The sequence below is a fragment of the Bos indicus genome, chromosome 2 (assembly GCF_029378745.1).
Source record: "Bos indicus isolate NIAB-ARS_2022 breed Sahiwal x Tharparkar chromosome 2, NIAB-ARS_B.indTharparkar_mat_pri_1.0, whole genome shotgun sequence".
In the NCBI taxonomy this organism is placed as follows: domain Eukaryota; kingdom Metazoa; phylum Chordata; class Mammalia; order Artiodactyla; family Bovidae; genus Bos; species Bos indicus.
In genome coordinates, this window is record NC_091761.1 from 89,004,265 (window position 1) to 89,148,443 (window position 144,179).

Genomic DNA, 144,179 nt, shown 5'->3' on the forward strand with positions numbered 1-144,179 from the left:
AGTCTCAAATGTTTCCAAATGAACAAAATATTGACATGGCTATAAGGTTGACTATATCACTGTATAATTAACTAGTAACACCTAGATTTAACCAACTATTTTCATTTCCAAACTAATACAATACAAAGAGAAAGTTTTATTCTCTGTATAGTTTTTCCAGATTATGAAAGTCACTTGTGAAAGGAAACTAAGCTAATTAACCTGGAACATAAAGTTTATAATACATATTTCTGTGTCGTTGTGAGTAACGGAAAATGCCATTCTTGTATATTTAGCTAAAACAAACCATTAGTATAAGAACTAAGTTTTAACGAGATCCAGCATTTCAAATTTCTTTGCCGCATTCCCCTCGAAAAGTTAAAAGAAAAAATGGAGAGGGCTTTTAAGTGGAAACTAAATAACCCTGCTGGCGTCATACTGCAAAGATGCAGAACTGGTAAAATGTGGGCAGGCAGTTTTACAGTAGCGTCAGAAACAACGAAAACTTTCCAACAGGCTTCAGGTGGCTGCCAAGCCTTTTAAACATCTGATTGAAAAACCTAGTTTTGTCAAAGGGGAGTTTCCTTTTTCTTAAACGCATTAGGAGACAGCGAACAGTACCAGCTCAAAGTCTAAGGAAGCCCTTTGCACTCAGGCTGGGTGGGCCCTGGCTTGCCTGGCCACGACCCCTTCCGTCGCTCACGGCGAGGTCCCACCCTTTCACGTCCCACTTCCTGGTAACCAAGTTGCTTTGCGCCTCCTTCTCAGGACCTGATTGGCTGGTGCGGGGAACGCTAACGGTTACAGAGTTTAAACCCAAGCTCTGGCCTCGAACGCAGGGCTCCCGGAGCTGGGTGCTGGTTCCCCCGACCCTGAAAAAGCGGTAAGTCAGTGACCTATGACATTTGGTGTGGGTCCCCTCGTCTGGCGGTATCCATGCCTTTCCCGAGCCGAACCACTGTGCGCTGCCGTCCGAGGTCTCTGGTCAGCCTAGCCGCCCACGGCCCCGCCCACTCCGGTCTCCGGATCCGCGATTTCAGCTTGGTCTCCGAGGGGCTTCTTGGCAATGGCGCTGGGTCGTATCTGAGTCGCTGCCTCTTGTCCTGGGAGTTTGAGCGCTCTGTTCTGTGAGGAGGCGAGCCGCCAGGCCAGTTCTTGGCAGGAAGAGATTTCTGTCTTTTTGACTACTGCTTTTAGAACAATATCTGGTTCACTGTGAGCTCTCAGTAAATAGGCTGAATGACTGTTAAGAGACTGCTTACCCGGGATCTCGGAGGACCCTCTCCTTTGGAGCGCTCGTGTAGAAGGGAGGCTGACTGAAGGCGAAGGGGTAGTAGAAGACTGGGAAGAGCTTAGAACTTGAACTCGGTAGGGTCTTGACGTACAGGTAGGATTTCGCTAGGCAGTATGGACTGTGATTTTTCTACATGAGGAATTCAACTCATTAGAATTGGGTGTGGAACCGAGTAGCTCTGCGTTAAAGATAGCCGAGATGCTAGCCAGAGTAGTAATACATAGGTAATGTTGGTGAGAGCTTTGTGCTATGTCCAGTGCTAGGCACTGTATACGCATTGGCTCATTAAGTGCTTACAGTGAGATGCCCTTATTTATATTTTTTAAATAATTGTCTAAGTCTGGAAATTGAGACTTGGAGATGCTAGAATCACATAGCAATGAAATATTAGAACTGGGGCACTAAATGTCAGAACTGGAAACCGTCTAACCACTATTTTATAATACAGTCGGTGATCCATCTTGGTTCTGAATCTGCTCATTCAACCAACTGAATCAGTGAAGAAAAAATTGGGGAAAATTCCAGAAAGTTCCTAAAAGCAGAGTTTGATTTTGCCAATTGCTGATCAACTATTTCAGTTCAGTTCAGTCGTTCAGTGGTGTCCGATTCTTTGTGACCCCATGGAGTGCAGCACACCAGGCTTCACTATCCATTACCAATTCCCAGAGCTTGCTCAAACTCATGTCTGTCTAGTCAGTGATGCCATCCAACCATCTCATCCTCTGTTGTCCCCTTCTCCTCCTGCCCTCAATCTTTCCCAGCATCAGGGTCTTTTCCAAGGAGTCAGTTCTTTGCATCAGGAGGCCAAAGTATTGAATCTTCAGCTTCAGCATCAGTCCTTCCAATGAATATTAAGGACTGATTTCCTTTAGGATTGACTGGTTTGATCGCCTTGCAGTCCAAGGGACTTCTCCAACACCACAGTTCAAAAGCATTAATTCTTTGGCGCTCAGCTTTCTTTAATAGTCCAACTCTCACATCCATACATGACTACTGGAAAAACCATAGCTTTGACTGGACGGACCTTTGTCAGCAAAGTAATGTCTCTGCTTTTTAATATGCTATCTAGGTTGGTCATAGCTTTTCTTCCAAGGAGAAAGCGTCTTTTAATTTCATGGCTGCAGTCACCACCTGCAGTGATTTTGGAGCCCAAAAATAGTTTGTCACTGTTTCCATTGTTTCCCCATCTATTTGCCATGAAGTGATGCGACTGGATGCATGATCTTAGTTTTTTAAATGTTGAGTTTTAAACTAACTTTTTCACTCTCCTCTTTCACTTTTGTCAAGAGGCTCTTTAGTTCTTCACTTTCTGCCATAAGAAGGGTGTTATCTGCATAGCTGAGGTTATTGCTATTTCTCCTGACAATCTTGATTCCATTCTGTGTTTCATCCAGCCCAGCATTTCTCATGATGTACTCTGCATATAAGTTAAATAAGGAGGGTGACAATATACAGCCTTGACGTACTCCTTTCCCAGTCTGGAACCAGTCTGTTGTTCCATGTCTGGTTCTAACTGTTGCTTCTTGACCTGCACACACATTTCTCAGGAGGCAGGTAAGGTGGTCTGGTATTCCCATCTCTTTAAGAATTTTCCATAGTCTGTTGTGATCCACACAGTCAAAGGCTTTGGTGTGGTCAATAAAGCAGAAATAAGATGTTTTTCTGGAACTCTCTTGCTTTTTTGATGATCCAACAGATATTGGCATTTTGATCTCTGGTTCCTCTGCCTTTTCTAAATCCAGCTTGATTGAACATCTGGAAGTTCTCGGATGAAGTACTGTTGAAGCCTGGCTTGGAGAATTGTGAGCATTACTTTGCTAGCCTGTGAGATGAATGCAATTGTGCTGTAGGTTGAACATTCTTTGGCATTGCCTTTCTTTGGGATTGGAATGAAAACTGAACCTTTTCCAGTCCAGTGGCCACTGCTGAGTTTTCCAAATTTGCTGGCATATTGAGTGCAGCACTTTCACAGCATCATCTTTTAGGATTTGAAATAGCTCAGCTGGAATTCCATCACTTTGACTAGCTTTGTTCATAGTGACACTTCCTAAGGCCCACTTGACTTCATGCTCCAGGATGTCTGGCTCTAGGTGAGTGATCACACCATCGTGATTATCTGGGTCATAAAGATCTTTTTTTGTATAATTCTTCTGTGTACTCTTGTCACCTCTTCTTAGTATCGTCTGCTTCCGTTAGGCCCATACCATTTTTGTCCTTTATTGTGCCCAACTTTGCATGAAATGTTCCCTTGGTATCTCTAATTTTCTTGAAGAGACCCCTAGGCTTTCCCATTCTATTGTTTTCCTCTATTTATTTGCTTTGGTCACTGAGGAAGGCTTTCTTATCTCTCCTTGCTTTTCTTTGGAACTCTGCATTCAGATGGGCATATCTTTCCTTTTCTCCTTTGCCTTTCACTTCTCTTCTTTTCTCGGCTATTTGTAAGACCTCCTCAGACAACCATTTTGCCTTTTTCATTTCTTTTTCTTGGGGATGGTCTCAATCACTGCCTCCTGTACAATATCATGAACCTCTGTCCATAGTTCTTCACGCATTCTGTCTGTCAGATCTAATCCCTTAAATTGATTTGTCACTTCCACTGTATAATCGTAAGGGATTTGATTTAGGTCATACCTGAATGGTCTAGTGGTTTTCCCTTCTTTCTTCAATTTAATTCTGAATTTGGCAATAAGGAGTTCATGAACTGAGCCACATTCAGCTCCCAGTCTTGTTTTTGCTGACTGTATAGAGTTCTTCGTCTTTGGCTGCAAATATAATCAGTCTGATTTCAGTGTTGACCATCTGGTGATGTCCATGTGTTGAGTCTTCTCTTGTGTTGTTGGAAGAGGGTGTTTGCTATGACCAGTGCGTTCTCTTGGTAAAACTCTATTAGCCTTTGCCCTGCTTCATTCTGTACTCCAAGGCCAAATTTGCCTATTACTCCAGGTATCTCTTGACTTTCTACTTGCATTCTAGTCCCCTTTAATGAAGAGGACATCTTTTTTGGGAGTTAGTTCTAGAAGATCTTGTAGGTCATCACAGAATCGTTCAACTTCAGCTTCTTCAGCATTACTGGTTGGTGCATAGACTTGGATTACTGTGATTTTTAATGGTTTGCCTTGGAAATGAACAGAGATCATTCTGTCATTTTTGAGATTGCATCCAAGGACTGCATTTCATACTGTTTTGTTGACTATGAGGGTATGAGGGCTACTCCATTTCTTCTAAGGGATTCTTGCCCACAGTGGTAGATATAATGGTCATCTGAGTTAAATTCACCCATTCCAGTCCATTTTAGTTCACTGACTCCTAAAATGTCAATGTTCACTCCTGCCATCTCCTGTTTGACCACTTCCAATTTGCCTTGATTCTTGGACCTAACATTCCAGGTTCCTATGCAATATTGCTCTTTACAGCATTGGACTTTACTTCCATCTCCAGTCACATCCACAACTGGGTGTTGTTTTTGCTTTGGTTCTGTCTCTTCATTCTTTCTGGTATTATTTCTCCACTGATCTCCAGTAGCATATTGGGCACCTACTGACCTGGGGAATTCATCTTTCAGTGTCCTATTTTTTTGCCTTTTTATACAGTTCATGGGGTTCTCAAGGCAAGAATACTGAAGTGGTTTGCCATTGCTTTCTCCAGTGGACCACGTTTTATCAGATCTCTCCACCATGACCCATCCATCTTGGGTGGCCCTACATGGCACGGCTCACAGTTTCATTGAGTTAGACAAGGCTGTGGTCCATGTGATCAGATTGTTTAGTTTTCTGTGATTATGGTTTTCATTCTGTCTGCCCTCTGATGAAGAAGGATGAAAGGCTTATGGCAGCTTTCTGATGGGAGTGACTGACTGATGGGGAAACTAGGTCTTGTTCTAATGTTGTGGGGCCATGCTCAGTAAATCTTTAATCCAGTTTTCAATTGAGGGACTGGGCTGTGTTCCCTACCTCTTATTTGACCTGAGGCCAAACTATGGTGGAGGTAATGAAGATAATGGTGACCTCCTTCAAAAGGTCCCATGCAGTCACTGCTGTACTCAGTGCCCCCGACCCTGCAGCAGGCCACCATTGACCTACACCTCTGCTGGAGACTCCTGGACACTCATGGGCAAGTCTGGGTCAGTCTCCTGTGGGGTCACTGCCCCTTTCTCCTGGGTCCTGGTATGCACAGGGTTGTTTGTGCTCTCCAAGAGTCTGTTTCCCCAGTCCTATGTAAGTTCTATTGGCTCTATGGTGGGGTTAATGGTGACCTCCTCCAAGAGGGCTTATGCCATACCCAGGTCGGCTGCACCCAGAGCCCCTGCCCCAGCAGCAGTCCACTGCTGACCCATACCTCTGCAGGAGACACTCAAACACAGTTCTGTCTCAGTCTCTGTGGGGTCTCTGGGTCCTGGTGTACACAAGGTTTGAGCCCTCTGGCGGGTATGGGGTTTGATTCTAAATGCAATTTCACCCCTCCTGCCATCTTGCTGGGGCTTCTCCTTTGCCCTTGGATGTGGAGCGGCGCTGGAGCGGCAGCTGCACTGGTGCTGGAGTGACTTTGAGGAGATACTCCACGTCCAAGGGCAAAGGAGCAACTATTTACATAGCATTTACTACTATTTACAGTGTATTAGTATTATAAGTAATATAAAGATAATATAAACTATACAGAAGGATTAATGTAGGTCATATGTAAATATTATGCCATTTTATATAAGGAACTTGAGCATTATGGATTTTGGTATCTGTGGGGTCCTGGAACAAGTACCCTTCAGGTACCAAGGAATGACTGTACCTCAGTCTCCATATGGTAAGTCTCCCTAGAATGGGTACTTCAGTACAGAAGACCTGAAGCTGAAGAATACCAGACATATACTAGTAGCAGTTAGATATTGGTGGCCACTGTGGCTTGAGAAGAATGGACAAGGGGGAGAAAAAGAGGAGTTTAAATTATAGAAATGGGAAGAAGAGTAGATGGTGGAGAGTTTTAGATTCTATAGATTAATAAACTGTAGTGAGGGCAGGAGTAGAAGTAGGGTTGGAAAGAAGCTATTGAAATAATTCAGGTGAGACATGTTAGTGCCTGAGTCTAGGTTGATAGCAGTGGAGATACTTAAAAGTAGTCAGAGTCTAAATGAATTGTGAAGGTAGATTGGGATGTGGGGGATTTTTGACCAAAGCAACTGGAAGGACAGAGTTGAAATGGGGAAGGCTCTGAGTGGAGCAGGCTTGGGCAGGCCAAGTTTGATATGCTGTTTTAGTTATCCAAGTGGAGTTGTAGAGTAGATAATGGTATGAATCCAGGGAAGTTTAGGAAAGAGTTCCAGACAGAGGACATAAATTTTGAAGTTCTTGACATCTAGGTGGTATTTTAAACCATGACTATGAATTCACTGGAAGAGTGAGAGTAGGTAAAGAAATCCAAGAAGAGAACCTATTATAGCTTCAGTTCAGTTCAGTTCAGTCGCTCAGTTGTGTCCCACTCTTTGCGACCCCATGAATCGCAGCACGCCAGGCCTCCCTGTCCATCACCAACTCCTGGAGTTCACTGAGACTCACGTCCATCGAGTCAGTGATGCCATCCAGCCATCTCATCCTCTGTCGTCGCCTTCTCCTCCTGCCCCCAATCCCTCCCAGCATCAGAGTCTCTTCCAATGAGTCAACTCTTCACATGAGGTGGCCAAAGTACTGGAGTTTCAGCTTCAGCATTATTCCTTCCAAAGAAATCCCAGGGCTGATCTCCTTCAGAATGGACTGGTTGGATGTCCTTGCAGTCCAAGGGACTCTCAAGAGTCTTCTCCAACACCACGGTTCAAAAGCATCAATTCTTCAGTGCTCAGCTTTCTTCACAGTCCAACTCACATCCACACATGACCACAGGAAAAACCATAGCCTTGACTAGACGGACCTTTGTTGGCAAAGTAATGTCTCTGCTTTTGAATATGCTATCTAGGTTGGTCATAACTTTTTTTCCAAGGAGTAAACGTCTTTTAATTTCATGGCTGCAGTCACCATCTGCAGTGATTTTGGAGCCCAAAAAAGTAAAGTCTGACACTGTTTCCACTGTTTCTCCATCTATTTCCCATGAAGTGATGGGACCAGATGCCATGATCTTCTTTTTCTGAATGTTGAGCTTTAAGCCAACTTTTTCACTCTCCACTTTCACTTTCATCAAGAGGCTTTTTAGTTCCTCTTCACTTTCTGCCATGAGGGTGGTGTCATCTGCATGTCTGAGGTTATTGATATTTCTCCCGGCAATCTTGATTCCAGCTTGTGTTTCTTCCAGCCCAGCATTTCTCATTATGTACTCTGCATATAAGTTAAATAAGCAGGGTGACAATATACAGCCTTGATGTACTCCTTTTCCTATTAGGAACCAGTCTGTTGTTCCATGTCCAGTTCTAACTGTTGCTTCCTGACCTGCATACAGATTTCTCAAGAGGCAGGTCAAGTGGTCTGGTATTCCCATCTCTTTCAGAATTTTCCACAGTTTATTATGATCCACACAGTCAAAGGCTTTGGCATAGTCAATAAAGCAGAAATAGATGTTTTTCTGGAACTCTCTTGCTTTTTCCATGATCCAGCGGATGTTGGCAATTTGATCTCTGGTTCCTCTGCCTTTTCTAAAACCAGCTTCAACATCTGGAAATTCACAGTTCATGTATTGCTGTAGCCTGGCTTGGAGAATTTTGAGCATTACTTTACTGGCCTGTAAGATGAGTGCAATTGTGCGGTAGTTTGAGCATTCTTTGGCATTGCCTTTGTTTGGGATTGGAATGAAAACTGACCTTTTCCAGTCCTGTGGCCACTGCTGAGTTTTCCAAATTTGCTGGCATATTGAGTGCAGCACTTTCACAGCATCATCTTTCAGGATTTGAAAGAGCTCAACTGGAATTCCATCAAGAGACTAAGAAGAAGCAGCTAGTTAGCTAGAGGGAAAAAAATAACAGGAGTTTGTGGTGTTCTGGTAGCCAACAAGATATCATTTTTGAGGAGGAAGGATAAATTAACCACATTTAATGCTGCTGTTAAATTAGGTGAGGATTGAGAACTGAACATTAGGTTAGCAGTATGAAGGTCATGAGAAACCTTGACAAATGTCATTTTGTTGGAATAGAGTAAAAGCCTGAATGAAGTAGAGTTACAAGAAGATTGGAAACTGACTATAGATACTTTTTTTTTTTTTTTAAAGGAGTTTTGTTGTAAAGGCTGCAGAAAATGGAATGCATATCTGAGGATGAAGTGGGAACAGTCCCCATAGGTTTAGGTATATCTCTTCTGTTCATAACTCCAAGTTTACACTTCTTATTTTGCATCACAGTGTAGTCTGTGCCCACGTTCTATAACTCTGCATTCCTATGCAGCCTGATCCTGTTTTCTGTATCCAGTGCTTATCTTAGCTCCTGGCAGGCAGACATAATGATATAGGTTTGAGTGAAAAAAAAAAGTCATTTACCTTTTTAGGATTCTACTTTTAAACCATTTTTGATTACATTCATACTTTCAGATTTTATATGAAGGGTTCTGCAAACACTTATGCATGGCAACCCACTCCAGTACTCTTGCCTGGAAAATCCAATACTTGCCTGGTCGGAGGAGTGTAGTAGGCTACAGTCCATGGGGTCACAAAGAGTCGGACACAACTGAGCGACTTCACTTTCACTTTCACTTTATGTACAAAGCATATTATTTAAGTCATAATTTACTTCTTAGAGTGTATTTATCAGTTGCTCTTTTTCCCTTTATTAATTAATACTATAATTTTCTGCTTTCTTTCTTTTTTTACTTGAGTGATGGAGTACCCAGCAATGGAAACCAGTTCACTTTTTACCTCAGGAATTAAGAAACATGTGAAAGACAGAAGAATTTCAAAGACTACTAAGTTAAATGTTTCTCTTGCTTCAAAAATAAAAACAAAAATAATAAGTAAGTGTCATTTGTCTTAAAGTATGCTCATATTTTTAATTTTTTCTGGAGAATTGATATAGTATTTGGTACTTTATCAAATATAGAAAATGACTATTGTATTAAATGATACCTTCTCTATTCAATCCTTCCTGTCTCTTTCAACTCCTTTTATTTGGGGGTGCTTATGATGATTTACTATCAGTCATGACAGCTGAATTTTCAGCAGTGAGGCTGGGGGATGGGTGGCCCAAGGCAGTTACCTCCTACACTGCAAAGAAAATACCAAAGTGACAGTTCTGAAAAAGAACTTGAGAAAAGTGATGGATTGTCCTGATATGTTGTAGCATTTGGATGCTGGGTAATCTAGGGGTGGCTGGACTATATAGTGTGCTATAGTGGGTGATTTTATATAACCAAAGCTCATCATGAGGGCACTGAGCACTTTGGAGATGGGGTTTCATGGATTCTGGAGCTAAGATGTTGGAAGGCAAAAAAAGAAGGTGAGGAAGGTTCCCCCAGATAAATTTGCATTACTTCAGAAAATTATCTCAATGATTCATCTTCATTTTAGCCTAATTGGGGGAGGATTCCTGCTGCTGTAGCACATGTAGGAGGTAATTGTGCCTTGTGAAATAGCCAAGCCTCCTGAGTATCTTTAACTCATAGTTTTGATCCTTCCAAGGTCTCTAGGACCATCCTTTGTATCAACCCACTTTCTGTACTGGCAGTTTCCTGTTCTCTTTGACAGGACCACTGCACACCCACTGTTATGAAGGAATACACTGAGTTTGAGGAATGTAACAGCAAAATGTTATTATCCTTTAGCTTCTACAAGTCCTGAACTGGTTCTAGTCTTATCGCCCTTTGATATGTCAAAGGTGGTTGTCATTAGTGAGATATGTTATTGAATGAAAGTGAAAGTGAAGTTGCTCAGTCATGTCCTAACGGTAGCCTACCAGGCTCTGCCGTCCACGGGATTTTCCAGGCAAGAATACTGGAGTGGGGTGCCATTTCCTTCTCCAGGGGACCTTCCCAACCCAGGGATCAAACCCGGGTCTCCTGCATTGCAGACAGATGCTTTACTGTGTGAGAATAGTGGCATGTAAATCAAAATTGTGAAAATATAATTATGCTTTAGGTGTACTAAGGGAACACTATGTGTAAGGTGAGCTTTACTAAGGAATTCACAATTAAATTTCTTTGCTAAAAACAGGAAAGCATTCTAAATTAAATTATATTTACATAGCGCTTGTAAAGAGAAGGGATCAGTACAGGTTGCAATAGATGCATAGAAATAAGAGGGTATTTGGGGTGGAGCTAGAAGGTCCCACAGGATTTAGATAATCTGTCCAACATTACAGTAAGTATGCTCCCTTTCACTAGAGGTTTTGAAAAATGGACTTTGGGAGCGTTAGTGTGTTCAGTTCTGGAGCCATAGAAACTGACTCTAAAATTTTCACAGATAGGCCTAATTTCACAGATCCCCTAATTTCTCTGGGACATCTTTAGTTACAGCTTCTCTGTCCTACCTCCTCGTCAAAGACAGGAAGGAAGGTAGAGGAACAAGTAACAAGATTTAGTTTTTGTGACTGATCTAATTATCTGGAATGCTGGAATACTGTGTCTATGGGCTTCCCTGGTAACTCAGCTGGTAAAGAATCCGCCTGCAATGCAGGAGACCCCGGTTCAATTCCTGGGTTGGGAAGTTCCCCTGGAGATGGGATAGACTACCCACTCCAGGAGTCTTGGGCTTCCCTGGTGGCTCAGTCAGTAAAGGATCTGTCTGCAATGTGGGAGACCTGGGTTCGATATATGGGTTGGGAAGATTCCCTACAGAAGGGCATAGCCACCTACTCCAGTATTCTTTCCTGGAGAATCCTCATGGACAGAGGAGCCTGGTGAGCTACAGTCCATGGGGTCAAAAAGAGTCGGACACAACTGCACAGCTAAGCACAGCACACACAGCACTGTGTCTGTACTAGAGTCCTCTTACTCCTGACTCTATTCACAAACATTCTGCATTTCTCTCAACTTTTATTCATCTTGTATCTAGCTTTTATTTCTTCAGTTCCAAACTCTGGGTACATTTATTTTCAAAACTGCATCTGTGTTGTCATTCTCTGTACCTTCAGCTAAAATTTACAAAGTGAAATCAGTTTTGTTCAAAATAGTTTCATTAAGAAATATGAAAATGCATTAAGATGTTCAGTATTAACTCTTACAATTTTTTTTTTACAGACAATTCTTCTATTTTCAAAATTTCTTTAAAGCATAACAACAGGGCATTAGCTTTGGCTCTTAGTAGAGAGAGAGAGAATTCTCGCAGAATTACAACTGAAAAGATGCTGTTGCAAAAAGAAGTGGATAAACTGAATTTTGAGAACACGTTTCTTCGTCTAAAGCTAAATAATTTGGTATGGAAACTATATTGTGTTTGAATTCTGAAACTGTATTATTATAGAAGCTCCAAAAATGTGTTTTTAATCTGTAATTAGTGTAAAAAAATTATTGAAAGATTGTGCTATGTTAATGGACAAATTGTTAATGGGTAATGAAATAGGTGTCTTGAATCTACATTCTGAATGTGTACTTGCTGCTCTGCAAACTAGTGTAATACCTTGATCAACATTTGATTGCTTATCATAAGCAAAACTTGATACATTAATATATTTTAAGAAGATTGGATCAATGCAATATATAAAGTAATTATCCTTCAGTTAAAAATAAGTAAATTTTTAAAAATTAAAAAAAGGAAAAAGAAAAATACTGGCATGTTTTCTCCAGTGAATTGAAAGGAGGGAAGTTCTCTTGAGTGTGTTCCCTCAATGGCAACTTTCCACTGGCTACAAGCCAAGTATCAGTAGAATGAAGATTGTAGTCATTGTTTTTTCTTCCGAATTCCAACTCTGTCCACAGATAGGGCAGTAAGAGCCAGTGCTCAACTAGGTTACAACTGTAACTCTTAACTCCATAGTGAGTAGAAATTAATGGAAAATGGAAAGATGACTTACTATGCTTATTGGAGTTGAAATTCCTATGACTGACAGCCTGTGGTCACTTGCCACATGATATATTATGAGAAGATTGAAAAATGTAAGAAGGGACTTCCCTGGTGGTCCATTGGTTAAGACGCCACACTTCCAATGCAGGGGGTGTGAGTTCAATCCCTGGTCAGAAAATTAAGATCCCACATTCCATGTAGTATGCCCAAAAAAAAGGAAACTTTATAGTTGATAGCTCAAAAGCATTCAAAATATATGTGTGTGTCTGTATGTATGTGTCTGTGTCTATTTGAACTATACAGTGTAACACCTTTTTAGCTCAATGTGATCTCAGTATTTTTTAAGTCTTTTCAACTGATGGTATTCATAAAAATAAAGTAAACTCAAAATTTTAAGTAATTAAAAAAGTCTTTCCTTATTTCAGAATAAGAAGCTTATAGAAATAGAAGCACTCATGAACAATAACTTGATAACTGCAATTGAAATGAGTGCTCTTTCTGAGGTAAGTAGAATTTATGCTAAATAGTGTAATATTTTTTAACATTACTGAAGATAATTGAGATTAGTTACATAGCATCAAGGTAGGTTCATATCTTAAACTTTGTACAAAGGAATGTAGATAATGCTAATTTTAATTGGCTAACAGCAGACTGTTATTTGATATAATTGGTTATTAAAATTCTTGTGTAAAAATTAACTATTGATTAAAAGTAACACAAGACTAGACAGCTCAGTGGAACACAGGATTAAACAAACTCAAAAACATAAAAGATATTAGTAGAAAAGTAGTATTTCTAATTAGAGAAGAATTGGTATTATTTTAGAAGATAGACACAATTGAAAAACTCTTAGGGAAAAAAGTAGAGGTAGATCCTAGAGCCCCATGTCGTTCAAGGATTAACTGAATATGTAGAAATATTGTGTATGCATGGGTATACACGTGTATATTTATTCATAGGCATAGAATAAAGTTTGGGAGGTTATATACCAAAATATTAGTAGTGATTATCTTTGTATGGCATGATTAAGGATGAACTGTGTTCAATGTTCAGAGAAGGCAATGGCACCCCATTCCAGTACTCTTGCCTGGAAAATCCCATGGGCGGAGGAGCCTGGTAGGCTGCAGTCCATGGGGTCGCGAAGAGTCAGACACGACTGAGCGACTTCACTTTCATTTTTCACTTTCATGCATTGGAGAAGGAAATGGCAACCCACTCCAGTGTTCTTGCCTGGAGAATCCCAGGGATGGGGGGGCCTGGTGGGCTGCCGTCTGTGGGGTTGCACAGAGTTGGACACGACTGAAGTGACTTAGCAGCAGCAGCAGCAGCAGTGTTTAATGTTATCATCTTATTATTCTCGTTAAACTATTGAAGGCTGAACACAAGAATTGTTCCATTACTATTAATATCCTTGTATAATTTGGTACTTTAATGACAAACATGGTTTAATGAGATTAGAAATTTCATTCATTTTCATTTTCTTTGTTCTTTTCAAAAATAGTTCCATCAGAGTCCCTTTCTACTGCCAAGTAGCAAGAAGAAACGGGTTAGTAAACAGTGCAAATTGACACGTCTTCCATTTGCAAGGTAATTGTTTCACAACTTGTTTAAATATTGACTTGCACACTTCTGCCTGAATTGGACTTTGAGTAGTTTTTATTTGGTCTGCTTCCTTGAAACAGAAAAACATTTAAAAATAAATAATGACATACTCATCAATATTGTACCAGTGAAAGACATTGAAGATATCATCTAATAGAATTCAGTTTTAAACTTTGAAATAATGTTCAGCTTTCCTGTAGTTTCTGGAGAAGACAGTGGCACAGGTACACCTTGAGTTACATGGGTTTGAATTCAGTGTTTGAGAGTACTTAGATTTTCATGTAACAGTCATTGTCTGTATGTGTCATACGATGTTCAGGTTGCCTGTTAAGGCAGAAATGAGATGGTCTGTGGTATCTTGCTACAGTAGGTTGTATTTGGTCATCTATGGAACCCTGCTATTCTTCAGTTTCTTCTTTTCCTCCAGGTCACCACTGGCCTCATGTTTTTTGTTGGATATATCTGATAACTATTTCTACCTTTACTATCTTGCATACTACTCAGACTTAACTATCATCATTACTATTCACCTGATCAAAATTCCCATTTCTTGAATAATTTGATTATAATCTTAGTATCCTTGCCTGGAGAATTCCATGGACAGAGGAGCCTAGAGGGGCTACAGTCCATGGGATCACAGAGTTGGATACGACTGAGTGACAAACACTTTCACTTTTCACTATCTTAGTAAATACCCTATTTCAAACCTATCACTTTTAAAGACAGTTATTGAGGTCCAGAGAGTTTAAATGACTCAGTGAGTTAATAGCATTGATCAGAAGGGTCTTGTCTCTTTTAAACAGTGCTCTTCTGTTACATAAATTACAGGTTTAATGTATTTATTCAAGTGTACAAGTAAATGCACCTATGTATTGAAGTGGTATCTGTACCATAGTAAAAAAAAAAAAAATGCTTATATCGTATCATTTTCTATTCATTCCAGTTTGTGCCATTGTTCTCTCTGTTTTGTACTGGTGCCACACTGCACCTGTACATTTTAATTAATTTAGTTTTTAAATGGTTTTTATTGTCTTGTAGGTACGCAGTTCTTTTTCAAGAAAATCTTGACTGTTATTATACTTGCATTATTTCACATAAATTTATGAATTAAGTGTTAACTTTCCCTCCAGAAAATTTTTATTTTTTTTTAAGTAAGCTTTTGTTTGAAGTATAATATATATTTTTAAAAAGTGCAAAAATCTTCAGAGAATGGTGAGTGTTCACAGTGAATACTATGGTATAACCAATACTCAGACCAAGAAACAGAATATTGCCAATACCTCAGATATCCCTGTGCCCCTTGCCAATCACTACTCACTACCCACCCAAGGATAAATATTATACTGACTTTTTACATTGTAGATAATTAATTTTGCCTAGCTTTGAATTTCATATAATGAAATCATACAGGATGTATGATTTTTGTCTCCGACTTCTTTAGCTTAGCATTGTGTTTGTGAGATTCATCCATATTGTCCTATATAGTTGTAGATCAGTCTTTCTTATTGCTGTGTAGTGTGCCACTGCATGATTTTTCCATAATGTTTTCATCCTTCTGGTTCTTTTTTATTGCTGTTAGTTTTGGTCTCTTATAAGTAATTCTGCTGTGTTTCTGCCTTTTCATTAATATATGTATATATTTTTTAGGTATATATTTAGAATTGCTGGGTTTTTATATATTTGGCTTTGGAATGATCTGTTAAACAGTTTTCTATAGGGATTATACCAATTTTATTTCTAGCAGCAATATATGAAAATTTTTATTGTTACGTGTCTCCAACAACACTTGTTATTGTCCATCTTTTTCATTTTAGTCATGTGGGGAGTGTTATAGGTATTACACTGAAGTTTTAATTTCCCTGATAATTAATGAAGTTAAGCATCTGTTTATATGTTTATTTTCTTTCTATCAGGTTATCTTTTTTTTTTTTAATATAGGTTTGTAATCTTTCTATACACCATATGTAAATCCTTTCTGCATTTCAAATGTTTTTTACCCTGTGGCTTGCCTCCTTACTCTCTTAATGATATCTTTGGATGAATCCAATTTATATATGTATATCTATTTGCACAAAATTTGGGACTCCCCTCTCCACTTGTCCTGTTATTTTTCTCATCACACACACTTTACAGCAGTTGTAGTTGTCCTGAATTCTGACCTTGAACTAATACTAACAAAACTAGATTTTAACTTGTAGAAAATGTGGCACTGACTGAGGTTTGTAAAGAGTGGGAAGCTTGTTCTTTTTCCAAGTGCCAACCTCTTCTGTATCTAGTTGCTTTTTATAGACTCTCCAGTGACTTTGGGTAGTTTTTTAAATTTCTTCTAGAATTTATAGCTTTTATGTTTGATAAGGTTGATTCAATAGTAACTATTTGGCCATTACGTGAAGCAGAACCTCTCCTCTGTTTATTTTTACTAACTTGTTTCTTTAAGTGATATAGACATTTCCTCCTAATGGTTATTCTATTAATAGTTGCCTTTAAATATTTAACAAATATTTTCTATTTATTTTATCATCATCAGTAATTTTTAAATATCTATAATTTGGCATATAAGGCAAAATCTTTATCGTTGGAGTCTATTACTCTTTATTCTTTGAATTCGAAACAGTCATTTTGTCTAATTGGGGCTTCCCAGGTGGTGCTAGTGGTAAAGAACCTGCTGGTCAAGGCTGGAGACATAAGAGACACAGGTTTGATCCCTGCATCTGGAGGAGGGCATGGCAACCCACCCCAGGATTTTTGCCTGGAGAATGCTGTGGACAGAGAAACCTGGCAAGCTACAGTGCATAGGATTGCAAAGAGTCAGACGCAACTGAAGGGACGTAGCATGCATACACGCACACACTCTTTATTCTTTGAATTCGAAACATTTTGTCTAATTATTTCTGTAGCTTTCTGTATTTTTCCCTCCATAGATTTAATTACTCTAGGAATATGGCTTTAGTTTACATGGATACCTTTTGGAAACAGCAAATTTTACAGCACACAAAACTTTACACATGATTGTATAGGAAGAGTTCAGGGTTTTCCATAGAATTAATTACAGGAAAATTATAAATATTATACATGAATATTTGTAAGTATGTTTGAACTTTATTCATTTCATTAGTATTATTATCCTAATAGCTCAACCAGGGATTATATCATTTATCTCCTTTTGGAACCACTGGAGAAAAGAGGATAAGAAGCATTCCTGTTTTATTCCAAGTTCTGTTCTATTAGAAACTACCTGTTTCCTTCCTATAATTGCCTTCATTGAATGCAATATGGTACCAGGGTGGGTTTGTGGTTGGCTCTTAAATAAGTGGAATGTAGAAACAACTATCCATGTAATTTTCTAAATAATTCTTATAAAATACAAAATTACCCATTCATTCTTACTTGCCCTTAGGGTTCCATTAACTTCAAATGATGATGATGATGAAGATAAAGAGAAAATACAGTGTGATGACATCACCATATCAAAGACATCACCTGATAGTCCCTCTTTGGTATCAGCAAAACCAGTATCAACTCAGAATAATTTGAGATTGCTATTTGTTAAAGAAAATGATCAGAATGTTTGTAGTGTAAATGATTCAGAACATGTTTCTTCTATTGTTGATACACTTCCCAAAGGTGAGATATTTTTAAAGTTCATCTTGAGTATCAGTATTAAATAGTTGCTGCTGCTGCTGCTAAGTCGCTTCAGTTGTGTCCAACTCTGCAACCCCATAGACGGCAGCTCACCAGTCTCCCTCCGTCCCTGGGATTCTCCAGGCAAGAACACTGGAGTGGGTTGCCATTTCCTTCTTCAATGCATGAAAGTGAAAAGTGAAAGTGAAGTAGCTCAGTCATGTCTGACTCTTAGCGACCGCATGGACTGCACCCCACCAGGCTCCTCCATCCATGGGATTTTCCAGACAAGAGTACTGGAGTGGGTTGTCATTGCCTTCTCCGATTAAATAGTTAACATTCATGAGATTTTCTTCTTGAGGGCCATCATGTATAAACAGTCAATAAGTTAGATTTCTTATGTTACAGATTTACTAATGTATACCATTTAAAATTTCTGGTGAAAAACTTAATTTAAAAGTAAATGCTGACAAATGTGAGGTCCACAGTGGCTAATACTATTACTTTGGAAACAGTATTTAGAAATGAGCTGCCCTAAAGAGCTTTTTGTGGTATCTTAGCTTATGAATTAAAAGTATGTTATTTAGTTACATCCTTTCCTTTTCATAGATATGAAAATTGAGACTTTAGATAGGTGTAGTGACTTTTTCAAGATCATAACCAGTACTGGTAAACCAAAAACTTGAGCCTGGGTAATGGTTGAGCAAGAAAAAATGGTGACACATATTTTTATGGTTTGTAAAATAATAATCCTGTGATGTAGTCTGGGTTATATATTTGACAAAGAATTTCAGATTGGCATATTGAACCATAACTATATTGAATTTGGAGTTTGAATTATTTTCCATTCTAAAAATGTATCTGAATGTGTGTATATAATTTTATAAATTTTAGCTGCTTGCTAATAACATTTTGACAATAAGCCTTATTAGAGTTATCACTATTATTTGGGTTCATTTGCTGGCCTCCTCCCACTTAGAAACTTACATTAATGTTCATGGTTTTACTGCTGGCTATTCTCCACTCTACACTTGAGGCCAAGGCAGAGTGAATTCCCAGTACATATTTTCTGTAGATAGAAATGTAAAACCTGACTTATGCTTACTCCAGTCGGTTCTACTTTATTTTTTATCAGCATAGATTCTTCATAATGTAAATTATGTAAACAGAATGCATTGTTAGAAATCCTTTCTCTGAAAGTAATAAATTACTTGTTACTACTTATTTCTGAATTTTGTTTCTCTTTATTTTACAGAAAACCATTCCCACTCAGACCAAAGTTCTAGGAGCTCTCTAACAAGTGAGAAGAAAAATGCCCAGGCGATCAGCCACAAAAAAGAGAAGTCATCTCCTAGTAATGTGACTAAAAGGAAAAAACGTGTTTCATCTTGGGAGTCAGATAACCCTGCAGACACTCCCTGTGTAACAGATTTAGATCAACAACAGGTTTCAAGTCCAATATTAAATTGGAATAATGAAATAAAAGATTACACTAATGAAACAAATACAATGCAGAGAAACATATTGTGCCTTCCTGCCTCATCTGAGTCTGCAAGTGAACCTCCTACAAAAGGCATGAATCCACTTCAGGGTAATGACTTTCAGTTGCAGAAAACTGTGTATGATGATGACATGGATTTAACTGCTAGTGAAGTCAGCAAAATTATTACAGTTTCAACAGGCACTAAGAAGAAAAGAAAGAAAAATCCAGATGATTGTGGAATGAAAACTTTCAGAAAAGTGAAAGATCCAAGCTCTGAAAAAAAGAGAGAAAGATCAAAGAGACAATTTAAAAATTGTTCAGGTGCGAATATTGAGGAAAAAATTGAAAGTGGACCAGAAGATAGATCTGTTGACCTAGATGGTGAAGGGGATTCAAGAGATCCAAATTTTATCTTCAGTACTGAACAGTTGACTCAGTTGAACACGTGGAAGAAAATAACCCTTCCTAATGGCCTTGATCAGGGTGACAAACAAAGTATGCAGTGTAACCAAAAGAAGAAAAGAATTCATGTAACAGATGAGCAAGAGGAAACATATTCTTTCTCCCAAAGTTCAGATAAATTCCCACAGGATAGTAAATTTGATTTGTGTCCGAGTTCTCTAACTTGTAAGAAGAGTAAAGCTTCTAGACAGACATTTGTGATTCATACGTTAGAAAAAGATAACTTATTCCCAAACCAAAAGGTTCAAGAAACCACCTCTGAAAACCTAGGTGTCACAAATGAATTTCAAACAGCTTATCTTTCCAACAAAGGTAATCCAAAGTTATGTGATGATGAGACCCAAAATATGTTTGATTTGAAAAAGCATGTCACTGATACACAACCCACTCAGCAAAATGAATCAAAAATAAATAAAGTTTGGCAGAAAATAAATCGGAAAACAGAAATAATTTCTAAAATGAACCAAATACTTGGGGATAATACTAAAGATGTGCAAGGCCCAGAAAAAGGTAACTTTTCCTTCCAAACCCAAGAGGATAAAGAAACCATCTCTAGAAACCTAGATGTTTCAAATGAGTTTCAGAAATCTGTTCTTTCCACTGTCAATAATGGAAACCTGTGTGATTGTGAAACCCAGAATGTGTTGGGTTTGCAAAAGCAGATCACCTACGCATACCCTGTGCAGCAAAATGAATCAAGAATTAATAAGACTCTTAGGCAGAAAGTAAATCGGAAGACAGAAATAATTTCCACAGTGAATCATTTAGATAACCCAAGTGAGTATTGCCCAGAAAAGGGTAAAGAAATCATCCCTGAAAATCCACTGGATACACATGAGTTTCAGACACCCACTCTTTCTTCCAAAGACAGTAGAGACCTATATGATTATGACACTCAGAATGTTTTGGGGCTGAAAATGAATGTTCATGATATACAACCTGCTTGTCAGAATGAATCAAAAATAGATAAGCTTAGGCACAAGGTATGTCGGAAGACAAAAATCATTTCTGAAGTCAACCAAATATATATGAGTGATGACAAAGGCAGGCATGACCCAGAAAAAGGTAACTTACTTTCTCTAATCCAAAAAGATAAGGAAATCATCCCTGAAAACCTGGAAGACACAAATGAGTTTCAGATAGTTGACCCTTCCCCCGGAGTTAATAGGAACCTATGTGATTATGAGACTCAAAACCTTTTAGGGGTGAAAAAGTGTGTTACTGATACTGGGAAGCAAAAGGAATCAAAAATAAATAAGAGACCCAGGCAGAAAGTAAGTCGGAAGACAGAAATAATTTTGGAAATAAACAGAAAAAATGAGTTTAACAATAAAGGTATATGTGACCCAGAAAAAGGTGACTTCTCCCTAACCCCAAATAATGAAGAAACCATTGCTGAAAACCTAAAAGTCACACATGAATTTCAGACAATTTATCTTTCCACCAAAGATGATGGACATTTATATGATTATAAGACCCAGAATATGTTGGATTTGACAAAGCATGTCACTGATAAGCAACCTACTCGGCAGAATGAATCAAAAATAAATAAGAACCTTAAGCAGAAGCAGAAAGTAAATCGGAAGACAGAAATAATTTCTGAAATGTGCCAGATATATGAGGATAATGATAAAGATGTGCATGGCCAAGAAAGCTACACAAAAAATCTTGATTTTAAAATAAATAAACAAAGACCTGAAGGCCAAGCTGTTAGTGGATACTGTATGGAAATCAACAGTGATGAGAAAGAAAATTGTGATGAAATTTCAAATCCTTATAAACCAATTAAAAAGCATGGGAAAGAATCAGACAAGGCAAAGAACATTTTGGCAAAAAGTGACAACATGCCTGTTTTGCAGTTGACAGGTTCTTCACAGATGTCTGTCTTAGATCTAGGTTTAAAACATATTACTGATGAGGCAGATTCTGACACTGGAAACCACATGGAACCACATAGGAGTCCGAAGCTAAGCACTAAAACTCTGAATAGAAAGAGAAAGAGCCACTTTGTGGAGGTGACGAAGGAAGGAGAGTGCCAGGTCAAAAAAGTAAATAAGATGACATCCAAATCAAAGAAAAGGAAGACGTTCGAAGACCCTTCTCTGGATAGTCATGAACTAGTGGAGATGATGTCCGACACCATTCAGGAAGTGCCAGTTGAACCTGAGTACACTGTTAAGGGAAAAAAGTTGGAAAATGTGGAAACTGTCAAAATTAAACCAGACTTTTATACAAAAATGTTGATACCTTTATCTCAAATGTATTCACCTGGCAGACAAGATTCCTCCCGTAACAGTGTTCTTGAGGGTTCAGTACCTTTGAGTATTTCTTCTAATAAAAATCTGAAAGAAAATTTTGCCCCAGAGAGCTCACCCATCTTTCAAGTAAGTGATGAGGTACATGAGAAGATGAAAGACATGAAATTTAAAGTCGACCAAAGACCACAAAGATCAGAAATAGGTAGGTCCATACCCAGAGTGATGAAGTTTTAAAATTATATATATATTCATTTAGCCAGTAAAGCATTTCCTATTATAACTGATTTTTATAGAATTTTAAAATAATGTATAACTATGTAGCCTGATCTATAGAAGCAATATGGAGGAATTTAAAGAACGCTTAATACTTTAAGAAGGTAACAATGAGAGTAGCTTGGACATTCATGTATTTGGCCTTTAGCACAAAGTTGTCTGATGATGACATTGGGCAGATGATTTCCATTTTCATATTTTTGAAGGAAATTGAGTGTTTTAAATGTGGCAACAGAGGATAAGATGGTTAGACACCATCATCAACTCAATGGATATATATATATATATATATATATATATATATATACACCTGCTATATGTTAGTCAATCAGTCGTGTCCAACCCCATGGACTATAGCGCACCAGCCTCCTCTGTCCATGGAATTCTCCAGGCAGGAATATTGGAGTGGGTGGCCATTTCCTTCTGCAGGGGATCTTCCCAACCCAGAGATCAAACCCCAGTCTCCTGCATTGCAGGCAGATTCTTTACCATCTTAGCCAGTTGAGCAAACTCCAGGAGATAATGGAGGACTGAGGAGCCTGGTGTGCTGCAGTCCATGGGGTCATAAAGAATTGGACACGACTTAGCAACTGAACAACAACAATAATGAACTGCCCTAGTTTGATCTTACCAAAGACAGTTGCAAATTTCTTAAGGACGGGACTGTCTCCAACAGCATACATTTAGTATTATCAAAACATTATTCTAGGGACTTTACTGGTGGTCTGGTGGTTAAGATTCCACTGCAGGGTGCACAGGTTTCATCTCCAGTCAGGGACCTATCTTGCATGGCACTGGGTAAAGCCAAAAAAAAAAAAAAATTTAGGTGTTTTAGAGGATTAAAAATTAAGAATACCAGCTCCCTTTCCTCATCCATGTATGGAAAAGTACAGTGTTTAAACATGGCAAATGCTTTAATAAAAGCACACATATGAAGGGATGTAATGATGGGGAATAGTTTTGGCTAGAGAAACCTGTAGAGGCGTCATCAAATACATAGCACTTTAGGACCTAAAAGGATAGATAGGATTTTTAGGTTTAGTGTTTCTTATTTTCTCCAGTTATTAAAATAATGCTCATTGCAGAAAATTGAAAGTAGAGAATCAGAAAATAGGACGAAAAACCATCACCCAGAAGAACTGCAGTCAACATTTTGCCATATGCGTGCAGACTTGAATCTATGCATTTTAAAATATATATTTGAAATCACACTATATATAACATTACTTACCTCACTTTTTCCTCTTAAAATTTTTGTTGTTACTAAGGACTTCTTGATAGCTCATTTTGTAAAGAATCTGCCTGCAAATCAGGAGACCCTAGTTTGATTTCTGGGTTCGGAAATTCTGGAGAAGGGATAGGCTAGCCACTCCAGTATTCTTGGTCTTCCTTCATGGCTCAGCTGGTAAATAATCTGCCCGCAAGGCGGGAGACCTGGGTTCCATCCCTGGGTTGGGAAGATACCCTGGAGAAGGGAAAGGCTACCCACTCCAGTATTCTGGCCTGGAGAATTCCATGGGGTCACAAAGAGTTGGACATGACTGAGCAACTTTCACTTTGACTTTTCTTATTGGAAATGTTGCTATATTGGACAATTCCCATATCAATTAAATTTTTCTACCAGAAGTGTAACATTTCAATAGATGTATGTAGAACACTAGGATTTTTATGGATAAGACTGTTCCAGGTGAAAGGAATACTGATGCAAAAGAAGTGCAAAGGTCTCGAGTTGCAGGACATTGTAGAGATTGGTAAGCTGTCTTTCACCTGTTTCTCATGTTGCCTTTCATAGTGTGAGCAGTCATTAACATCAAATTGAATCATAAAGAATTTCTATCAGCCTAAATGATTTTAGTATAAAAATATTACAGGCTACTACTTTGATAGTTTGTTTTAGATGGTAAGTCTCTTCCTCTCATTATTGTTAGGAAAAAAAACTGATTTACAGATAATTTCAGTGCTACTTTAATAAAATTCAAAGTTATAACTTGATTAAATTGAAACATTTGATACCAATCATTTATAAACCAGTAAATATCCTATATATATTTCAATATCTCTATACTATTAAAAATATTTTTGAAAACAATACTCTTTTCAGGTGTTAGAATGCTACAAGACTTAACAAATACCAGTTTTGTTTCAAATACCGCTGCTAAATTTGAAAACAAGGTAGAAGACCTATCTTCAGAGCTGCCAAGCCGAAGAAGAAGGTGTACTCCTCTCTCTTTAAAGGAGCCAAGTCTCAAAGGGTGAGTATTTCAATGACGTAAAAATGATTTCAGTGTGGTGCTATAAAATACATGCTTTTAAAAGGATTCCTGCCTGTATTTGAACAGTTTTGAGTATGAATGTCATATATTATTGCTGACATGTAATATGATGTGGTATGATGTGTGTAAGATTTGAAGAAATGCCTTCTTTTAACAGGCTTAAACATTTTTTGTTGCCTACAATTTGCAAACTCCTCGTTAATTGTTACCTCTCTTTATTTTCTACCTTGTCTTTAGAAGAATTCAGAGTGGTTTGTATGTCCTTTAGTCTCAAAGTGTAACAGCCCTCTCTTTTTTTTAAACCTCAAATATATCCTCAAAGAGAGGGAAAAGTCTCCCCCCCCCCCATTTATCTATCCCTCAGCTTTGAGAATTACCAATATTTTGCCATATTTACTTTTACCATCTGTTTTCTGTTGTAGTGTCTTTAAAGCATATCCCTAATATTGAGGCATTTAATTCCTAAAACACTTCTGTGTGTGTGTGTGTGTATATGTGTGTGTGTGTGTGTGTGTGTGTGTGTGTGTGTGTGTGTGTGTGTGTATATATATATCTAGAAAACAAGAACTTAATAAAACTGGACAACAGTAATCACAACTAGAAAAATTATCAATAATTCTTCATTGTCATCTAATAGCAAATCCCTATTCCCATTTCCTTGATTATCTCAAAAATGTCCAAATGCCTTTTACAAACATTTAATTCAAAAATCCTATTTTTTCCAGGGATAAATAGCTATTTCAGAGAACCTGATCATATTTGGGATGGTATTTTTAAAAGGATAGAGATATCCTCAAATTTTCTCTTTGCATTGTCTCAGTATTTGCTTCTTTATAAATAAAATTAAAGACATTGATTGTTTTAACATGTATTTTTAAAAAATAACCAGCAGATGTCAGTAGTGTAAGAGTGTGCAAGAGAAGCCAGTCAAAAATGAAGGACCAAGGGCTTTTCTAAAAAACAGCTTTTTTGAGCTACAGTTCACATACCATATATTTCATCCATTTAAAGTGTACATTTCAGTGGTTTTTCAGTAGATTCACAGACATGTACACCATCACCACAGTCAATTTAAAAACACTTCTTCATTTCAGAAAGAAACCCCATGCCCTTTAGCTGTCATTGCTGTATCCCTCAGCCCTAGACAACCAACTGATCACCTAATTCCTGTGTCTACAGATGTCCTCTTCAGCCATTTCATATGAATGAAATCATATAATATGTGGTCTTTGTGACTGGCCTCTTTCACTGAGCATAATGTTTTCAAGATTCATTCCTGATGAACATGTATGAGTAGTATTTCATTCCTTTCTGTGACTGGATAAAATATTCTATTGAAAATACACCACATTTTACTTATCCATTTGTCTGTTGATGGTAATTTACTTGTTTCCACTTTTTGGCTATTATAAATAATGCTGCTGCAAACATTTGTGAGCTTTTGTGTGTATATGTTTTCATTTCTCTTGGGTATATGCCTAGTTGTGGAATTGCTAAGTCATATGCCGTGTGTGTGCACACTTATATTGTCATGTCCAGCTCTTTGTGACTCTTTGGACTGTAGTCCACCAGGCTCCTCTGTCCATGGATTCTTCAGGCAACAATACTGGAGTGGCTTGCCATTTTCTTTCTCCAGGGGATCTTCCCAACCCAGGGATCGAACCTGCATCTCCTGTGTCTCCTGCATTGGAGGCAGATTCTTTTACTCACTGAGCCATCATGTTTGTTTGAAGAATTGCTAGATGGTTTTCCAAAGCTGCCGAGAAGTATTACTTCTTTCATTCCTACTACCCTATTCCCATTACTCCTACTTTCTACCCTATTTTTATTACCTCCTGTGGATAACCAGTTCCTTTTGTTTCTAGGTTATGTATTTCTTGTGCACAAATAAGCAAATATGCATATATCCTCCTTTTTCTTGCATAAAGGTAGTAAGTATACCTAGCTGCTTTGGGGAGCTTTGCTTCTTATCAATTCATTCTAGAAATCACTCCATATCAATTTGGAGAGATTTTTCTCATTCCTGTTTACAGCTAGGTAATAGTTAATAAGTTCTTTTAAAAGAGCTACCTATTCTAAACTAAATATAATAAAATGCTCTTATGAATTAGTGTTCTATTTTAATTTAGATCTACTGGGCATGCAGATTATCTGGCAATCAGTTTTGTTGGTAAATTTTTAAAAAGCAAATAACACAATGTACATAAGGATAAATACTAAGAATAATAATCCAGTTGCCGCTTTTTCTTTTTGGACTGGGAATGGCATGCAGCAGGTATATCATAGCTTTTGATAGGCCCCCAGTCAGAATAAATCCTGATGAAGACTGCTTACAATATGTTACGGAATGGTCATCATAGGCATTGAGGATGGGAGCAGTTATCAGGAAAGTAATACAAATATCTTTTAAAGTTTTTATCTCTTAAGTCCCAAAGAACTGAACATAACAAAGGGGATATTTTTAATAGTAAAAGCCCTAATCCACAAAGAATATATAAATAGTTATGATATTATATACCAAATAGCATAACAAATACTTTCATGAAGCAAAAACTATAGGAGATACATAAAGACAGATAGGAATACATGAATAAATTTTTATATACTATTCAATATAAAGCAAATAAAGTGGGCAGAAAATTAGTAAGGAGATGGAGATCTAAACAACATAATTAGTAGGGTAAATCTTACAGTTTACATATCAAAGTCCACACTCTGAGAAGAGAGAATACATACTCCTCTTAAGTGTTCATGGCCCAATTACAAAAGCATATCCAACACCATGCTATGAAAAACATAAACCCACCAAGTAAGGTGTATTCCAGGAATGCAAAGTTGGTTTAATATTAGAAAACTTATCATCGTATACCATGTTAATAAGTCTAAGAAAATAAAGCATATGATTTTTTTCATAGATACTGAAAAAGGCTTTGACAAAATTCAGTAGTCACTCATGATTAAAATACGCAATAGACATTGAAGGATACTTTCATAAAATGATGAATTGTACTTGCATACCCTAATCAGCCAGTATCTTGTTTAATGGGGAGACAATAGAGGTATTTACACTTAAGAACAAGTCAAGAATGTCCACTATTCCTGCTAGTAATTCAACAAGGGATTGATGAACTCAATTCAAAATAGTGGTCAGTTCTTGGGAGATGAGAGAGCTGTGATTTTGTCTCCCAAAGAGGAGAACAGTGGGAAGGAGCACACCAGAGGCTTGTGAGATGTGGTAAGAGTTTATTTCTTAACCTGGATGTTGGTGTATCAGCATTTGTAGTTTTAAATTGTACATTTTCATATATTATATGTATGCTAAAGTTCATAATTAAAAGGAAATATATGGTAAAACATGTAATGTTTAAAACCTGGATTGATTAATTTCTCTTAAACCTCATCTGTAATTCCCCCTGTCATAGAATATTTTAAATATGTGACACAGCTTGTGGTTTGAGGAATCTGCATTTTATTTTTATGATGCAGCAATTTTCCTTTCCATACTTTGCAGCAAAAACATTAGCTTTAGGTGGTTGTTAATCTTCCTTTTTTTCTACTTTGCAGGAAGATGAGAAGATGAGGTGAATTTATACATTCTGGTTTTCCTGAATTCTCAAACCATAGCAGTTCAAAACAGGGATCTAACTAGGATCAAGAAGATGAAAAGCATGATGAAAAGTTCTGGGTTTTTTTTTTTTTTTTCATCTCCTGCTTTTCTGTGGGGTGTTTATTTTTATGTATAGATAATATGCATTAAATAGCTATTTTGTAATATTAAGGACTTTAAGTTATTTTGGTCATCTTATAACTTATTTTCCTGCTCATTTAATCTCCTTTCAACCAAACAATCTTTAACTAAACAATAGCTATTAACCTTTTAACCGAATAAAATGTATTATAAATACTTTTGCACTGATTATCTTGTTATACACCAAACTACCTTGTTTTGTTTTATTTTGTTTTTAAAACCATTCAGTAAATGTGAACACCTATAAGATTTTAAAAGTCACCTTCTGCCCTGGCCAGTTTTCTCTCACTCTTCATTCTTCAGCTTTCAAAATTACTTGTTTACTGTCACCTGCTGCACCATTATATGTAATCTGATGACTTGAGTAGGTTTATCTCTCAGGTGCTTTTGAATTTGGTTTTTGTAACTTTAAAGATCACTTATTATTCCAGTATTAAAACGTAGTAAATCCTATTCGTATCTGAGATTAACAAACATAGCTTACTGTATTGAAGTGATTAATAAAAATCTCTTCTGCCTAGATGGAAAAGCTTTCTTATATCCAGCAACTAAATATCCAGCAACTAAAAGAATGAGCCCAAGAAATCTACATTTTGTTTAACAAACACCTCAGATAATGCTGGGGCAGACTGTCCTAGGACCAAACTTTGAGAAACAGTTGTTAAGACCACAGAGTCCCATAGAACTTACTCATTTATCAACAGTGTGTGTTGAATGGAGGCTACATGCTTTATTAAAGGAACAATTTACACTAGTTTAGAGCGTGGCACCCTGATAGTTTTTCCTTTCCTGTGTTGTTATTACTTGAAGGCTTTGAATCTCGGTCATTATCTGGTATTTGGTTTCCTAGTGTTTCTATTTTTTCCTCCTTTCCATGAGGTTTGTCTTTTTGTTGTTGTTGTTCCCATGCAAATTAGTTTTCATTGTATCAGACTTACAATCTTTTATTGTTGGACCTCAGTCACATTAAGAAAGTTTTCCTGTTCCCAGATTAAGAGAGACATTTACCCATGGTTTCATTTTGTTTTGACATTTAAATTTCTGATTCATGTGGATTTTGTTTTATGGTGAGATATGAACCCAATTTTTGACCTTTTCCCAAAGGATTGCCCGTTAATTAAAAAGTCCATGTTTTCCACTACTGATTTGAAGTCCCACATTTTTCAATGTTGTATTTCCATATACACTTATTTCTCAATTTTCTGTTCCCTCTACTAGTTTCTGTCTTCTTATGCCCCTCTATCTTTGTCTTATAGGGACTTTAGGGGCCATTTCTTGATGTCTTGGCATTCTTTTTTCCTGGTAATACATATAAATGGAATCTTTGAGTCTCTTTTCTAATTGATTATCACTTGTATATATGAAGATTACTGATTTCTGTATGTTAATTACTAAACTTATTGTTTATACTATTTTCCAGATATATATTTATATATATATTTGAAAACCGGGCTATTTTTCCTCCTTTCTCTCCAATTCTTAGGCCTCTCACTGCTTTCTCTTATGTAACTGCATGGCTGCTACCTTATATTTAGTGTTAAATAGCAGTGAGAATGGTGGATATCATTGTCTTGTTGCTGATTTTCATAGGAATGCCTCTGGCTTTACTGCATAAGTAAGATGCTGTGAAATGAGCTGTTTGTGTATGCTTATAATCACATTAAAGTATTACCTATCAATTATTATTTTATTTGGTGCTTTTTTAATAAATTATGAATGAGTGTCAGATGACTTTTGGTGTGGATGGAGATGGTATTAGACTAGTGGTGTATAATATAGGAAGTAACTATGGGAAGCACCCACCATCTCTGGGGCTGAGGGAATATAAAGAAAAGAATGGAATTATTGAAACTTAAAGACTTGGAGGAAGAGTTCCAGGACTCTAGGGGGAAGGTGTTCAACAGATAACCTACCTTAGAAAAAATTAAATGTGTACCTTTTTTAGGGTATACTCTAAAAACTGTAAAGACATCTTAAACTTTTATTCAGTAATCTTATTGCTGTCATAATATTGATGTGGTTGTTTTGAAATAGATCAGATCTAAGGACAAGGTAAAGCAATTATGTCAACGTTTTAGAATCATGATTTTTGGCATAAGCAAAAAAGAGATACAATTATAAAACCCAAGAAGTGAAAAAAATTGAATCTGAATTTAATCAAAGGCTTTAGACCCATAGACAAGATACTGGAAGTCAGGATGGAAGAAGAAAGAACACCAGGGAGAAGCAACCAGCCATATTAAATACATCGTATTCGTTCCATAGGACAACTGACCTGGTTTCTTCTTCAGCATGTTCAGTTCAGTCGCTTAGTTGTATCCGATTTTTTGCGACCCCATGGACTGCAGCACACCAGGCTTCACTGTCCATCACCCACTCCTGGAGCTTGCTCAAACTCATGTCCATTCAATCGGTGATGCCATCCAACCATCTCATCCTCCATCGTTCCTTCTCCTCCTGCCTTCAATCTTTCCCAGCATCAGGGTCTTTTCCAGTGAGTCAGTTCTTCCCATCAGGGGGCCAAAGTATTGGAGTTTCAGCTTCAGCATCAGTCATTCCAATAAATATTTAAAACTAATTTCATTTAGGATGGACTGGTTGGATCTCCTTGCAGTCCAAGGGACTCTCAAGAGTCTTCTCCAACACCGAAGTTCAAAAGCATCGATTCTTTGGTGCTCAGCTTTCTTTATAGTCCAACTCTCATATCCATACATAAGACTACTGGAAAAAAAACTGTAGCTTTAACTAGAGGGACGTTTGTAGGCAAAGTAACGTCTCTGCTTTTTAATATGCTGTCTAGGTTGGTCATAGTGTTTCTTCCAAGGAGCAACCCATCTTTTAATTTCGTGGCTGCAGTCACCATCTGCAGTGATTTTGGAACCCAAGAAAATAACACGTTAATAGCATTAAAAAGGAGCAGTGGGTGAGGAGACTATTTTAGATTTAAAAATGTTAAAGAGACAACAAGGACATCAAATGGGAAAAGGCATTTTTTTAAAGACCCTGGTAAATTTAAAGATGTTAAAATATTCATTTTGTTATATGTTGGCATTTTGGCTTTTAAGAAAAAACATTTTAATGCATATTGGAGTATTTAGAGGTAAAATAATGTGTTTGAAATTGGGCTTTAAAATATTTCAGAAAAAATGTGGGAGTGTGGCAAAACGAATGTTTTCAAAGCTCAGTGAGTCAGGTGTATGGGGATGCTAGTTGTATTCTTTTATGTACAAAATTTTAGAAATTTTCACAATAAAATGTATATGTTTACATAAATGAGATAGCAAAATGTTCTAGGTATGTTAAAGAGAAGTCTGGGAAAGAGTTTGAATCCATTTGAATTTTTAAAAGGTGTTATAGTGCAGATTTCAAAAATGTAAAAATAGACCAGAAAGTTAAATTCTGTTGTGGACACGGGTGACTTGTATTTTTATGCATTTCAGTATTTTCCAAGTTTTACTTTAAAAAAAGTCTTCGAGATGGTTTACATCACTATTGACACTTACCAAATAAACGTTATGGTTATTTACTGGGGAAATTAAGAATAATGATAAAACTTTAAAAATAGTTTATATCAAGGTAGCTCTTGATATTAAAAAAAAAAAACCCGCAATAATTATATCTTAAAGTGTGAGAGAAAGTTATAAAACCCTCTGTTGTCCTTAAGTACCTCTCTTGCAAAGCGGTGTCGACTGTGATAGTTGCAGTTCAGTTCAGTCGCTCAGTCATGTCCGACTCTTTGCGACCCCATGAATCGCAGCACGCCAGGCCTCCCTGTCCATCACCAACTCCCGGAGTTCACTCAGACTCAACGTCCATCGAGTCAGTGATGCCATCCAGCCATCTCATCCTCTGTTGTCCCCTTCTCCTCCTGCCCCCAATCTCTCCCAGCATCAGAGTCTTTTCCAATGAGTCAACTCAGCATGAGGTGGCCAAAGTACTGGAGTTTCAGCTTTAGCATCATTCCTTCCAAAGAACACCCAGAACTGATCTCCTTTAGAATGGACTGGTTGGATCTGCTTGCAGTCCAAGGGACTCTCAAGAGTCTTCTCCAACACCACAGTTCAAAAGCATAAATTCTTTGGTGCTCAGCTTTCTTCACAGTCCAACTCTCACATCCATACATGACCACAGGAAAAACCATAGCCTTGACTAGACGGACCTCTGTTGGCAAAATAATGTCTCTGCTTTTCAATATGCTATCTAGGTTGGTATCAACTATTAAAAGTACAGACTGCGGCAGGCATGGTGGGAGCGGAGATACAAAAAAACTCCTACTGTTCCCGGACTTCAAATCTAGCTGGAAAGCCATTAAAATGTACTAACATACGACGACGACTGAAGCGACGTCACAGGACCTGCAGTACCCGCTAAGAGGCGGGGGAAGGCAGCACAGAAGCCTGGCGCCTTGGGGGAGGAATTCAGGACCGCGTCCAAAGATCCCAGCCAATGGTCTCAGCGCGGAGGGAGCCGGGCGATGACGTTCTGGGATCCGCGGAGAGTTTTCCTCGCAGGGCGCTCCCGGAACTTTGCATCTAAAGTGGGACTTGAGCCCTCGAGAGTGGTTGCACTTTAGGCTCCTTCGACCCCTTCTGCGTGTCGGGGCCCCGGTGCCGGCGACTCCTCCTGGGGACCTTCGGACCCTCGGACCCCACCACCATGGAAGGGGGCGCCGAGCTGCTCTTCTACGTGAACGGCCGCAAGGTGAGCGCGCTGCCCATCCTGTCCCGCCGGGTCTCCCGGTGCTGGGGCGCCGGGCCCTGGGCTGCACGCGGGTTTGCCTGCGCGTCCCACCTGCACCGTAGGAGCAGGGAAGAGAAGCGTTTTCTAGGTCTGCCTGGATCTTTGGGCCCCCGCCTTCCTGATGTTCCTTTCCCCTCTCCTTCCTAGACGGAGGGCTGATTCCCAAGCCCACCACACCCCATCAACAGGAAGAGAAATGATTGTTCTTATTCAGCAGAGTCAGTACTCCCGAATCTTCCCCTTGTCAAACCCATCAGCAGACGGGAACGTCTTTCGTTAGGCCTCGGCTCTTGGGTGCGTTTGGGTGAGCGGAGAGCAGTCTGGAGTCAGGACAGGGCCGCAGAGACGGATTCACCAAGACTTATTCCCATCGTCTCCAAAGTTACAGCACCTGGAAGCGCTGAGCCCATTTCCGGCTCTGGGGACTCCAGGGTCCTCTCGGAAGCCAAGCTCGCTCCGTAGATCCCCTGGGGCAATTCCAGCCGTTGCCCGAGGTTTGGAGGCAGCAAAGCCCCCAGAGAATCCTTTAAAACACGCCCACGCAGGAAGCCACAGACCGCTTACTCTTCATGTTGTCCCAGCACTTTGCAAGGGGGATACCTCAGCAAGAAGGTCAAAGTGAAGTGAAGTGAAAGAGGCTCAGTCGTGTCCGACTCTTTGCGACCCCATGGACTATACAGTCCATGGAATTCTCCAGGCCAGAATACTGGAGTGGTAGCCTTTCCCTTCTCCAGGGGATCTTCCCAACCCAGGAATTGAACCGGGGTCTCCTGCAGGTGGATTCTTTACCAACAGAGCTCTCAGGGAAGCCCAAGAAGGTGAAAAGGCTTCCTTAAAAGCAAACAATGGGGCAAGGGCTGTGTTACCCGGCCTTCAGAGCCCTAGTGATCCCTGTATCTGAGTCAGGGAGAGCCTGACTTTCCCTGACTGGCCCTGAGACTCACCAGGAAACTAAGGAAAGTCAAATATCACGGCCTCTCACTTGTGAGGCCTCTTCTAAAGCCCTGAGCTTAATTTCGAATTTGGATTTTGTATCATTTTTCTTAAAGAGGATCCCCCCCCCCCAAAAAAAGGATTTCCCCAAATCATGTAAATTCTAGGTCCTGTATAAAACTTTCCTCTGTACCTGTTGCCTGAGTTTCACACTGGATAAGATGAGTTTGTTTTTCCTGAACTTTGCTGAAGGCGGGCCATTAGGATCCCCTCACAGGACTGCTGTGAGATGAACCATGATAAGGATTGGGGTGGGGGGTGAGTTTGAAGTGGTCTTATGGTATCATTTTTTCTTCTTTTGCATAACCAAATGGTGCAGTAGACACAACTGTGGCCTTTTTATTTGGGCAAACAAGGATTCAATTCCAGCTCTAACTCCTAGGGAGACAATATAACCTACCCTCAGTTCCTCTGATAAAAGGAGACAGTACTACTTACTTCACAAAGAATGGTAGTGAGTTTTTAATCCACTGATTTAAGGGCCTGCTCTAGGCCAGTATGGCCTTCCCAGGTGGCTCAGTGGTAAAGACTCCGCCTGCTAATGCAGGAGATGGGGATTCAGTTCCTGGGGAGGGGGAGATCCCCTGGAGGAGGAGATGGCAACCCACTCCAGTATTCTTGCCTGGGAAATCCCATGGACAGAGGAGCCTGGCAGGCTCCAGTCCCTAGGGTCGCAAAGAGTCAGACATGACTGAGCGACTGAGCATGTACATGCATGTGCGAGTGCTCAGTGTCCTCAGGGGACTCAACCGAGCTCAGAAATGACCACGTCCCTTTGGGGAGGCAGACAACAAGCATATAAATAAATGGAAATGTATCATGTCAGGCAGTGATAAATGCCAGGATGCAAAACAAAGCATAGTGAGGGGACAGAAAATGGATGCGAGCTAGTGCTTCAGGCAGGATGGATGTTTAAGACCAGATGAGAGTCTGACATTTGGGTGGTCACCAGTATGAAGTAAGGAGCAGGCATCTGAGGGAAAGGCACTCTACACCAAGGAAATAAGTTATATTGTCTCCCTAGGAGTTAGAGCTGGAATTGAATCCTTGTTTGTCCAAAGAAAAAGGTGCAAAAATCCTCAGAGACAAGGCTTTCTTCATGTTCAGGGGACAGCAAGGAGACTAGAGGGCCTGGAGATGTGGCCAGGGGCCAGATGACTAGGGCTTTTTAGGTGATGGTAAGGGTTTTGGTTAAAGGAGGAAATAGGTGTTTGAGTCTAGCTTCTTCTCCCCCTCCTCCCTCCCCTGCTCCCAAACAAACTGTAGTGGAATTTTTAACATAACAGCTAATAATAGTTTGTATTCTATTGATTTTTAAAAACAAATGAGCTGGTTCTTATCTGTGGGCTTGTTTCATCTATGGCCAAACATCCTATGATCGTTTGGAATGTGCATATTAGAAATACTGATTTTGTTTTTGCAGTTGCCCTGTTAAATTATGTCACCCTTTCTCTTTCCTGCCCCTCCCTTCCAAATTCTGTTAGGTATGTGCTTCAATCCTGGCAAGCAAACCTGATTGCCTCATGGATAGAATTAGAAAGTCCCTGAATCAGAGAGTGAGGGGATGTTGATAAAAGAGGAAAAAGCCACCAGGAACAGGGGTCATGAAGTCAAACATAACCTCTGGGATTAGAGTCTTGCCCTTGAAAAGAAGCTTTGAAGCCAGTTAGGAGACTGATGTGACTGCCCTCTGCTCTGTGCTTTTTGTAGTATCCCCCCAAGTCACTGGGTTTCCCTGGGCTCAGAAGGTAAAGAATCTGCCTGCAACGCGGGAGACCCAGGTTTGTTCTCTGGGTCGGAAAGATCTCCTGGAGAAAGGAATGGCAACCCACTCCAGTATTCTTTCTTGGAGAATTCCATGGACAGAGGAGCCTGGTGGGCTATAGTCTGTGGGGTCCCAAAGAGTCAGACACTACTGAGTGACTAACACTTTCACTTTTCATTCCCAAGTCACCAAAATGTGTCATTGGGCAGGGGCTTAGGCCGAATATGTTGATCAGAGACCTAGTTGCAGAGAGATTTCTGAAATCTTCACCTGTAGCCTCCAGAGTAGATAACCCAGTTCACTCACCTGGAGTTGAAGGAGGAAGAGCCCATGAATAAATTATGCCCTAGATGCCACATCACAACGTATCTCAGGAACTGGAACAAGTTGTTCTATGAGGCAGTGAGGTGTAGAGATCGAAGATATGGGCTTTGGAACTAGTTAGGCATGGATTTGAATCCTGTACTCTCTGCTCTGACACTCAGCAGTTTTGTGGCCTCGAGCAAATGTCCTCACTGGTCGTCCCCTCCAACCTCTTTCCCAATTCCAAGGCTATGATATCCCACAATATACACCATTTCTGCCCATTTTCCTCCTCTTGGCTTTCCTTATGTTCTGTTCTTTTCCCTTTTCTCTCTCCTCCTGATCTCCTTTTTCCTTCCTCTTTCTGCCTCTGTCTTGTATCTGGCAAGGCGCCCCCTTCACAAGTCATGAGCCCTGCACAGAGGAAGGCCATTTCTCAACTTTGTGTAATGTGAACTTGACATCTCCCAAAGGGCCAGCGGAGATACACAGGGACACATGCTCACCTTGTAACATGCAAGGTTTTGCTGAGACAAGAACCTGCAATGACCCTGACTTGAGAGCTGGTATCAGCTCTCCCAACCAGAGTCAGTAAGGAAAACTCCTTTCCTCATTGCCTCCCACTCCCCAGCCACCATCAGAATCCTGACCTCCCTGTTTCACTCCAAGACCTGCCAAGACAGGGTGCATGCCAGATCCCTGCCCCACTTGCCTCCTCCAAATGTACCAATCACCAAATCAAGAAAAATAAACACATTTCAAGTCAGTAGTCCTTTAAGCCAGACTCCAATCTCTTGAGACATCTCTTGGAACAAATACCCAAACAAGCAAAATCTGCTTTTCCATTAATTCCGCATGAAAACACAAATATCTCTCAAGCCTAAAATGCTCTTCCTTGTTACACAGATCCTATCTCTCCCTTAAAATTGGGCCTCTGTGGATTCACCATCATATGTATGAATTAAGATTAGTTTCAGCTGAAAATAACTCAAACTCAAAACTAAGTAGTTCAGATAAGGTACAAGTCATTTTTACTTTTACATAAAGGATAACTGGAGAGAGACATTGCATTCTGGGCTGGTTCAGAAGCTTCATAGTGCCATCTAAGATCCAAGTTTCTTCTTTTTTCCCTGTTGCCATTAATGTGTTGCCTTAGGGTCTAAAGTAGCTGCTGGCATTCTAACCATTTCATCTTTATTCCAGGCATGAGGAAGAAAGAAAGCCTGCTAGGAGAGACAACTAAAAGTTTCTGCCACCATTATTGGCTCTTCTCCATTTTATTATGTCCCAGCCTGTGAGATATCATCCCTCCCTCCTTAATGTCCTCATAGCAAATTATACATATCAAGTTATTCATTTAAATTAATTAACATGTGTTACATCCTTATCATATACCCCCAGCACCTAGTTCAGTGTTAGACATGAAGAATAGTGGATGGTGATTTCTCTCAGGATCAAGAGAGGCTGATGCATACACAAATAATTGTGATGTAGGGTAACAGGTTCTGTGAAAGATGTGTGGACACTGACCATGGGAGCACAGAGGAGGATGGTTGCTTGGAGCAGAGAGTGGAAGGCAAATATTAGATGCTTGCACAGCCCACAGGAGAGAACATCTGAGCAGGGCTTCAAATGGCATCCAAGATTCTTACAAGTAGAGAAGAGAGGAAGGACTTTCAGGGCAGTGGGAATCCTATAAGCAAAAGATAAAAGTCCCTGCGCTACTAGGTCCAGCCACTTCTGGTAACAGTACATGTGACCAGAGTTCAAGGTACATGGGTTGAGTGGCAGATGATGGAAAGTTTATCAAAGAAGTCTTATAGCTATGGGAAAGAGTTTGAATTTCTTCTCCTATTCCAGAAGCTGGTAGAAATTCACCTACTCAGTGTATTTCTTAAACATGCACGTTTTCTGGTTCTCTCTCCTGGAAATCCTGATCTGATAAAGGTTTCAATTTAGCAAGCACCCTGAATGATTCAGGAATTCCCAGCACAGCAGCGTGGCGGCCAGGAGTCAATGTTGGATTTAGGCAGACACAGAAGATGAGCAGATTTGGATTTTAGAGAAGTCATTCTGGTAGTGGTATAGAGGGTGGCATCCTGGGTGCCAAGAATGCGGACAGACCTGTTAGGCAGCTGTTATCATTGTTGGCTGGAGGTAATAAGAGTGGATTTCAGGGAGTGACAGGAGAAGTGAAGGGTGTTTAGAGAATTGTTCTGGAAGTGTAAATGGCCAGGACTTGGTGATGCTGATTGTGGTGGATTGAAGGAAGGGAAACATAGAACATAGCACAGGCTTTTTAAGCTTGGCTGACCTAGGAGATGGTGAATCTATTAAACAAGTTCAGGAAAAGTAGGGAAGAGGTAAGTTTGGGAAATAAAATGTAGAATTCCATCTGAGGGCCAATTAAGTTGGGGATACCTGAGGGCACTTCACAGTTTTCTTGTATTGCAGTATGTGTACACACACACACACACACACAAATCATTTCATCCATATTATATTGCAGTTTCCTCTAGGGTACAGATCCAACCTTGGTAATTGGCACCTGCCTCACCTTGCCCAGTGAGCTTCTCTGGTGGCTCAGATGGTAAAGCGTCTGCCTGCAATGCAGGAGACCCGGGTTTGATCCCTGGGTTGGAAAGATCTCCTGGAGAAGGAAATGGCAACCCACTCCAGTATTTTTGCCTGGAGAATCCCACGGATGGAGGAGCATGGTAGGCTACAGTCCATGGGGTCGCAAAAAGTCAGACACAACTGAGCTTCACTTCACTTCACTTCACTTTGCCCAGCCTATGGCCACTTAGAATTGAGGGTTAGGATGCATCTATAGAATAAGCATATGTACCCTCTTCACCTACTCTCCAGTAGGGAAAATTGGTATAACATGGGTGAAGGATGAGCTCTAGTTCTGAAATTGTGAAGAAAACCATGCTTCTATTTATGAATTTAAAAGAAATCCAAGTTTGCAGTTAAGAAAGGGAAAACATGATCACTTTGGAAAACATAACCAATCATGACATTTCAATCATGCCATCCATTAGATGCTGCTGTTTTAACTGCCATGCTGCTAGACTGCCCGCACCGACTTGCTCCTTAAGTGTGTCTTTGCTTGCACATATTTGTATCAATTGGCATATGCATTTTATCTTCTCTTTTGTCTCTTAGATTTGGGAGGAATGGATGGTTATGACCTCTTTCTGGAAACTGTAATTCTTTGAATATGATAAACAAACAAGTCTTTAAAAAAGAAAAAACCTGTATCGACTTCTCAGAGGTCCAGAAGACCTCCCCTACCTCTCTGTCTGCTATTTTCAGTTCTGCTGTTATCTTTTCCCTCACTTGCTTCAGACTTTGTAGAAGTTGGAGAGAAGTCACTAGTGTTTTGTTACTAGAAACAACCACTGCCTTAGAGAACAGTGATAGTTCAGGACCACGAACAGTAGCAACGTAGTGGTGGGGCTCAAGATTTAGACTATACACTTAAGAGAGATGACTTGTATATCACGGGTGTTCCACAAACATTATGTCAAGTTGAGAACATAAGAGTTAGTTAATATGAATCTTCATGAAGTTAGCATGAGCTACCCATGTAAATATTCTAACTCTCCTAACTTTGTGTGTTAATCTCTTATTTTCTTTTGGTACAGGTGACAGAAAAAAATGTTGATCCTGAAACAATGCTATTGCCATATCTGAGGAAAAAGCGTATCCTTTGCTTTGAGTTGTGTATGTGTGTGTGTGTCTATCTGTGTATAACCCCGATATCTTCATCAAGTGATATTGTAAGTATCTTTTTAGAGCCGCACTGAGTCATATCCCCTACTTTGAGAAAGTCCTACACCTGAGTTTTGTAGACACTGCACAGTTGCGCTTATCAGAGAATCAAGTTCTTTCTGATCTCTGTTTTGGCATTAAATATATTGGGTAAAATGGAGAATAGCAATAGGAATTAAAGCAACAGATGCTGACATAGCTTTATTTAGCATCCATTAGAATTAAGAGTCACAATATTGCTCTTCTAACTTCAAGGACTAATCATCATGCCCATTAGAAAAAGAGAGCACAGAAATCTCCCAAAATGGAAGTGAAAGAACGATGGAGAAATTAAACCTGAAAATGTTACCTTGAAAAAACTTCCTAAGTAAATAATCTAAGGAATGGATTCTTATTCTGCTGTTCATGAACTCCAGTGGGCTTCCAGCAGTCTGTGGACCCCACTACATTGTATGCAAACTTGTGAGACAATGGGAATTTGTACATTTTTCCCCAGAGAAAGTGAAATTCCCCAAACAGCACAAAACTCAAACAAAAACATAATAACAATTTTCTGGAAGTCATTCAAGGTTTTTGGGCATAAAAGTAATGAATACTAGTTTCCTGGTTATCCATGGGACCAGTGTAATGTTTAAGATTTGTTTCATTTGTGAGTGACAGAAAATCCCAAAAGCAGTAAATAAGGTAGAAGTTTATTTCTTTCTCACTGTGTTATTTCAGGGTCTCTGGGAAGCAGACACCAAAAAATTAGATTATATATGCAAGAGTTTTATTAGGAAAAATGCCTGAGTGAAATAGAGGGGCAGTCAGAGAAGATTTAGACATGGAACAAAGAGAGAGAAGGCTGAGTGGAGGAGTCTCAGACTGCATATAATCCAAGGCAGATTCATCAAAGCCACTGAGGGTGGTTGACAAGGACTCCCACACATCTCCATAGCTCAGTGGGAAGCAGCCCATGGGAGTCATGACCTTGATGAAAAGTGGGGTGATGGATGTCAAAGTGCAGCAGCTGGGTCTCTTGGTCAGTTTTCCTCTATGTTGGAGGAAGTCTCTATGTTGAGGCACATTCTCATGGCTATGATACTTACATAAAGGAATCCTGAAGGTAGGTCAATCCAGGCTAACAAAACAATGTCACAGCATTATCAGGGGCTAAGGTCTTTCTGTCTTGCTACTTCACCCTCCTCAGCATGAAGCTTTCTCCTCATGGTCATAGACGACTAACTGAGGTCCAGCCGTCATATCTGAATTCCAGCACAAAGGAAGAAGTCAGGGATGAGGGAGGGGCAACCCTCTCCCTTTGAGGGTATTTCCTTCCTGGCAGTTATACAGAGCATTATGCCTCTATCTCTGTGGTCAGCATTGTTAATGACCCCACCAAGCATCAGAAGAGGATGGGGAAATGTACCTTTTTTATTCCAGGCAACCACACGTGTAGCTCAAAATTTAGCATTTCTATTACCAAGAAAGAATAAGAGAAAAGATATGGGGAAACAACTAGCAGTTTCTGCCATGGAGAAACAGAGAAATATAGCAAATGTGGATGACATGACACAAATATTCTAAGAATTAATTACACTCTGACATTTTACTCTGTATGTCATCAAAGACACACATAAGGAAAGAACAGATATGCGAGGTACTCATACCTACAAATCCTCAGGGCCACTGATATGTCTAGACTCTTCCTTCTTTTAAGTTTGGCCCTCTTTTTGGCAATCTGAGGTCCAGTTGTTTTAAAGAGGAGGAAACTAGACGTAACACACAGGTGGGGGACTTTCCTGCCAGTCCAGTGGCTAAGACTCCACGCTTCCACTGCAGAGGGCACAGGCTCAGTCCCTGGTGGGGGAACTGAGATCCATGTGCCCTGTAGTCAGAAAAAAAAAAAAAAAAAAAAAATCACATACACACAAATGAAAATCAAGGATTTATAAGATTATAAATAATAGCAGCTAAGATATACATATGTCATTTGATTAGTAAGTATCGAACTGAAGTGTACATTTAAGAATGTTTGATGATGTTGTCTCCTAAGGTCAGAGCTGTTTTACAAAGAAAATTATGAAAGACACATTATCTTTAACTATGCTTTTCCAGTCCGACTCACAGGAACTAAATATGGCTGTGGAGGGGGAGGCTGTGGTGCCTGCACAGTGATGATATCACGATATAACCCCATTACCAAGAAGATAAGGTACCTTGCTGCATAGTCCACATATGGTTGAATTTTTGTAGCTTTCAACTTTGTTGTTTTCCTTCCTTTGGTAAATATTCATTGAGCACCTGCTGTGGCAGGAACTGTGGTAGACACTGGGAATGCAATGATGGGCATCAAACCATTCAGGTTCCAGCAAAAACGTTGCTTTCTCAGCCCTCCCTGATCACCTCCCCCATACCCATGCCCCATCTCACCTCTGCAGCTCCCTGCTCCCTTATTAATGTATTCATGGTACTTCTCATCGTGTGTGTGCTGTGGGTATGTATTGTCCAAGTACATATGTATTCTCCATCATCCCTCAGTGAGAAGATATACTCTATTTGGCAGGGATTTTAATCTGTCTTGTCCACTAATCAATCCCACTGCCTGGTCACTCTGCCTAGCATACAGTAGGCACTCAATGTTTACATTTATTTATAAGTGAATAATATCCTTCTAAGGTCTTCCCTGTAGCTCAAACTTCGGTAAAGAATCTGCCTGCAATGCAGGAGACCTAGTTTCGATCCCTGGGTCAGGAAGATCCTCTGGAGAAGGGAATGGGAATACACTCCAGTATTCTTGCCTGGAGAATCCCGTGGACAGAGGAGCCTGGTGGGCTACAGTCCATGGGGTCGCAAAGAGTGGGACATGACTGAGTGACTAACACTGCCACTACTAATATCCTTCCAGTCTTTCTTTTGTGTATATATTTATGGAAGCATACTGCATGTACAGTTTAGAAACTTCCGTTGCTACACTTCTTATGAATATCTTTTCAAAATAATAAATATAATTTTAATGGCTGTATATGTGCTATCATATATATCACCATCACCAAAAGGTGCTGACTTAGATTATTGTTTGGTTTTCACTATTATAAAGGAGTGGATCAGTGAGCACTCATATGTCTATATATATTTATATTTATGTTTGTGATGATTTCTTGATGATAAATCCATAGAGGTGAAATTGGAGGGTAAAAGGATGAGTGCATCTTTAAATTTTTATGGCTTCCAACAAGATTCTTCTCAGAACAGTTCTATCAATTTACATCCTTTTCAGCAGTCTATGAATTCCATTTTCCCAAACCTTTGCATTCTTAGCGCATTACAATTTTTAAAAATCTTTGTCATTTTCTTTGATAAAAATGGTTTCTCATTGCTTAATTTGAAACTCTCTTGTTATTGAGGTTGAACCTTTGTTTCACATATTTGTTGGCCATCTGTAATTTTGTTTGGTAAAATGAGAACATTTTAGGAGTCCTTTTGACTTAGATATTTTCTAGCAGTACATTTGTGGGACTGAGGAGTTCTGTGTTCCACTCTCTGTTTCTTCTTCTGAGGCAAAATATCAAATTAACTTTATTGCCCAAGCAACCCCTGGCCTGGCATCTGCTTGGAAGACGGAATATGCTCCAGGTGATTGTCACATGTGACTAGAGAAACGAATGTCAGCCCCTCTGTCAACAGAAAAAAAAAAAAAAAAGAAAAAAACAGTTAGTGGAAACTATTCTGGAGTTAGAATTGGAGGCCTAATTTGAATCCCATGTGACACTCCAGCTGTGATCCTGAGCAACTCACTCTGACCCTCAGAGTCTTCTTCTACAAAATGGCCATGAGCTAAGGGCAAAATGTCTATGCAAAACTTGGAATATCTTATAAAACCTGCCATATTGGAGGTGCTGCTTTCCCACTAGATACAATGTCGTTTGTGCTTCTCTTTTTCATGTGAAGACATTATCCAGCCAACGCCTGTCTGACGCCCATCTGTTCTCTGTATGGGGCTGCCGTCACCACAGTAGAAGGCATAGGAAGCACCAAGACCAGGATTCATCCTGTTCAGGTGAGAGAGGGCCTCTTCTTCATAGGGTTTCTGTGCTTTGAAAATCATTAATCACACGATGAGTTTCTAAAATTAACACAGTAGAGCAGTGGGCCCTGCTGCCTGGGCATAGTCCACAGATGACACAAAGCGGGGGCAGAAGTGAAACTTGGGACATGTGACTGACTTGTTAGAAAAATACTTTTTAAGACTAGAGAACTCTTTCCTAAGGAAAAAAAAAAAACTTGACATCACTGGGTTGTTTTCTATATTCTAATTAAATGAGACCTATCCATTTTATATCTTCCAAACTTATGTAGAAAAGAGAGCCATCTATGTATTGGGGGATAAAATCTTGTTATTTTTTTTCTATAAAGGGAAGTGTAACATGATTTTAAAATTGAATGAAAATCTCAGCTACCAAAAAGATTTGTTGAATTTAGTTTATTTGTAAGCTATGTAATGGTAGCTGTCAATGAATTGTAAGGCTTTTCTCCTCAGGAGGCTCCTTGTTAGAACTTTGCCTGAAGTGAAAGGACACCTCAGATGCCTGACTCTTTCAGTTATTTATATGCTGCCCAGAAAGATGCTGTTGCTACTTGTCTTTGTCTATATGAGTACCACTTAAGAGGAGAGGAGAGGGGAAAGATAGTCACAGAGCAGAAAATGGACAAGCTTCATATTCTTCAGGCAATCTTGGCTTCAGTTTACTTGGCTTCGGTTTATTTTCCATGAAACCTTGTTACCTAGAGGGAGCAGATTCTGCCTGAATATGCTTGTGAGACTTGGCATGTTCGGAGGCATGAAAACACTCTGTCATTTAGTACCTGCTGCCCGGTTCCTGGCAGCAAGGTAGCCAAACAACGGCTTCCAAAATGGGCTTGAACCATTGAAGTTAGATTCGAAAGAGAACAGGCTGGGGTGGGAGGCAGGGAGATTTGGAAGAAAAATCAAGGCAATCTTTCCTTCTTGATTGTTGTTTGGATTAATGATGGCACTTTGTAAACAAATTCCTGCATGCTAAATAATTAGGGCTATATGCTCAGTCACTCGGTCGTGTCTGACTCTTTGCAACCCCATGGACTGTAGCCCGCCATCCTTTTCTCTCCATGGGATTATCCCGGCAAGAATACTGGAGTGGGTTGCCATTCCCTTCTCCAGTTAGGGCTTTACTGGGCAGATAAAGGCACTCGGGAAATACTGGAGGTTTTTTCAACTTGAAGATGATTGAGTTCATTTATCTGAAGGACTTCCTTTATCTCAGAAATTCCCCTTCTGGACTACAGGTTGAAATACTCAGGAATCTTTTAAAAATATGTGTCGTTGACCCAGCCCCAGAGATTCTGTCAGATAGTTTGAGGTGCTGCTTGGACCTTGGAGATTTTAAAGCTTTCCCCTGCAATTCTGAAGGCTGAGAACGTTTAAATGAAGCTTAAAAAGCTGGTGAGAATCAGTCATCATGGCTACCCCAGTCCAAGAAAGGGAGAGATACTAAGGCTGAGAAGGATTTTCTGGGGCCTCTTCTCCAACTTTAATGTGCCTGTGAACCACCCAGGGATCTTGTTTGAATGCAGGTTCTGATTCAGTAGGTCCGGGGTCGGGCCCAGGGTTCTGCGTTTGAATGTTTCTGTGCCCGCAGGAGAGGATTGCCAAGTGTCACGGCACGCAGTGTGGCTTCTGCACCCCCGGGATGGTGATGTCCCTGTACACGCTGCTGAGGAACCATCCGGAGCCCACCCTGACTCAGCTAAATGATGCTCTTGGTGGTAGGTTGTATGTGTGTGTGCTTTAATTTCTGGTTTCTAAATGATGATGCTGATAATAGCTATTAAACACTAACCAAGTGCCACACACTGCATTAAATGCTGTATAAACAGAACTTCATTTACTCTTTATGATAACTTTATAAGGTAGGCACTATTATTATCTCCCATTTCATAGATGGAGAAACTGAGGTTTAGAGAGTAATTTACTAAAAATTATACCACCAATAAGTGGAGGAGTTTGTTTGTTCAAATCAGGTTTCAGACAAGACCCACATACTGCACTTGGCTGACACATTTCTCAAGTCTCTTAATCTATAAGGGTCTCCTCCTTGTTTATGGTTTGCTTATTTTATTTTATTTTTTTATTTATTTTTTTTTTCAGTTGAAATTTTCTTTTAATTAAAGACCCAAGGGACAAGAAGCTCCTTTGTGTTACAGTATATAACATATGGCTCTTATACAGAGTAAAACAGACACCAGGGAGTCGAGTGTTTATACCAGCGCTAGACTTCCTGTAGCAGGCAAATAGTGAGGCAGGATTCCCTTTACTGGCATGGAGATTGTAATATATCTTTACATGCAATAAGTTCTTTGGTAGACTTAATCATTTGGTGGAATTACAGAATTTGCAAAGGAAAGTAGCAGTAAAATATTTCATGTAAAATTATAATAATTACAACACCAGTTTATTCATTTACCCTCCAAGGAATTCAGTTATCTCCAGTTCTCTCCTACTGGGGTGGGTGCTCTCAGGACGGTATTATTAGAGGGCTCCTAATGAATGCAACATGAAATCAAAGAAACTGACATCTTCTGGTGATACTTATTTCAAAGAACTGCCTTTATATGGAGCTAGTTTATCAAATTCAGGAACTCAGTGTGTATGTGTGGACCTGGTGCTGGGTCTTGGAGGAGTCTTCATTATCAAGATTCTGAACAATTCAGGGAAGCCTGGCGTACACAGTCCATGGGGTCGAGAAGAGTCAGACACGACTGAACAACTGAACTGACTGAACAATTCTAAAGAATAAGAGCCTTCCAAATGCTATTTCAGGTGATATCCTCCATGGCTCTTTGTCTCCTGTCTCCCAGGGACTTTATTTCTTCACTGTATTACATGGGCCTAAAGTTCATGTGCTCAATTCCTCTGCTGAAGTGTTCCAGGAAGACAGGACTAAACAGAAGTAAAAAGGGGAGATGGTGCATAAGACACAAACTGGACTTATTTGGCCTTTGGTCTTTGGCCTTATTAGGTCTTATGCATTTGATCTCATGGCCATTTATGATGTGAACAAGTGACAAGAAGTTCTCAAGTTTTAGGGTGCTTGAGACTTACACGGGAATTTGTTAAGAATGAAGATTCCTGGGATCCAGCCCCAGAGAGGTTGCTTCAGTGGCTTTGTTTTTTGAATGGATGCCAGATTTAGGGGTTGGAGGAGAACATGGGAAATGGACCACTGTAGAGAAACGCTGGCCTAATGTTTTATTGCAAATAAATTGTGTACCCATTGCTTCTAAAGCTTAAAAATTGCCTTTGCTTCTATACAATACCTTTGACCTTTCTAGCAACTGAAGCTTAGTTCTCTCTCTCTTTTTTAATATCAAAATTTAGGTTTTTTATGTTGTCTTTTACTGATATTGAAAACCAAAATTTTTAATTGAAGTACAGTCGATTTACAATATTGTGTTAGTTTCGGGTGTACAGCATAGTAATTGAGTATTTTTGCAGACTATATTCTCTCATAGGTTATTATAAGAAAATGGATAAAATTCCTTATGTTATACTGTAAGTCTTTATTGCATCTGTATTTTATATATTATTGTTTGTCTTTGTTAATCCCATACTTGTAATTTATCCCTCCCACTTCCCTCTCCCTATTGTAATCACAAGTTTGTTTTCTATGTCCGTGAGTCTGTTTCTGCTTTGTCGATACATTCCTTTGTATTATTTTCAATTATTCCACATATAAGTTATATTGTATAGTGTTTGTCTTTGATTTATTTCACTAAGCATATTATTCTCTGGGTCCGTCCACATTGCTACAAATGGCAGTATTTCATTCTTTTTATGACTCAGTAATATTCCAACACACACACGCACACACCACATCTTCTTTTTAACACCACATCTTCTTAATCTAATTATCTGTTGATGACCATTTGGGATGTGAAAATTAACTCCCAAATATTGCTGTAGACCAAGAGTTTTTGGCTTGAAATCATTGTGTTCTTTGAACAGCTATCACAACCAGAGTATATAATAACTGCAGAGAGAAAATACAAATATTTGAATTGTTAGACCCTGCCACAAGACTATCAGCCAAATATCCCAAGTTGTTGACAAAAATAAAAAATTTGACTTTGTGAATTTGGTGGACCAAAATGTCAAACAGCACTTCTTTCTTGGGTGGGGTCCTTATTTCCATCAGTCTCTTGGCCAACTGTGCCTGTCTCTAGATTCCTTGATTAACAATACTGGGTTTTTCCCCTTCAGGTAACCTGTGTCGTTGCACTGGATACAGGCCCATAATCAATGCATGCAAGACTTTCTGTAAAGTGAGTAGAAAGGAACACATTATTAAGTATATTTTTTCCCTGGTTAAATAAAATGGTAGGGGGTAGCAGATGTGATTGGAGAAGGAAATGGCAACCCACTCCAGGGTTCTTGCCTGGAGAATCCCAGGGACGGGGGAGCCTGGTGGGCTGCCGTCTATGGGGTCGCACAGAGTCGGACACGACAGAAGTGACTTAGTAGCAGCAGCAGCAGCAGATGTGATTAGAAGAATAGCGCATTGTTACTAATGCAGAAAGACTTCTTATCTCAAGGTCTGTAATTGCTGTTTGTTACTTGATCTTGGGCAGGGCGCCTGCCCTGGTTCATTGAACTTGCCCTGGTAACCACATGATAAGCACCTGAGCACTTTGACATTGGCCATTGTTCATTGGTCACTGTTCATTGTTCTGAGGGGTCTTCCCTGACCTGTTTGTCTGGGTCAGGTACCCTATCCTGGTGCTCCTGTAGCCCTCTGAGCACACCCTACAGCAGCCTTGTCATATGTTGGTGTAATTGCCCATTTACTCTTTCGTCTTTTCACCAGGAGGTGGTCTGCTTGGTGCTTCACCAGTGTGTCAGTTGAGTAGGCACTTCAACGCTTGTTGAATGAACAGATGAATAAACAGCATTGAAATGAGGCACATAAGATTAGCTTTTGGAATTTAAATGATGAAATAGTGCATCATAAGAACAGAATGATAATAATAATAATACTTGTTATTATTAATAAAATATTTTACCAACAAATAAATTATTAATACCAAGGTATTGATAAATTGCTAATAATAAATTATTTGTTGTTAATAAAATATTAAATCAACCATTGTTGTTATGTGCCAGATTTTGTTATAAGATCTTTACAGCATGGTGGCTATAGTAATAATACTGTGTTGTGTACCTGAAAGTTGTGAAGAAAATAGACACATACACACACACACAAATTTTAGCTATGTGAGGTGATGGATGTGTTAATTAACCTGGTTGTGATTCTCATTGAACAAAGTATACTTATAATGTAACGTCAAATAGTCACATTGTACACTTTAAATATATATAATTTTATTTGTTAATTATAGCTCAATAAAGCTGAAAAAATATTTAGTAGAATCAACAATAAATTCTTGGTTATTTGTTTTTCTCACCCACTAGACTTCTGGCTGCTGTCAAAGTAAAGAAAATGGGGTTTGCTGTTTGGATCAAGGAATAAATGGATTACCAGAATTTGAGGAAGGAAATGAGGTCAGTGAAACGTACATTTTTAAGATTTTCCCAGGACATCAGTAGAGACCAGCTTACTTTTAGGAAGAAAAATGGCTGTGCAAGCTTTTGAGGCGTGTCAGCACGTCCTCTCCTCCATTCACACTCCATCATCCATCTTAACAACTTCATCCCTCACTCCAGACGTTACTCTCAGTCACTTACCACTGTCTGTAGGAGGGAAAACACATTGATCTCTTAGTGTCTCTCAGTCAAAAAAAAATGTGCTTCAAGTCTTTTCTCTAGTGGGGATGTTAGGGAAAATGGAGGGTCAGGGAGTGCTAAGAGAGGTGGCAGGGCGTTCAGGGGAATGTTCTGGTTCTCGGTTGTGTCTGGCCTGCTGCCTCCTCTGCTTCCCCCAGACCCCAAGGAGCAGGTGCAGGGCTGGGGGCCCACCGGCAGCTGCACTCAGTCCCTAGCAGCCTGGTCTGTGTGAGAGCCCTTGGCTTAGAGCCCAGGTACCATGGCTGGTCAGCGGGCTTTTCTGTCTGTCTGTTCTGTGTCTATCTTCATCTGACCTCATTCCACAAAGGATTTAAAGCACGGAGAACTGCCTAATGACAATAACTTCTGGTACTTTCTCTTTTTAAGACAAGTCTGAAACTCTTCTCAGAAGAGGAGTTTCTGCCATTGGATCCAACTCAAGAGCTGATATTTCCTCCCGAGCTAATGGTAAGTAAGGCAAAGTTGAACTCATGCCAGAGGAATTCATGGTGAAATGTGAAGAAGGATATTTGCTATGGATCCTCTTGAAAGTTGATTGGCAAGTAGGTAATATCCATCTGCCATTCTCAGTCCAGTCTAAAGAGTGTGGGACCGAGGGAGGAACACTTGCTTGTAATAATCAGCCCATAGTATCTATTACAAAATGCCCTGAAATGACATCACAGCATCTGGAGGTTTAGACATGTTTTCTTCTTCCAGTTTTGGGGAGTTTTGTTCTTCCATCAAGTGTTTTGATGAAATTAAATATGCAAAGTATTTTTAAACTTTGAAATAGATTCTTTTAAGATATAAAAGAACCAACAGGAGATATAGTCTCCAGAAGGAGTAAAATATTGTCACATTTTTGTCCCATACTCTGATTTCTAGTAAACACTACTTTTAGGTCACTGTTATTTTATTTTTTAAAGAGATCTCTCTTTCCTTTCCTTGTTCCTATAAAGACAGCAGAAGCAGGTGGAAATGTTATCATGAGATGATCTTGAATCTTTATTGCTTTTTCAATAGACAATGGCTGAGAAAAAAACACAGAAGACCAGGATTTTTGGTAGTGATAGAATGACCTGGATTTCCCCAGTGACCCTGAAGGAACTTCTAGAAGCCAAAGTCAAGTATCCCCAGGCCCCTGTTGTCATGGGGAACACCTCTGTGGGTACGTAGAAACCAGGGACTTCCTAGAATAAAACTGAGCAAAAGGGCTTCAGGGAGCAAAACCTCATATATGCATGTTCTTGGGAAAAACAGTCTGAAATAACATTTTAAATCATCTGTGCTTGACTTCCCTTGAGGATTGCTCAAGAGACTTTCACAACTTCCATTACATAAGTGAGTTCCTGTCACTCTAACCGGAGCAGTACACAGAGTTGAACCCCAGAGTCGTGCTCTGTAATAACTCAGCACAGCTGTCCTGTCTTTCCATGTGGAGTCTAATCTGGGGCTGGGGTTTGCAATTACTGTTTCCTCTCTTAGTGGTGTCTCAATGGATATAGTAGGTTTTCTTAAATTGCAGTGGCAGGATCTTTCTGTTGTGTCCATTGTAAACTCAGTTTGACTACCTGCTTCTTGGAGGAGTCTCCCAGAATTCTTCCCAAGGAGAATTCTGAATATGCCCCAAGAGGACTTAGATGTGTCAGCCAAGTTTTAATGCTGAAAAGTCCAGATGGCTCCACAAGTTTAGTGAAATTCTGTCTGTCCTTTTTCTGTGTGTGTGATTTAGCAATGAACAGAGCTATAATAGAAAGATATGTCATTTTTATATGTTCTAAGGACATCAGTTTTAATCACAATTTCAAAAATTAAAAGGCAGTTAGGCCCCCCTTCATCCTAGTTTGCTATTTTTTTTTCTAATCCTCAGGCCCTGACATGAAATTTAAAGGCATCTTTCACCCAGTTATAATTTCTCCTGATAGAATTGAAGAACTGAGTGTTGTAAACTATACAGATAACGGTGAGTCCCCAGGGTCCCTACTTTCTTAGTTAAAATGCATTAATCAGTTTATTTGCTTTGCTCAGTAGACACGCAGAAGAAATCATTCATAATTATAATATACAGAGAGATTCCCTTGTAAGGTGATCACATCCTGGAGGAGGCTCAGGGAAGAATCCTCCATGATTAGAGGAGATACTGTCTGAATAGTTAGATTTTCACTGAAGAACTTTTATGTCTGCCATTCAGGGAACTGTAACAATTATTCAGTGAAGGGTACCATGCCAAGTGCTGGATAAACAATAAAGATGAGAGTCTTTGCTCTCCAGAAGCACAGTAGATAACCAAAGCAAGTTTATGTATTATGCAGCTTCCAAACTGGCTTTTCCATTTCAATAAAGGAAACTGATGTAATGACAATGATGAGAGGCAATGAAATGTGAGTTTGAAGTCTGGCTCTGGAGTCCAGTTCCTGACTGTCATATATTAACTGAAAGACCTTAGTCAAGATACCTAACTGAACCTCAGTTTGTATGGGGCTATTACTATTTCAAAGCTTTGTTAGAATTCAAGAAGATTCTGTAAAGTATTCAGCATAGTGCTTGACACAGTGAGTGTTCAAAAAATTTAGCCTCCATCACCTCCACCACTATCACCCCCTCTGTCACCAACACCATCACCTCCTTCATCACCACCATTACAACCACTGTTAACTCCTCCTTTGTGTGTGTTCAGTGGATCAGTGGTATCCCACTGTTTGCGACCTGTCAGACTGTAGCCCACCAGGCTCCTCTATCCACGGGATTTTCTGGGCAAGAATACTGGAGTAGGTTGCCATTTCCTCTTGCAAGGGATCTTCCCAACCCAGGGATCAAACTAGCATCTTCTTCCTTGGCAGATGGATTCTTTACCACTGCACCACTTGGGAAGCCCACCTCCATTACCAAGCACTATTCCTGCCATCACCACCATGACCACCAGTAGCAGGGCAACATGTATCCAGCATAAAGATCCCATATCTGCAGTCTAAAATCTAATGGGCATTTCCAGGTCAGCAGTGATCACATTGCGTTCTCTGCAAATGATTTCATTTCAGGGCTGACCTTAGGTGCCGCTGTCAGCCTCGCTGAGGTGAAAGACATCCTGGCTAATGTGACCCGGAAACTCCCTGAGGAGAAGACACAGATGTACCATGCTCTCCTGAAACATTTGGAAACTCTGGCTGGGCCCCAGATCAGGAATATGGCTGTATGTATTTGATGACAGTAATAGCTAGCGTGTGCCCCTTGAATGACCATTCCTATCAAATCGTGACATTTTCATTCTTTGAGAACAGACAAAAAGAATAGTTTTCCAAAGCTTTGATTCTTGTAATAAGCTTGATTCTTATTTTACCACTTGTGTCTTCATAATTTCACAACTGGAGTGAAAATAACCCATTATTTTAAAAAGTCTTTAGGGGGCCACATAGTGAGCAGGCATCCAGATTCAGATCTGAACCCTCTCCTGGCTGTGGGCAACTGTACCCTCAACCTGCTGTCAAAAGGTAAGTGACCCCTCCTTCCTGGGGCTTATTAAATCCTGTTCCTCCTCTCCTTTTGCCTCTCCAGGGTTATAGGAAGTCCAGTTTTGACAATTAGCATTCTTTCTAGTATTAATAATTCCACCTCCCTTTTCAGATGCTTGGAAAGTTAGTCAGTCTGGTCCTAATTGTGCATGCACCTAGCGTCTTCATCTCCTTCCTTTTGAAGACTTCTGGTAGATATTCTCCTATGCTGGCTGCCTGACCAGTGTTGGTTATTGTCCTGCTGTAATCTGAAGAGTGAAGAGAACTCTAGGCTCATACTTGAGCTGTCATTCATGGAAGCCTGCAAGTCTTTTTCATTGAACAGTGGTTGAGCTTCATCCTATACTTTTTTGAGTTTTGTTTTTGAAAACCAAGTCTAAGATTTTTTCATTTATTTCTTTTATTTCAATTTATTCAAAAATTATTAGAAAGATTCAATTGGTCCTCTATAAATCTGTATTTTTTTAATTTAAAAATACGTACTAACTTTCTCTTACCTGCATTGTTAAATGCCAACTCTTCATAGCATCTAAACCACAAAATTGTCTTAATGAAGATGTACGTTCTGTCCTAGGTTCATCAGTCCATATTTCTCAATTCCACATAAATGCATTAATATATGAAACTTGTTTTTCTCTTCTGACTTACTTTTTACCTCACTACAGTTGACTCAAGTTTGTTCCTTTTTATGGCTGAGTAATATTCCGTTATATAGATGTACCACAACTTCTTTATCCATTCATCTGTCAATGGACGTATATACACTATCATGTGTAAAATAGTTAGTGGGAAGTTGCTAAATAACACAGGGAGACCAGCCTGGTGCTCTGTGAGGACCTAAAGGGATAGGATTGGGGGAGGGGAGGGAGGCTCAGGAGGAAAGGGATATGTATATAATCATGACTGATTCATGTTGTTGTACGGCAGAAACCAAAACAAAATTTTCCACCAATTAAAAAATAAAGTTCTAAAAAAGATGTATATTCAGTTATCAACTTAAGTAACATCCTTTAAAAAAATCATTCATGGAGAATTAGGTTTTGTGATATAAATATAAACATCAAAAGATTCTTAGTTTTTATCCCAAAGTCCTATTTCATTATACCTTTAAATAGTTCCTCCCTCCAATATATTGATTAAAGAACAGAAATTCTTTAGGTGCTGAGAAAAGATAGAAACAATTAAGACTACATCTCACTAGTGTAAAAATTCATTAAAGGCAATTTATTCACTATTGTACTGAGTAGAGTTCTTGATTATACACAATAAATGTTTGTTGAATGACTTGATTAGAATATCAAAAGATATTAATATCTTCTTTCTTCTCACAAATCTCAAAATGAATCGTATGGTTCAGGAAGTGAACCTAAGGTCCATCTCTGCCTGACCTCTGGGCTACTCACCTAGATATTTTTATTTATAATCAAGAAAAAAGGCAAAATAAAAATAAAAAAGATGGGCCCTAGATGGGATGAAGCACTGCAGGACACCATTACATGGTGAAAGATTTTTTTAAACATAGGAAGAGCACTTCTTTTCCTGATCAGTTTCCTGTACTTGGTAGAATTATTTCCCAAATTTTGGGAATTTGATTCTTTAATAAAGAACAGATGCCAAGGAAAGTGTTCTTTCTTTCCACAGAAGGAAGACGACAGATTCCTTTAAATGAGCAGTTTCTCAGAAAGTGCCCAAGTGCCGATCTTAAGCCTGAAGAAATCTTGATCTCAGTGAACATCCCCTATTCAAGGAAGGTGAGACTGTCCTTTCAATTTCTTCATTTTACCTGCGAGCCTACAGCTTGTTAATTCCAACCTATAAGAGAGTTTAAAAAAAGGTGTTGAGTGGAGTAGTGGAGAATATGAGGATCTGCGAATATTTTTCACTTGTATTAAGTACTCTCCATCATTCCTAGAATCATGAGACCTTTGACTCTGCTTTTCTCTCCATCCTTCTCTCTCTCTCCCTCCCTACCTCCCCTTGTTGAAACCAAGCTCTAAAGTTACCTTCCTACAGATTTTTAAAAATTCTTTGTACTGTGAGGCTTTGTCACAAGTAAAACTGGAAACTATACCTCTACTTATACCTTGAGGTTTTGAAGAAGCTATAAATTTACAATAGAACTTAGTGGTAGGAAGAAGGGCTTTGGAGTCAGACTCAAGAATGAATCCTAGTTCAGACCTACTGAATCAGTCTGAGCCTTGGATTCTCACCTGTAAATGGGAATGATCGAGCCTGCCTTGGAAAGTGTATGATTTTGCTAGCTAGGGCTGCAAAGAACCACAGCCTCAGTGGCTTAACTACCCTCTCACTTCTGGAGGCCAGAAGTCTGATATCAAGGTGTTGGCAGTGTTGATTTTCTCTGAAGCTTCTCTCCTTGGCTAGTAGATAACTATCTTCTCTCTGTGTCTCCACATGGTTTTCCCTCTGTGTCTGTGTCCAAATTTCCTCTTCTTATGAGGACACCACTGTGTTAGATTATTGCCCACCTCAATTATCTCATTTTTAACTTAATTGCCTCTTTAAAGACCCTAACTCCTAATACAGTCACATCCTGAGGTACTACTGGGAACTAAGACTTCAAGATGTCACTTTTGAGAGGGCACGGTTCAGCTCAAGAGAGTGTGGTGAGGACCCGGTGTGGCAGTGCATTCCAACTGCCTAGTGTATAGTTGTCACTCAGTGCGTTTCTACAAGTGCCACTTCACTTTTGCTTTTTTTTTTAATTTTTATTTTATTTAACTTTACAATAATTTATTGGTTTTGCCATATATCAAAATGAATCTGCCACAGGTGTACATGTGTTCCCCATCCTGAACCCTCCTCCCTCCTCCCTCCCCATACCATCCCTCTGGGTCGTCCCAGTGCACCAGCCCCGAGCATCCAGTATCGTGCATCGAACCTGGACTGGCAACTCGTTTCATATATGATATTATACATATTTCAATGCCATTCTCCCAAATCATCCCACCCTCTCCCTCTCCCACAGAGTCCAAAAGACTGTTCTATACATCAGTGTCTCTTTTGCTGTCTCGTATACAGGGTTATTGTTACCATCTTTCTAAATTCCATATATATGCGTTAGTATACTGTATTGGTGTTTTTCTTTCTGGTTACTTCACTCTGTATAATAGGCTCCAGTTTCATCCACCTCATTAGAACTGATTCAAATGTATTCTTTTTAATGGCTGAGTAATACTCCATTGTGTATATGAACCACAGCTTTCTTATCCATTCATGTGCTGATGGACATCTAGGTTGCTTCCTTGTCCTGGCTATTATAAACAGTGCTGCAATGAACATTGGGGTACATGTGTCTCTTTCCCTTCTGGTTTCCTCAGTGTGTATGCCCAGCAGTGGGACTGCTGGATCATAAGGCAGTTCTATTTCCAGTTTTTTAAGGAATCTCCACACTGTTCTCCATAGTGGCTGTACTAGTTTGCATTCCCACCAACAGTGTAAGAGGGTTCCCTTTTCTCCACACCCTCTCCAGCATTTATTGCTTGTAGACTTTTGGATCGCAGCCATTATGACTGGCATGAAATGGTACCTCATAGTGGTTTTGATTTGCATTTCTCTGATAATGAGTGATGCTGAGCATCTTTTCATGTGTTTGTTAGCCATCTGTATGTCTTCTTTGGAGAAATGTCTATTTAGTTCTTTGGCCCATTTTTTGATTGGGTCATTTATTTTTCTGGAATTGAGCTGTAGGAGTTGCTTGTATATTTTTGAGATTAGTTGTTTGTCTGTTGCTTCATTTGCTATTATTTTCTCCCATTCTGAAGGCTGTCTTTTCACCTTGCTTGTAGTTTCCTTTGTTGTGCAGAAGCTTTTAAGGTTAATCAGGTCCCATTTGTTTATTTTTGCTTTTCTTTCCAATATTCTGGGAGGTGGGTCATAGAGGATCCTGCTGTGATGTATGTCGGAGAGGGTTTTGCCCACGTTCTCCATCACTTTTGCTTTTAGTGGGAGTTTGTGTCAGCCTTCCGACAAGCCCAGCGGCAACAGAATGCGCTTGCAATAGTTAATTCGGGAATGAGAGTGTGTTTTGGAAAAGGAGATGGCATCATCAGAGAGTTATCCATTGCATACGGAGGCGTTGGTCCAACCACCATCCTTGCAAATAATTCCTGCCAGAAACTCATTGGAAGGTATGGAATCACGTCCTGAGATTCCAGGGAACCAAGTGGCTCTTTCCATGGTGACATGTAATTACAAGAAGAAAAATACTTACCACCTTTCTGTTTAATGACTTGGAATTCTAACAGGATTTCGTGATTATTTCCATGTGTCTTAGTGAATCCTGAAGTGGGCACCATATAGTGTGAGTGTGAGTGTGAGTGTGTGTGTGTGTGTGTGTGTGTGTGTGTGTGTGTGTACCCATCTCCCAACAGTATTGATATAGAGACACAGTAAACAAAATGAGTAAATCTGCATTCTTTATTGTGAGAGAATAATTTATCATTATGAAAGATTCATTATGGGAGTTTGTTTTTCAATAACTTGCTAAGTGTATTGCATACCTGGCTGTTTATTTCTACAGGTAATAATTTGACTATAGATACAGCCATTATTTCTTAAGCCTTCACTAGGTATTGATTACCATTTCAGAAGTAATAAACTAATGGTTAAAACCATGATCTTGATCAAGCCACACTGCTTGGGTTAGAATCTCATTTCAACTCCTATAAATTATGTGATCTCAGTCAGCTTACTTAATCTTACAGTACCACAGTTTCCTTATCTGTCAAAGGGGAATAATCATATGTCATGCCTCATAGGGCATTTGAGAGGATTAAGTGGTTGAATACATTGTTGTTGTTCAGTACCTCTGACTCCAGGACCCCATGGACTGCAGCACACCAGGCTTCCCTGTCCAGTCCTTCACTCTCTCCAGATATGAATACATATATATGAATACATGTCTCCCAGAATCAATACACGTAAGGTGCCTAAGTAAGTAAGTGTTAGTCACTCAGTCATGTCTGACTCTTTGTGACTCCACGGAGTGTATAGGCTTCTATGTTGATTGAATTCTCCAGGCAAGGATACTGGAGTAAGTTGCCATTCCTGTCTCTAGGGGATCTTCCCAACCGAGGCATTGAACCCAAGTCTTCTGTATTGCAGGCAGACTCTTTACAGACTGAGCCAGCAGTAAGCCCCATAAAACAGATTAAAACAACCTAGCATGCAGTCAACATTCTAGTGATATAAAGGGCAGTTACTCCTGGGTTGAGGACTTAACACAAGTTGTCATTTCTTTCTCATGACCATTGCATGAGGTAAATTCTATCATGATTGCACTTTTACAGGTGATGAAGTGGTGTGCCCAGGTCAGACACCCTGAGAATGGTGGACTGTGATTTGAACTTGGATTGCCTGACTCTGGAGCTTGTACTCTTTTTTTTTTTTTCATTTAACTGTCACTCTTTGTCTTACCTGTTAGCTGAGCTTGTGGGGTAGTGAGTCCTGTTGGGCTAGGAATCCTCTTTTGAACCTCACAGGCCCTGGAATGAAGAGATGCTGGATGCAGCTTGCAGGCTGATTCTGGATGAAGTCTCCCTCCCAGGCTCAGCCCCAGGTGGGAGGGTGGAGTTCAAGAGGACCCTCATTGTCAGCTTCCTGTTCAAGTTCTACCTGGAAGTGTCACAGATTTTGAAGGGGATGGTAAGTGGAACTGACCACATGTTCACTTTCCCAGGCCTGGGGGCCTCTGAGAATGCCCAAAGCAGAAAAGGCAACAACCCCTGCCAAAAAGCTATCGAATAGAGTAGAAAAGACAACCCACATCAGAAACTCACGGGCTTGCAGGGCATATGGCAGGCCATCTGTTGATGGGGTGTGTGCTTGGGGAAAAATTGCAAGTCAAGCACAGAGTTGTGTGGGATCTGATTTAGCACCACTCACTTATTTTTCTGACCTGTTGTGTGTCTCGATGGTGTTCAGAGAACTTGTTACTGGTTTGAACATATTTTCCCTCAGAAAAGCATTTTGGCTTTCTTGTCTGGGTTCAACTTTGTTTCTCTCACTTGTAAGATGGTGATGGAAGCCTCTCCATAAGGTTACTGAGAAATGGATTATCATAGGAAAAGGCTTCCTATGGTCCCTAATACTTCAGAGAACCATGGTGAAGACTGCCTAATAATCATAGTAGTAATCATCCGGGCATTCTTGCATCTGGTCTCCCTTATGACAAACAATTAAAGTTTACAAGACTGTTGACTAGGAAGGACACAACAAAAAAATATTTATTTCAGAATAAATTTGCTATACCCAAAGGGAACTTGAACCATGTTGATCACATTAATCCTAAACAAGCCCAGCTAACAGGTAAGACAAAGAGTGACAGTTTAATGAAAGATAAGATCACTGTGCTTTTCCTTGAAATTATTAGCATTGTTCATGGCTTCTGATCTAGTTTGGTCTGGTGGCAAGACCAAACTAGATCAGAAGCCACGAACAATCCTCATGTGGTATAGAAATTAGTATGTATGATAAAAAAATAAGTATGTGTGATCATAAAAAAGTATGATCACTTTAAATTAAAGACATGGAGTTCTCTCTTATCATTGCTTCTGCAGGTATCTTCTCATTATACATGAGTAGAACAAAAAACCAGAACAGTCATATCAAAGTTTTCAGAATAGAAGCTTGAAATCATATATAAGTGACTTATTGTCACCAGGTTATCCAAAGAGAGAAAATAAAGCCAACTCCTTCAATTAATAGTAAACTAATATAATTTATTGGATGAATCAAATGATATAAATTACAACTTCCATCTTATAGTCTTTTACCTTCAATTCAATTTCCTCTGTTAATATTGCTCTACTATTCAAAATAATAGGCTTTGTTTGCTTTAATTTTCTCTTAAAAATTTTATATTGTAAAAAATATCCATTAGGTGGTACAGATGAACTTACTTGCAAAACAGAAATGGAGATACACAAACTTATGGGTACAGAGAGGGGAAGGGAAAGTGGGATGAATTGGGAGATGGGGATTGACATATACCCACTACTATGTATAAAATGGATAACTAATGAGAACCCACTGTATAGCATAGAAAACGCTACTCAGTGCTCTGTGATGACCTGTAAGGGAAGGAAAACCAAAAAAGACGAGATTTCTGAATATGCATAGATGATTCACTTTGCTGTACAATAGAAACTAACACAACATTATAAAGAAGTATACTCCCAAAAAATTAATTTAAAAAATAAAAGAAAAAAGAACCATTAGGTGCACTGTTTAAAATTGTGTGTAAGGATCAAATGACCCAGGTTTACTCAACTCTAGGAAGTGTTCCTCCTAGGGCCCTAGAATGCTTCCTGCTGGGAGACTGTGGCAGAGAGGCAGCCCCAGCATCTTCCCTCCTTCCTGGTTGCCCAGGGGATACAGAACAGAGTTTGATACTCATTAGCAATGGTGCACCTTTGCTCTGACCTTTTCCTGGTTTAAATCCTCTCTTCCTTTCCAATTATTTACTTAGCTTCTACCTTCCTATTTTATTGGTTTGTAAGTCCTCAAATCACTTAGGAAGGCACGTGAAAGAATCCTAAGAAACATAAAGATATTGGGAGTCAGTGATCTACTGTACTCACTTAGCTCTTCATAAAACATTGTCCTATGAATGGATCTTCCAAAGGTGTGTCCTGGAGGTCAGGGAGAACCCTGCTTGTACTTCCAGGATTCTGAATTAGGCAAGTACTTAAAAAAGATTAAACTTCACAACAGAGCTAAGAACCATGCTAGCCTCTCTCCCAAGACCATTCTGGCATATTTTAAATATCTACAATGGTTCTACTTTTCAGGACCCTGTTCACTATCCTGGCCTTGCAAGCAAGAATGAGAGTGCTTTAGAAGATCTTCATTCCAGACATTACTGGAGTACATTAAAGTACCAGGTTAGTGACTTTTTTTTTTCTTTTTTTTTTAAATTCAAAAGACCCAGGCTAAAACTTCTTCACGTGGACATCCCACTTACCTCTCAGTGATTCTCATGACTTTTTAGCCTGAACTCCCCTTCTGGTGAAACTACAGCCTACTTAGTGTTGATTAAAACTTCAAAATCAGTGAAGTATTGTGATTAATAATTAAGCTAGCAATGGTTATTTTTTTTAATGTCTGTTTTGAACTCGAAGAGTTCAAATGTGTTTTTGTTCTGTGGTTTTGTACCACTGGTATGAACAAGCTGCCTAGTCTGCCACATGCCCTTGCCCCTGGCGCTGTATCAGGGCCATGGGCTGCTTTGATTTTATTCACAGAGCCCTTGGAGGCTGATGAAAATGCAGTAATGCTTTTCGAACGAGCTTCTGGTTTATTTTGTTTGAATGTGGTGATACTTTGTTCTCCCAGTCTCCCTTCTCCAAGTGTTTTCTCTGTGAATTAGAGTTTTAGAGCTGAATCAAGCATAAGTTCTAAGAGTTAATTTCAGGCTCTCCTAATGAATGCTTTTAGAACAGAATTTCTCATAACCTTCAAATGGAATTTTCAGCTACAATGTCATAAGAGTATTGCCTGAAGTCATCCTATTGGTCAGCTATTCTTTACCTATTGGTAAAGAAACTTTACCTTGAGGGTTTTATTAAGTGAAGAACATGAAAAGACTTTTAAAAGATTCTTTTTAAATAGATTCAGTTCACTGGGTCTATCATTGGACTTAGTTATAAAACTTTGCAGTATGTTGTAATGAACAATGAAGTTGATGTATACCTCTTCAGTTTTTAGGTTCAATATGTTCAAAAGTCAAATACACCAAACTCCATTGAAAGTGTTGAAAGTGATCATTTTGAAAGTCAAAAATAGCTTCCCTTTTCCCAGTGTAAAATACAGTTACTGCAATGTTTGGCTTATAAATACCTTAACATTGCCTTGACCATGGAATAAACTTCAACAACCACAGGAAAAACAACAAATGAATGGGCTTTTAAATCATTCAGAGAAAAGTGATAATCTTCACGTAGCTTGTTATTATAGATTGCAAGACCAAGTTTTGGAAGTAGTGTATTTCTCACACAGATGTTTTGATTTTGTTTTTGTTTTTTCTAGGTTTTCACACATACAAATACCCACTTTGCTAGAGAAACTTCAGCACTCATGACCAGCATTTTTTTTTCTCCAAATCAGAGATCACCTGTTAGAGGTGACAGTGTTCTTTGCTCCATGGTGTCTTTAGCTGTATAACAAGCACAAGCAAGTAATCAAATACATACTCTTTCATTAGTAGAGTCATTACAACTGGCTTTAAAAAAACTGTTACATCTTAACCAATTTCATATTTATATAATATGGTCATATTGCCTGAATATGTAAAATGTTCTCTCATTTTCCCCCTTCCTCTACATTTGTGACCTACTAGAGTCGGATATGACTGAGCGTCTTCACTTTCACTTTTCACTTTCATGCATTGGAGAAGGAAATGGCAACCCACTCCAGTGTTCTTGCCTGGAGAATCCCAGGGATGGGGGAGCCTCGTGGGCTGCCGTCTATGGGGTTGCACACGAGTCGGACACGACTGAAGTGACTTAGCAGCCACCTTTAGTTAATGGTACTTAGGCCAAGTTCTAAATTATTTTTATTCATAATCTTCTGCTTTTCAGTTTATATAAAGTCAGGATGAACCCACACACACACACAAAAGCTCAGCTAATACTAATTTTTTGTGCCTTGTAGTAACTACGAAATTGAAGTTTACATTTAAGTGAAACAAATATGGACTTTAAAACAATAAATGTTAATCAGTAAAAGTATATTTTGCTGTAAAACAGTACATTTTATATGAAATAGGAATAAGTTCAGAGCATCCAGGGCTTCCCATTCTAGGGCACTAGTGGAAAAGAATCCACCTGCCAATGAAGGAGACTCAGGAAATGTGAGTTTCAATCCCTGGGTAGGGAAGATCCCCTGGAGAAGGGAATAGCAACCCACTCCAGGATTCTTGCCTGGAAAATCCCATGGACAGAAGAGCTTGGAGGGCTACCATCCCTGGGGTCACAAAGAGTCAGACAAGACTGAGCACACACACACCACTCTAGGTGATAGCGAACATCTCATTTATTGTCAATATGCAACGTGTAAGCTTTCTCAACTGCACATTCTGGGACTCAAATACGAAAGTATATACTTTTAGAAAATTTCCCATGCGTGCGTGTGAGTTGCTTCAGCCATGTCTGCCTCTTTGGACCCTACAGACTATAGCCCGCCAGACTCCTCTGTCCATGGGATTCTCCAGGCAAGCGTACTGGAATGGGTTGCCATGCCCTTCTCCAGGGGATCTTCCCAACCCAGGGACTGAACCCTCATCCCTTCTGTCTCCTGCATTGGCAGGCAGGTTGTCTACCACTAGCGCCACCCGCCTTAAATGATACTGATTTAGAAACAGCTTCCATGGCTTCTTTTCCCCCCAGGAAAGGTCTTGACCAGTAGGTGTTCTGTTGGCGACTGTTCTGTCTTCCCTCCTGCCATGTGCTGCAATCACTGTGAGCCTCATCTCAGAGAGAGTCCCTGCCCCAACCAGGCTTGGGGTGACCCTGTGAACAGCAGTGTAGGGCAGCAGGTGGGATGGGGAAGAGAGGCCTTTAGTTCCTTTAGCTCTCTCTGGGCCTCACCTTGGCTGACCAGCCTTGGGCCCAAGTCTTCCCGAGCAAAGGCTCTGCGCATCTGGCCTCAGCCCTGGTGCCGGATGAAAGACTGATCCAGTGAAGTGTGGATGGGACGGCTCAGCACTGCATCACAGGGCAAACTCCAGGCCTCAGAGCTGCCTTCTCCTTTCAGAGAGTAGCCTTTAGATGGTGGCTGCTTGACTGGCAATTTTCCTGGAATTTCCACCTCCCACAGTTCCATCAGCAACACCTGTGGCAACTTTAGCCTTGCCCCTAGTCTCTGAACTTGTTCTATTGTTGCTGCTGTTTAGTTGCTCAGTCATGTCCGACTCTTTTCTGACCCCATGAACGGTAGCACTCCAGGCTTCTTCTGTCCATGGGATTTCCCAGGCAAGAATACTGGAGTGAATTGCCATTTTCTTTTCCAGGGCATCATCCCTACCCAGGGATCGAACCTAGGTCTCCTGCAATGCAGGTGGATTCTTTACCACTGAGCCACTAGGGAATGTCTCTTAATTCTTCTTTCTTCATACCTCCAATTTTCTTCTTCCAATAAGCAACCAAGAAAGCTAACAATTCTCTCATATTTGAAATACTGGAGGAGGTGTTGTATTTCTTAATTTCATTTTGGTTAATGAAACTCATGTAAGGTATTTATGATAGCACAAGGTATTTATAAAGTACAAGGTATTTATAAAGCCAGTGGCAAGACATTTTACTCCATGGATCTCTAAGAAATAGTAACATTAATGAATCATTACTCAAAATGCAGCTTTCTGTGTCTTCATTCTTTATCAGGATTGTCTAACTGATGAGTCTTAGCATTGGTAAGACTTCCTCACTCAAAATAGAAAATAAGAAAAGCTCTTGTGATTGAATGCACTTGATATTTTCTACAACCATGGTAATTAGGCTTTTCTGCAAATAGTACACGTGACATGCCTAGCTAGAAGAGTCAGATAATTTTGATAATGAATTTACAAATGATACATGATCGTTTGTAAAAAGATGTAATTTTATATAACCAAGAAGAAAGATTTACATTCATTTACTTACACAAATAGAACCTGTGTTAAAGATATTTGTGGTCTATATTCAAAATACTGGGGAAAAAAAATAAGAACAACACCATGGCTGCACATCCCAGTTTGCCTACTGAATGACTGAAATAAGTTTACTGTCCTGGTGTTATTAATAGTGATGTTTTTATTTTCAGAAGTGTTCTGGCTTGAATGTAAATTATGTAGAGTTGTGCATAGTATGATTATAAAAATGATGTGTTGGTTATCGATTAAACAGAATGCAGACCCAAAGCAGCTTTCTCAAGACCCAGTTGGCCATCCCATCATGCACCTGTCTGGTATTAAGCACGCCACGGGCGAAGCCGTCTACTGTGATGACATGCCTGTGGTGGATCGGGAACTGTTCTTGACTTTTGTAACAAGTTCAAGAGCTCATGCTAAGATTGTGTAAGTGATAAAGTTTTTATCCAACAAACAGTAATGATTGCTTTTGGGGGATAAGTCATGTTAGTGAAAAGTAACTGTCTGAAGAGGATAAGCTATTTGTTGGCAATGTCCAATGTAGATTTGAAGTGAAATGGGGTTGAAGTGTAGGATTTACTACAATTTGTCCCTCCATAGAAAAACTTCATTGTCCCAGAAATTCTTTCTCGATTGTGTGGCATAGAACTATTTTAAGGTTTGGGGGCATATCTTCCCTCTCTTGTATCTTGTTCTCTGATGGCACATTCTCCATGGCCTGCAGGCTGTGGGGCTCCTCTGAGTAGCTCTGTTCTGTGTGTTCTTGTCTAGGTCTATCGATGCCTCTGCAGCTCTCAGCCTGCCTGGGGTGGTAGACATCCTGACTGGGGAACATCTTCCAAGCATCACCACCACCTTTGACTTTTTAACTGACGCTGATCAACTTCTGTCAACAGATGAGGTACTGCATTTTTGCTTTCTGTTTTAAAGGTAACTTCCTCAGGGACTTCCCTACTGGTCCGGTGATTAAAACTCCAAGTCTCCATTGTAGCGCATGTGAGTTCAGCCCCTTACCGGGAACCTAAGATTCCACTTGCCTCTCGGTGTGGCCAAAAAAAAAAAAGTAACTTCCTCAGTTATTGGCACTTCATATTTTCTTAAAGATAGCATTGAATTTGGCACATCATAAAGGATTCCAATATTCTTTGAATGCTTATTATAAATCACTATACTTTAATAGTGAATTAGTTCAAAAACATTCATATTCCACATAAATAAGGAAGTTGGCTAGTTATATAAAAGACACTTGAGTGTTTTATATTTTTTCCTAATGGTGGTAAGATCATGTGCTGCTTTCATACTCAGGAAAGGATAAATGAGAGGAGAATAATGAGAACTTTTATTTGCTGATCCTTTCCCTGAGAATCCTTGCTATGGTTCCAGTCTCGGTGTGTCCAGCATCCAAGTTCAAGTGATATCCCCACTATGAAGCCTTTCCTATCCTTTAACCCAGGAGTTCTCTCCCTGTCTGAACTCACCCTGACTCATTCATTCATACACTGTGTATTCAACAGGCATCTTTTAAGTGAGCACCTGATGCAGGTGAGCAAGACCCGTGTGGTCCTTGTCCTCACAGAACTTAAGGAGAAGGCAAAGTGAACCTATATTTACACTTTCTACCCTGTACTGAGCTTATTTATTTCAATGTCTTATCTATTTCCCCTGGTAAATGTCTGGAGTGAGAGCCCACGTCTGATTCATCTGTAGATTTCACGCTGCTTCCTGCAAAGCAGGGTAAATAAGCAGAGGAACAGTGATAGCACTATTACCACCTGAAAGTTTCAAAGGATAAAAAACATTGACTACTGTATCTGAAGTCATGAGGAAATGCAGCCAGGGCAGTGTCCAGAAGGTTTTCTGCTTGACTTCCATTCAGTGTTCACCCAAAAGAGCTTCATCATTTGAAAGAGTCTCTGCCGCTGGCTCTCGCTAGGAGGCTTAGTTGATAAAAATGAAAGTTTGGTGACTGAGTGTCTGAAGTCAAGGTTGCACTCTCCCAAGGCAGGGCTGTGTGGTCCTGGAAGACGATGAGAACTATGGCTTTGCATAAATGTTAACTAGACAAGCAAAGCCATCTTGGGCCACACGATAGCACAACTCCCTGAGGTGTGGGGACACTGACTTTGAGCATCTCAGAGGCGTGCTTGTGTACCAGGTCATGCGGCAAACCCCATGTATGTGGAGAGCAGAGAGCAGAGCCATTGTGAATGATTGTCTCTGTTAGTTTCATCCCGATTTTAACATTTGTCCTTATCATGCTATATCTTTAAAAAATCATTTCATGGCAGAAATGTTAAACACACACAAAAACAGAGGAGAGTACAATGAATCCCCATAAACCCATCATCCAGCTTCAACAATGATTAACATCTGCAATTCTTGTTTCATTCATCTACCCACTGACCCCACCCACCTACACCCAACAAATACATGTGTGTGTGTGTGTGTGCACGCGCCTGTGCCTGGATTTAACTCTTTTTTACCACCATTTTTATCTGGTGATAAAACTACTATATGCTTACTGTAGAAAAGTCCTAATAATCTAATGTCAATCTGAAAAATGAGTGATTATGTTTTGATTTGGATCACAATAAAAGGTGGGAAAGAGAGTCCAGTGGTCCTATGACTTCTTCCAGTCCTGACTATTTCACTTTTCTAGAGCCTTGGTTTTGTGTTTCCCCATTGACTTTCTGCCCTGGTCCCTGGGTGAACTCCTTAGGCCATCTGTGTACCCCACCTGCAGGTGAAATGGTGACTGCTCCCAACTCACTCGTGGCTCCTACAATCATGTCTCTCCCTGAAAAAGCCTGTGCTCCCCAGTTCAGGGCAGAGACCACTGTCCCCTCCCTCCTTCCTCTCTGGCTGAGATGGTCTTGACCTTCTGGTCCTTCCTGTCATGAAGGCAGAAGCCTCCTCTCAGAATGGTCCCATTTGCAGTGTGGCAGCCCCAGGTCAAGCCGTGGGACTGACTCTCCTAGGCCAGATCCTCAGATCCTCAAAGCTGAGTCTGCTCTACGTGAGGCAGCATCACACCAGTCCCTCTTCAGCCACCACTGCCAATGATGGAGCAAGAAGTCCTCACTCTCCCAGTGCAGAGACTTCCCAGAGGTCAGCAGGCCAACTCGGACAAATTGACTTCTCTACAGAAGCCTTCCTTAACCACGGCACTGCGGTGAAGTCCACTGTGTGTCTAGCTCTGTGCTGGCAGGAGGAGGAAGATGAACAGAAGGAAAGGACCTGCTGCCTGCCCTCCTTGGAACTAGAAGCCTATTCTGTATTGCAGGTGTCTTGTGTGGGTCAGCTTGTCTGCGCCGTGATAGCCGATTCCGAGGTCCAGGCAAGGCGAGCTGCTCAGCAAGTGAAGATTGTCTACCAAGATTTGGAGCCAGTGATCCTAACCATTGAGGTAATGAGTTCAAGGGTGGGGCCAGAGGAGCACATTTAAGTGGTGTATCATTTAAAATGCCAGAAACAGGAAAAAAAATCTGACTCAAAGTGGCTTCCAAAACACAGGGGCTTTGTTTTTCCTCAAACTCTATCACTATTAGCAAGAAAGCTGGTCTTCCGAATCTCCTCCTTGCTCCCATGGTCCAGGCTTTATCTCCTGTGGTCATAGGATGGCAGAGAGAACACCACCAACTCAGCACCCCACGAGTCCTGGGACCCAGCATCATCAGGCATTTAGGTCACATGTCCCTCTCTGGATTCATGATAGGCAAAAGCTGTTGGTTACTGCTGGAGGGTCAGATTTCCTTGAGGTTCATGGGCTGTATGGGGAGTGATGGAGACCTCAACAGAAATCTGGGCACTGTTTGGAAGGGGCAGGTGGAAAGAATGCCACATGGGCACCCAGCAATGTCCAGGAGAGGGGGCACACCCAGGGCTCCATATCCACCTTCACCGGGACTCTTTAGGTACATAGTGAAAACCAACAAGAAGCTCCATGAAGCATATACTGTGACCCTAGTTTTAGATCTTTTAATGCATATCTTAAGTAAGTATGAGAAACAGATCCTATGATGCCTACAGCTATTTTGGCAACTTGAACAAATTGGGGAACTGCATTTCCTATCCTGTTTCTTAAAAAATTTTTTGAAATTTATAAAGGTTTTAAGACTCATCTCCATGAAATGATATGAGTATTCTTCTGCATATATTTCATTGGTTCTTATAATTTACGAAGTAATAAAAGCATGAAAGTTGGGAAAACAGCATGAGTAGATTAGATTCAGCACATAGAGACCAAATGTAATCTGGGAATACAATATTATCTCCACGACATAATGAATAAATTGTTCTCTAGGTGACTAGCATGCTCTGAGGCAGAAAATAAGGAAATGAGTTGGCCAAGATTAGTGTCTCCAGGGGAACTTGGCCTGGGGTATATTTCCTGTCATGCTGCTTTATGCCAAGGAACATAGAGTTTGTTTCTGGACAGTGTCCTCAGTGTTTTGAAATTTAAAAAGAATCGTGTCAAGGAAACAAAAATAAAAAAGTTTAGTTGGAGTCAAAGAGTGATTAGGCTTTCCAAATTTTCCTGGCTAGTTTCCAATTCATTCTGTTTCCATCTTAATTGCTGACTTTATACATTCCTTCCCCCACATTTTGTTTTAGAGTTTGAATTCTTAGTAAGAATTTATTTGTGTAATATTTTATCAAAAATTTTGTTTATAATTCTTTGCCAAATTCCAGTGACTAAGTATTTTCCCTGCCCCACACTCTGCTTTCCAGCCAAATAAAATTCCAAAAGCAAACAGACACCACTCTCTTCCCACCCCACCCCCACCCCCACCTCCACCCCTAACTTGGACCAGCATAGCTCGAATTGTCTGCCAAAGAATCTCAATATCAAATACCAAGCTTTGACATCGTGGAGAAGAAATACCTCATGTTTCTATCAAAGGTTAAGCTCTCCGAGATCAATCAACTAGATCAAGAAGAGTTAATCAAAGTGGATAGCAAGGAAATATGCCTTGTTCCTTGCATATTACAGTTCTTTTATCACTTTGCTGACCAAGAAATATTCAGGAAATTATCTCTGAGTTACTCAAAGAGCGAGCAGCAAAAGGCTAAACTCAAAGGAAAAAAAAAAAACTGGATGTATGAAACTTAATTTCTGTTTTGAACCTGGAATATCTGAGTCTTAGATTAATAAGAGATCATAGGCTTTGTTATACAGCAGACACTAACACAACGTTGTAAAGCAATTATACTCCAATTAAAAAAAATAAAATCATATGAATTGACTCCAGTAGGAAATGTGTTATCAATTCAAATAGGATAAAAATAAATGGATCTCCATCACTATCACTCATGTGTAACCTAGCTTATGCTTTTTTGAATTTTTAATAGCTTAAGTGGGGAAATGCTATCAAAACTATTGGCCCCAAGAGTCAGGCTGATAACCATGGTGAGAAAGCTGTGCTCCCAACCAGAATCTCTTATCAATTGTCACAGTCAACAGCGTGACCATAGCTAACACCCAGAGCTCTCTATGTGACTACCTGGTTCCAAACAGGTTTCCTACATAAGTCACTAAACGCTGACAACAATCCTGTGAGGTAAAAGCTGTTATTATCCCCATTCTGATGCAGAAACTGAAAGGCTGAGTTACCCAAAGTCACACAGTTAATCAACAGTAGAAGCAATCAACAAACACTCTATCAAAGACCCTGGGCCTCGTGGTAGTAGAAACAAACCAACCCACTTTTTGAATGGAGGAAATGGCAGGATCACAACAGCATATCCATAAGGTATATTAATAGGTCTAGACACTTATTGTTGGCCAAAGGGAACCAAAGTTTGGAGAATCCCTAGCTGCCACCAGGCTGGAATTTCATAGATGGACAATAATCTATTGTAGAAATACTCCCAGGAGCTGACATGTCACATTTGCCAAGGACCAAGGGATTACAGCAAGACGAATTCCCAAAGATAGGTAGGAAAACCAACCTAGAGTTTTTAGCTACACCCCTGATAATGTGTACTTACTATTATAGTCCTTCACTAGGCACCCAAGGGAAGCCATTAGGAACCAGTATATAAGTGGATTTGTGGTACCCACTCTAGACTTGGAATCTTACTTCCAGGGCTGGAAGTCCCAAGTGCAAATGCTGGACTCATTCCCCCAAAGGAGAAGCTTGGGACCGGTAGTCAAGGCCATCATGTCCTTATCACTAGAGTGTCTTCAGATAGCATTAACAGAACATTTGTTATATACCATGTAAGCTCATTCATGCCTCATTTCATTTTATTCTTTTCACAACCCTATTGGAACTGTGTGTACAACTCTACCTTCATTTTACCAATGAGGCTCAAAGAGGTGAAGTGATAGACCCACAGTCAAATAGCTAGTACATCAGAAGATGGACACAACTCCAACTGGGTCCAGAGCCCAAGATCTGAGTCCCCGTGCCTTGTTACCCTGGCTGCATAACATGGGCTGTGGATTGAAGAGAATAATTGGCCTGGAAACAGTTCCACCACTTGGTGCTAGGTGTTTTCTAAGCAGTTTTTTTTTTTGTTTTTTAATTCAATGAGGACATTTGCATTTGCTCCATGGAGAGTCTCTCTGCAGCATGGTTCTTAACCCAGCTCATGGGGTCCTGATGAGGGTGCATGTGATGCCAGAGCAAGAGAAGCACTGCCCAGACTCAGATGATCCAGCACCATATGTGGCTGCTGCTGTGGGGCTAATGGGGGGCTCACTTTTCTGTTCTTTTCTAGGAAGCTATACAAAACAAGTCCTTCTTTGAGCCAGAGAGGAAACTGGAGTATGGAAATGTGGATGAAGCATTTAAAATGGTGGATCAAATTCTTGAAGGTAAAACTATCTTTAACAAATGATGAGAGAGGAAGCAGTCCTGGATCTCCCTTGCCATGGCTCCAGGTGTTAGTTATACAGTTGGTGTCTGTTTTCCCAAAGGTCAGGAAACTGAGGCTCAGAGTGGTTAAGGAGCAGGACCACAGTCATGTTAGACAGCAGCCACTACTGCTGCTACTAGTCATGTTAGACAGCAGGCACCATGAAGCATTGTGGATTGATAGCTTTTGTAAGGATTTCCAAAGTCCATGTTTCTTTCTCTGTCATCCTTTCTGATTTCTCCTTCACCCCTCTCCATCTCTGCTTTCTCCTTCCTTTCCTCTCTCCCTCCTTGTCTCCTTCCCCTACTTCCTTGCAGACTTCCTTTCGTTACATACGCTGCTGCTAAGCTGCTTCAGTCGTGTCCGACTCTGTGCGACCCCATAGATGGCCTCCCACCAGGCTCCCCCGTTCCTGGGATTCTCCAGGCAAGAACACTGGAGTGGGTTGCCATTTCCTTCTCCAATGCATGAAAGTGAAAAGTGAAAGTGAAGTCGCTCAGTCATGTCCAACTCTTAGCAGCCTCATGGACTGCAGCCTACCAGGCTCCTCTGTCCATGGGATTTTCCAGGCAAGAGTACTGGAGTGGGGTGCCATGTCCTCTTGGAAAATAGTTGACTTGAGCTTTCCAACAAAATTCTTGTAACTTTTTGTTTTGAAATAGTTTTAAATTTCAGGAAAGTTGCAGAAACATTAGAGAAACTCCTAATTATCCTTTACTCAGATTCCCCAATAAACATTTCACTACGCCTGCTTCATTGTCCTGTATGTGTGTGTATATCTCTCTGCCTCTGTCTCTGCCTGTCTGTCTCTGTATGTATGTATATTCCTGTGCCCCTTGGAATTCTGGAGTTGGAAGATCCAGGGCAGCCTAGGAATCTGTTTTTCACAAATTTTAACAGTGCTCTAGGTGATTCTTAGGATTAGTAATCTGGCAAACACTCAATGGTGAGTTTATTTTGTGGGAGAGAAGGAAGGAGCATTTCTGCACAGAGAGGCCATGGTGAGAGTATCTTAGAAATACTGATATTGACAGCAGTTCCTCCACTTGCTCCGTAATATGTCCATGCACTATTTGTTCCATAATATGTTTCTGTGTGAGAATTCGATTATTGTGTTTGTCCTTGACATATTATTTAATTATTTCATTTAGTTAGGTAAGTTTTTCAATCTATCTCTTTCTTGAATTTTAAGTTGCCCATACCCTATAGAGCCCAGCAGTAAAGAATCCACCTTAATGCAGGATACATGGGTCTGATCCTTGGGTCGAAAAGATCCCCTAGAGAAGGAAATGGCAACCCACTCCAGTGTTCTTGCCTGGGAAATCCCATGGGCAGAGGAGCCTGGCAGGCCACAGACTATAGGGTCACAAAGAGTCGGACATGACTTAGCAACTGAATGACAGCACAATACCTTATTGATAAGTATAAAAGTGAACAGGAAGCTGTAAAATGGACTTAAGTTTTCATTCTCTTGATTCAGAGGGATTTTATTCTTACTCTCCAATTGTCGTTTTGATGAAGAATTTATGACTACTTGTTTCAGTGAGAGATAACTGGAGATACTAATCATGATGGTACTGAATCTGCCCCTTAGGAAAACAGATGCCCCCAGAAAAAAGAATATTTAAAAGATTAAATATGTTGAGCATCACATCAAGTCATGAACTGTGTTCTTGAAGGGAATGATACCATTGTTGACTTTTACCAACTGTGAAGATATATATCTCAGCCTTACACACTGGCTGTGTCATAGCCCTTGTTGTTGTTTAGTGGCTCAGTCATGTCCGACTCTTGGCGACTCCGTGGACTGTAGCCCACCAGGCTCCTCTGTCCATGGGATTTCCCAGGCAAGAATGCTGAAGTGGGTTGCCATTTCCTTCTCCAGAGGATCTTCACAACCCAGGAATCAAACCCACATCCTAGAGGGACTTTAAAGAATTTGGTTTACAAATGAGCCCACTAAGGCTGGAGAGACATGATGTTGACCAGGAATCAAATGTATCTAAGTTTCTTACCTCTGAAGTTAGCGTTCTCTCCTCTACGTTATGCTGCTTCTCACTCATCTCTGTGAAACCCCATTAGCTGGGTTGGGCTTTACACTGAGAGAGTGGATAACAATCTCCATAGCAGGATTTGCAGGAGAACTCTGAAGCTAAAATGATCTTCCCCATACCCTGTCCTATTGGGCAGAGTACGGAGAGACTCCTTCATATCTTAACGGCTTTTCGTCTTTAAGGAACTCATTAAAATGTAAATACGCCTGAAGGAATCACTCCTAAGCCCATCCTGGGATAACATTTTATCTCAGGGATTAGTTGAACAAATTGGTTTTCAGCCTAGAGAGTTGTAAGCCACACTGTAGAGTGAGGAGAGGGCACCGTGGGTCCAGGGCTGTGGGGTGGGCAGCACAATGTAACAGGGCCTTAGAATATTGCCCACCTGATGGGTTTAAGCATAAACAACTCTGTCTAATATTTTTTAGCTCTGTACTTTTTAAACTTAACCACATTCATTCTGTGTGGATAGGTGGAATCACTAATATTGTATACCATGGATTTGATCCTACTGACAAATGGGTTTTTGATGTACACTTTTGATAAAAACTTCAATTGAAACTGAGATCCGGGTTCTTGACCTTGTAACCTTTATATGTTATTAAAGAAGTAGAATCTACTTATTCTTCTGTACTCTCTTTACTCAGATTTCGGATAAGATAGGAAGTCCAGATTCTCATATAAAAGATTTTCTTGGGAATCCCTCTCAAATAATTTACAAATCACTCTTATTGCATACATTTTTAATTTGTAAAAGTTCTGCTTTCCACCTAACATGATGACCGACACAGTTGTATTGTTTTTTTTTTTTACTTCTGTTTTTTATTTTTTGCCCTGTTTTCCAATGGATTACACTTTTTAGAATTCTATTTTTATTTATGTATAGTGGTTTGAGTGTATCTCTTTGTGAATTTTTTTTAGTGGTAGTTCTAGATGTTAAATTTATAGTATATTTGGTAGTGACACTTCATAAGTTTTATTAAATTATAAAAACCCTACCTCCCTTTATCCCTTTACTGTCCCATATTTATAATATGCATGCATGCTAAGTCACTTCAATTGTGTCTGACTTGTGCCTTCCAGAGTCGTCTGCTATTTCTTTTACTATGTATAATGTCCAGGATAGTTAGCTGCACTTACAAGAAAGAACAGAGAGAAGTACATCTACTCCATCTTGTCTTGGACTTCTCCTTGCCATAGTATTTTACTCTGGAAAGTCACACATTCATCCCTAGGACTTTGTGACTTACTGTATTGGCTGATTCTGGTGTATTTTCTTCCAACAGGTGAAATACACACGGGAGGTCAAGAACACTTTTATATGGAAACCCAGAGCATGCTGGTTGTTCCCAAAGGAGAAGATCGAGAAATCGATGTCTACGTGTCTGCTCAGTTTCCTAAATACATACAGGTAAGGTGGGGCCACATGGAGGGGATGTGGCCAAGTGGTTTCTGCCAACAAGATACAACAAGAACAATTAGAGGTTAAAATGTCATTTTAGAAACCAAAGGAGTTTAGAGTACGAATAGCCATATCCTTTTGGTGTTAAGATCCATACACCTTTACAACTTTTAAGGTATTATGAAAGCAGTGGTCTTCTCTTTGTAGACCTGTAACTTTGCAACCAGCAGGTCTCTTTTGCTATACTCTTGGCACTGTTAAGACTACAAAAGAAATGATGACACTAGTCAACACAGCTGTATTATATATGTGAAAGTTGTTAAGCGATAGATCCTAACAGCTCTTGTCACAATGAGAAATTTTTTTCTTTTAACTGTATCTATATGAGATGATGGATATTATCTAAACCTACCATGGTGATCAATATATGTAAATCAAGCCATCATGCTGTACACTTTAAACTTATACAGTGATGTATGTCAATTCATTTCAGTTGTGTCCAGCTCTTTGTGACCCCATGAACCACAGCACGCCAGGCGTCCCTGTCCATCACCAACTCCCGGAGTTTACCCAAACTCATGTCCATTAAGTCAGTGATGCCATCCAGCCATCTCATCCTGTGTCATCCCCTTTTCCTCCTGCCCTCAATCTTGCTTAATAAAACTAAAAAAAAAAAAAATTTGACAAAGAAAAGTCTGCCCTCCAAAACCTGTAGTCACCTAATTCACATGAAGCAATTAGGAAAGTATTGAGCAGAATACAGCCAAGTACTAAATCACCTAAGTCAGAATTTACAGAGGAGGGAGAATTAAGAGAATGGAGGTTTGTGAAGCCCTAGAATGATCTGGGAAATTCCATGAAGATGAAGTCTTAAGTCTGGATTTACAGTGAAGATGAAGTTTGTCTATAGGTGGTGAGGAAAGAGGCCGTTTCCAGGCAGTTCCACACCAAGATCAAATGCCACTCATTCGTTCATTCATCCATTCATTCATCCCTTTGGCAAACCCTTTTGGCCTGTGTCCTATAGACCAGGCAGTGTGCGTGTAAAGAGGGAAGAATAGTACAGACTGCCTGTGCTGGAATGGAAGATGTGCCTAGGGTGGCTAGTTTAAGCATCAGGGTGAAAGTAAGGGGAATTGACACTGGGGTCTTGATTCAGTAGGTCACAAGGAGCCAGTGTCATTACCAGAGCAAGTGGGAATGTGGAGAATGAGGCCTCTGAGAAGGGCTGGGTGAATTCCATTTCAGTCCTGTTCTGATCTTCACTCCTTGAGTGACCTTAGGCTTATCACCTCACTCTTCTTGGGCTCCCCGCCTACACCAGCCTGGCACTCTGTGACTACCAAGAGGGCTGGAATGGGGAGGTGGTGGGAAGGAGGCTCAGGAGGGAGGGGATATATATTTATATTTTATATATATATATATATATGTATGTATGACCAATTTGCACTGTACGGCAAAAACCAACACAATATTGTAAAGCAATTATCCTCCAATTAAAAAAAAAAGTAAAATGAAAAAGACTTAATGACCTCAGACATTAGCATGGCAAGGAAGAATAAGACCTAGATCCAGGGAAGACCTGCTAGCCAACTTCATCCAAATGAGAAGTGAGGGATGCTCATTCTCCAGTAGAGACAGTGATGTGCAGGGAAAAGACCCAGTCTGAGAAAGGCTTGAAAGACCATAAAATCTCACTGCTGCAGGAAACATATCTCTAGGAGTCAGTCTGAAAAGGATACCTTACATGTAGTTCATGAAGGAAAAAATTTTTTTTTTACTTTTATCATCACAAAAATATCTCATTGATATTGAAAGGACTTTTTTTTTTCTTTGCTGAGTGCATGCTCAGTCGTGTCTGACTCTTTGTGACCCATGACCCCTTGGACTCTAGTCCCCTAGGCTCCTCTGTCCAAGGGATTTTCCAGGCAAGAATACTGGAGTGGCTTGCCATTTCTTACTCCAGGGGATCTACCGGGCCCAAGGGTCGAACCAGCATCTTTTGCAATTCCTACATTTGGCAGACAGTCTCTATACTGCTGTGCCATCTGAGAATTCCGTTGAAAGGACTATGTAATATAAATGATAATTTTGGCACTGTCATTACAGCCAAATACTACTGAGATCAGCCTGGATGCATGCTTAGGTTTTTGGAAATCATCCCGTTATTTAGTACAGCCACAGAGTTTGTGTATCACATACATTAAGCAATCAAAACGTGTAAGACTGACCCACTCCCTTGCTGCATAGGAGTTAGATTAATGAAAACTGTTATCATTCACAGGACATAACTGCTTCAATCTTGAAGGTCTCAGCTAACAAAGTCATGTGTCACGTAAAGCGTATTGGTGGAGCCTTTGGGGGAAAGGTGACAAAAACTGGCGTGCTGGTAGCCATCACCGCATTTGCTGCAAACAAGTAAGTGGAGAGAATCTGTTCGAGAGACTAAAAATCAAATGAGGTCATGTTGAATATTCTCAACATTGTGGAATCTCAACACTTAGGAAGAATCTGAGTCAAGGTTATTTAAAATAACATATAATATACGAATGCACAAATTGCTGGCTTATTATGACTCCTTTATTTTATGTTCTCAAGCTACATAGTATAAAAACAAAAATGAGGATAAGTTACTGAAAAGAATAAAAACCACAGTTAAAAAATGTGCCTGGAGAGTAGACAGAAGCAGATCCTGAAAAAATGAGATTACTTCTCCTTAGCACCTGTATATATATATAAATGTATAACTTATGCAGGTCAGTTCAACCTTTTGCAATAGATATTTGTATTGATCTGTGTATCTATATATATTGATATATAGATATATCTCAAAAGGTTCATATACACATATAATTAGATATAAAATGCATCTCAAAATGTGTGTATATATATTCCCTTAATTTAAATGAGTGTTCTGCTTTTTTTATGCTTTCATGTTTGCTCGTCACTTCAGTCGTGTCCAGCTCTTTGCAACCCCATGAACTGTAGCCCTCCAGGCTCCTCTGTCCATGGCATTCTCCAGGCAAGAATACTGGAGTGGGATCTTCCCCACCCAGGGATGGAAGCCTCATCTCCCTTGGCTCCTGCATTGCAGGCAGATTCTTTACTGCTGAGCCACCAAGGAAGCCCCTTTGTTATGCTTACATTTATTTATAGTACCGTTTTCCCTTAAGGGTGTCAACACATAACCAGAGAAAATTGTCTTTGGACCAGGCACATGAAGAAGGCTGAATTTCTTTGCTAAGTAATATAGGTCAATTCTTCTGTCCCATGACACACGAAGACTTTGATTCCAGACCTGCCCTGTCAGGGAGTACTTGGCAGTCAGACACCTCCTGAATTCCTCCATTTGTTCAGTTCAGTTCAGTCTCTCAGTTGTGTCCGACTCTGCGACTCTATGGACTGCACCACACGAGGCTTCCCTGTCCATCACCAAATCCCGGAGCCTACTCAAACTCATGTCCATTGCGTCGGTGATGTCATCCAACCATCTTATCCTCTGTCGTCCCCTTCCCCTCCTGCCTTCAATCCTTCCCAGCATCAGGGTCTTTTCCACTGAGTTAGTTCTTTGCATCAGGTGACCAAAGTATTGAAGTTTCAGCTTCAGCATCAGTCCTTCCAATGAATATTCAGGACTGATCTCCTTTAGGATGGACTGGGTGGATCTCCTTGCAGTCCAAGGAACTCTCAAGAGTCTTCTCCAACACCACAGTTCAGAAGCATCAATTCTTTGGTGCTCAGATTTCTTTATAGTCCAACTCTCACAACCATACATGATTACTGGAAAAACCATAGCTTTGACTAGACGGACTTCGTTGGCAAAGTAATATTTCTGCTTTTTAATATGCTGTCTAGGTTGGTCATAGTTTTTCTTCCAAGGAGCAAGCATCTTTCAATTTCATGGCTGCAGGCACCATCTGCTGTGATTTTGGAGGCCAAAAAAGTAGTCTGTCACTGTTTCCATTGTTTCCCCATCTATTTGCCAAGAAGTGATGGGACCCAGATGCCATGCCTCCATTTGTAACCATCTCTAATGTGGCCCTGGGACTGTTTGCCCATCACGGAGGTTGTCGTCACAGTGGGAAACCACTCCAAAGCAATACCCTAGAGCCCCTCCCATGAGTAGTGATTGCCAGGCGCCGTTCCCTGACCCAGAGGAGAGGAAGCCATGGTGTCTGCCTGAGAATCGCACAGCTGGGCTCAGGGGGGTCACTCTGTTTTCTGTGATGTGTGTGGCTTGCACTCGGGCTCCCATTAGGAGTTCCATAAACACTGGATAATTCCAATTTGGTAAAAGAGTTTGCTTCTCCTGATTCTTTTTCTTCTGTGTTAGGCATGGTCGTCCAGTCCGCTGCATTCTGGAACGAGGAGAAGACATATTAATAACTGGAGGCCGCCACCCTTACCTTGGAAAGTATAAAGTGAGTTGAGGTGGGGGTGGGGGGCTTTATGTTGAAATATTACATTGCAGAAAGGCAGAGGGCAGCATCTGGCTACTCTCTAATGGGGATTAACAAGGAGCAAATCAACAAACTGTACTTCAACTTTCTCTTCCTCGTGCTCACTATTACTGGCTGGTTCAGTGAAGCTTTTCTGCTTTGCCCAAAGATGTCAGTTTGTAAAAAAATTACTAGCTGGTAATTGACTGCTACGGAGTGCAAAACTGGAAACATAGGAGTATGTACATGCTTCCATGAAAGTAACTGATAATCACACTATTCCCACATTTTTATATGTGGGAGGTAAAAATAGAGTAATTTCCATAACAGTAATGTTATGGTAAAGAATGGTAAAGATTCTGCCTGCAATGCAGGAGACCCGGGTTCAATCCCTTGGAGAAGGGAATGGCTACGCACTCCCATATTCTTGTCTGGAGAATTCCGTGGACAGAGGAGCCTGGCAGGCTACAGTCCATGGGTTCTTAATGAGCCGAACACAACTGAACGACTAACACACTTTTCATTTTGGTTAAACTCTGTCCCAGAAATTCCTAATTCTTAGAAAAATTTCCATAGCAGAAAATAAGTATTCTTTTGCTTCATAAAAATAAGTTTACTTGTCAGAGTGGGCTAACTGAAAACTCCTAGGGACTTAGACCTTTTTTGTGTTAATTATTGCTCAAGTAACAGCCCAGTGCAATCATTGGAGGGTGGGAGTAAGGGGAGAAGAGAGAACTCTGCTGCTCATTCACAGACTCAATTATTTTTTATCTAACAACACCACCATCATCCCCTCAGATTTAAATCTACTAAATTAAATAAAATTTAAAATTCAGTTCCACAGTTGCATTAACTGTATTTCAAGTGCTCAGAAACCACCTATGGCTAGTGGCCGCCATATTGGACACGTAGATAGAGAACACTGCCATCGTCACAGGAAGTTCCATCAGGTAGCACTGCTCCAAATACTCTTTGTCTTCCCCTGGCTTTTCGGCAAAGGATGGAAGACAAGGGAAAGGAAGAGAGGGGGAACAGAAGCATCATATGGGAGATGTTTTAAGCACCAGGCCTGGAAGAGTTGGTCCTTTCCTTAATCAACACATTAATGGCCAGAACTTGGCCACCTACCTGCAAGGGAGGATGGGAAATGTAGTCTTCCAGTGTGCCCAGGATGAAAGACAGCAGGATTTGTTAAACACATTGCATCATTTCTATCACAACTAGTACCTGTTAGAAGGTAATGAATGGATCTTTTTCAACTTATATTCACCCTAAGCTATATTTTGAATTTGGTTTAGTTCAATTGAAATTAATTGAGGAAAACTTTGTCCTAAAGGAGATATCATTTTAGTAGTTGAGGGAGAAATAAGACTTATACATATGAAATCATTATGAAAGCATAATAATCTCATGTTAAAACTATGGGGAGAGATGAATATGGGCTGGAGTGTATACAGGATACTTCTTAGAGAAGGTGAAATATAAATGACCTTTAAGAATGGGTGGGCAGAAAGAAGTTGTACCAGGTGGTGGGACAGTAGCAGCATAAAAGCAGAGGTGAGTTACATGTGGCATGATTATTAGGAACAGGAGTAAGGGGAGAAGGGGAATCAGAACCCCAGAGTGCTTACTGAAAAGTAGTAGAAAGTAAGATGAGTTGGGTTAGGTGATAACAGTTTCAGAGTGACCTGAGAATCCCAGGATGCAGGTTTAAACTTGATCTCATAAAGATTGAGACTGAGTAGATCCTTGACCAGTCAAGTGTCATAGCCAAACATGAGCGTTTTGGGGGGGAAATATGATGGCACTGGGCAGGATGGCTTAGGGAGGCAAGAGGATGAAGGCAGGCAGACCACCAGGAGGCAACTGATGTGTTCAGACATGAAGCAGTTGGGGTCTGAGCTGTGACAGTAAGATGTGGAAAGAGATGGGTCCCAGAGCTATTAGGGTATAAAATAAAATAGAATTTGGTGACAGACTCAGCAAAATATAATGGAGAAAAACAACCACAAGCATGACTCAGAGGTTTCTAGAAGAAAGAGCCAAGTTGGAGGAGGAAACAGTCTAGAGGGACAGTGATGAGTTTATTTGTAATATTTCAGAAAGAAGTGACCATGGGATATTGTTGTGGGAATGTCCTTCATCGATATGGGACTCTATTGAAAAGACTGGATTATAATTACAGAAACTGTCAGCATAGTGGTGATTAAGACCATGAGAAAATGGTCTAATGGAGGGTGGTGTGAGGATAGGAGATGATATTAATAGCATTTATAATAATATTAGTAGTCATTTATATTTAGGAATGGAGAAGGCAATGGCACCCCACTCGAGTACTCTTGCCTGGAAAATCCCATGGATGGAGGAGCCTGGTAGGCTGCAGTCCATGGGGTCGCTAGGAGTTGGGCACGACTGAGTGAATTCACTTTCACTTTTCACTTTCATGCATTGGAGAAGGAAATGGCAACCCACTCCAGTGTTCTTGCTTGGAGAATCCCAGGGACAGAGGGGCTTAATGGGCTGCTGTCTATGGGGTCGCACAGAGTCGGACACGATTGAAGTGACTTAGCAGCAACAGCATATTTAGGAAACTTGCTAGGTTTCAGTCACTTACCTGTGATTTTCTGCATTATCTTATTTACTGCCATGTCACAGATAGTCAGAGAAGTTATATAACTTGCTTGAGATCATAGAGTGGGTTTTGTGGCAGAACCAGGACTCAAGCTTAAACTGCTAAATTCATAGTTCATGCCCTTGACTTTGGTTTGAATTTGGTCCCATTCAACAAAAATCATTAAAATGAACTTTACTAAGTTCAGAAACATTGAATACATTTTAAAAGCAAGGAAGATATTTATTTAAAAGACCTCTAGCAGCACCAAATACTGCTGAGAGTTGTGATGAAATTGGGCCCTATATGAGAAAAATGTGTGGAGTATTAAAACATTATGTGCAGGACACCACATTTGGAGATTACAAGATCACTGACTCTGGGGGAGAAGGTTTTGGTGGAAAAATGAGGATGGAAGCTAGAATACCAAGAACTAATGGCGAAAATGAGAGGTGAAGAAATATGCAGTTGATTTGGAGAAGACTGAACGGTAGTGACGGGTTAAACGAGGGGTTTTTCTTTTGCTTTTATATCTTTCTCTACCCTTTCTTTTTATTATTATTACTTTTACTTTTTACTATCTTAACCATTTTTATGTGGTTTTGATTTGCATTTCCCTAGTTATTTGTGATGCTGAACATGTTTCCATGTGCTTATTACACATTTTGTATATATTCTTTGGAGAAATGTCTATTCAAGTTGTTTGTCTACTTTGTAAACAAGTTGTTTGGGGTTTCTTGTTGTTGAGTTGTAAGAGTTCTTTATACATCCCAGATATTAACCCCTTATCATATCCATGGCTTGCAAATATTTTCTTCCATTCTCTGGATTGCCTTTTCACTCTGTTGACTGTGTCCTTTGATATGTGGAAGTTTTGAATTTTGATGTAGTCCAATGTATCTCTTTTTCTTTTGTTGCCTATACACTTTTGGTGTCTTATCCAAGAAAATGTCAAATCCAATGTCATAAAAAATGTTCATCGATATGTAGAGGGTTCACCAGTGACAAAGTACACTTTAGAGAGACTTTGCACCCAGGATCAAAGGTCCATTCTCTTTCCCCAGGCTGGATTCATGAATGATGGCAGAATCTTGGCCCTGGATGTGGAGCATTATAACAATGCAGGTGCCTTCCTGGATGAGTCATTATTTGTAAGTGTTTTAATGAGCAAATGCACATTCTGGAAAGTTTTACGTAAAATGATTTAATTAAGAAAAATGTTCAATGGTTAAATGATATTTAATTATAAAAGCCTAAATATTCTCATTGCCAGGAGCAAGTAGCCACATGTTACTTACTGGTGCCCCCACTGTGACCCCAGAGATATTGGCTAAATCTACATCTGTGTGTTATCTCCGTGTTTCCCAAATTTTAGAGCTCTTTTCCCAAATGCAAGTGTTAGACCTTAACCTTGACCCTATTGATATTTTAAACTGGATAATTCTTTGTAGTAGGGGCTGCCCTGTGCATTATAAGATATCTAGCAATATCATTGACCTCCACCCAGTATGTGTCAGTGGCTCAGCTACCCTCCAGACTTAACAACCAGAAATATTCTGAACATTGGCGAATGTCCCAGGGAGGAAGACGGAGAAATTGCCCCTGGTTGAGAACCAATGCATTAGATCAAATATCATTTTTTTTCCATTTTTCAAGGTATCTTATTCACTACATTCTGTAGACTGAGTCAATGAATGCTTCAAAGGCTTTGGAAAGTTTTAAAACCTGGCCGGTGGGGGAGATGCATTAGCTCTAATATGAAAATTTAAAAATAACTTTAAAAGAAAAATTATTCAAATCCTTAAAAATCATTTTACAGCAAAAATGCATTTAATTTGAGACATGGGTCAAGGTTAGTGTGTTTGATATGATACAGAGAAGGTCGTTCATTTCTGGCTTGGTTTTGGTCTGAGGTCTCAGGATGGTAAAACAGGCCCAGAAGGTTGAGGATCTCATGTCAACTCTGGATTTCCACAGGTAATAGAGACGGGACTTCTGAAACTGGAAAATGCCTACAAGTTTCCCAACCTGCGCTGCCGGGGGTGGGTGTGCAGAACCAACCTTCCATCCAACACAGCTTTGCGAGGGTTTGGCTTTCCCCAGGCAGGGCTGATCACCGAAGCCTGTATCACAGAAGTGGCAGCCAAATGTGGGTTGCCCCCTGAGAAGGTAATGCTGAATTTGTCTCACAAAGGATAGTGAATTTTAGAGGTGGGAGGGCCATTGGAGGTCTTCATGTTGAGGAATTTGAGGTCCACGGGGGCTACATGATTTGCTGGAGTTAACCCAGCTGACTGGTTAATACAGAGCAGGACTCTAGAGTTCAGGGGTCCTTGTCTTACTCAGGTTCCTCCTCAGAAGTCACGGGAGAAGGTACTGAGGCATGAACACTGGATTCATTGGTAGTGAGAAGTCTCTATTGGTTGGGGGTATAATTGCTACCAACAAGTTCTGTCAAAGCCTTCTTTCCTCGCTTCCTTAACATCTCAGGCAGCTGTCATTTGAGTCATTTCAATTACTTAAATGGTCTTCTTTAGGTTCTGTAAGTCTTGGGCCAATATTCATTCATGTGCAAGCTCAGTTCCGTTTCCAGGATCCTGGCGTGGCGTTAGGGTGGGAAGATGGTGCGCTCTCTGCCCCCTTCACCTCCCCTGTGCCTTCTGCTCAGGTGTTGGGCAGGGAGGAGGAGGAGAACCAGGGCAAACAGACAGCATTTCTGCCACTGGCTTCTCCCAGTAAGCTCTCTGTCCTCTTCTTGGTTAGTTGAGGCCACTCTTTGAGTATATCTTTGAGCCCATCTCTGGGCTCCCTTTCTGCCAGCTCTCTTAGAAATGGACAGTTCCCTGTGAGGATTAAATTTCCAACTGATCCTCAGCTGACACCTCACCTCATCCCTGAAGCCCCTGCCTCCTTGCCCGCTGCTGCATGGAAAGCCCAGGTCTCCAGTGCATCCATCTCCTCCTACCCTCCCCCAGCCCAGCACTAGAGTCTGGGTCCATAGGCAGGAGCCATCATCTTTCTGTTTTGAACTTGTGGGGAGCCCTCAACCCTCCCTTCCTGGCCATCTCACCACAGCCTCTTTGCCAGATATTCTGGCACATTGGTAGCCCTCAGAGGAGGATCAGCAAATGACCTCCCTTCATCCCCAGGGAATATCAAGGGTGAGGAGCCATCCTTGAAAACATCACCTCCTCTCAACAGCTCACTAACATCCAGTTCTCCTTTTATAATGATCTGGGAATTTGGGGAGGGGAAGATGGGAAGAAGGTAGGTCTGTAATGGCTCCTGTCAGCTTGGAGAGTGACCAGCCCTAATTGCTGAGAATGTTGTCAGCGGGGAATGTGAGGCACTTGACCTTTTGTTCTCAAAAACTGGTGACTAACGGCCTTCGTTGCCAGTTCAGATCTGGGAATTCAGAAAGAATTCTACTCAGTACTTCAGACATCCTGAGATAGAATTTTTTTTTATTGGATTTTCATCCTAATTATAAGTTTTAGTTAAACAAACTTTATATTTTCATGTTTGAAAGTGTATGGTCTTCTCTTGCCAAAGCATCTGGAAAATACAAATCATGTAGATCATGTAGGCTGTAAATTAAACTCAGCATTGCCTTTCAACAGATACTCACATGTACACCTAGAATTAAAGAGTCTACAGCATGTCTAGACTGTATTGAGTTATATAAGAAGCATAAAGAAAGGAGTCCTTCCTTTGAACTTACACAAGAGCAGCTTCAAAAGCATTTAAGTGCCTACACATTAGGTAGAAGGTCTGAGTAGAGGAAGAAGGGAATTTTGAGCTCAGTTTGGGTTTTCTAGAATGAGCAGAATTTGATTAGAAGGACAATGGGTGGAAGAGACTATGTCAGCTGAGTGCCTCCTCAACCCTTTTAATTCCCTTCTCTTTTGTAGGTCCGAATGATAAACATGTATAAGGAAATTGATCAAACACCCTACAAACAGGAGATTAATACCAAGAACCTGACCCAGTGTTGGAAAGAATGCATGGCCACGTCTTCCTACACCCTAAGGAAAGCAGCGGTGGAGAAATTCAACTCGGAGAATTACTGGAAGAAGAAGGGGCTGGCAATGGTCCCCCTGAAGTATCCTGTTGGCCTTGGATCAGTTGCTGCTTGTCAGGTCAGTTCTTCAAACAGACAAATCCAAAAGCGTTGAGGAAACTGTCCATGAAGGTGGATATGGTTGTACTCTGTAGTTGTTAAACTTCTCCAGAGTGGTACTCTGTCCAATAGGTTTTTCTCTAGAGGAGATAAGAGCTGCTTTGCCTACTGCACTAGGATGGTGACAAGCATTCTTGCTAGGAAATTGGAAGACCTGGCATCTACTCTAGGCCCTGGCTTTAAACAGGTGAATCAGCTCACCCCAGATCACTTAATATAAAACAAGCATGGGGACCACCCACTTCCTAGGTGGCACTAGTGGTAAAGAATCCACCTGCCAATGGAGGAGCTGCAGGAGACAACGGTTTGACCCCTGGGTCAGGAAGATCCCCCGGAGAAGGGCACAGCAACACACTCTGGTATTCTTGCCTGAAGAATCCCATGGACAGGGGAGCCTGGTGGGCTAGAGTCCATAGGGTCACAAAGAGTTGGACACCAGTAACCCCTAAGACTCCTCTTCAGTACTCTGATTCTGTGAGGTAGAAACAGGAAGTGAAGTAAAAACAGGAAACTGCAGGGCACTCAGTTCCCCTCCCCTTTTTGGTGGTGCTCAGTCGCTAAGTCATGTCTGACTCTTTTCGACCCCATGGACTGAAGCACACCAGGCTTCCCTGTTTGAGCAAACTCCCTATCTCCTGTAGTTTGTTCAAATTCATGTCCATTGATGATAGTGATGCCATCCAACCGTCTCATCCTCTGTCGCCACCTTCTTCTCTTGCCCTTAATCTTTCCCAGCATCAGGGTCTTTTCCAGTGAGTCAACTTTTCCCATCAGGTGGCCAAAATATTGGAGTTTCAGCTTCAGCATCAGTCCTTCCAATGAATATTCAGGGTTGATTTCCTTTAGGATTGACTGGTTTGATCTCCTTGTTTTCCAAGGGACTCTCAGTCTTCTCCATCACCACAGTTTGAAAACACCAATTCTTTGGCACTCAGCCTTCCAACTCTCACATCTGTACATGACTACTGGAAAAACCATAGCTTTGATAGATGGACCCTTGTCGGCAAAGTGATGTCTCTGCTTTTTAATACACTGTCTACATTTGTCATAGCTTTCCTTCCAAGGCACAAGTGTCTTTTAATTTCGTGACTGTAGTCACAATCAGCAGTGATTTTGGCTGCCATTACTTAATATCTGCCCTCCATAGGAGGTTAGGTCTGTCTCATTTCCCTTATCAGAAATTTCTAAAAAAAAAAAAAAATTTTTAAATAACAACAATTACTGAGCACCTACTATGTTGTAAGTTTTTAGATTTTTATTTCATTCAGCCTTAAGGGAAACCTATAAGATTTGTAGCTTTACTTTAATGATGAGAAGCTGAGGCTCCGAGAGCTTCAATAACTTACCCAAAGTCCCACAGCTGATGAGAAAGGTGGAATCTGGGCTAGAACTCAGGTCTCAGAGGCCCCATAAGCTGTGCTTTGTCAGCTACATCAAGCTCTCCACCGTCACACCGCCACCCCCTCCCATCCACATTCCCATTAGCACCTTCTGATGGGAACTGAAGTGGGATTCAGCTCAGTTGGGAAAAAATCAGACAACTGCCAGCAGTACAGTTGCATCCTCAAAGGCTTCTGAGAAGCTCCACTGGCCTCCCCCATCCCCTCCCATCCTTCCCTGAAAACCAGCTTATGTGCTTAAAACATTAAATCAGCTGAATCATGGAGGTGCACTGAGGAGTTTGGGATCAGACAGGCTGCTTCCTGGAAGCTGTACACTGAAAGCCTCTGTTCTGAAGAAAACCAAACAGAAGAGGGAACTAGAGCCCCTTCTGTATATGCGGCCCTTGGTGGAGTGATTTGCAATTTCCCACTTGATTTAACCGCTGTCTCCTTTCTGTTGGCTGGTGTGGTTTTGTTTCATAGAAGGCAGAGCTGAAGCCCACGAGGTTCACCATCTTGCCCAAGGACATCCAACTAGCGAGTGGTAGAACCAAAACTTGACTTCAGGACTGTGCTCCCAACAGCTGAGGGTATCCAACACCCCTCACCTACATTTATTTATTTCCTAGATGGGGGCACTGAAGCACACACAGTATCTAATGAACCTCTGTATTCCCAGTGCCTATATATGGCACCTGGCACAGAAACGGGGACTGTTTGTTCGCTCAGTCGTGTCTGACTCTTTCCGACCCCATGGACTGTAGCCCGGCAGGCTTCTCTGCCCATGGCATTCTCCAGGCAAGAATACTGGAGTGGGTTGCCATTCCCTCCTCCAGGGGATCTTCCCAACCCAGGGATCAAGCCCAGGTCTCCTGCATCTCCAGGCAGATTCTTTCCCACTGAGCCACCAGGGAAGCCCACCTGGCACAGAGGCAGAACTCAAATGTTTGAAAGGCTGAGACACTTTGGGAACCTGTGGGATTACCTGAGTACACATCTTACCAGCATGAGCAGTCCTTGGTGGATGGCTTAAGTTCCACAGACTAGGTTCCCAGCTGATATTGGACAGCCATCTGTTCCCGTACGCCAGTTGTGCTGGTTTCATAGATATAGCTTGGCGGAATTATCTTTGTGGCCCTCACAATGAACCAGCTGGTGGTGCTGCTCAGCTGAACCAAATTTGATATTTTAAGTGGCCCAAGAAGACTACAGCAGCACATGGGACAAATTACTCAGCCATCTCAGATAGAAAGGCTGCCCTGCCCACGGGGTCACACAGGGAAGAAATGCAGAGTCCTCTGTAATTGTTGCTCAGTCACATGTACCAGCTACAAATGTCACCCACGAGCAACTTCTGAATTGCTTGCAGAGCCAAGGAGGCCAAATAGAGAATTTACAAGCTTGAGGAACAGCTTGAATGGCCATACCGTTGCCAACTCATTCATCAAACTTTAATGGAGGTTCTATGTTACTCTGCACGGGTGCCTTAGGACACGGGGCTTTCCTTTCAGGGGTTTTTACATTCCATCAGAGTACAGAGAAGTGTCACAGAGTGGAGTCCAGGAGCAGCCACTGCAGCTGGCAACCCTGTCTAGTGCTCAAGCCCCCAGGGAAGCCTGCGCTGGCCACTCTATAGAGGATATCATTCCTTATCTTTATTGTTTTGAGAATAAATGGCCAGGAGCCCAAGACAGTGTTTCCAGGACTGACCCGTCAACAGACAGTAAAACCTGCTCTGTTGTGTCTCCCCATGATTATTATGACAATGATGCCTTTCCTAAGGTTCTAAGTTTCTCCCTTGGGCAGTGAGTGTATGTGCCTTTGTCCTCAGAGAAGGTGCTCCTGTGTCCCCATTTCCTGTGTACATCCCTCGGCTGCTGACCAGGTGGACAGAGCACACGTTCACCGTCAAAGTGCCTGACTTGGAATAATGGTGGTTTCTGAGCATTGTTCACTGGAGTAGTGTGAACCTTCAGATGCCAACAAAGAGGCAGTTCTCCAGGTGGCCCATGGCCCACAGTTGGCTATAAAAGTCCTTCTGGTGGGCAAAGAATCCATCTAGGAATACAGGCCTTTCCTTGGGCATATCCGGTGATTGACATGCAATTTGTCAACTTTCACTTTTGACCAGGCTTGTTTAGAGTGGTAGAGGACCCACCTGCCAGTGCAGGAGACATAAGAGATGTGGGTTCAATCCCTGGGTCAGGAAGATTCCCTGGAAGAGGGCATGGCAACCCACTCCAGTATTCTTGCCTGGAGAATCCCCATAAACAGAGGAGCCTGGTGGGCTACAGTCCATGGGGTCGCAAAGAGTTGGACATGACTGAAGCGAATTAGCACACACCCATGAGTAATGCAAGGTTTACTAAAATTTTAGCTTCATTAAATGGAAATTAGCTTGTTACCAGAATTTTCTGAAGACTTGCCTTTACAAAGCCCAGATCATTATACCACTCTGCTTAGAAGCTTAGATATTAAGAAATCTAGCTGGTAGCTTTTAGTGACACCTCCCCCCCCGCCGCCCCCCGCCTCCCCAGCTGACCCTGGAAGCAGCTGCAAAGGTGTGCCTTGTAGGCCTCCTGAACCACAATGGAACCACAAGAAGCATTTTCTCTAGGACCTGTGGCTGTGAGTATTGCTGTTATCACTGGAGACTCAGAGAAAAGAAGCCTTTCACATTTTTTGCAGTCTCTTGGGATTTCTCAGTCTCCCAAGCCATCTCCATAGCCCCTAGTGTAGCACAAGCAGACTTGGCAAGACGGCACATTCCTATTGATTGTAAAATATGCTTAGCTTAGAGCCTGGGTGTTCTGATTCTGTGTTAGCTGTTTGTTTCCTTCTGTATCCCTGTGGGCAGCTCTGCAGTTAGATAATATTACTTCCAAGTTCTTTTCCAGCTCTAAAGCCCTGTAATTCTGAGCCAAGATGATTGCAGGCAGGCTCAGCACATTTTGTAGCAAAAAAAGTAATATCTATCTGCCCCATCTTATTTGGATTTTGATTTTTACTTCTCTATTACACACCTACAACTGTAGGGATATGTGTTCACGTAAACAAGTCTTTCCCTTCTCCCCCAAACAATCTATATATGATTTTGCATTTAAAACAGATGGCCTCTCCCTCAAAACCCCCAAACTTAGATTATTGTTCCACCTTGGGTCAGAGGGATCTTTGAAGGTACCAGGGCCTCAACTGCCCTCCAGAGGAAATAGTAGCGTAAGCAGCATAAACCTGCCCCAGAGTCACAGCCATCCAGCGACAGGCTGGCCCTGCCCTGCACGGCTTGCCCTGGCTCTGCTCAGCGCGATGGGGGAGGTGCCTGTGTGTATTACGGCAGAGATGGAAAGGAGGGGTTACTTCCCAGGGGAAATATCTTCTATTTTATAAGATATATGATAATATCAATCAAAAAGATCTTGACAATTGTTTTTTTTTTTTTTTTTTTTTTGCTTAGGCTGCTGCCCTGGTTCACATTTATCTGGATGGGTCTGTGCTGGTGACTCACGGTGGAATTGAAATGGGGCAGGGGGTCCACACTAAAATGATTCAGGTAAGAATGCAAGTCATTGGATGAAGCTAGATGTGTACTTGTGGATATGTGTATAAGGGAGAAGCAAGGGGTGTACATTTTCTATCCCAAAATAAAAAGGATAGGAGACTTTAACTTTGATTGCTTCAACTACTAAGCTCTTCACAGAAACTGGGTAAGCAAGCCAGTTCTGTAACTGACCCTACTAAAAGAATGTGGCAGAATAGGCTGTGGTTGTCTTATTGCTAAAGAAGGTTGTAGATCATTTGCTGCTTTCCTTTGAATGTATTAACAAATGTGTTGGGGTTTCTTTTCTTTTTTTTTTGAGACTTTGCTGAGAAATAAAAAGATGTGTAAATTCTGATGCATTGCATTATTTTTCGCCATTTTTATAGTAGGACTCTGAACAACTGGTGATATAAAGCACATTTGATAATTTTAACCAAACTATCACTTTTCTTTTGGCTCAATTATTTTAGAATAAGTTTTAGCTGTTTCTATTTTGATAATCATTATAATATTACAGATTATAAAACATTGAAAAGCAAACTTTTTTTTTAAACCCTGCACACCTTAACCACTTAGCAGTAATCACCGTTATGTGGTTTTTCAAGACTTTTTTTCTTTTTCAATGACTTTGACTTTTCTTTTTCAAAAAACCACAAGCACTCTGTTTGCATAATTTTGTATCTTGGTTTTTTTCCACCTATCTTGATACAGAACAAGCATTTCCTCCTGTCATTAAGAATTTTTTGCAATCATAATTTTTAATGTTGCATGTGGATGTATGTATAATTCACTTAACCATCCCCAACTGTTAAACACTCTAGTGGACACTTTTGTCCATAAGCCTATGATCAAATCAATGACTGTTTTTTAAAATAAGTTCTCAGGAGTGGAATTACTGGGTCACAGAATAAGCCTTAAATCATTTGGCACTTATTACCAAATCGTTTTCCAGAAAGTATCCATCATATTACACCACTAGCCAACATTCTATGTTATGGACTGTTAAAAAAAAAAAAAAAAAAAAACCTAGATAATGTGATAGATGAAATTACCTCATTATTGCTTTAATTTGCACTTTTCTGATTATAGGGGTGCTGATTATATATTTTCTTTCATGTTATCACTTGCTTGAGAATTTTCTGGTCATTGCTTTTTCCCTCTCTGAGGTGAGACTTAAGTGTTTTCCGTACTGAGCCACCAGAAACCTGTCTGTTCTAAGCCTATACGCTTTGTGCAGGCAGTCTTCTGAGAGCCAGTGGCGGGGAGGGCTCTGTATACTTATGCCGTTGCCCTAGTTGTTGGCAAACTCTACTAAGCCATACTGCTAGTGGGAAAGACAATCTGGGACCAGCTGAGACTAGTAGTATGATTTTCGCTCCATCACTGAACACAAAGGAAGAATGTAACAGCCAGCAAAGTCCTTATGTTGGCCAATGGCACTGGCACCATTTACTCCTGGGATCTCGAGTGGGCACTGTTGCTTTAACAAGGCCATTGTCCTTTCTCTTTCTGGAGCATCTCCAGAAATCTGGATAAAGCATCTCCTCTCTGATGAAGTCAGCTTTGCTAGAACTGTGCAGTGTGCAGAGGTGTAAGAGAGGCCTCAAAGGTGTTGATTTCATGATGATGGAGATATAAAGCATTTCCTCCTGCCTTAACTTTGGAGGGCTCACCTCCCCTATAGGGTGCTTTTGTGCTAAAGAAAGTCAACGAAGAAGAAAGTGTGTTCAGGGCTGCAGGGGCCAGACCAGCTGCAGGGTTTTAGACAAGAGGGACTTCTTGTGGCTGGAGGGACTCATGGTCCTGTCACTGGTCTCTGCTGGGTGTGGAGGGCTTCACATACATGCTACCATGCACAGGTCTATGCCTAACCAAAGAAAAGTGAAAGATCTCTTCCAAAATCCAGGTGGTGAGTCGTGAGTTAAGGATACCACTGTCCAGTATCCACCTCCGGGGAACAAGCACAGAAACCATCCCTAATACAAATGCCTCTGGAGGTTCCGTAGTGGCTGATCTCAACGGGTTGGCAGTAAAGGTAAAAATCATTCAGCGGGGCCTAGATCATAAATTCCGTCAAGGCTGGAGCTCAGGAGATGTTGAGAATCCATCCAGTTCTTGTCTCCTTCCCACCCCCTCTTGGGGAAAACAGCCTTCCCCCAGGTTGGGGGCTCAATCAGTGTTCAGCACTGGCCACTCTCCCGAGTGGAAGATGCCACCCCCTTTCCCCCTCACTCCTGACAACTCACTGCTCCCCACGTCCTAATCCATTCTGCTTAGAAATCTCCCTTTCTGGTTCCAGGTAGCAGTATCATGGCTGCTTTGGTTCAAACTCATGCCTCTTGCCAGATAGCAAGGCTCTGTCTGTCCACCCCAGTTTCATTGCCTTTCACTCGCTTCCCACAGGCAGAGAAAGCTTCCCCACAGAATAAATCTGCCCACTCTGTGCTTACAAATGGTGGCCGGTAGTTTGCCAACAGTTTTTCTATTAAGTTCTGAGCCTCCGACAGGGCTGTACAAGGCTCCCATCCTAGGTGGTCTGTCTTTAAGACTAGCTCGTGCTTCACCCCTACCCCCATGAGACTTTTCTCATCACCTCTTACAGGTTGGTCTCTTCCTTCTCCATGTTCCATGGGCCTCTTAAATAAGCCTATGTAAGGTCACTTTTCATGTGGTTTTGTAGTTGGTGTTTATGATCATAATTTTAACTGAAAAATATCCCTAGGATGCTTGTCAGACTCTTCTGAAACGCCTTAAACCCATCATCAGCAAGAATCCCAAAGGCACTTGGAAAGATTGGGTAAGAATTACTGTTTCTGTGTGTAATGTTAGAAAAAAAAGTAGAGAGAGTGAGAGAGAAATATGTGAGTCAAATATCAGTGGAAAGGGCACACTAAAAGGTATTACACTTATATGATGATCGAGGCCTTTGGCTTTTGGCTCACAGCATGTGGAAATCTTATCATAGGATGATGGCAGAACTCCTGCTTCTGAGACAATTCTCTGTTAGAGAACAGAAAGTTCCTCTTGTTTTAAGCGAGAATTAATATTTCTTCCTAAGGAATCTAGGTATTTTCTTGATAATAGCTATCAATCTATCTGTTCTCTTTTGCTGCTGCTGCTGCTAAGTCGCTTCAGTCGTGTCTGACTCTGTGCGACCTCATAGATGGCAGCACATCAGGCTCCACTGTCCCTGGGATTCTCCAGGCAAGAACACTGGAGTGGGTTGCCATTTCCTTCTCCAATGCATGAAAGTGAAAAGTGAAAGTAAAGTCGCTCAGTCGTGTCCGACTCTTTGTGACCCCATGGACTGCAGCCTACCAGGCTCCTCCGTCCATGGGATTTTCCAGGCAAGAACACTGGTGTGGGTTGCCATTTCCTTCTCCAATGCATGAAAGTGAAAAGTGAAAGTAAAGTCGCTCAGTCGTGTCCGACTCTTTGTGACCCCATGGACTGCAGCCTACCAGGCTCCTCCGTCCATGGGATTTTCCAGGCAAGAGTACTGGAGTGGGGTGCCATCGCCTTCTCTGCTGTTCTCTTTTGGGGGGGTTCTATTGTTCCTAAAATTGGAAGATAATACCACAGTCACTCTGTAAAAGTAAAAGTCATATAAGCACTCATTTAGAAAGAGAAAGCCAAGCCATTTGGGTATATATTCAACTGCTCCCTTTGATCTACTTACAATCTAGTTGGACAGGAAGACACATCCTAAAATCAACTAGGAAACTATTCAGAATAATGGGTTTTAAAGTACCAGATGGTGTGGAATGGATACCCACTGAAGACTGGGTGTATTTGTCATACCGACAGTTCTAGGATGTTAAGTCACATTAAAGCACTGGTCTGGAGGAAATCACACTGGGAAATCTTACTTAGAAATGGTCCTGCTATTGCATAGAGTTAGGACTCATTCTGTAATTCATATTTATGAGCGCTCTCAATCCTTTCTGGGCATCTTTATTTCTGCCCTCTGCCCAGTGCTGCCTGAGAGAGTCTGACTGGAGAAAGATGGAGTGCAAGCAAGTCGCTCTTCCACCATAATGGAATGCTGCCCTCCACCCCATTTTCTTCTGTGATGCTTACACTCCTCACCTTTTTCTTTCTCAGACCTAAATTGCATCGTTTTGTATCTTAGTCAGCTGTGTACACTACAGAGTCAGGAGAACTTCAGGTGTAAATGGTACGATTTAGCAAGATTGTGCCCATCTCTAAGTCTACCATGGACAGTGAAAATGACAGTCGCTCTGTTGCTTCTGACTCTTTGAGACCCCGTGGGCTACACCATCCATGGAATTCTGCAGGCCAGAACACTGGAGTGGGTAACTGTTCCTTCTCCAGGGCATCTTCCCAGCCCAGGGATTGAACCCAGGTCTCCTGCACTGCAGGCAGATTCTTTACCAGCTGAGCCACCAGAGAAGCCCAAATGGATACTTGATATTAAAATTAAACATCTGACCACCTTTGGTTTCCTGATACGTTCCATGTTAATAGGCTAAGTCTTTCCAGGTGACTGGATGAAATTCTTCACAAACAGAACATGTGTTGGCAACAGTAGTCCAGTCTATAAGTGTAAAATACCATAAGAGTCATTTATTATTGTGATATGCATTGAACAAATGCCATTCCTATAAGCACTGAACCACAAATGACCTATAGAAGGTGGAAAATGCTGAAAGGAATAAATTAATGTTGGTCCTTCTGTGTTTTTACTCCTGATCGCTTTATTTAACACAAAGTAAAATTAAAATGTGAGTCTTGAGTGACTCTTACTTTAAACATCTTTACTGTATCACACTGTACTCTTTTTTTTTCCAGGCACAGGCTGCCTTTAATGAAAGCATTAGTCTCTCAGCTACTGGATACTTCAGGTAAATAGTCCTTTTGATCATATGCTATGGAAAACAGCAGTAGTATTTTAAAGGAGAGTTTCATTTCTGTTTGTACTTTTGGCAAAAAATGATTTTGTACTTTCTGTTAACCCACTGTCATAAATAACTTTTAGCTGCTACTTAATCCAGATGTCAGAAAGCCTGGGGAAAAATAGACATACAAATAAAATACAGTTGAATCAATGATTCAAATCATTCAGTTCAGTTCAGTCGTTCAGTCGTGTCCGACTCTTTGCGACCCCGTGAACCGTACCACGCCAGGCCTCCCTGTCCATTACCAACTCCCTGAGGCCACCCAAACCCATGTCCATTGTGTCGGTGATGCCATCCAACCATCTCATCCTCTGTTGTCCCCTTCTCCTCCTGCCCTCAATCTCTCCCAGGGTCTTTTCAAATGAGTCAGCTCTCCGCATCAGGTGGCCAAAGTTTTGGAGTTTCAGCTTCAACATCAGTCCCTCCAATGAACACCCAGGACTGATCTCCTTTAGGATGGACTGGCTGGATCTCCTTGCAGTCAAGGGGCTCTCATGAGTCTTCTCCAACACCACAGTTCAAAAGCATCAATTCTTTGGTGCTCAGCTTTCTTTATGGTCCAACTCTTACATCCATACATGACCACTGGAAAAACCATAGCTTTGACTAGACGGACCTTTGTTGGCAAAGTGATGTCTCTGCTTTTTAATATGTTGTCTAGGTTGGTCATAACTTTCCTTCCAAAGAGCAAGCGTCTTTTAATTTCATGGCTGCAGTCACCATCCACAGTGATTTTGGAGCCCAGAAAAATAAAGTCAGCCACTGTTTCCACTGTTTCCCCATCTATTTGCCATGAAGTGATGGGACTGGATGCCATGATCTTAGTTTTCTGAATGTTGGGAAAGCCAACTTTTTCACTCTCCTCTTTCACTTTCATCAAGAGGCTCTTTAGTTCTTCTTCACTTTCTGCCATAAGGGTGGTGTCATCTGCATATCTGAGGTTATTGATACTTCTCCCGGCAATCTTGTTTCTAGCTTGTGCTTCTTCCAGCCCAGCATGTCTCATGATGTACTCTGCATAGAAGTTAAATAAGCAGGGTGACAATATACAGCCTTGACCTACTCCTTTTCCTATTTGAAACCAGTTTGTTGTTCCATGTCCAGTTCTGACTGTTGTTTCCTGACCTGCATACAGGTTTCTCAAGAAGCAGGTCGGGTGGTCTGGAATTCCCATCTCTTCCAGAATTTTCCACAGTTTATTGTGATCCACACAGCCAAAGGCTTTGGCATAGTCAATAAAGCAGAAATAGATGTTTTTTGGAACTCTCCTGCTTTTTCAATGATTCAGCGGACGTTGGCAATTTGATCTCTGGTTCCTCTGCCTTTTTTAAAACCAGCTTGAATATCTGGAAGTTCATGGTTCATGTATTGCTGAACCCTAGCTTGGAGAATTTTGAGCATTACTTTACTAGTGTGTGAGATGAGTGCAATTGTGTGGTAGTTTGAGCATTCTTTGGCATTGCCTTTCTTTGGGATTGGAATGAAAATTGACCTTTTCCAGTCCTGTGGCCACTGCTGAGTTTTCCAAATTTGCTGACATATGGAGTGCAGCACTTTCACAACATCATCTTTTAGGATTTGAAATAGCTCAACTGGAAAATCATCACTTCCACTAGCGTTGTTCATAGTGATGCTTCCTAAGGCCCATCTGATTTCACATTCTAAGATGTCCAGCTCTAGGTGAGTGCGAGTGATCACACCTTCATCATTATCTGGGTCGTGAAGATCTTTTTTGTACAGTTTTTCTGTGTATTCTTGCCCCCTCTTCTTAATATCTTCTGCTTCTGTTAGGTCCATATCATTTCTGTCCTTTATTGAGCCCATCTTTGCATGAAATGTTCCCTTGGTATCTCTAATTTTCTTGAAGAGATCTCTAGTCTTTCCCATTCTATTGTTTTCCTTTAATTCTTTGCATAGAACACTGAGGAAGGCTTTCTTATCTCTCCTTGCTATTCTTTGGAACTCTGCATTCAAATCGGTATATCTTTCCTTTCCTTTTTTGCCTTTCACCTCTCTTCTTTTCACAGCTATTTCTTACAAATAGGCATTACGCCTCCTCAGACAGCCATTTTGCTTTTTTGCATTTCTTTTTCTTCATAGTGGGACGTATGAAGAGTTCCCTGGGGGTTACCAAGGAAGGAGTGGTTGACATTGTGTTGAAAACTCACTGTGTCCCTTAAGAAATGAAGGAAAAGAGATGCAAATGCAATCTATAGTAAGATAAATACCGTTGTCTAGATTGACAAAAAAATAAGAAATTTAACAGTATCTATGTATTTGCTGTCAAGATGTGGAACAACTAGAGCTCAGAAACTTTGGAAAGCAATCTATCAAATTATTTAATGGAGAGTGAAAGCCATCAGGAGGCAGAGAGATGTAGAGAGTCGCACCTGACTGTCTCTCTTTGCCAGTTCTTGTGGGAGTCTGAGGGCGCTGGCAGGGATAAGCCCCTCCAGGCTGGGAGGAGGGAGGAGAGAAGAGTAGAAAGTACTGGTCAGCTGCTGGCCTATGCTTCTCTTCTACCATGACATTCATTTGGTGTCCTTAAAGAAGAGTTGGGAACAGAGCAGTCCTTGGAGCCTGATGGAGAGACCAGAGTGCTGGCAAAGAATGAGAGCCAGGGGGCCTGACCCCACCTACAGAAGGCTGAATCCTCGGGCCAGAAAGAGACACCGAAAAGGGTGCACCTTTGATGTAGTATTTGGTGTAAAATCCAGCTGGAATTCCCCAAGCCTGATTACAACAGGATTACATGACCCTATATTAACCAAAAACAACAGGATGAATATCCAAATGATCAGCAGTTAACTGCCAAGCCTAGGGAGTTAGTGGTAGGGAGTGGTTTCCTGTTTTTCTCAGACAAAGCAAGTTTAATAAGAAAGAAGTAAATATTTATTCATTCCACAGCTTTACTCCTTATATTATGTGCTGCACATCTTTGAATCACAAGTGTACTCCTCTCGTTTTTGCCAGGCGTGCAAATTGGGCACAGCTCCTCATGGGTCTGTTTAATTACTGTGGTCTGCAATGAAGCGGCTTGATCGTTTAACAACACTCCTCAAAAATTCTGTCCTCCAGGGGTTATGAGTCGAACATAAACTGGGAGACAGGCGAAGGCCACCCTTTCGAATACTTTGTTTATGGAGCAGTCTGTTCCGAGGTTGAGATAGACTGCCTGACAGGTGCTCATAAGGTCAGTACCAATTTGGGAGGGTCTTTGAGCTGAACTCTAGATCCATTTATTTTCCACATATTCCATCTGTCTGAGCACTAGAGAGGCACCACATAATTGGCTAAGGATAGTTTCTCTATATTACCAAAGGAAATAGGAGCTCAGCAATCACCTTGGTGCAACGGTTAGAAAGCAACTGGCAGCCTCTCTTCTTTATGTCCCTGCCCTCTTAAATGGGCACAGGTGTTCCCGCCAGCCTGGCTGGGCCTGCTATCCTCTCCTCCTCTGTAGGTTATCAGAGAACTTTTGGTTACCAAGCTGTAATGTTAGATTTAGTCTCTCCTCTGCTCTAAAAATTCATAACCTAAAATGGCAATTTTTGCTGATGAACCCTGAGTTCTTGATTCAGAAACTATCACCCAGCCAGCTGGACTGTTGAGGGCAGAGTGTGGTGGTGGCCAGGAAGTTTTGCAACAAGGATCAGGAGGGCCATAAACATTTCCTGTTTTCTGTGGGATGTGTTCTATTTGTTGTAGTGGATTCAACCGAATATGTTACATCCCTCAGCTGGAATCAAAGCCAAGTAAATATTTTCCTCTCCTGTTGTTTGCAAGAAAAAAAAAAAAGACTACTTAAGCTGCATGAGTCTTTATATAACTTTGAAGTTATACATAATAAACTGTGTTGCTTCTTTTTCCTGAAATATGTGTCTCAACTTTGTCTTCCCAAGTTGTATTCATCAAACTAAACATTTTTACTTGTTTTTAATTACTAGAACATCAGAACAGACATTGTCATGGATGTTGGCTACAGTATAAATCCAGCCCTTGACGTAGGCCAGGTATGTGGAACTAATGTTCCTCTCTCCTTGTTTGTAAAAGTCAACACTGCTGGGGGGTCTGCCAGGAAAACAGTCCACTGGCTTACTCATCTTCTTTTTAAAAAATATGTATTTATTTGTTTTCAATATTTTTGTGTGTGTTTATTTTTTAATATTTGTTATTTGGCTGTTCCAGGTCTTAGTTGTAGCATGTAGGATCTTTAGTTGCAGCATGCAGGGTCTAGTTCCCTGACCAGGGAACAAACCTGGGTCCCCTGCATAGGGAGGGTGGAATCTCAGCTACTGGCCCAACCTAGAAGTCCCGATTCATCATCTTCTTGTGTGTGTGTGTGAATCACTCAGTAACGTCTGACTCTTTGCAACCCCATGGACTGTAGCCCGCCAGGCTCCTCTGTCCATGGGATTTCCCAGGCAAGAATACTGGAGTGGATTGCATCTCCCTCTCCAGGGGATCTTCCTGACCCAGGGATCAAACCCAGGTCTCCTGGACTGCAGGTGGTCTCCTGCATTGCAGGTGGATTCTTTACCAACTGAGCTACTAGGGAAGCCCACCCATCATTTTCTTATTCTCTCCGTTTAGTCAGAATCTTTCTGTTCAGGACAGCCATAGCACTCAAACCTCTTATTGTTTAAAAAGAGGAAGAAAACAAAGGTGTTGTAGGTAGTTTTTGAAAAAATGTGCACTCTGTGACTGGGGAGCTTGAAAGAGCAGGACTGAGCCTAGAGGTAGCAGCATGAACCCCACGCCTGTGGGCTAGAAGTAGGATCCAGGACTTTGTGCTGAGTCCAGAGAAGGTGATGGGCTCTGGCTTCAGGGTTGAGATAGCAAACATCAGATAGTTACAGCACAGCTGCTGATGGGTAGCCTATTTTGCCCACAGATATTTTACAATTTAAATTTGAAATAATTAACAAGATTGAAAAATTACAAGCTGTTTTACATGAATTCTCACATGTCTAGCATCTCTTGGATACACAGAAAATTTGCCAACACTGGAGCTATCTTTCCATGAGGAAAAGTCTATTGGCTGCCTCTTGAGAGAGTCACATGCTCTCTGGAAGCTTCTCTCACTTTATCTACCTGCCTTGGCACCAGTGGGCTGTTCAGCTTCCTATTTCCAATAGAGAACGTAGTCTGAGGGACCCTCTGATTAGACCTTGACAGGAAAGTGGGAAAAACTTATGGATTGGAGAAGGCAAAGCAGGCAAAGAATGAGCAGGAAGAGGTGTTCTGGGTAGGAGGAAAATGGAGGGAATTAACCTAAAGAAAGAGCTGAGATTCCACACACCTTGCGTTCAGGGCTGGCAGTGAGGATAAGCTGATGGCAGCAGTCACCTGTGTCACAGGGGCTGGATGCAAGGCTGGAGGTAGGGAGTGAAAGAGGATTATGTTGGTAGAAACCTCCCAAGACGGGCATTTCACTTAGCAGGTGGAAGGGACTTGGCCCAGGGAGCAGTCTGGAGTGTTAGGAAGACTGTTCTAACATTGTGGTAGAGAAGAACATCTCTGCTAGTAGACAGAAGTGAGGATGGAGAAAATGTGGCTGCAGGAAGGAAGGAAGGGAAGAGAAGACCCAGAAATCAGAAACCTGCATGGAATGGTAACTTCATCCATGTGCTGACATCTAAGAGCTGGAGCCTTTTAAAGCTGTAAGGAAGCTCAGGGAGCACACAGTTCAAACCCTTCATGTTACGATCGAAGAGACAGTCCAGAGATGTGAGGCCAGCCAGCTGATGAGCGAGGGGTAAGGGGTGAGCCGCCAGGGTTCCAGAGCTTTGAGAATCTCTCCTGGGGTGCTGAGGTCTATGGGCAAACTGTCAGAGAGGGTTTCACCTGCCTCATAGGCAGAAAAAAAATCAAGATGTTTGGGCTACGGGCTCTCTGAGGGCTCTTCTGGAGCTGCAGCTTTAATGCCAGGCTGAGATTCAAACTCACATTCTTTGACTGAACTTAGCACTCAGAGAGATATTCAGACATGCTCTAAAGTGAACTTGAAAGTAAACTTTCAGAGACAGGCTCCAAAATATGCAAAGAACCCTCTTAAACTACATTTTTAAAATTCAGGCAAACAGCATGAAGTTGAAATGCTGCTATTGGCTGTACTTTCTCATATATGGAATTTTTCTTTTTTGCCTCAGATTGAAGGTGCGTTTATTCAAGGCATGGGACTTTATACAATAGAGGAACTGAATTATTCTCCTCAAGGTGTCCTGTACACCCGGGGCCCGAACCAGTATAAAATCCCTGCCATCTGTGACATCCCCATGGAGCTGCACATTTCTTTGTTGCCTCCCTCTGAAAACTCGAATACCCTGTATTCGTCTAAGGTAAGCTGTGCTCCATGAATAAATGAGTGTTTATCTGATACCTGTGCTGGGAGGGAGGGGCTACATTAATCTCTTGGTTGATTGGTTTTTGTTTTTTTTTTTTCTCGGAGTATAGGGGCAAAAGCCTGATTAAACATTTTAATTTTAAAGTAATTAAACATTATAAATTTCTTTAAAAATACTCCAATTGTGGACACTATTATCATCAGGTTGCATCTGATTTTTCATCTTCATGCCAGTAATCAGCATCATGCCTCTATCTGCTCTCTCCCTTTGGGGTCATTTCCTTCCACTGGAATCCTCAGAATATAAATACTGAGCTAAAAGAATGGATTAGTTTTTTAAAGGAAAAAGTTGCATATATAATATTTAATGTATACATCACATGTGTATTCATAGATGTGCACGTACATGAGATACATACATTCATATATATATACACACATACAGAGAAAGAGAGAGAGAGTCATAATCTAGTTGACTTGTCTCCCTACCAGGGTCTGGGAGAGTCTGGGGTATTCCTGGGGTGCTCAGTGTTTTTCGCCATCCACGATGCAATAAGGGCAGCACGACAGGAGAGAGGCCTGCCTGGACCACTGAGGCTCAACAGCCCACTGACTCCAGAGAAGATTAGAATGGCCTGTGAAGACAAGTTCACAAAAATGGTACGTTCTGCTCCAACAAGTCTGAATTTTTTCCCCTGTCCTTGTAACTAAGTTTCGTTAGTCCACCATGGTGGTTTTCCATGGAAGAAAAGTTGACATGAATCTGAAGACAATTGAGTGAGACAGCAGCCTGCCTGCAGTGGGGTCATTTCTACACCATTTAAAAAGAAAAGTTCAGTCTTCATTCAGCAATTGTATGCTCCTCCTTAGTTTTGTTCCCTTCCCAGGACACATTAGTCAGAAGTTCGGGAACTATGCTCTGATCCCAAGAAACCCAGGCCAAGAATATGGGCCACCCCAACATTCTTAACTTCCTCTACCCAAGCCATGGGAGTCTGTGCAGTTCCTGATCAGAACCCCAGAGAGGGAGGGATCCTTTCCCTCCCGCCAGTAGCAGGAATGCCTCCTGCAACACCCCGGTCAAGCAAACATCTCCACTCTCCGTGGGCATTTTCAGTGATGGGATTTTTAACTGTGGGAGGTCATGCCATTCAGAGTGACCCCTCTGACTATAAACACGTTATTCCTTAAATTGAGGGGAGAGCCCTGTACTATACAACCTCTCGTGATGGCTCTTCACGGTACCCCTTAAAGCTCTTCCAAAGCCCCGGGAATCACCTCTTCACTGTGGAGAAGCACAGACGCTGACTCCTCCTGTCCTCTTTTCCGCTTCAAGCCTGAGATGACTCTCCTGGCTGCCCTGCCCAGTCCGACCCTTGGTCCTCTCCTTGACTCCTCCATGTTTCTCATGCTGTGATGGTTGGCTCTCTCACTGTCCTGGTCACCCTCTGGGTGGTTTTTATCCTGTTTTATAATCTGCTCTTTTTCACATGTCATAAACATCTTCCAAGTTGCAAACATCCAAATTTGTCTTTTTATTCCAGATTCCAAGAGATGAACCTGGATCGTATGTTCCTTGGAGTGTACCCATATGAATCAAATACAAACCTCTGGTGAAGATGCGGGGATTCTTGCAACAAAGCAATCTATCCAGGCTCAGTGCTCTAGGGTGATAGGTCTGAGAGACAAATTTTCACAGTTCAGAAATCATTTCACAGAGTATTGCTTTTATAGGATGCTGATTTTAAATGTTCTAGTTAGAATCTGATAGATATGCTTAAGCAATTTAGAAACCATATTTTAAATGGCATAAATGCTAACTGATTTCCTCTACAATGATATTCTTTATTATTCTGTCCCTTACTTAGACCCGTCCAGCTAAATAGAATGGAAGATGATGATTTGTATGTGATTCATAGTTGCCTTGCATCCACCAACAGAAATTATACTGTCTAGTAAAAGGCAATTTTCTAAATAATTTTATTAGTGTGAAATGTAAAGTTGTCATTTTCTTGTCCCCATTTGCTTTCCCCATCTGTTGTCAGAATGGATAGCAGGTACTATATGGAACCAAAAATAAAAACAGATAAATTGAACTTCATCAAAACTAAAAGCTTTGGTGCTTCAGAAGACACTTTGAGAAACTGAAAAGACGAACCACAGAATATGGGGAAATATTTGCAAATAATATGTCTGATAAAGATCTAGTGTGCAGAATATCAGAATATATTTTAAAACACTTGCAACACAACAATAAAAAGATAAAAACTCAAATTTTAAATGAGCAAAGGAATTAAATAGACATTTCTCTAAAGATATCTAAATGGCCAATAAGCACATGAAAAGATGCTCAAACTCATCAGTCATGAAGAAAAAGGAAGTAAAAATCACAGTGAGGTATCATTTTACACCCAGTAGGATGGCTGTAACCAACATGATGGATAATAGTACGTGTTGGCAAGGATGTGAAGCAACTGCAACTCTTATCCCTTGGCAGGAAGAATGAAAATGTACAGATCCTCTGGAAAATAGTTTGGCATTTCCTCAAAGAGTTAAACATGTAGTTGTCATATGACCACTCTTACATATATACCCAGGAGAACTGAAAACATATGTTCAGAAAAAAACTTACGCACAAATATTCATAGCATTATTCATAATAATCAATGTGGAAACAATCTAACTCTATTAACTGATAACAAAATGTGATAAACAAAATAGCCACACAAGGGAATGTTACTGAGCCATACAAAAGAATGAAATTCTGATACATGCTACAATGTGGATGAACCTTGAAAACATTGTCTAAGCGAAAGTAGCCAGACACGAAAGGCCACATATTGTATGATTCCACCTATATGAAATGTCCAGAACAGGCAAATTCATAGAGACAAGAAATAGTTGCCAGGCCCTAAGGGGACATGGGGGATGGGGCAGTAAAGAGTGAATTTTACGGTATGTGAATTACATCTCAAAAAAAAGCACATATGAAGGGAAAGAGAAAAATGTGGAAAGAATGGAGAAGTTGTGAGAATCACAAGAAACTTATCCCAATGGCCTTTAGTGACAGGAAACCTCAAAGGGGGCTGAGCAGCAGCAAGACATTATCATTGAAAAACCCCGTTTCCATTAATGGCAGACAGAAGCATCTGCAGTGACGTAGAGGCTGGAGTGTAATACCTTCTCCCTGTCACACTCTCAACTCTTGACTCTTGTCTCAGGGCCAGGTAAGATGGCAAAGCTTCTTCAGTGGCTTCAGACTAAGGACTAAGGTCATTCTTGCTATGGTGACACTTAGTTACATTATATCCCTTTAAAGAGCGGATTTTCTCATTTGTACCACAAATGATTATGGAGCACCAATTATGTGCCAGGCACTGTTCTAGTCACTTAGAACATAGCAGTAAATGTAGTCAACAAAGATCCTTGCCCTTGTGAAGATTATAATCTAGTCAAGGGAGACAACAGAAAACAGTGCATATAATTAAATTACGGAGTGTGAGCGATGGAGAAGAGTGTGGAGGGTGTACTGAAAGTAGAGCAGGTTAAGGCTGACGGATGGTGAGGGTGGCCTGGAGCAGGCTGAGCTGGATGCATCCGGAGGTGAGAATGGCGAGGGCCTGAGCCAAGCAGGTACCTGGAGGAAGCGAATGTCAGCATTTGTGGGCAAAGTGTCACCCCCATGGGGAGTGGCGGGGGGAGGGTGCCTGCCTACCTGTGGACCACCATGGCGCCTGCAAGCCTGGAACAAGCCTGGGGAGGGGCAGACATCCAGAGCCTTGAGACCATTGTGAAGACGTGGGCTTTTCATCTGAATGAAGAGATGTAACCTAAACTGACACATTTAAAGGCTCGTCCTGGATAATATCATGACACAGATCATATGAGGGCGCATTCTTAGGACTCACAGCTTCTCAGTCTTCCCCGAGTTTTCTCTTTCTTCTGCTTTCTCCTCTTCTCCTGTTGTACCTTCACCAACCCCTCCTCCAGCCCATCTATAGACACTGGGATTCCCCAGGGAGCCTCGTCTCTCACGCCCTCTCCCTTGCTGGAGCCTTCATTCCTGTGGTTTCTCTCACTCAGGGTCCAGCTCTGAAAACCCAACTTGCCTGTCCCTGCCATTTGCAAGTCACACAATCACCTCCAACTTAATGGTTCCCAAACAGATCTCTTCATCGCAGCCATCCACAAGATGCTAAGCCAGAGGCAGGGATGGGGTCGGGGTAGGTGAGGGGAGTGATGCAAGACGCTCTGTTCCCTCTGTGCAAGAGTCCGTCAAGCCCACCTGGGAGAAATAGCTTAATCTTTCCCTCACTCTCTTTATTCCCATGGCAACTATGTTGTTCCAAGTCACCGTTATTTTCAAGCTGACTATTGCAGTAGTCTCCTCAGCTTTGCCCTGCATTCATTTTGCTTCCCTTCCAAACCATTCTGCAGATTAAAGCCAAAGTCAAAAGTTATATGTTAGAGTTTGGATACACAGACACATACGCACAATATGATCACGTTACATCCTTGCCTGAAACTCTGCCATGGCTGCCACCACTGCTCCAGATCCCTAGGGTGGCAAGCCTGCCCTTGGTGACCTGTTGTTCCCTGCCTATCTCTCCAGCAGTATCTCATGACTTCTCTCTTTTGCTACGAGCATTTCCTGTTCTCTTTCGCACTTGTCAGCTTTGCCCTGCATTCATTTTGCTTCCCTTCCAAACCATTCTGCAGATTAAAGCCAAAGTCAAAAGTTATATGTTAGAGTTTGGATACACAGACACATACGCACAATATGATCACGTTACATCCTTGCCTGAAACTCTGCCATGGCTGCCACCACTGCTCCAGATCCCTAGGGTGGCAAGCCTGCCCTTGGTGACCTGTTGTTCCCTGCCTATCTCTCCAGCAGTATCTCATGACTTCTCTCTTTTGCTACGAGCATTTCCTGTTCTCTTTCGCACTTGGGAGACTGTCCGTGATCTCTGCCTGGAAGGTGCTATCACCCATCCTTTGGTCTGTCTGCTACTAAGCAGTGCTTCTCTGATTTTAAAATGCACACCAATAACTTAAGGATCTTGTTCAAATGCAATCCAGCAAGCCCAGAAGCAATCAGGTAAGCTGAGAGTAGTACATCCAGAATCAAGCACAAGCAGAAATGGCAGGAACAAGCCAGCTGCAGGGAACCCAGACCACCTAACCCACTACTGTTGTGTCAGCATGTCTCCCAGAAATCCCTGTGGCTACATGGTGAAGTGAGAGACCCCTTATGACAGACTGACGGAAAAGGGAGAGTCTGAGCTTGGTTCATGAGTGGGTGGGCTCGGGCTGTGCCTCCAAGGTAGATATGGTGCTGTTTTCACTACAGCCTGCATCAGACACGGTGGGGGAAGAGCTCGGTGGTGCACTTGAGCATCCACTTGGTGGGGAGAGCAGAGGGGCTACATGGGCTCATGGGTAGTAGGGAATTGTTTGGCCAGCCGGGTAGAAAATGGAAGGGGAAAGATTGGAGGACTAGGGATGAGAGGCTTATGAAGGAGTAGAAGGGAATGGGTGCAGCATGTGGAGGTTTTCATATCACATGTTCAAAACATGAACTGTCTTCTAAAGAAATCTAAAAATAATAGTGTAGAGAACATAACCTTTCTTCCATTCACAAACAAAACAAGTTCATCTGACTCCTTAGGATGAGACATTACACCAGGAATAATTGGCCAAGTGTTGTGGACTTGTACACAAAGCATACCTTTACTGTGTCTGCGTGAAAGAGCAGCCAGACTGATCCTATGGAGGATGACCAGCAGACAGAGAGCAGCCCTGAGGGGTGATTCCGGTCTGCTCTCTGTGTGTTCCTCTCATCAAAGCATGTAACATGGGATCCACTGTTCGTGTTGCATCTGAACCACTCAGAAGCGGCTGGTCTAATGGGACAATAGAACTGCCTAGAGAAGGTCCAGGTGAAACGCCAACTGGGAGGCTTGTGAGGTTAGAGCTGCATCCTCGTGGATGCGGCATACTCGAAATTAAAGGGCTATATGTGATGTCCCCAGTGAACAATTAACAAACTGACATAAAATATCTGGACATTTATAGCATATTATGTGTCCATCGTTTATAATCTTGCACACATGCGTGCACAGTCATGTCCAACTTTTTCTGACCCCATGGACTGTAGCCTGCCAGGCTTCTCTGTCCATGGAATTTTCCAGGCAAGAATATTGGAGTGGGTAGCCATTTCCTCCTCCTCCAAGGGATCTTCCCAACCTAGGGATCGAACCCTCATCTCCAGCGTTTCCTGCATTGGCAGGTGGGTTCTTTACCTCTAGAGCCACCTGGGAGGCCATCATATATAATAATACTCTTCAAATTGATAGAGTCAAAAACCTAATAGGAGAAAATAGTCAAAGGACAGAAGAATAAATACAATACTAAATGTATAGCAAGACAAAAAATCTCATAACAGAAGAAATGCCTCTTCTGGACTGAAATTTCCCCCAGATATTTGAAAAATGGTGAGCGTGGATAATACTCAGTGCTGAGGAAGGATATGGGGAAACTGACACCCTCTCACATATGATTCATTTTATTAGTGCACTTTTTGGAAGCCAAGTAAGTTGGACCTAGAAGCATGCATCTCCTTTAACCCAGGAATTCCAGTTCTTAGGCTTTATGCAACAAAAATACTTGCTCAAATGTGCAAAGACAAAACCCAAGGTTTTTTATTGCGGCATTATTTTTAACAGTCAAAAGTGGAAAATAATGCAAACTAATAGGACATTTTAATAAATCATGGCAATAAGCTTTACAAGTTAACATTTATTGAGAACTTACTAGGTGCCAGGTGCTGTTCTAAGTACTTTACATGTATTAGCTGCTCAAATCTTCATAGAAATTCCCAGAGAGATACTGCTACTATTTTGTCCATTTTATAGGTGAGGCAACTGAGGCATAGAACACCTACATAACTTGAAAAAAAGCAAATGTTGAAATAATAGGAATAATTTTATTTCACTTTCTAAATTCATGTATGTACATATAGTTCACATATGCATGTGAAAATTCTATGTGAATACAGAGAAATCTGGTAATACTCAACTCTGAAAAGTGAAAATTGGAAAGGAGAATTTTCACACTTACTTTATACAATCTTGTGGTTTTGATTTTTTTTAAATAAGCATTAGATTTATAATTTTAGAACAAGTACATTAACATCTCTGAAGTAGGAAATGGCAACTCACTCCATTATTCTTGCCTGCAAAATCTGATGGACAGAGGAGCCTGGCAGGCCAAAGTCCATGGCATTGCAAAGAGTTAGACACAACTGGGCTTGCACATGCACGCACACACATTAACACCTAAGACACACCTTAAGACATTACATCTACATGATTTAGTTGCATTTCACTGAGGAACGAAGGTTCCTGTTGCTGGCTGTAAGAAGACATTTTTCTTCCCGTAGGTCAGCCTTATGAAAGAGTCAGTTCCTAGGTAGGTTGATAACAAGTCTGGGGTCTCTGAAGAGAAGAGAGGGTTCTGGGGCTCTCAAGGAGGAGACAGGGGTCTGAAGTTCTCAAGGAGGAGAAAAGGACAAACTTTTTTTCCTGCATTCCTTAGTCTTCAGTTCAGTTCAGTCGCTTAGTTATGTCTGACTCTTTGAGACCCAGTGGACTGCAGCATACCAGGTTTCCCTGTCCATCACCAACTCCCAGAGTTTGTTCAAACTCATGTCCACTGAGTCGGTGATGCTATCCAACCATCTCATTCTCTGTTGTCCCCGTCTCCTCCTGCCTTCAATCTTTCCCAGCATCAGGGTCTTTTCCACTGAGTCAGTTCTTTGCATCAGGTGGCCAAAGTATTGGAGTTTCAGCTTCAGCATCAGTCCTTCCAATGAACACCCAGGACTGATCTCCTTTAAGATGGACTGGTTGGATCTCCTTGCAGTCCAAGGGACTCTCAAGAGTCTTCTCCAACACCACAGTTCAAAAGCATCAATTCTTTAGCCCTCAGCTTTCTTTATGGTCCAGCTATCAACATCCATACGTGACTACTGGAAAAACCGTAGCTTTGACTAGATGGACCTTTGGTGGCAAAGTAATGTCTCTGCTTTTTAATATGGTGTCTAGGTTGGTCATATCTTTTCTTCCAAGGAGTAAGAGTTTTTTAATTTCATGGCTGCAGTCACCATCTGCAGTGATTTTGAAGCCCCCAGACTTAATTAAGTCTGTCACTGTTTCCCCATCTATTTGCCATGAAGTGATGGGACCAGATGCCATAATCTTAGTTTTCTGAGTGTTGAGTTTTATGCCAGATTTTTCACTCTCCTCTTTCACTTTCATCAAGAGGCTCTTTAGTTCTTCTTTGCTTTCTGCCATAAAGGAGGTATCATCTGCATATCAGAAGTTACTGATATTTCTTCTGGCAATCTTGATTCCAGCTTGTGCTTCATCCAGCCCTTGTGTGCATGGGACCTTATTCTGAAGGAGGTCTCCATTATCTTCATTACCTCCAACACTGTGCTCCCAACAGCTGAGGGTATCCAACACCCCTCACCTACATTTATTTATTTCCTAGATGGGGGCACTGAAGCACACACAGTATCTAATGAACCTCTGTATTCCCAGTGCCTATATATGGCACCTGGCACAGAAACGGGGACTGTTTGTTCGCTCAGTCGTGTCTGACTCTTTCCGACCCCATGGACTGTAGCCCGGCAGGCTTCTCTGCCCATGGCATTCTCCAGGCAAGAATACTGGAGTGGGTTGCCATTCCCTCCTCCAGGGGATCTTCCCAACCCAGGGATCAAGCCCAGGTCTCCTGCATCTCCAGGCAGATTCTTTCCCACTGAGCCACCAGGGAAGCCCACCTGGCACAGAGGCAGAACTCAAATGTTTGAAAGGCTGAGACACTTTGGGAACCTGTGGGATTACCTGAGTACACATCTTACCAGCATGAGCAGTCCTTGGTGGATGGCTTAAGTTCCACAGACTAGGTTCCCAGCTGATATTGGACAGCCATCTGTTCCCGTACGCCAGTTGTGCTGGTTTCATAGATATAGCTTGGCGGAATTATCTTTGTGGCCCTCACAATGAACCAGCTGGTGGTGCTGCTCAGCTGAACCAAATTTGATATTTTAAGTGGCCCAAGAAGACTACAGCAGCACATGGGACAAATTACTCAGCCATCTCAGATAGAAAGGCTGCCCTGCCCACGGGGTCACACAGGGAAGAAATGCAGAGTCCTCTGTAATTGTTGCTCAGTCACATGTACCAGCTACAAATGTCACCCACGAGCAACTTCTGAATTGCTTGCAGAGCCAAGGAGGCCAAATAGAGAATTTACAAGCTTGAGGAACAGCTTGAATGGCCATACCGTTGCCAACTCATTCATCAAACTTTAATGGAGGTTCTATGTTACTCTGCACGGGTGCCTTAGGACACGGGGCTTTCCTTTCAGGGGTTTTTACATTCCATCAGAGTACAGAGAAGTGTCACAGAGTGGAGTCCAGGAGCAGCCACTGCAGCTGGCAACCCTGTCTAGTGCTCAAGCCCCCAGGGAAGCCTGCGCTGGCCACTCTATAGAGGATATCATTCCTTATCTTTATTGTTTTGAGAATAAATGGCCAGGAGCCCAAGACAGTGTTTCCAGGACTGACCCGTCAACAGACAGTAAAACCTGCTCTGTTGTGTCTCCCCATGATTATTATGACAATGATGCCTTTCCTAAGGTTCTAAGTTTCTCCCTTGGGCAGTGAGTGTATGTGCCTTTGTCCTCAGAGAAGGTGCTCCTGTGTCCCCATTTCCTGTGTACATCCCTCGGCTGCTGACCAGGTGGACAGAGCACACGTTCACCGTCAAAGTGCCTGACTTGGAATAATGGTGGTTTCTGAGCATTGTTCACTGGAGTAGTGTGAACCTTCAGATGCCAACAAAGAGGCAGTTCTCCAGGTGGCCCATGGCCCACAGTTGGCTATAAAAGTCCTTCTGGTGGGCAAAGAATCCATCTAGGAATACAGGCCTTTCCTTGGGCATATCCGGTGATTGACATGCAATTTGTCAACTTTCACTTTTGACCAGGCTTGTTTAGAGTGGTAGAGGACCCACCTGCCAGTGCAGGAGACATAAGAGATGTGGGTTCAATCCCTGGGTCAGGAAGATTCCCTGGAAGAGGGCATGGCAACCCACTCCAGTATTCTTGCCTGGAGAATCCCCATAAACAGAGGAGCCTGGTGGGCTACAGTCCATGGGGTCGCAAAGAGTTGGACATGGCTGAAGCGAATTAGCACACACCCATGAGTAATGCAAGGTTTACTAAAATTTTAGCTTCATTAAATGGAAATTAGCTTGTTACCAGAATTTTCTGAAGACTTGCCTTTACAAAGCCCAGATCATTATACCACTCTGCTTAGAAGCTTAGATATTAAGAAATCTAGCTGGTAGCTTTTAGTGACACCTCCCCCGCCGCCGCCCCCCGCCTCCCCAGCTGACCCTGGAAGCAGCTGCAAAGGTGTGCCTTGTAGGCCTCCTGAACCACAATGGAACCACAAGAAGCATTTTCTCTAGGACCTGTGGCTGTGAGTATTGCTGTTATCACTGGAGACTCAGAGAAAAGAAGCCTTTCACATTTTTTGCAGTCTCTTGGGATTTCTCAGTCTCCCAAGCCATCTCCATAGCCCCTAGTGTAGCACAAGCAGACTTGGCAAGACGGCACATTCCTATTGATTGTAAAATATGCTTAGCTTAGAGCCTGGGTGTTCTGATTCTGTGTTAGCTGTTTGTTTCCTTCTGTATCCCTATGGGCAGCTCTGCAGTTAGATAATATTACTTCCAAGTTCTTTTCCAGCTCTAAAGCCCTGTAATTCTGAGCCAAGATGATTGCAGGCAGGCTCAGCACATTTTGTAGCAAAAAAAGTAATATCTATCTGCCCCATCTTATTTGGATTTTGATTTTTACTTCTCTATTACACACCTACAACTGTAGGGATATGTGTTCACGTAAACAAGTCTTTCCCTTCTCCCCCAAACAATCTATATATGATTTTGCATTTAAAACAGATGGCCTCTCCCTCAAAACCCCCAAACTTAGATTATTGTTCCACCTTGGGTCAGAGGGATCTTTGAAGGTACCAGGGCCTCAACTGCCCTCCAGAGGAAATAGTAGCGTAAGCAGCATAAACCTGCCCCAGAGTCACAGCCATCCAGCGACAGGCTGGCCCTGCCCTGCACGGCTTGCCCTGGCTCTGCTCAGCGAGATGGGGGAGGTGCCTGTGTGTATTACGGTAGAGATGGAAAGGAGGGGTTACTTCCCAGGGGAAATATCTTCTATTTTATAAGATATATGATAATATCAATCAAAAAGATCTTGACAATTGTTTTTTTTTTTTTTTTTTTTTGCTTAGGCTGCTGCCCTGGTTCACATTTATCTGGATGGGTCTGTGCTGGTGACTCACGGTGGAATTGAAATGGGGCAGGGGGTCCACACTAAAATGATTCAGGTAAGAATGCAAGTCATTGGATGAAGCTAGATGTGTACTTGTGGATATGTGTATAAGGGAGAAGCAAGGGGTGTACATTTTCTATCCCAAAATAAAAAGGATAGGAGACTTTAACTTTGATTGCTTCAACTACTAAGCTCTTCACAGAAACTGGGTAAGCAAGCCAGTTCTGTAACTGACCCTACTAAAAGAATGTGGCAGAATAGGCTGTGGTTGTCTTATTGCTAAAGAAGGTTGTAGATCATTTGCTGCTTTCCTTTGAATGTATTAACAAATGTGTTGGGGTTTCTTTTCTTTTTTTTTTGAGACTTTGCTGAGAAATAAAAAGATGTGTAAATTCTGATGCATTGCATTATTTTTCGCCATTTTTATAGTAGGACTCTGAACAACTGGTGATATAAAGCACATTTGATAATTTTAACCAAACTATCACTTTTCTTTTGGCTCAATTATTTTAGAATAAGTTTTAGCTGTTTCTATTTTGATAATCATTATAATATTACAGATTATAAAACATTTGAAAAGCAAACTTTTTTTTTAAACCCTGCACACTTTAACCACTTAGCAGTAATCACTGTTATGTGGTTTTTCAAGACTTTTTTTCTTTTTCAATGACTTTGACTTTTCTTTTTCAAAAAACCACAAGCACTCTGTTTGCATAATTTTGTATCTTGGTTTTTTTCCACCTATCTTGATACAGAACAAGCATTTCCTCCTGTCATTAAGAATTTTTTGCAATCATAATTTTTAATGTTGCATGTGGATGTATGTATAATTCACTTAACCATCCCCAACTGTTAAACACTCTAGTGGACACTTTTGTCCATAAGCCTATGATCAAATCAATGACTGTTTTTTAAAATAAGTTCTCAGGAGTGGAATTACTGGGTCACAGAATAAGCCTTAAATCATTTGGCACTTATTACCAAATCGTTTTCCAGAAAGTATCCATCATATTACACCACTAGCCAACATTCTATGTTATGGACTGTTAAAAAAAAAAAAAAAAACCTAGATAATGTGATAGATGAAATTACCTCATTATTGCTTTAATTTGCATTTTTCTGATTATAGGGGTGCTGATTATATATTTTCTTTCATGTTATCACTTGCTTGAGAATTTTCTGGTCATTGCTTTTTCCCTCTCTGAGGTGAGACTTAAGTGTTTTCCGTACTGAGCCACCAGAAACCTGTCTGTTCTAAGCCTATACGCTTTGTGCAGGCAGTCTTCTGAGAGCCAGTGGCGGGGAGGGCTCTGTATACTTATGCCGTTGCCCTAGTTGTTGGCAAACTCTACTAAGCCATACTGCTAGTGGGAAAGACAATCTGGGACCAGCTGAGACTAGTAGTACGATTTTCGCTCCATCACTGTACACAAAGGAAGAACGTAACAGCCAGCAAAGTCCTTATGTTGGCCAATGGCACTGGCACCATTTACTCCTGGGATCTCGAGTGGGCACTGTTGCTTTAACAAGGCCATTGTCCTTTCTCTTTCTGGAGCATCTCCAGAAATCTGGATAAAGCATCTCCTCTCTGATGAAGTCAGCTTTGCTAGAACTGTGCAGCCTGCAGAGGTGTAAGAGAGGCCTCAAAGGTGTTGATTTCATGATGATGGAGATATAAAGCATTTCCTCCTGCCTTAACTTTGGAGGGCTCACCTCCTCTATAGGGTGCTTTTGTGCTCAAGAAAGTCAACGAAGAAGCAAGTGTGTTCAGGGCTGCAGGGGCCAGACCAGCTGCAGGGTTTTAGACAAGAGGGACTTCTTGTGGCTGGAGGGACTCATGGTCCTGTCACTGGTCTCTGCTGGGTGTGGAGGGCTTCCCATACATGCTACCATGGGGTATATGCACAGGTCTATGCCTAACCAAAGAAAAGTGAAAGATCTCTTCCAAAATCCAGGTGGTGAGTCGTGAGTTAAGGATGCCACTGTCCAGTATCCACCTCCGGGGAACAAGCACAGAAACCATCCCTAATACAAATGCCTCTGGAGGTTCCGTAGTGGCTGATCTCAACGGGTTGGCAGTAAAGGTAAAAATCATTCAGCGGGGCCTAGATCATAAATTCCGTCAAGGCTGGAGCTCAGGAGATGTTGAGAATCCATCCAGTTCTTGTCTCCTTCCCACCCCCTCTTGGGGAAAACAGCCTTCCCCCAGGTTGGGGGCTCAATCAGTGTTCAGCACTGGCCACTCTCCCGAGTGGAAGATGCCACCCCCTTTCCCCCTCACTCCTGACAACTCACTGCTCCCCACGTCCTAATCCATTCTGCTTAGAAATCTCCCTTTCTGGTTCCAGGTAGCAGTATCATGGCTGCTTTGGTTCAAACTCATGCCTCTTGCCAGATAGCAAGGCTCTGTCTGTCCACCCCAGTTTCATTGCCTTTCACTCGCTTCCCGCAGGCAGAGAAAGCTTCCCCACAGAATAAATCTGCCCACTCTGTGCTTACAAATGGTGGCCGGTAGTTTGCCAACAGTTTTTCTATTAAGTTCTGAGCCTCCGACAGGGCTGTACAAGGCTCCCATCCTAGGTGGTCTGTCTTTAAGACTAGCTCGTGCTTCACCCCTACCCCCATGAGACTTTTCTCATCACCTCTTACAGGTTGGTCTCTTCCTTCTCCATGTTCCATGGGCCTCTTAAATAAGCCTATGTAAGGTCACTTTTCATGTGGTTTTGTAGTTGGTGTTTATGATCATAATTTTAACTGAAAAATATCCCTAGGATGCTTGTCAGACTCTTCTGAAACGCCTTAAACCCATCATCAGCAAGAATCCCAAAGGCACTTGGAAAGATTGGGTAAGAATTACTGTTTCTGTGTGTAATGTTAGAAAAAAAAGTAGAGAGAGTGAGAGAGAAATATGTGAGTCAAATATCAGTGGAAAGGGCACACTAAAAGGTATTACACTTATATGATGATCGAGGCCTTTGGCTTTTGGCTCACAGCATGTGGAAATCTTATCATAGGATGATGGCAGAACTCCTGCTTCTGAGACAATTCTCTGTTAGAGAACAGAAAGTTCCTCTTGTTTTAAGCGAGAATTAATATTTCTTCCTAAGGAATCTAGGTATTTTCTTGATAATAGCTATCAATCTATCTGTTCTCTTTTGCTGCTGCTGCTGCTAAGTCGCTTCAGTCGTGTCTGACTCTGTGCGACCTCATAGATGGCAGCACATCAGGCTCCACTGTCCCTGGGATTCTCCAGGCAAGAACACTGGAGTGGGTTGCCATTTCCTTCTCCAATGCATGAAAGTGAAAAGTGAAAGTAAAGTCGCTCAGTCGTGTCCGACTCTTTGTGACCCCATGGACTGCAGCCTACCAGGCTCCTCCGTCCATGGGATTTTCCAGGCAAGAACACTGGTGTGGGTTGCCATTTCCTTCTCCAATGCATGAAAGTGAAAAGTGAAAGTAAAGTCGCTCAGTCGTGTCCGACTCTTTGTGACCCCATGGACTGCAGCCTACCAGGCTCCTCCGTCCATGGGATTTTCCAGGCAAGAGTACTGGAGTGGGGTGCCATCGCCTTCTCTGCTGTTCTCTTTTGGGGGGGTTCTATTGTTCCTAAAATTGGAAGATAATACCACAGTCACTCTGTAAAAGTAAAAGTCATATAAGCACTCATTTAGAAAGAGAAAGCCAAGCCATTTGGGTATATATTCAACTGCTCCCTTTGATCTACTTACAATCTAGTTGGACAGGAAGACACATCCTAAAATCAACTAGGAAACTATTCAGAATAATGGGTTTTAAAGTACCAGATGGTGTGGAATGGATACCCACTGAAGACTGGGTGTATTTGTCATACCGACAGTTCTAGGATGTTAAGTCACATTAAAGCACTGGTCTGGAGGAAATCACACTGGGAAATCTTACTTAGAAATGGTCCTGCTATTGCATAGAGTTAGGACTCATTCTGTAATTCATATTTATGAGCGCTCTCAATCCTTTCTGGGCATCTTTATTTCTGCCCTCTGCCCAGTGCTGCCTGAGAGAGTCTGACTGGAGAAAGATGGAGTGCAAGCAAGTCGCTCTTCCACCATAATGGAATGCTGCCCTCCACCCCATTTTCTTCTGTGATGCTTACACTCCTCACCTTTTTCTTTCTCAGACCTAAATTGCATCGTTTTGTATCTTAGTCAGCTGTGTACACTGCAGAGTCAGGAGAACTTCAGGTGTAAATGGTACGATTTAGCAAGATTGTGCCCATCTCTAAGTCTACCATGGACAGTGAAAATGACAGTCGCTCTGTTGCTTCTGACTCTTTGAGACCCCGTGGGCTACACCATCCATGGAATTCTGCAGGCCAGAACACTGGAGTGGGTAACTGTTCCTTCTCCAGGGCATCTTCCCAGCCCAGGGATTGAACCCAGGTCTCCTGCACTGCAGGCAGATTCTTTACCAGCTGAGCCACCAGAGAAGCCCAAATGGATACTTGATATTAAAATTAAACATCTGACCACCTTTGGTTTCCTGATACGTTCCATGTTAATAGGCTAAGTCTTTCCAGGTGACTGGATGAAATTCTTCACAAACAGAACATGTGTTGGCAACAGTAGTCCAGTCTGTAAGTGTAAAATACCGTAAGAGTCATTTATTATTGTGATATGCATTGAACAAATGCCATTCCTATAAGCACTGAACCACAAATGACCTATAGAAGGTGGAAAATGCTGAAAGGAATAAATTAATGTTGGTCCTTCTGTGTTTTTACTCCTGATCGCTTTATTTAACACAAAGTAAAATTAAAATGTGAGTCTTGAGTGACTCTTACTTTAAACATCTTTACTGTATCACATTGTACTCTTTTTTTTTCCAGGCACAGGCTGCCTTTAATGAAAGCATTAGTCTCTCAGCTACTGGATACTTCAGGTAAATAGTCCTTTTGATCATATGCAATGGAAAACAGCAGTAGTATTTTAAAGGAGAGTTTCATTTCTGTTTGTACTTTTGGCAAAAAATGATTTTGTACTTTCTGTTAACCCACTGTCATAAATAACTTTTAGCTGCTACTTAATCCAGATGTCAGAAAGCCTGGGGAAAAATAGACATACAAATAAAATACAGTTGAATCAATGATTCAAATCATTCAGTTCAGTTCAGTCGTTCAGTCGTGTCCGACTCTTTGCGACCCCGTGAACCGTACCACGCCAGGCCTCCCTGTCCATTACCAACTCCCTGAGGCCACCCAAACCCATGTCCATTGTGTCGGTGATGCCATCCAACCATCTCATCCTCTGTTGTCCCCTTCTCCTCCTGCCCTCAATCTCTCCCAGGGTCTTTTCAAATGAGTCAGCTCTCCGCATCAGGTGGCCAAAGTTTTGGAGTTTCAGCTTCAACATCAGTCCCTCCAATGAACACCCAGGACTGATCTCCTTTAGGATGGACTGGCTGGATCTCCTTGCAGTCAAGGGGCTCTCATGAGTCTTCTCCAACACCACAGTTCAAAAGCATCAATTCTTTGGTGCTCAGCTTTCTTTATGGTCCAACTCTTACATCCATACATGACCACTGGAAAAACCATAGCTTTGACTAGACGGACCTTTGTTGGCAAAGTGATGTCTCTGCTTTTTAATATGTTGTCTAGGTTGGTCATAACTTTCCTTCCAAAGAGCAAGCGTCTTTTAATTTCATGGCTGCAGTCACCATCCACAGTGATTTTGGAGCCCAGAAAAATAAAGTCAGCCACTGTTTCCACTGTTTCCCCATCTATTTGCCATGAAGTGATGGGACTGGATGCCATGATCTTAGTTTTCTGAATGTTGGGAAAGCCAACTTTTTCACTCTCCTCTTTCACTTTCATCAAGAGGCTCTTTAGTTCTTCTTCACTTTCGGCCATAAGGGTGGTGTCATCTGCATATCTGAGGTTATTGATACTTCTCCCGGCAATCTTGTTTCTAGCTTGTGCTTCTTCCAGCCCAGCATGTCTCATGATGTGCTCTGCATGGAAGTTAAATAAGCAGGGTGACAATATACAGCCTTGACCTACTCCTTTTCCTATTTGAAACCAGTTTGTTGTTCCATGTCCAGTTCTGACTGTTGTTTCCTGACCTGCATACAGGTTTCTCAAGAAGCAGGTCAGGTGGTCTGGAATTCCCATCTCTTCCAGAATTTCCCACAGTTTATTGTGATCCACACAGCCAAAGGCTTTGGCATAGTCAATAAAGCAGAAATAGATGTTTTTTGGAACTCTCCTGCTTTTTCAATGATTCAGCGGACGTTGGCAATTTGATCTCTGGTTCCTCTGCCTTTTTTAAAACCAGCTTGAATATCTGGAAGTTCATGGTTCATGTATTGCTGAACCCTAGCTTGGAGAATTTTGAGTTTTTTTACTTTACTAGTGTGTGAGATGAGTGCAATTGTGTGGTAGTTTGAGCATTCTTTGGCATTGCCTTTCTTTGGGATTGGAATGAAAATTGACCTTTTCCAGTCCTGTGGCCACTGCTGAGTTTTCCAAATTTGCTGACATATGGAGTGCAGCACTTTCACAACATCATCTTTCAGGATTTGAAATAGCTCAACTGGAAAATCATCACTTCCACTAGCGTTGTTCATAGTGATGCTTCCTAAGGCCCATCTGACTTCACATTCCAAGATGTCCAGCTCTAGGTGAGTGCGAGTGATCACACCTTCATCATTATCTGGGTCGTGAAGATCTTTTTTGTACAGTTTTTCTGTGTATTCTTGCCCCCTCTTCTTAATATCTTCTGCTTCTGTTAGGTCCATATCATTTCTGTCCTTTATTGAGCCCATCTTTGCATGAAATGTTCCCTTGGTATCTCTAATTTTCTTGAAGAGATCTCTAGTCTTTCCCATTCTATTGTTTTCCTTTAATTCTTTGCATAGAACACTGAGGAAGGCTTTCTTATCTCTCCTTGCTATTCTTTGGAACTCTGCATTCAAATCGGTATATCTTTCCTTTTCTTTTTTGCCTTTCACCTCTCTTCTTTTCACAGCTATTTCTTACAAATAGGCATTACGCCTCCTCAGACAGCCATTTTGCTTTTTTGCATTTCTTTTTCTTCATAGTGGGACGTATGAAGAGTTCCCTGGGGGTTACCAAGGAAGGAGTGGTTGACATTGTGTTGAAAACTCACTGTGTCCCTTAAGAAATGAAGGAAAAGAGATGCAAATGCAATCTATAGTGAGATAAATACCGTTGTCTAGATTGGCAAAAAAATAAGAAATATAACAGTATCTATGTGTTTGCTGTCAAGATGTGGAACAACTAGAGCTCAGAAACTTTGGAAAGCAATCTATCAAATTATTTAATGGAGAGTGAAAGCCATCAGGAGGCAGAGAGATGTAGAGAGTCGCACCTGATTGTCTCTCTTTGCCAGTTCTTGTGGGAGTCTGAGGGCACTGGCAGGGATAAGCCCCTCCAGGCTGGGAGGAGAGGAGGAGAGAAGAGTAGAAAGTACTGGTCAGCTGCTGGCCTATGCTTCTCTTCTACCATGACATTCATTTGGTGTCCTTAAAGAAGAATTGGGAACAGAGCAGTCCTTGGAGCCTGATGGAGAGACCAGAGTGCTGGCAAAGAATGAGAGCCAGGGGGCCTGACCCCACCTACAGAAGGCTGAATCCTCGGGCCAGAAAGAGACACCGAAAAGGGTGCACCTTTGATGTAGTATTTGGTGTAAAATCCAGCTGGAATTCCCCAAGCCTGATTACAACAGGATTACATGACCCTATATTAACCAAAAACAACAGGATGAATATCCAAATGATCAGCAGTTAACTGCCAAGCCTAGGGAGTTAGTGGTAGGGAGTGGTTTCCTGTTTTTCTCAGACAAAGCAAGTTTAATAAGAAAGAAGTAAATATTTATTCATTCCACAGCTTTACTCCTTATATTATGTGCTGCACATCTTTGAATCACAAGTGTACTCCTCTCGTATTTGCCAGGCGTGCAAATTGGGCACAGCTCCTCATGGGTCTGTTTAATTACTGTGGTCTGCAATGAAGCGGCTTGATCGTTTAACAACACTCCTCAAAAATTCTGTTTCCTCCAGGGGTTATGAGTCGAACATAAACTGAGAGACAGGCGAAGGCCACCCTTTCGAATACTTTGTTTATGGAGCAGTCTGTTCCGAGGTTGAGATAGACTGCCTGACAGGTGCTCATAAGGTCAGTACCAATTTGGGAGGGTCTTTGAGCTGAACTCTAGATCCATTTATTTTCCACATATTCCATCTGTCTGAGCACTAGAGAGGCACCACATAATTGGCTAAGGATAGTTTCTCTATATTACCAAAGGAAATAGGAGCTCAGCAATCACCTTGGTGCAACAGTTAGAAAGCAACTGGCAGCCTCTCTTCTTTATGTCCCTGCCCTCTTAAATGGGCACAGGTGTTCCCACCAGCCTGGCTGGGCCTGCTATCCTCTCCTCCTCTGTAGGTTATCAGAGAACTTTTGGTTACCAAGCTGTAATGTTAGATTTAGTCTCTCCTCTGCTCTAAAAATTCATAACCTAAAATGGCAATTTTTGCTGATGAACCCTGAGTTCTTGATTCAGAAACTATCACCCAGCCAGCTGGACTGTTGAGGGCAGAGTGTGGTGGTGGCCAGGAAGTTTTGCAACAAGGATCAGGAGGGCCATAAACATTTCCTGTTTTCTGTGGGATGTGTTCTATTTGTTGTAGTGGATTCAACCGAATATGTTACATCCCTCAGCTGGAATCAAAGCCAAGTAAATATTTTCCTCTCCTGTTGTTTGCAAGAAAAAAAAAAAAAGACTACTTAAGCTGCATGAGTCTTTATATAACTTTGAAGTTATACATAATAAACTGTGTTGCTTCTTTTTCCTGAAATATGTGTCTCAACTTTGTCTTCCCAAGTTGTATTCATCAAACTAAACATTTTTACTTGTTTTTAATTACTAGAACATCAGAACAGACATTGTCATGGATGTTGGCTACAGTATAAATCCAGCCCTTGACGTAGGCCAGGTATGTGGAACTAATGTTCCTCTCTCCTTGTTTGTAAAAGTCAACACTGCTGGGGGGTCTGCCAGGAAAACAGTCCACTGGCTTACTCATCTTCTTTTTAAAAAATATGTATTTATTTGTTTTCAATATTTTTGTGTGTGTTTATTTTTTAATATTTGTTATTTGGCTGTTCCAGGTCTTAGTTGTAGCATGTAGGATCTTTAGTTGCAGCATGCAGGGTCTAGTTCCCTGACCAGGGAACAAACCTGGGTCCCCTGCATTGGGAGGGTGGAATCTCAGCTACTGGCCCAACCTAGAAGTCCCGATTCATCATCTTCTTGTGTGTGTGTGTGAATCACTCAGTAACGTCTGACTCTTTGCAACCCCATGGACTGTAGCCCGCCAGGCTCCTCTGTCCATGGGATTTCCCAGGCAAGAATACTGGAGTGGATTGCATCTCCCTCTCCAGGGGATCTTCCTGACCCAGGGATCAAACCCAGGTCTCCTGGACTGCAGGTGGTCTCCTGCATTGCAGGTGGATTCTTTACCAACTGAGCTACTAGGGAAGCCCACCCATCATTTTCTTATTCTCTCCGTTTAGTCAGAATCTTTCTGTTCAGGACAGCCATAGCACTCAAACCTCTTATTGTTTAAAAAAAGGAAGAAAACAAAGGTGTTGTAGGTAGTTTTTGAAAAAATGTGCACTCTGTGACTGGGGAGCTTGAAAGAGCAGGACTGAGCCTAGAGGTAGCAGCATGAACCCCACGCCTGTGGGCTAGAAGTAGGATCCAGGACTTTGTGCTGAGTCCAGAGAAGGTGATGGGCTCTGGCTTCAGGGTTGAGATAGCAAACATCAGATAGTTACAGCACAGCTGCTGATGGGTAGCCTATTTTGCCCACAGATATTTTACAATTTAAATTTGAAATAATTAACAAGATTGAAAAATTACAAGCTGTTTTACATGAATTTTCACATGTCTAGCATCTCTTGGATACACAGAAAATTTGCCAACACTGGAGCTATCTTTCCATGAGGAAAAGTCTATTGGCTGCCTCTTGAGAGAGTCACATGCTCTCTGGAAGCTTCTCTCACTTTATCTACCTGCCTTGGCACCAGTGGGCTGTTCAGCTTCCTATTTCCAATAGAGAACGTAGTCTGAGGGACCCTCTGATTAGGACCTTGACAGGAAAGTGGGAAAAACTTATGGATTGGAGAAGTCAAAGCAGGCAAAGAATGAGCAGGAAGAGGTGTTCTGGGTAGGAGGAAAATGGAGGGAATTAACCTAAAGAAAGAGCTGAGATTCCACACACCTTGCGTTCAGGGCTGGCAGTGAGGATAAGCTGATGGCAGCAGTCACCTGTGTCACAGGGGCTGGATGCGAGGCTGGAGGTAGGGAGTGAAAGAGGATTATGTTGGTAGAAACCTCCCGAGACAGGCATTTCACTTAGCAGGTGGAAGGGACTTGGCCCGGGGAGCAGTCTGGAGTGTTAGGAAGACTGTTCTAACATTGTGGTAGAGAAGAACATCTCTGCTAGTAGACAGAAGTGAGGATGGAGAAAATGTGGCTGCAGGAAGGAAGGAAGGGAAGAGAAGACCCAGAAATCAGAAACCTGCATGGAATGGTAATTTCATCCATGTGCTGACATCTAAGAGCTGGAGCCTTTTAAAGCTGTAAAGGAAGCTCAGGGAGCACACAGTTCAAACCCTTCATGTTACGATCGAGGAGACAGTCCAGAGATGTGAGGCCAGCCAGCTGATGAGCGAGGGGTAAGGGGTGAGCCGCCAGGGTTCCAGAGCTTTGAGAATCTCTCCTGGGGTGCTGAGGTCTATGGGCAAACTGTCAGAGAGGGTTTCACCTGCCTCACAGGCAGAAAAAAAATCAAGATGTTTGGGCTACGGGCTCTCTGAGGGCTCTTCTGGAGCTGCAGCTTTAATGCCAGGCTGAGATTCAAACTCACATTCTTTGACTGAACTTAGCACTCAGAGAGATGTTCAGACATGCTCTAAAGTCAACTTGAAAGTAAGCTTTCAGAGACAGGCTCCAAAATATGCAAAGAACCCTCTTAAACTACATTTTTAAAATTCAGGCAAACAGCATGAAGTTGAAATGCTGCTATTGGCTGTATTTTCTCATATATGGAATTTTTCTTTTTTGCCTCAGATTGAAGGTGCGTTTATTCAAGGCATGGGACTTTATACAATAGAGGAACTGAATTATTCTCCTCAAGGTGTCCTGTACACCCGGGGCCCGAACCAGTATAAAATCCCTGCCATCTGTGACATCCCCATGGAGCTGCACATTTCTTTGTTGCCTCCCTCTGAAAACTCGAATACCCTGTATTCGTCTAAGGTAAGCTGTGCTCCATGAATAAATGAGTGTTTATCTGATACCTGTGCCGGGAGGGAGGGGCTACATTAATCTCTTGGTTGATTGGTTTTTGTTTTTTTTTTTCCTCGGAGTATAGGGGCAAAAGCCTGATTAAACATTTTAATTTTAAAGTAATTAAACATTATAAATTTCTTTAAAAATACTCCAAATTGTGGACACAAGCTACTATTATCATCAGGTTGCATCTGATTTTTCATCTTCATGCCAGTCATCAGCATCATGCCTCTATCTGCTCTCTCCCTTTGGGGTCATTTCCTTCCACTGGAATCCTCAGAATATAAATACTGAGCTAAAAGAATGGATTAGTTTTTTAAAGGAAAAAGTTGCATATATAATATTTAATGTATACATACATGCACATGTGTATTCATAGATGTGCACGTACATGAGATACATACATTCATATATATATACACACATACAGAGAAAGAGAGAGAGAGTCATAATCTAGTTGACTTGTCTCCCTACCAGGGTCTGGGAGAGTCTGGGGTATTCCTGGGGTGCTCAGTGTTTTTCGCCATCCACGATGCAATAAGGGCAGCACGACAGGAGAGAGGCCTGCCTGGACCACTGAGGCTCAACAGCCCACTGACTCCAGAGAAGATTAGAATGGCCTGTGAAGACAAGTTCACAAAAATGGTACGTTCTGCTCCAACAAGTCTGAATTTTTTCCCCTGTCCTTGTAACTAAGTTTCGTTAGTCCACCATGGTGGTTTTCCATGGAAGAAAAGTTGACATGAATCTGAAGACAATTGAGTGAGACAGCAGCCTGCCTGCAGTGGGGTCATTTCTACACCATTTAAAAAGAAAAGTTCAGTCTTCATTCAGCAATTGTATGCTCCTCCTTAGTTTTGTTCCCTTCCCAGGACACATTAGTCAGAAGTTCGGGAACTATGCTCTGATCCCAAGAAACCCAGGCCAAGAATATGGGCCACCCCAACATTCTTAACTTCCTCTACCCAAGCCATGGGAGTCTGTGCAGTTCCTGATCAGAACCCCAGAGAGGGAGGGATCCTTTCCCTCCCGCCAGTAGCAGGAATGCCTCCTGCAACACCCTGGTCAAGCAAACATCTCCACTCTCCGTGGGCATTTTCAGTGATGGGATTTTTAACTGTGGGAGGTCATGCCATTCAGAGTGACCCCTCTGACTATAAACACGTTATTCCTTAAATTGAGGGGAGAGCCCTGTACTATACAACCTCTCGTGATGGCTCTTCACGGTACCCCTTAAAGCTCTTCCAAAGCCCCGGGAATCACCTCTTCACTGTGGAGAAGCACAGACGCTGACTCCTCCTGTCCTCTTTTCCGCTTCAAGCCTGAGATGACTCTCCTGGCTGCCCTGCCCAGTCCGACCCTTGGTCCTCTCCTTGACTCCTCCATGTTTCTCATGCTGTGATGGTTGGCTCTCTCACTGTCCTGGTCACCCTCTGGGTGGTTTTTATCCTGTTTTATAATCTGCTCTTTTTCACATGTCATAAACATCTTCCAAGTTGCAAACATCCAAATTTGTCTTTTTATTCCAGATTCCAAGAGATGAACCTGGATCGTATGTTCCTTGGAGCGTACCCATATGAATCAAATACAAACCTCTGGTGAAGATGCGGGGATTCTTGCAACAAAGCAATCTATCCAGGCTCAGTGCTCTAGGGTGATAGGTCTGAAAGACAAATTTTCACAGTTCAGAAATCATTTCACAGAGTATTGCTTTTATAGGATGCTGATTTTAAATGTTCTAGTTAGAATCTGATAGATATGCTTAAGCAATTTAGAAACCATATTTTAAATGGCATAAATGCTAACTGATTTCCTCTACAATGATATTCTTTATTATTCTGTCCCTTACTTAGACCCATCCAGCTAAATAGAATGGAAGATGATGATTTGTATGTGATTCATAGTTGCCTTGCATCCACCAACAGAAATTATACTGTCTAGTAAAAGGCAATTTTCTAAATAATTTTATTAGTGTGAAATGTAAAGTTGTCATTTTCTTGTCCTCATTTGCTTTCCCCATCTGTTGTCAGAATGGATAGCAGGTACTATATGGAACCAAAAATAAAAACAGATAAATTGAACTTCATCAAAACTAAAAGCTTTGGTGCTTCAGAAGACACTTTGAGAAACTGAAAAGACGAACCACAGAATATGGGGAAATATTTGCAAATAATATGTCTGATAAAGATCTAGTGTGCAGAATATCAGAATATATTTTAAAACACTTGCAACACAACAATAAAAAGATAAATAACTCAAATTTTAAATGAGCAAAGGAATTAAATAGACATTTCTCTAAAGATATCTAAATGGCCAATAAGCACATGAAAAGATGCTCAAACTCATCAGTCATGAAGAAAAAGGAAGTAAAAATCACAGTGAGGTATCATTTTACACCCAGTAGGATGGCTGTAACCAACATGATGGATAATAGTACGTGTTGGCAAGGATGTGAAGCAACTGCAACTCTTATCCCTTGGCAGGAAGAATGAAAATGTACAGATCCTCTGGAAAATAGTTTGGCATTTCCTCAAAGAGTTAAACATGTAGTTGTCATATGACCACTCTTACATATATACCCAGGAGAATTGAAAACATATGTTCAGAAAAAAACTGACGCACAAATATTCATAGCATTATTCATAATAATCAATGTGGAAACAATCTAACTCTATTAACTGATAACAAAATGTGATAAACAAAATAGCCACACAAGGGAATGTTACTGAGCCATACAAAAGAATGAAATTCTGATACATGCTACAATGTGGATGAACCTTGAAAACATTGTCTAAGCGAAAGTAGCCAGACACGAAAGGCCACATATTGTATGATTCCACCTATATGAAATGTCCAGAACAGGCAAATTCATAGAGACAAGAAATAGTTGCCAGGCCCTAAGGGGACATGGGGGATGGGGCAGTAAAGAGTGAATTTTACGGTATGTGAATTACATCTCAAAAAAAAGCACATATGAAGGGAAAGAGAAAAATGTGGAAAGGATGGAGAAGTTGTGAGAATCACAAGAAACTTATCCCAATGGCCTTCAGTGACAGGAAACCTCAAAGGGGGCTGAGCAGCAGCAAGACATTATCATTCAAAAACCCCGTTTCCATTAATGGCAGACAGAAGCATCTGCAGTGACGTATGGACTAGAGGCTGGAGTGTAATACCTTCTCCCTGTCACACTCTCAACTCCTGACTCTTGTCTCAGGGCCAGGTAAGATGGCAAAGCTTCTTCAGTGGCTTCAGACTAAGGACTAAGGTCATTCTTGCTATGGTGACACTTAGTTACATTATATCCCTTTAAAGAGCAGATTTTCTCATTTGTACCACAAATGATTATGGAGCACCAATTATGTGCCAGGCACTGTTCTAGTCACTTAGAACATAGCAGTAAATGTAGTCAACAAAGATCTTGCCCTTGTGAAGATTATAATCTAGTCAAGGGAGACAAACAGAAAACAGTGCATATAATTAAATTACGGAGTGTGAGCGATGGAGAAGAGTGTGGAGGGTGTACTGAAAGTAGAGCAGGTTAAGGCTGACGGATGGTGAGGGTGGCCTGGAGCAGGCTGAGCTGAATGCATCCGGAGGTGAGAATGGCAAGGGCCTGAGCCAAGAAGGTACCTGGAGGAAGCGAATGTCAGCATTTGTGGGCAAAGTGTCACCCCCATGGGGAGTGGCGGGGGGAGGGTGCCTGCCTACCTGTGGACCACCATGGCGCCTGCAAGCCTGGAACAGGCCTGGGGAGGGGCAGACATGCAGAGCCTTGAGACCATTGTGAGGACGTGGGCTTTTCATCTGAATGAAGAGAAGTAACCTAAACTGACACATTTAAAGGCTCGTCCTGGATAATATCATGACACAGATCATATGAGGGCGCATTCTTAGGACTCACAGCTTCTCAGTCTTCCCCGAGTTTTCTCTTTCTTCTGCTTTCTCCTCTTCTCCTGTTGTACCTTCACCAACCCCTCCTCCAGCCCATCTATAGACACTGGGATTCCCCAGGGAGCCTCGTCTCTCACACCCTCTCCCTTGCTGGCGCCTTCACTCCTGTGGTTTCTCTCACTCAGGGTCCAGCTCTGAAAACCCAACTTGCCTGTCCCTGCCATTTGCAAGTCACACAATCACCTCCAACTTAATGATTCCCAAACAGATCTCTTCATCGCAGCCATCCACAAGATGCTAAGCCAGAGGCAGGGATGGGGCTGGGTAGGTGGTGGGAGTGATGCAAGACGCTCTGTTCCCTCTGTGCAAGAGTCCGTCAAGCCCACCTGGGAGAAATAGCTTAATCTTTCCCTCACTCTCTTTATTCCCATGGCAACTATGTTGTTCCAAGTCACCGTTATTTTCAAGCTGACTATTGCAGTAGTCTCCTCAGCTTTGCCCTGCATTCATTTTGCTTCCCTTCCAAACCATTCTGCAGATTAAAGCCAAAGTCAAAAGTTATATGTTAGAGTTTGGATACACAGACACATATGCACAATATGAGCATGTTACATCCTTGCCTGAAACTCTGCCATGGCTGCCACCACTGCTCCAGATCCCTAGGGTGGCAAGCCTGCCCTTGGTGACCTGTTGTTCCCTGCCTATCTCTCCAGCAGTATCTCATGACTTCTCTCTTTTGCTACGAGCATTTCCTGTTCTCTTTCGCACTTGGGAGACTGTCCGTGATCTCTGCCTGGAAGGTGCTATCACCCATCCTTTGGTCTGTCTGCTACTAAGCAGTGCTTCTCTGATTTTAAAATGCACACCAATAACTTAAGGATCTTGTTCAAATGCAATCCAGCAAGCCCAGAAGCAATCAGGTAAGCTGAGAGTAGTACATCCAGAATCAAGCACAAGCAGGAATGGCAGGAACAAGCCAGCTGCAGGGAACCCAGACCACCTAACCCACTACTGTTGTGTCAGCATGTCTCCCAGAAATCCCTGTGGCTACATGGTGAAGTGAGAGACCCCTTATGACAAACTGACGGAAAAGGGAGAGTCTGAGCTTGGTTCATGAGTGGGTGGGCTCGGGCTGTGCCTCCAAGGTAGATATGGTGCTGTCTTCAGTACAGCCTGCATCAGACATGGCGGGGGCAGAGCTCAGTGGCGCACTTGAGCATCCACTTGGCAGGGAGAGCAGAGGGGCTACATGGGCTCATGGGTAGTAGGGAATTGTTTGGCCAGCTGGGTAGAACATGGAAGGGGAAAGATTGGAGGACTAGGGATGAGAGGCTTATGAAGGAGTAGAAGGGAATGGGTGCAGCATGTGGAGGTTTTCATATCACATATTCAAAACATGAACTGTCTCCTAAAGAAATCTAAAAATAACAGTGTAGAGAACATAACCTTTCTTCCATTCACAAACAAAACAAGTTCATCTGACTCCTTAGGATGAGACATTACACCAGGAATAATTGGCCAAGTGTTGTGGACTTGTACACAAAGCATACCTTTACTGTGTCTGCGTGAAAGAGTGGCCAGACTGATACCATGGAGGATGACCAGCAGACAGAGAGCAGCCCTGAGGGGTGATTCCGGTCTGCTCTCAGTGTGTTCCTCTCATCAAAGCATGTAACATGGGATCCACTGTTCGTATCGCATCCGAACCACTCAGAAGTGGCTGGTCTAATAGGACGATAGAACTGCCTAGAGAAGGTCCAGGTGAAACGCCAGCTGGCAGGCTTGTGAGGTTAGAGCTGCATCCTCGTGGATGCGGCATACTCAAAATTAGAGGGCTACATATGATGTCCCCAGCGAACAATTAACAAACTGACATAAAATATCTGGACATTTATAGCATATTATGTGTCCATCGTTTATAATCTTGCATGCATGCGTGCACAGTCATGTCCAACTTTTTGTGACCCCATGGACTGTAGCCTGCCAGGCTTCTCTGTCCATGGAATTTTCCAGGTGAGAATATTGGAGTGGGTAGCCATTTCCTCCTCCTCCAAGGGATCTTCCCAACCTAGGGATTGAACCCTCATCTCCAGCATTTCCTGCATTGGCAGATGGGTTCTTTACCTCTAGAGCCACCTGGGAGGCCATCATATATAATAATACTCTTCAAAAACCTAATAGGAGAAAATAGTCAAAGGACAGAAGAATAAATACAATACTAAATGTATAGCAAGACAAAAAAAATCTCATAACAGAAGAAATGCCTCTTCTGGACTGAAATTTCCCCCAGATATTTGAAAAATGGTGAGTGTGGATAATACTGCTGAGGAAGGATATGGGGAAACTGACACCCTCTCACATATGATTCATTTTATTAGTGCACTTTTTGGAAGCCAAGTAAGTTGGACCTAGAAGCATGCATCTCCTTTAACCCAGGAATTCCAGTTCTTAGACTTTATGCAACAAAAATACTTGCTCAAATGTGCAAAGACAAAACCCAAGGTTTTTTATTGCGGCATTATTTTTAACAGTCAAAAGTGGAAAATAATGCAAACTAATAGGAATTTTAATAAATCATGGCAATAAGCTTTACAAGTTAACATTTATTGAGAACTTACTAGGTGCCAGGTGCTGTTCTAAGTACTTTACATGTATTAGCTGATCAAATCTTCATAGAAATCCCCAGAGAGATACTGCTACTATTTTGTCCATTTTATAGGTGAGGCAACTGAGGCATAGAACACCTACATAACTTGAAAAAAAGCAAATGTTGAAATAATAGGAATAATTTTATTTCACTTTCTAAATTCATGTATGTATATATATTTCACATATGCATGTGAAAATTCTATGTGAATACAGAGAAATCTGGTAATAGTCAATTCTGAAAAGTGAAAATTGGAAAGAAGAATTTTCACACTTACATTATACAATCTTGTGGTTTTGATTTTTTTTTAAATAAGCATTAGATTTATAATTTTAGAACAAGTACATTAACATCTCTGAAGTAGGAAATGGCAACTCACTCCATTATTCTTGCCTGCAAAATCTGATGGACAGAGGAGCCTGGCAGACCAAAGTCCATGGCATTGCAAAGAGTTAGACACAACTGGGCTTGCACATGCACGCACACACATTAACACCTAAGACACACCTTAAGACATTACATCTACATGATTTAGTTGCATTTCACTGAGGAACGAAGGTTCCTGTTGCTGGCTGTAAGAAGACATTTTTCTTCCTGTAGGTCAGCCTTATGAAAGAGTCAGTTCCTAGGTAGGTTGATAACAAGTCTGGGGTCTCTGAAGAGAAGAGAGGGTTCTGGGGCTCTCAAGGAGGAGATAGGGGTCTGGAGTTCTCAAGGAGGAGAAAAGGACAAACTTTTTTTCCCTGCATTCCTTAGTCTTCAGTTCAGTTCAGTCGCTTAGTTATGTCTGACTCTTTGAGACCCAATGGACTGCAGCACACCAGGTTTCCCTGTCCATCACCAACTCCCAGAGTTTGCTCAAACTCATGTCCACTGAGTCGGTGATGCCATCCAACCATCTCATTCTCTGTTGTCCCCGTCTCCTCCTGCCTTCAATCTTTCCCAGCATCAGGGTCTTTTCCACTGAGTCAGTTCTTTGCATCAGGTGGCCAAAGTATTGGAGTTTCAACTTCAGCATCAGTCCTTCCAATGAACACCCAGGACTGATCTCCTTTAAGATGGACTGGTTGGATCTCCTTGCAGTCCAAGGGACTCTCAAGAGTGTTCTCCAACACCACAGTTCAAAAGCATCAATTCTCCAGCCCTCAGCTTTCTTTATGGTCCAGCTATCAACATCCATACGTGACTACTGGAAAAACCGTAGCTTTGACTAGATGGACCTTTGGCGGCAAAGTAATGTCTCTGCTTTTTAATATGGTGTCTAGGTTGGTCATATCTTTTCTTCCAAGGAGTAAGAGTTTTTTAATTTCATGGCTGCAGTCACCATCTGCAGTGATTTTGAAGCCCCCAGACTTAATTAAGTCTGTCACTGTTTCCCCATCTATTTGCCATGAAGTGATGGGACCAGATGCCATAATCTTAGTTTTCTGAGTGTTGAGTTTTATGCCAGATTTTTCACTCTCCTCTTTCACTTTCATCAAGAGGCTCTTTAGTTCTTCTTTGCTTTCTGCCATAAAGGAGGTATCATCTGCATATCAGAAGTTACTGATATTTCTTCTGGCAATCTTGATTTCAGCTTGTGCTTCATCCAGCCCTTGTGTGCATGGGACCTTCTTCTGAAGGAGGTCTCCATTATCTTCATTACCTCCACCGTTTGGTCTCAGGTCAAATAACAGGGAGGGAACAAAGCCCCACCCATCAACAGAAACTTGGATTAAAGATTTACTGAGCATGGCCCCGCCCATAAGAACAAGACCCAGTTTTCCAATCAGTCTCTCCCATCAGGAGCTTCCATAAGCCTCTTACCCTTATCCATCAAAGGGCAGACAGAATGAAAACCACAATCACAGAAAACTAATCAAACTGATTACACTGACCACAGCCTTGTTTAACTCAATGAAACTATGAGCCATGCTGTGTAGGGCCACCCGAGATAGACAGGTCATGGTGGAGAGTTCTGACAAAACATGGTCCACTGGAGAACGGAATAGCAAACCATTTCAGTATTCTTGCCTTGAGAACTGTTGGGGGCCAGAGTGAGGTACTCCGCCTGTGACAAAGGTCATGAGGAAGGAGGCTCAACATACGCAAAGGTGGGATCGAGCCTCAGGAGTCCCCCTGGAACTCCTCGAGCATCTACCCCCATAACCAGAGCCTGCCTACTTTACTACTTTGTGCTCTCACCTACACCTCTGACTTTACGGGGGGCTGTCCCCCACCACCTCTTTCGGAGAAGGAGTTAACCTAGAGCTCCAGTTAATAAAAACTCCTGGGCGTGACAAGAGTGTTTTAACCTACAAACTCCTCTGAAGGTTCTCTGGCCTGCCTGACAGGCTTGTCCGGCCACATGTGATTGCTCACAGCCTCCCAACCCTGACGAGATGCTTTAAACCTTCTAAAAACAGGTTCCTTAGAAAAGTTAGAAAACTAGTAGTATAAGTATAATGGGCTGATTAGAAATTGTATTGGTGAAGGGTTTTTCATATGTTGAGCCAATGTTTGTTGCTAAGTTTCCATATCCCCTGCCCTTACACACATTAATGAATATACAGAAGAAATAAGTATTGACCTTTGATATTAATCACATTAGACCTTAGGCTAAGTAAATTCTTTCCTTAACTAAAACCCACTACACCCTCACCCTATAGGAATGTAACTTTATTTGGGTGGTGTCTGTTTTAAGAATAATCACCCCTGGAGAAATAAGTGTCCTGGTTGACTGACCGCTGTCACAAGGAGAGGGTCATAAATTGTCAGCAGGCCCCCTGGCCAGAAGATGATGTAACACCCCTAAGACCTCTGTATACATTTATGTGAAGCACCTGACTTTAATAAAAGTCAGGACTGCTGTCCCCGCGTGACTTTTGTATAACATCTCAGTGTATAAAAACAGACTCTGGAAAATAAAGAATTGGGATCAGTTTCTCGAAATACTGGTCTCCCCGTGTCGCTCTCTCTCTCACTCGAGCTGAGTCTCCATCTGGAGCGCAGAACCCGCCATGCTTACTAATTATGCCTGGGCTTCTAAGATCCGACCGGGGAGGCCTCAGTGTCTCCTCTCCTTCGGGAGAACGGAAGGACGCCTGCAGCCTACGTAAGTGGTGCAAACTTCTTGTCTTGAAGTTTTATTGGTCTCCCGCGTAAACCAAGCTACTCAGCCTCTTTTCTCCACTGAATTTTCCTACTGAGCTATCCTCATCCTATTACTCTTTATATCTTTGATAAAATATTTAAATAAATAGGTCGCCTACGCCGTCCCCACTTCAAATACCCTGGATCAGCCGGGGCTGGTCCCCGGCAGAGAACCCCATGAACAGTTCGAAAAAGCAAAAAGATATGATACTGAAAGATCATATCCAGGTCGGTAGGGGCCCAATATGCTACTGGAGATCAGTGGAGAAATAATTCCAGAAGAATGAAGAGACGGAGCCAAAGCAAAAACAACGCCCAGTTGTGGATGTGACTGGTGATGGAAGTAAAGTCCGACGCTGTAAAGAGCAATATTGCATAGGAACCTGGAATGTTAGGTCCATGAATCAAGGCAAATTGGAAGTGGTCAAACAGGAGATGGCAAGAGTGAACATCGACATTTTAGTGAACTAAATGGACTGGAATGGGCAAATTTAATTCAGATGACCATTATATCTATTATTGTGGGCAAGAATCCCTTAGAAGAAACGGAGTAGCCCTCATAGTCAACAAAAGAGTCTGAAATGCAGTACTGAGGTGCAATCTCAAAAATGACAGAATGATCTCTGTTTATTTCCAAGGCAAACCATTCACTAACACAGTAATCCAAGTCTATGCCCTAACCAGTAATGCTGAAGAAGCTGAAACTGAATGGTTCTATGAAGACCTACAAAACCTAGAACTAACACCTGAAAAAAGATGTCCTTAGTCTTAGTCACATAAAACATTTTTGTTTCTCTTTAAGCCCAGGGCTGATGATTACACAACAGAACAACTCAGTTTAAACTCTGTACTAAGGATTATATAATAATAATGTGTCCTGCTTGAGGACAGTATTTGTCCTTGAGAACCTTCTGACTAATCCTGTTTTCTTAACATGTATATTATGGATGTAGGTCTAGTAAGATCTTTCTGTGGTGAGTTCTAATCCTGTCATCTTAAAGTGTAAAATGTGGGAGGGGAGTCTAGTAAGACCTTTACAACCTTGAGACATTCTTTTGATTTATTGTAATAATTAATTTAAAAAGTATATAGCTCCCTTGCTAAGACAAGTGAGGGGGCACACTCTGCCCACTTCCGATGTCTAAGTCAGAAGAAGTCTCTCTCCCTTTTCACTGTAATAAAACTTCTGTCACACAACAGCTCTGAGTGGTTGACATGGTCTCCAACCCCGAAGCTAATTCATCTTCTTTGGAGATCATGAATCCAACATCTCACCATAAGCTATCCCTTATGGCAGAGAGAAGTATGCATTGTGTAAGAACTGGAATGAGACGGGCATTCCAGAGGGGCTTAAGGTGGGAGGGAGGAACTGAGGGTAGCAAAGGAAGGGGGTGATAAGATGGTTGAGAGCACAGGCAGACAGGACTTGATGGGAGGAACACACTCAGAGAGCAGACCAATGTCACCCCTCAGGGCTGCCCTCCAGCCAGTTGGTCATCCTTCATGGACCCACCTCAGCCCTTCTCTCAGGTGGACACCACACAGGTGCTTTCTGTGTAACTCCACAACATTCAGCCAATTCTTCTGGTGTAATGTTTCATTCTAAGAAGTCAGATGAATGTGTTTTCCTTGTGAATGGAAGAAAAGTAAGGTTTTTTTAATATAAATTTATTTATTTTAATTGGAGGCTAATTACTTTACAATAGTCTTGGTTTTGCCATACATTGACATGAATCCACCACGGGTGTACAGGTGTTCCCCATCCTGAACCCCCCCTCCCACCTCCCTCCCCATCCCATCCCTCTGGGTCATCCCAGTGCACCAGCCCCAAGCACCCTGTCTCATGCATCGAACCTGGACTGGTGATTCGTTTCATATATGATAATATACAAGTTTCAATGCCATTCTCCCAAATCATCCCACCCTCGCCCTCTCCCACAGAGTCCAAAAGACTGTTCTATACATCTATGTCTCTTTTGCTGTCTCGCATACAGGGTTGTCATTACCATCTTTCTAAATTCCATATATATGTGTTATTATACTGTATTGGTGTTTTTCTTTCTGGCTTACTTCACTCTGTAAAATAGGCTCCAGTTTCATCCAGAAAGTAAATTTATCACATTGAAGTTTCTAAATTTGTGAAGAGAAATGAGCTATAGTAGAAGGAAGGCTTAGGTGACCCTCATGTGAATGGGTGATTGACTCAATGTCCATAACAAACCTTAATCACTCTGTAGTTCTCTTGGAGCAGTGGGTGGAACCTACTTGTAAAATGTTTTGGGTTGGCCAAAAATTTGTTCAAGTTTTCCATAACATCTTATAGAAAAACCCAAGTGAACTGTTTGGCCAACCTAATATTAAGCTTACTAGAGGAAAAGCACTTGGTTATATTGAGTTCTTCTGACTACATTTGGTAACTGTGCATGTGTTCATCTAAGTGTTAGGCATCGGTTTCTTTTTGTGACAATCTTCTGCATCTCTCTCTTCCTCCCCTCTGTCTCCTTAAGCCACCCCACTGCCACTCACAAACACACACAAATTAAGAGTGTAAAATCTTCAGATCATTTACAACTAACTAAACTTTTGACAAGCAGGACTAGAAGAGAAGTCATCCTGGAAAGCTACGGATAAATTCTACAGTTAGTTTTGTAGACTATAAAAAGATTCACAACTTGAGACTTGCAAGTTAAGTTTTATTTGGGGCAAAATGAGGACTGCAGCCTGGGAGGCAGCATCTCAGATAGCCCTGAGAGACTGCTCCAAAGAGGCAGTGGGGGAAGGCCAATATATAAGGTTTTGGTGAAGGGGAGGTTCAATACCACGAAGCACTCATTTTACAAAAGGTTTTTTGTTAGTCATGAGCATCTGTTGTCACCATGAAGGGATTTTTCTTCCCTGATGGCTTAGCTGTTAAAGCGTCTGCCTCCAATGCAGGAGACCTGGGTTCGATCCCTGGGTAGGGAAGATCCCCTGGAGAAGGAAATGGCAACCCACTCTGGAATTCTTGCCTGGAGAATCCATGGATGGAGGAGCCTGGTGGGCTACAGTCCATGGGGTCACAAAGAGTTGGACACAACTGAGCGACTTCAGTTCACTTTGAATATGAGGAGATGCAAGGATTGAAGTCATAAAAACATCCAACTATCTAAAGACCTGTCCCACCAGATTCCCTGGAGCACAGGGTGCCTCACTCTACCCTGAACTCCCTCAGAGGTTGTTGAAGGTCAAAAGCTATAGCAGCATGGGGTACAATTTCCATAGAAAGTGAAGTTGCTTATTAGTTTCTGACTCTTTGTGACCCCATGGACTGTAACCTATCATGTTCCTCTGACCATGGGATTTTCCAGGCAAGAATTCCAGAGTGGGTTGCCATTTCCTTCTGCAGGGGATTTTCCCTACCCAGGGATCGAACACGGGTCTCCTGCACTGCAGGCAGACGCTTTACCATTTGAGCCACCAGGGAAGCCACAAATCTCCATAGAGGGAGATGGCAAAAGCCTTTGCTTTTCAGTCTTTGGCAATGCTCTTGGTAAGTGCCAATTTGTAGTTGACAGTTCATATTTCAGTCTGTAACTTCTTTCAGTTCAGTTCAGTCTCTCAGTTGTGTCTGACTCATTGCGACCCCATGAACCGCAGCACACCAGGCCTCCCTGTCCATCACCAACTCCCGGAGTTCACTCAAACTCACGTCCATCGAGTCGGTGATGCCATCCAACCATCTCATCCTCTGTTGTCCCCATCTCCTCCTGCCCTCAATCTCTGCCCGCATCAGGGTCTTTTCAAATGAGTCAGCTCTTTGCATCAGGTGGCCAAAGTATTGGAGTTTCAGCTTCAATATGCAGTTCTTCCAATGAACAGCTAGGACTGATCTCCTTTAGGATGGACTGTTTGGATATCCTTGCAGTCCAAGGGACTCTCAAGAGTCTTCTCCAACACCACAGTTCAAAATCATCAATTCTTCAGCACTCAGCTTTCTTTATAATTCAACTATCACATCCATATAGGACTACTGGAAAAACCATAGCCTTGACTAGATGGACCTTTGTTGCAAAATGTATCTGCACTTTAGTATGTTGTCTAGGTTGGTCATAACTTTCCTTCCAAGGAGTAAGTGTCTTTTATAAAAATTTCATGGCTGCAGTCAACATCTGCAGTGATTTTGGAGCCCCCAAAATTAAAGTCAGCCACTGTTTCCACTGTTTCCCCATCTATTTGCCATGAAGTGACAGGACCGGATGCCATAATCTTTGTTTTCTGAATGTTATGCTTTAAGCCATCTTTTTCACTCTCCTCTTTCACTCTCATCAAGGGGCTTTTTAGTTCCTCTTCACTTTCGGCCATAAGGGTGGTGTCATCTGCATATCTGAGGTTATTGATATTTCTCCCGGCAATCTTGATTCCAGCTTGTGCTTCTTCCAGCCCAGAGTTTCTCGTGATGTACTCTGCATAGAAGTTAAATAAGCAAGGTGACAATATACAGCCTTGATGTACTCCTTTTCCTATTTGGAACCAGTCTGTTGTTCCATGTCCAGTTCTAACTGTTGCTTCCTGACCTGCACACAGATTTCTCAAGAGGAAGGTCAGGTGGTCTGGTATTCCCATCTCTTCCAGAATTTTCCACAGTTTATTGTGATCCACACAGTCAAAGACTTTGGTATAGTCAATAAAGCAGAAATAGATGTTTTTCTGGAACTCCCTTGCTTTTTCGATGTTGGCAATTTGATCTCTGGTTCCTCTGCCTTTTCTAAATCCAGTTTGAACATCTGGAAGTTCAGAGTTCACATATTGCTGAAGCCTGGCTTGGAGAATTTTGAGCATTACTTTACTAGTGTGTGAGATGAGTGCAATTGTGCAGTAGTTTGAGTATTCTTTGGCATTGCCTTTCTTTGGGATTGGCATGAAACTGACTTTTCCAGTCCTGTGGCCACTGCTGAGTTTTCCAAATTTGCTGGCATATTGAGTGCAGCACTTTCACAGCATCATCTTTCAGGATTTGAAATAGTTTAGCTGGGATTCCATGACCTCCATTAGCTTTGTTCATAGTGATGCTTTCTAAGGCCCACCTGACTTCACATTCCAGGATGTCTGACTGTAGGTGAGTGATCACACCATCGTGATTATCTGGGTCGTGAAGATCTTTATTGTACAGTTCTTCTGTGTATTCTTGCCACCTCTTCTTAATATCTTCTGCTTCTGTTCAGTCCATACCATTTCTGTCCTTTATTGAGCCCATTTTTGCATGAAATGTTCCCTTTATCTCTTAATTTTCTTGAAGAGATCTCTACTCTTTCCCATCCTGTCGTTTTCCTCTATTTCTTTGCATTGATCGCTGAGGAAGGCTTTCTTATCTCTCCTTGCTATTCTTTGGAACTCTGCATTCAAATGTGTATATCTTTCCTTTTCTCCTTTGCTTTTCACTTCTCTTCTTTTCACAGCTATTTGTAAGGCCTCCTCAGACAGCCATTTTGCTTTTTTGCATTCCTTTTTCTTGGGGATGGTCTTGCTCCCTGTCTCCTGTACAATTTCATGAACCTCTGTCCATAGTTCATCAGGCACTCTGCCTATCAGATCTTGTCCCTTAAATTTATTTCTCACTTCTACTATATAGTCATAAGGGATTTGATTTAGGTCATACCTGAATGGTCTAGCGGTTTTCCCTACTTTCTTCCATTTAAGTCTGAATTTGGCAATAAGGAGTTCATGATCTGAGCCACAGTCAGCTCCTGGTCTTGTTTTTGCTGACTGTATAGAGCTTCTCCATCTTTGGCTGCAAAGAATATAATCAATCTGATTTTGGTGTTGACCATCTGGTGATGTCCAAGTGTAGAGTCTTCTCTTGTGTTGTTGGAAGAGGGTGTTTGCTATGACCAGTGCGTTCTCTTGGCAAAACTCTATTAGCCTTTGCCCTGCTTCATTCTGTATGCCAAGGCCACATTCTGTCAGACCTCTCCACCATGTCCCATCTGTCTTGGGTGGCCCGACATGGCACGGCTTAGTTTCACTGAGTTAGACGAGGCTGTGGTCCATGTGACCAGATTGGCTAGTTTTCTGTGATTGTGGTTTCAGTCTGTCTGCACTCTGATGCCCTCTTCTGGCGCCTACTGTCTTACTTGGGTTTCTCTTATCTTGAACGTGGGATATCTCTTTATGGCTGCTCCAGCAAAGTGCAGCCATCGCGCCTTACCTTGAACATGGAATATCTCCTCACAGCTGCCACTCCTGACTTTGGACATGGTGTATCTCCTCTTGGCTGCTGCTCCTGACCTTGGATGTGGGGTATCTCCTCTCTGCTGCTCCTGTGCCACACAGCCTTAAATCACTTAAGACAACGGGCAAAATCTTTTTCTGGGCCCATTTTTGTTTTGAGCACTTGAGAATTAGCTAAGACACAAGCCATGAATTTGGAATGTGTGCTTTGCTTTTCACTGTCTGTAACGTTGGACGTGAAAGGCAAGTCAGTACATTGCTGTTCTCAGCCGCACTGGCAGAGAGGAAGACGCAGTCGAGGTCGAAACTGAGCATACAGTCCCGTGTGCACCCACTCCGCATAGGGCTATAGGAATGGAGGCTCAGGGCAGCTATGTAATATGCCCCAGATCACTCAGCTAACAGGCATCAGAGGGACTTTGCTTCTTATCTTCCTGCTTCCAGAGTTTGTGTTTTTCCCCCTGTGCCATATGATATTTTCATGATATTTCTTACCATATCAGTAAACAAAGGATGTCACAGTCATCAGTGATTGCAGCCACCATGAATGGTGAGCTGATGAGCCCTGAGGGAACTCAGGAAGGAAAGAATACCTGCCATCTGGCAGCCATCAGATGGCAACCACTATGGTGAGCCCTGAGGAAGCTCAGGATGTGAAAACACAGCATGCTGGCCCCAGATAGCTGAGGTGCATATCAAAGGGGTGATTTCAGTGAGTCCAGATTCTTGCGTTTTCCCATACCCAAGTGAAAGAAAGTGAAGTCACTCAGTTGTGCCCGACTCTTTGCAACCCAATGGACTGCAGTACGCCAAGCCTCCCTGTCCTTCACCAATTCCCAGAGCTGACTCAAACTCATGTCCATCGAGTCAGTGATGCCATTCAACCATTTCATCCTCTGTCATCCCCTTCTCCTCCTGCCTTCAATCTTTCCTAGCATCAGGGTCTTTTCCACTGAGTCAGTTCTTTGCATCAGGTGGCCAAAGTATTGGAGTTTCAGCTTCAGCATCAGTCCTTCCAATGAATATTCAGGACTGATCTCCATTAGGATGGACTGGTTGGATCTCCTTGCAATCCAAGGGACTCTCAAGAGTCTTCTCCGACACCACAGTTCAAAAGCATCAGTTCTTCAGCCCTCAGCTTTCTTTATGGTCCAGCTCTCACATCCATACATGACTACTGGAAAAACCATAGCTTTGACTAGATGGACCTTTGTTGGCAAAGTAACGTCTCTGCTTTTGAATACTCTGTCTAGGTTGGTCATAGCTTTTCTTCCAAGGAGCAAGTGTCTTTTAATTTCATGGCTGCAGTCAACATCTGCAGTGATTTTAGAGCCCCCCCAAAAATAAAGCCTGTCACTGTTTCCACTGTTTCCCCATCTATTTGCTGTGAAATGATTTGACCAGATGCCATGATCTTAGTTTTCTGAATGTTGCGTTTTAAGCCAGATTTTTCACTCTCCTCTTTCACTTTCATCAAGAGGGTCTTTATTTCCTCTTCGCTTTCTGCCATAAGGATGGTGTCATCTGCATATCTGAGGTTATTGATATTTCTCCCAGCCATCTTGATTCCAGCTTGTGTTTCATAGTCCGGCATTTTGCACTATGTACTCTGCATATACGTTAAACAAGCAGGGTGACAATATACAACCTTGGCGTGCTCCTTTCCCAATTTGGAATCAATCTGTTGTTCCATGTCCAGTTTTAACTGTTGCTTCTTGACCTGCATACAGATTTCTCAGGAGGCAGGTCAGGTGGTCTGATATTCCCATCTCTTTAAGAATTTTCTACAGTTTGTTGTGATCCACACAGTCAAAGGCTTTGGTGTAGTCAATAAAGCAGAAGTAGATCTTTTTCTGGAACTCTCTTGCTTTTTCGATGATCCAGCAAATGTTGACAATATCCCTTTATCTTGGGATATCTGTTCTTTATGTTGAGCCACCAGTAGCCTCTGGAATACCTGGTTTTCTTTCATTAATAATCTCTTGATGTTCAGACTACCTGTCCTCTATTGCAAAACTTCTACATAACCTGGCTCCTCCCCTCACCTCTTTGGAGTAGTTCCCTCAGGTTATTTGAGATACTCTCTCCCGGGCTTGAAGTCCTAAAAATTTGCTCCAAATAAAGCATAATTCTCAGAGGACTATAGTCCACTGGATTGCAAAAGGATCAGACACAACTTAGCAACTACACAACAATAACTTAATTTTTAGGCTGTGAATATTTTTTACATCTACAGCCATGTTCCTTCTCCTAAGGTGGTGGCAAGCCTTCTAGAATCTCTTGACCAACGGGAAGTGGTAGGAGTTGTGCAAATGTTTTCCTGTAGGTGTTGAAATAATCCTCTATGTCCCCTGCTGCCAAGGTCTTATTTTCTTGAACTTTTCAAATATGAGTGAAGAACAAAGAAAGAATATGGTTTGTAGGTAGTGATGAGAGTTCAATTCAGTTCACTCAGTCGTGTCCGACTCTTTGCAACCCCATGAATTGCAACACGCCAGGCCTCCCTGTCCATCACCAACTCCTGGAGCTCACTCAAACTCACATTCATCGAGTCAGTGATGCCATCCAGCCATCTCATCCTCTGTCGTCCCCTTCTCCTCCTGCCCCCAATCCCTCCCAGCTTCAGAGTCTTTTCCAATGAGTCAACTCTTCACATGAGGTGGCCAAAGTACTGGAGTTTCAGCTTTAGCATCATTCCTTCCAAAGAACACATAGGGCTGATCTCCTTCAGAATGGACTGGTTGGATCTGCTTGCAGTCCAAGGGACTCTCAAGAGTCTTCTCCAACACCACAGTTCAAAATCATCAATTCTTTGACACTCAGCTTTCTTTACAGTCCAACTCTCACACTCATACATGACTTTAAAACCCTTTTATTCGACTCTGTGAACTCAAGAATTTTAAAAGTGTATATTCCATATTTCATAATCTTTTATTATTTCCCTGAAACCAGTGTTGTTTTCAAATGCAAATCCTTCTTGGTTAGCCTCTGAAACAAAAGCAAATATGTGTCTTGCCAAAATAAAGCCAAATGCGATACAGTATTACGTAATTTCATAATTGCCAACAGTGATGTTTGATCAACTCAGGCAAACAAGATTCACAAACATATTCTTATTATTCAGAAACAATGAGCTACAGGGAAACTGCCTCAATCTTTAGAATCATTTCCTCTGCCGTGGTCACTGAAAGTACTTCAGACCCTGAAGCAAATATATTATTCTACCTGAGCGGGGAAAAAAACAAATCATTTTGTTTTTTTGAGAAATTAAAGCAAATAAGAAAGTGAAAACTCTGCAGTCTCTCTTGCATTTATGTAACGGAACAAGATCCTATGGGGCCTTCCCCCATAGTCTCTGCTTTAGCTCCTCTCTGAA

The 144,179-nt window shown here is 41.6% G+C and overlaps 3 protein-coding genes and 1 non-coding gene across 8 annotated transcripts; all 4 read left to right on the forward strand.

Moving 5' to 3' along the window:
* Window positions 1–721: 721 nt before the first annotated feature.
* SGO2 (shugoshin 2) lies at window positions 722–32,592 on the forward strand. Of its 3 annotated transcripts, none has more exons than XM_070800158.1 (9): window positions 722–862; window positions 9,049–9,183; window positions 11,404–11,579; window positions 12,592–12,669; window positions 13,668–13,753; window positions 17,166–17,392; window positions 18,645–21,794; window positions 23,967–24,117; window positions 27,703–32,592. In XM_070800158.1, exons 2-9 carry the CDS (start codon window positions 9,051–9,053, stop codon window positions 27,716–27,718), a joined length of 4,017 nt encoding a protein of 1,338 aa, XP_070656259.1. In that variant the 5' UTR covers window positions 722–862; window positions 9,049–9,050; the 3' UTR covers window positions 27,719–32,592. The 3 variants fall into 3 exon arrangements, with proteins under 3 accessions (XP_070656259.1, XP_070656255.1, XP_070656262.1); XM_070800154.1 differs by having other exon boundaries at window positions 751–8,524; XM_070800161.1 differs by lacking the exons at window positions 722–862; window positions 9,049–9,183; window positions 11,404–11,579; ... (1 more) ...; window positions 13,668–13,753; window positions 17,166–17,392 and adding an exon at window positions 13,875–13,992.
* On the forward strand, window positions 32,392–104,250 carry AOX1 (aldehyde oxidase 1). Its single transcript, XM_070800168.1, has 35 exons — window positions 32,392–32,587; window positions 39,338–39,395; window positions 41,562–41,658; window positions 43,395–43,503; window positions 45,122–45,248; window positions 47,743–47,804; window positions 48,952–49,041; window positions 49,651–49,731; window positions 50,290–50,434; window positions 51,137–51,229; window positions 52,305–52,456; window positions 52,661–52,754; window positions 54,417–54,526; window positions 56,739–56,923; window positions 58,277–58,439; window positions 60,587–60,679; window positions 64,676–64,845; window positions 65,191–65,320; window positions 67,703–67,825; window positions 71,146–71,242; window positions 74,624–74,748; window positions 77,024–77,157; window positions 79,073–79,160; window positions 82,854–82,940; window positions 83,767–83,958; window positions 85,701–85,928; window positions 90,806–90,901; window positions 92,796–92,924; window positions 93,612–93,686; window positions 95,702–95,754; window positions 98,887–99,001; window positions 99,756–99,821; window positions 101,961–102,149; window positions 102,647–102,814; window positions 103,699–104,250. The coding sequence occupies exons 1-35, from the start codon at window positions 32,543–32,545 to the stop codon at window positions 103,747–103,749; spliced, it is 4,020 nt and encodes a 1,339-aa protein (XP_070656269.1). The 5' UTR covers window positions 32,392–32,542; the 3' UTR covers window positions 103,750–104,250.
* A 9,259-nt stretch (window positions 104,251–113,509) lies between these two features.
* On the forward strand, window positions 113,510–126,889 carry LOC139186201 (aldehyde oxidase 1-like). Of its 3 annotated transcripts, none has more exons than XM_070800232.1 (9): window positions 113,510–113,630; window positions 115,531–115,659; window positions 116,347–116,421; window positions 118,437–118,489; window positions 121,521–121,742; window positions 122,498–122,563; window positions 124,705–124,893; window positions 125,404–125,571; window positions 126,456–126,889. In XM_070800232.1, exons 1-5 carry the CDS (start codon window positions 113,598–113,600, stop codon window positions 121,576–121,578), a joined length of 348 nt encoding a protein of 115 aa, XP_070656333.1. In that variant the 5' UTR covers window positions 113,510–113,597; the 3' UTR covers window positions 121,579–121,742; window positions 122,498–122,563; window positions 124,705–124,893; window positions 125,404–125,571; window positions 126,456–126,889. The 3 variants fall into 3 exon arrangements, with proteins under 3 accessions (XP_070656333.1, XP_070656334.1, XP_070656325.1); XM_070800233.1 differs by having other exon boundaries at window positions 113,511–113,630; window positions 121,628–121,742; XM_070800224.1 differs by having other exon boundaries at window positions 113,517–113,630; window positions 121,628–121,742.
* A 10,599-nt stretch (window positions 126,890–137,488) lies between these two features.
* On the forward strand, window positions 137,489–137,560 carry TRNAW-CCA (transfer RNA tryptophan (anticodon CCA)). Its single transcript has one exon. It is a non-coding gene; the product is annotated as a tRNA-Trp (tRNA).
* Window positions 137,561–144,179: the final 6,619 nt, after the last annotated feature.

Excerpts from the sequence above, each read along its gene's own strand:
- SGO2 (XM_070800154.1), top strand. The coding sequence starts at position 8,476 with ATGGAATGCATATCTGAGGATGAAGTGGGAACAGTCCCCATAGGTTTA. Across the intron at positions 11,580-12,591 it reads GTCTAAAGCTAAATAATTTG|AATAAGAAGCTTATAGAAAT; the intron begins GTATGGAAACTA and ends TCCTTATTTCAG. Across the intron at positions 17,393-18,644 it reads TGTTGATACACTTCCCAAAG|AAAACCATTCCCACTCAGAC; the intron begins GTGAGATATTTT and ends TTTATTTTACAG.
- AOX1 (XM_070800168.1), top strand. The coding sequence starts at position 32,543 with ATGGAAGGGGGCGCCGAGCTGCTCTTCTACGTGAACGGCCGCAAG. Across the intron at positions 92,925-93,611 it reads TCAACGGGTTGGCAGTAAAG|GATGCTTGTCAGACTCTTCT; the intron begins GTAAAAATCATT and ends AAATATCCCTAG. Across the intron at positions 95,755-98,886 it reads TCAGCTACTGGATACTTCAG|GGGTTATGAGTCGAACATAA; the intron begins GTAAATAGTCCT and ends TCTGTCCTCCAG.
- LOC139186201 (XM_070800224.1), top strand. The coding sequence starts at position 122,519 with ATGGATGTTGGCTACAGTATAAATCCAGCCCTTGACGTAGGCCAG. Across the intron at positions 122,564-124,704 it reads CAGCCCTTGACGTAGGCCAG|ATTGAAGGTGCGTTTATTCA; the intron begins GTATGTGGAACT and ends TTTTTGCCTCAG. Across the intron at positions 125,572-126,455 it reads AAGACAAGTTCACAAAAATG|ATTCCAAGAGATGAACCTGG; the intron begins GTACGTTCTGCT and ends TTTTTATTCCAG.